General features: G+C 37.9%; 1 protein-coding gene and 1 pseudogene across 1 annotated transcript; both read left to right on the forward strand.

Moving 5' to 3' along the window:
• Window positions 1–11,230: 11,230 nt before the first annotated feature.
• On the forward strand, window positions 11,231–12,345 carry LOC149221222 (uncharacterized). Its single transcript, XM_089382922.1, has 2 exons — window positions 11,231–11,612; window positions 11,744–12,345. Exons 1-2 carry the CDS (start codon window positions 11,508–11,510, stop codon window positions 11,867–11,869), a joined length of 231 nt encoding a protein of 76 aa, XP_089239048.1. The 5' UTR covers window positions 11,231–11,507; the 3' UTR covers window positions 11,870–12,345.
• A 1,285-nt stretch (window positions 12,346–13,630) lies between these two features.
• LOC149221223 (magnesium-protoporphyrin IX monomethyl ester [oxidative] cyclase, chloroplastic-like) lies at window positions 13,631–68,238 on the forward strand (annotated as a pseudogene).
• The last annotated feature ends 46,324 nt before the right edge of the window (window positions 68,239–114,562 follow it).

Genomic DNA, 114,562 nt, shown 5'->3' on the forward strand with positions numbered 1-114,562 from the left:
AGGGCTTCTTCGAGCAAGATTTTGATAGGATCTCCTACCCCCTCGTCTTTCTTCTCATCCGCCATGGGAGGTCGTCGAGATTTGCAAGGCTGGTCTTGCAAAGGTTCGACCAGTTCAAGCCCTAACTCCTTATATCCCGACCTCGTTGGGGACATGCAAAGAAAAACAGAGAAAAAGCAGACCGCTCTGATACCACTGATCCAGATTTAAACAGGAACGCAATAAAACACAAAGATAACCATAAAGACAGATATGCAGCGGAAATAATACTTCATTTCATTACTGTAAAATACTGAAATATGCTTACAAACAGAAATGGAAATAAACCAGCTAGGGCAATGGTAGCTTATCTCTGAGAAGAGATGTGGCGGCTACATGCCTCTGAACTGTGTTACAATGAAGCTCGAAGGCCTATTTATTGTTGAGAAACAATGGACAACCCTTAACATTCCGAAATCTAACCCCAGAAGATGAAACGCCAAATTGTGGGCCCCGTTTGGGTAAATTGGTACATCAATTTCCCGGGGTCGTAACTTTGGCCTACGATCTCCGTTTGATGCGTACAATAGATCGTTAGAAAGATCTATCCGAGCACTACAACTTTGGGAGGAAACATGGGTGGACCCATGTTGCCCCAGATTTCCCAAAAAACATCGTTTAGGGCCTCAAAACGGCTCCGGAAGTTCAGGACCCGAAAAACTGCTAAAAATAGTAAACTGTGCTACAATTTAGGAAACTGAAAACACTGAAAGAGACAGTTGTGGGGGTCCAAATGGGATAGGTGGGTGGCCACGAACATCCACCTGGATCAGATTTCCTGGATTAACAATGGTTTTGCCTAGCTTTTCCATTTCCTGGATAGCCATGGTGTTGTGGGTTTTCCCATTTATTTTCTGATTGGTGCTCATGTTCCTTATGGTTGTGGATTGAGTTATTAGTTTCTGGAGCATTGGTTGGACAAATGCTTTGGAAGCTCTGGAACAACTTGGGTTGAGTTACTAGTCCTGGAAGCCTTGGTTGGAAAAATGCACTTGAGCCCTTGGTGGGTTGAGATACTAGTCTTATATCCTTGGTTGGAAAAATGCTTTGGAGCCCTGCGAAAGTTGTGGGTTGAGTTATTGGTCCTGGAGCAGGGTTGGAACAAACGCTTTGGAGCCCTAGACAACTTGGGTAAAGACCGATCTGGTGATGGTTAGTGATGTCTAACCGTGAGGTGGAATCACTGGTTGAAGGTTGAGGTGGTTTGGCCTCTGGAAGTCCTAGTCTGGTTTTGGTTGGTTATTTCCATGAGATCCCACATTCATGCTTGGAATATGGCACAAGGTGGATTAGATGAAAGAGAGCTTTGGTTCAACCCAATCTATGGTCGGGTGGTACATGGAAGTACCTGACTTGGTTGGATTTGCATATGTTAATATAAGCTCCTTCCTCTTGTAATTAATGAGTGTTTATACTTGTTATCATGTGGCTTGGATGGTTGTTCTATCATTGTTATTATGTTGGTTGTAAGCATGGTTTTATGACAAATTCTATTTATGGCTCTTAACATATTTTGATTAGAAAATGAATGGTTATTGAATACATGACCTAATAGATGTTTTTGTAGCTATTATGAAAGGGCATTATACATTCTTGTTGATTCTCATATAAGTATGAGACCCCTATATTCAAATATGTAATTATGATCTGCAGATTACATGTTCATGATGTGTTTGATGAAATGTATGTCATGGTTATGATGGGTCAGGTTAAGTCCTTGATCAAGTTTTAAATTAAAGGTTTTGACTTTGTGACATTTATCATTTTTGAGAGTTTCATCATTTTTTGGGAAGAGGTCTAGATCCTAGCCCTGAAAAAGTGGCTCAGATCTCAGGGTCGTTGGCACAAAACTGAGTAATTTAGTCTATAACCATTGGTAAGCAAACTTAAGGGAGCGACTGGAGGGTTATAGTCGTTGGTTTTCCTTGTCATGGGAGCGACTAGGAGTCTATATCATTAAAGTCAAGTTAAGTCAGGGGTTTGGAACCTGAACTGGTTGGTTAGCTCCTGGGGGTCTTGTAGTTCCTGAGGTTGGTTAGTAAGGTTTTAGTCTACCAATTCCACTTCCTTAACTGTACCTAGGAGGTTGTGTCATATCATAGTAACTCTTTGTCACATATTTACCCCGGTGGACTAGTGAACTTGGGTAAGTGTGGGAGGAGGGGTGTTACAACAATTAGCTCATAGTTTAGTGCATTTTTCTTTATACTATTGCAAGGTAGATGACAAGTGGGAGAATGTTGGGATATCATGTGCCTTGTAGTCTTGTAGTGGAGCAAGTAATGATTTCTAAGCAATAGCAAGGAATAAATGTTGACCAATGTCATGGATAAATGTAGAGGAATAATAGAGAATCAATGTAGACTATTGGCAAGGAACAAATGTAGAGCATTAGAAGGAAAGTAATGATATGCAATAGTTGGTCAATTAATTTCTTGTGATTTCTAGTGTGTAGAATTGGAAAGCCAAAAATGGTTTGATTTTGTTATGCCTATTTATTTCGTCTTGGGTTGGAAGAAACAAGAGTGTAAGTTTTAGCTTCTTGTTATGTTGCCAAGATTTCTCTATAGTCCTTGTGCTACCTGTTGAACACTCTTGTTGGAGCATAAAGATTGTATTCTAACCATTTATTTGCTATGTAATACATTAAATGTTATTTAGAGTGGGGTTTTACTTGTTGTTTCTTTTATTTGTCTGCAATTTGTTTTATTTTAATGGTTTTTCACATTCTTCTCTCTTTAATTAGTGAAATATATGATTCACATTATTTTCTCATGGATTAGTGAAATATATTATGCATCTTTACTTTCTTCCATGCAATACACCATATCCAATCTCCACAAAGAATCATATACTTAACATATACTTAATGTAAGAGCACATGATAACTAACATGATTAATGAGAAATTTTCTATCACTACAACCATTAATAAATGTTATTCTTGAGATATGATCCAAAATATAAATATTATTGAAAACTCTATTATAACTAAATTTAATATCCAAGTTTATAATGTGTGATCCAAAATATTCAAATATCTCCCAATTATATCTTAAAAACAATATAATAAATAAAATTATTAATTTAATTTGATAAACCAAAATAAATATTAATAAATGATAATCATCTTTATTATTAAAATGATAATTAATAAAAATAAAATTATTTTGTACTAAAACATATCAAGAATTTTTTACTCTTAATTTAGAAATGATAAAAAATATATTATAAATGAATAAAATAAAGTACTTTATTCTTCATTATTTTGAAATAATTAAAAAAATATATGAAAATGAGTTTTTAAGTCTTCAATATTTATTTATTATTTGTGTATATATTTTTTAGTTAATTAAAGATATTTTGAAATCATAAGTTTAAGGTGGTAAATGTGTATAATTGAAGTGCTCTGAAAGTTTTTCAAGGTATTTCAATCTATTTATACATTTGAAAACACATTTTTTATATAACAAAAATCCATAATTTCATGATAAAATATATTCTTAAATTTCAACTAAGAGAAAAAAATCTACTTCTATAAGTATAAAATAAAAATATATTATAAAGAAGTGGCAAGAGCAGTGGAGGATGATCATTCACTTACAGAATAACCAAGAATATAAATTTGGTTGGGGATTGGGAGAGGCGACCAACAATGTCGATGAGGTATGCTCTATAGAAGGGAATAAAACAATTTTTACACTTGGAAAATTAAGATATTATTGTGATTAGAAACTCTCTTCTTACCCTATCCAAAATTTTAATCCAGTCTCTCCCCAATGACCTTAAGCTAGCCCTGATTATCAAATGGATTATGAACCTCCTCAGTCTCATCCCTAAAACTCATTGTTATCATGTTTCGAGGGGTGACAATTTGAAAGCAAATGAAATGACCAATATTGGAAATACTCTCCCTAAAGGAGAGCTAGCATGCAAAGGCTTGATCCAAAAAACTATGCCTCCCTAAAGATTCGTTATGATAAGCTACAATTTTCTACATGATAAAAAATTACTAGTCATTTGGTTGGAGGGCTTCCTCCCTCGTCTTCCTAGCTCATGGCACGTAGAGGACACTGTTGGAAGACATTAATTTCAACCACCCTCATTAATGTAGTTGCTAGATTAATCTAGATAATACAACAGATGTTTCAAAGTGCAGGTTCTAAAAGTCGGCGGATCATCAATGTTAGTCAGCAGCAAGCGGAGGTAGTCGGCCATTGTTGTTGAACCATAAATGTTAGTCGGCAGATTGCTGTAGCATCTACGGCTGTCTCTGTGTATAAATTTCTATGTTTGTTAATGCAATGATCAAGTTCTTTTCGTGAGTCTTCCATGTTTCTGATATGGTATCAAAGCCGAGGGTTTCGGCTGAGTGTTGTAGAACTGTGTATTGAGTTTAGCTCCATGTAAGGAATAAGGCGTTGAGGAGTCTGTCTCGGGATCCCCTCATATATTTTTGGTATGGTCTGAGTGAAGATCGTGAGAGCCGCTGTGCAACACGATTGGAGGAAAAACTGCATATGGAGAAGATGCTTATGTTGTTTGTCTTGGTACAGTGAGCTGTTGATCGGCTGCTCTTGTGAATCTGAGCACGAGGGCCGCTGTCACTAAGTGTTGAAGTGTCTTCAGTCCCCTGTTCCATTGACCTTGTGAGTGATCGTCTGTTAAGTCGAGTCATCTGTTGTGGTTATCATCTTGTGTCTGAAGCAAAGATCGACATACATTTGTATGTGTGAAGTAAGGATCATCACATGTGTGAAGCAAGGATTGATATGTGTCCTGTGAAGCAAATAATCAGCCTATGTTGAAGCAGAGAGACCACTATGTAAGAATTGACAAAAGAGGTTGAAGACATGAATCAATCAACTATGTCAACAAAGAAAAATGAAGGAAGCAAAGCTCTCTTCAAAGAGCACAATGACAAGAATCAGTAATGAACCGATCAAGTTTTGGGTCCTCCAGGCTCCTCCAATCAGACCAGTGACCTTCTACTTGGCTCTCCACACAGGTTGGCTATCACAAACAGTGCTCACTAACAGCAACCCACCGAATCTCCACAATCGGCTTTCTCTCCACAGCCGAAACTCTCCACAACAAATCTATCTCATGCGCTTTTCTCTAGATAGTCGCTGCTCTACTCTAATGGCTCCAACAGCCTTCAAACAACAACGCAGTCTCTTCTTTATGTATAGGAAACTCTGTTAATTCCCATGTGTCATTCTTCATTATAGAGTTATATTCTTCATTCATTGCATCTCTCCATTCTTCATATTCTTTAGCTTCATCATAGCTTGAAGGTTCTACAACATTCATAACATGAGACATTAATGCATAATCTTTATACTTTACAGGTACCTGACTTTGACGTTATGACCTTCTTGGAGTTTTACTGCTTTCATCTTTCTTTTTGCTTTGCGGAGTCTCCTCTCCTGTTCTTGGAGTGTTAGCTCTGCTATGCAAAAGAATAAAAAATGGATTCAAACACTCTCAAAGGCTGCAATTATACTTATAATGGTGCCAAAAGATCCATGGTTGCTGTTCAAATTCTCAAATTATGGCTAAAAGTCTTCCACCGATCGAAAAAATTGCAAGGGGAAAACCCTTTGGAGGGCAGAAATACACTATCGGGAGGTGGAAATACCCCAAAAACCATATAAAAATCAAAAGCGTAGGCTTATGGATCCGCATTAATCTCAGCCGTTGGATTTGGCCGATCAACGGTCCAGATCGCGTTGGCATATCGCAGGTCGGGGGATGGCAGTGGCAGCGACATGATATATCGCCGATATCGCTATCGGCGTATCGCAATGGAGGACTTACCAAAGGGGCTTTATTATTGTGCGATGAGCGATCGCCGATATCGCATCGGCGTATCGCTATCGGCATTTCCAATGGAGCATGGCCTTTCGCATATATATGAGCGGTCACCGATGGGCCGGACCCGACGGCGCTATGAATTCCTTTTGATGGATGTTTCGGGTCCGCTGCAGTATCGTTATCGGCAATATCAAAGAAGTTGGGGCTTTTATGTTTTGCGATGAGCGATCGCCGATATCACTATCAGCGTATCGCTATTAGTGTTTTTAAAGGGGGCGGGGCTTTTAAATAAGACATACCTCCAACCCGATGGGCCGGACCCGACGACCACACAACACTCCATTTCATATTTTTTCAAGTCCGCGCCCTTCGCGTTTTCAATGTATTTTGTGTATTTTCTTTGTATAAAGAAAATACAAAGGGAAGCCTTGGGCAAGCGCCGATTGCGATGGAGTTCGGACCCGATGGGTCGGACCCGATATTTTATGAATCATTTCTTATAAAATCTCAAGTCCGCGCTTAAGCCATTTTCGATGGTTTGGGGCGCATTTTCTGTGTATTGTGAAATATAAAGAAATATAAAGGATGCCTGGCGGGTGCGATTGCGATGGGTTCTCGGATCCGAAAGGATTCTAAAGCAAAATATATATATATTTCAAATCCGCCAAAGCCATTTTTCATGGTTTTGCGGCAGTTTTGCATATATTGGTCAACTATTAAAAAACAAAGGAGGGCTTGTTTAAACATGAATTGCGACCCAAAAGGCGACCCGATAGTGAATAAACCATGCCTGAACCTTTTAAAAGTCAACATGGAAGCAGTGATGGGCGGGAATGAATAGTTTGGGCAGCGTTTCACTGTTTTAAAGCCAAAACAGTCATGATAGAGCCGTTTAATGATTCAGCAGCAGCATTTAATCAGCAGTATGGCCGAGGAGGAAACAGGACACCACTGGGGAGTTCAGAGCATTCAATGGTTATGGTTCCATTGGTCTTTCACGCCACCTGCTCAATGGAGGACTGCAGAGCAACAGAGGGGTCAAATCCATTTACAGCACAGCCAGAGTTGTATCAGCAGCCCCATTTCTGAATGTAAATGTGGTTGGTGGCCATTTATGGGCTCCTCCACGCATAGCTAACAGAGAGATTGCAATGTAACACCATATATACTGAAAAAAAAGATAGAATGAGGGGGATGAGTGTTTGATGAATGAGAGCTTATTGTAGCCTTTCAACTTCTGGAGACTGTTAATACTATGAGACCTGCAGCTTCTGGTCTTGATTTCCATTAATACAAGCTTCTTTTGCTATCATCTGCTTGCTTTTCACTTCTTCTATGTTCTAGGCTCTGCCTGCTTTGCATTTAGTTGATGTGCTGTGAATATTTGGCATTTGAGGGGCTGTCATCCCACCTCTATGTTAAAATTTAGTGGTTCATTGAAAATTGCTTGCAGGTTGCTGTTATTCTAGTACCAGAGAGCTGTCATCCTCTCTGTATATGGAATAGTAGTCTTGCAGACCTTCTAACTGGTTGAAGCTGGCCATCACAAAGCCTTGTGCATCTGCTGGTGCAATCAGTCTTCTCCATCATCACTTTTACTTTAAGCTGTGAGTAGTTGGTGGTTGAAAGCCTTGTAGTTTGGGGGTCTTCACCCATGTTTGGGGTAAATCATAGTAGGAGTGGTTATCTGGCTTAAAGGTGTTGCACATCTTCCATTTATCCATCATTTTATCCAACAAAACTGTTGAATTTTTAATGTTCCTGAGCATCACTGATATACAACCTAGGTGAGTTTCTTGGGGTGATAACATGGAGTATCATGACTGCTTGATTCTAGACTCAAATGGCTGAGTTCACAGGGCATTCATAGCACTCGGCACTCCTCACATGAAGGGCCACCAGGGTTTCTAGCTTTTTGTGAGTTCGAGGCTTCAACAAACCATATTTAGCAGCTCGGCATCCATTGTTGCCGTCTTCTCTCTACGCGGAGTTCTTTAGAAGATAATGGAACATTTCCAAAGAAGGAAAAAATGAAATGTTTTGTTGTAAGCCTAGCTGAGACTTAGACCAGCAGGCATATCAATTAAGAATATGTTTACAGTATATGGTTGGAATTAAGGGGGAGTGTTGGAAGACATTAATTCCAACCACCCTCATTAATGTAGTTGCTAGATTAATCTAGATAATACAGTAGATGTTTCAAAGTGCAGGTTCTAGAAGTCGGCGGGTCATCAATGTTAGTCAGCAGCAAGCGGCGGTAGTCAGCCATTGTTGTTGAACCATAAATGTTAGTCGGCAGATTGCTGTAGCATCTACAACTGTCTCTGTGTATAAATTTCTATGTTTGTTAATGCAATGATCAAGCTCTTTTCGTGGGTCTTCTGTGTTTCTGATAGACACGTGCCTTCCCACACACTCACCTCGCTCCAGAATTTTCGACACTCTATGTAATATTCAAAAGAATACAAACAGATGCTAACACCCTTGTTTCTTCAATCATTTTTTTATCATAGCAGTCCCCATTTATCATGGAAAATCCCTAGTTATTGTTGTAGTTGACAATTAGGAGTAATCATGGAATACATAGGAAAAGTGGGAAGGTATTGCTTGGAGGGGCATCGATCCATTCATGATTTTGTTAGAATATTAATCACGTCGTCTGTGACTGTTTATATGACGACGGGTCATCAATGCCAGTCAGCAGGGATTTGGCAGGAGTTGGTTAGCTTAGGTAAATAATAAAGACAATCGATGGAATCCTTGTGGATTCTCCGGCTGTGCTTCTGTATAAATTGCCTTATCTGTAATGCAACCGACAAGATCACTTTGTGAGTTTCAACATGGTATTAGAGCCATGTGAAGGCTTGGTGGTGTGAAGGTCTCAAGACAACCTGAGGAGGTCATGGAAGAGAGACAGAGGGAGAAATCTATAGAATTTGAGGGTCATGGTGTGTTGATCGTTGCAGCTGCGATTGTGAACCAGAGGGAAGAATTTTGTGAGGACGATGAATTGCTGGATCGAGCCGCATGAGTGGTCAAGCCGCATGTTGGATAGTGGCAAAAAGTTTTTTCCCATTCAATCTGTGGTCGAAGTCGACGAGTTCTGCCTACAAAGGAGTGCTGAAAAATTGTTTGAGGCATATGTTTGCTACGTCACGAAGCTAGTTACCAAAGTCAACCCTTATGGCCTATGTTACCAGAAACGGGACGACGACAACCGTTTCTACAGAAAAACACATTAGAAACGAGACGGTACGGAAAACGTCGTTCCCAACGTCGTTCTAGTCTTTGTTGGTGCTAAATTTGTTTTTTCTGAAATGGATCATTTTTTCTTACAACAGTTTTATGCCACAAGGTTTAGTCATCACCGGTTTCTCCTCGGTTACATCTTAGAAACTCCGGTTAACTCTCGTCCCAAAAAAGCATTGCGCAAAACGCACGGCATGCAGAGAGACAACTACTTTCATTTTCCAGTTGCGCAGCTTAGGGGAACAATTTAGGATGAATAAATTTTCAATGATTGAAGTAATGATTTGGTATTTATTTTTAATGTCAAGAGTTTAATATCTTTAGTTTCGTTCTGTATAGATCATGGATTGAAACTGTGAAACCTGCAAACCTGTGACACCTGCAAATCTGGAATGTCTCAGTTGGGGGCTATTAATTATGTTAGATAATTATTCAATAAAATCATTAACGGTCCAATAGGTATGTCTCTGAATGGAAGAAGACGAAGAATTTAACCCCACAACTTTCTGGAATGAATCAGATGGTCATTCTATAACCGAGATTTTTACTTCTTCTTATTATAACCAGCAATCCTCTGTACAAGCTGATCACAGATCTTTCCCCATCTGTCCACCTAAATACACAAATCTATGGTTCTCAACAGAGAGCAATCCCCACTCAACATATACTTAAAAGGGAAGATGACATTTCTAGGTATTTAGTTACTTTCATTAAATTGTTAATTTGTTGTTGGTGTTTTGTTTTGTTGCATGCTAAAGCCAATAGTTCATTAATATATTGTTGAATTTTGGTTAACATAATAAAACTGCTAGGAAGAAGGATGGGTTTGGAATACTTGGTATTCTAGTAAATGAGTTTTTAAAGTAATTTTAATGTTTTTTTTCTCTCTCCTCGTTTCTTGAATGCGAAACCTCAAAACTCTATTTCTCGTTTCGTTGTCGTTTCTCGTTTCGTTTCGTTTCTCGTGAAGTGTGGCCGCTCCATGTTGTTTTGACTTATCCCTGACTTGATTTTGCTCTAGTCAACATGACTACAATCACTACAGGTCTTTGGCTCCTCTGAATGATCCCTTAAGCAGTTTTTCTCACTTTCCTTGTTCCATTTCAGTCTTCCCCTACCTTTCTTTTTCAGTCTTCCCCTACCTTTCTTTTTGTTAGTCTCCTTGGACCCAAGGCCAATATGACCTTCGTAAAGATCTTGTTGCCTCTGATTCTGGGCATGCTTAGTGATGGAGAGAGGAGTGCTCTGCCATATATGCTTCATTGAAGTAATAATAATAATGAGATAACATGGAAAACAAGCCTATATCTGCTCTCGTATTATTGCCTCCATATACCAACCGTTTCTCAAAAGACTTCAGACTCAATGTGTCCATCAAAAATAACATTATCAACTAGGAAATCTCCCTTAGTTTGAATGGAATGCATTCCCACCATCTTAGGTTATACCGTTCGAAGCATGAAGTGAAGTTTTGGTACTTCCAATGCATTCCCACCATTAGGTTTTACCATTCGAAGCATGAAGTGAAGGTTTGGTACTTCCAACGGGATAAGATTCCAGTAAGAGACCCTTCAAGAAAGTTAGACAAATGAACCTAGCCGCATAATTAGCCTCATGTATTTTTTTATGAAAAATAAATTTTGTTGATTCCAGTAAGAGACCCTTCAAGAAAGTTAGACAAATGAACCTAGCTGCATAATTAGCCTCATATATTTTTTTATGAAAAATAAATTTTGTTTTTGGCCTAGACCGTTTCTAGGACCTTTATAAAAGATGTAAAGAGATCATAGTGTTGTAAGTCTAAAGATGATGTATCTAGAATGTAGCTACGGGAAGAAGTAAGAGATAATAGCTATAAAATTAGTATCTCCAAACAATGATACAATGTAACATTGTTGAGTTTTACTCTCAAACCTCTTTAATAGAATCTATGGCTAGTTTTCATTTAAAAAAATAAAACAAAATATTATACATTATAATATAAATAATAAAAGAAAGATTCCAAAGATATGCGGGGAGAAACAAAAAAAAAAACGGATAGTGGGTTTTGATTTGCGTATTTTTCTATTTCACCCTCACTTTGACGGATCATTTGCGTATTTTTCTATTTCGTTTCCCTCTTCTAATAAAAAATGAACGGTAGGCGAAAGTCCTCGCCATTCTCGTCGGTAGTGTAGCACGCTTATAAAACGGGCAGCCCGCAGGGCCTCTCTTTCTGCCTTCAGATTGACGCAGACAATGTGAAACCGTTAATTACTAGTCTGTCTCAGTCTGTACACCTGATATTCAGGTGTTTGTTCCGTGAGTTTGAGGAGATCTTCTTTTGCTATTGTAAAGTAAGGGTTTCTTCTCTCAGGTCGGAGGTTCGATTCTTCGAAGCGTTGTTTTCAGAAGAATTGAAGAATGAGGCAGCTCCTCGCACTCATGTGTGCAGCTGCAGCGGTCGCATCTGAAGCGTTCATTAATTTCAGCGACCACGAGATCCGAGTCACGGCATCATCTCCTGTGGTCAGTCAACACTTCCTTCTAACGCTAGATTTTTAGATCCGCTTTTATTCTTTTCTTTGCTTCTTTTAAATTTCAGATGAAAATTTTCGGAATTTGTCTTGAATTTAAAGGTCTTTTGGTTGTGTTTACAGGCCAAATCGACAAATGATGACATGGCAGTTTCTCAGAAGTCGAATTCTGAGAGAGTCGAGGAGGCCTTCGCGCCGAGGTTCGACGGGCTGCGATTTATTGAAACTCTGGTGACTGCTCACAGATAGGGATAGGGATTGAACACTGGATCGATTGGAACCAAATTCTCCCCATTCTTTTGAGCAATTCATTGCTGTTGTTGTTATTATTATTATTATCATCATTTTACCTCCTAAATTTAAAAATTCCCCTTAAGGCCGTGCCATTTTTGCGGACTGCGACTTTGAGCTGTTTCTAAATTCAGATACTAGGTTATGTCCGATGCGGATCGGTAAAAGTAGCCGACGCAACTAAATGTAGTGTCATGAGTAGAGACACGAGAGTGCGTGATCTTTGTGCCTTATTTACTCTGCAAATCAAATTGATATTACGGAACCTTTGATCAAGATCCCAATGCTGCGCTGGATTTTGTCGGAATTTGAAACTTCACGGTCAACGGAAAATCGTTGGCGTACTTTCCATGTGTCCCGTTTCGTGCCATATTAGTTGTCGTTGGGCACGGGAGTTGTTTTTTGTTGCCGTACGTCACGTCTGTTTTTGTAACTTTTCATTTTTTATAGGCAATTTGATTTTGTTCGAGCATTTATGTCAGTGTTCTCAAAATACAATAATGTGATATTATTCGCTACATTTTTTTTCATTTAATGAATATGGATGTAATTATTCTGTCTTTATCAACAGAACTCGACTCCATATTTGGCAGCAGAGTTTCATAATCTCGAGCGCGTCTGCCCCTGGGATTTGGTACGATCGGAAGGACTTTTGTCCAATCCAAAAGCTTAAAAATGTGGTTGTTTAGAAAGTTATGGAAATTTTGGTTATATGCAGAGAAAATCTGTCAAGAATTTTTGTAAATCTAAGTTATAATTGTTAAACTTTAAAATTTTGGTGTTTTAAACGTTTTTGATGATGCTGAATCTATTTCCACCATAAATTCAAATACTGTCTCTACCAGATTTTTTGAATTTTTTTACACAGATACCGACCACTTGACTCGGTAGACGGCTCTCTTAAAAATTAGAAAGAGTGAGAACCATTCCTCCGCTCGGTAAACGGCTCCCTTAAAAATTAGGAAGAGTCTCAGACTGATACAGGCATAACTTTGCTTCTGGGTTAGCAGAATTCTCAGCAGTAGTGTAACCGTTTTCAGAATATGGTAAAGATTTTTTAAATCATTATTTTGAATGGTGAATTCTCTCCAATTGAAGTGCTTTAAATATTTTAGGGATTTTTTAATGTCACTAACTCTATATATATACAATTAAAACACATTTTAACTAACCAAAGAACCATGATTTAATAAAAAATTATTTGTTCCAGATTTCAACTTGAAACTCCCAAACGTCTTATGATTAGATAACACCGAATTATTAATTATTTGTTCCAGATTTCAACTTGAAACTCCCAAACGTCTTATGATTAGATAACACCGAATTCTGATATGCGCAGGACAATCTAAATGCCCATTATAAAGCTTTTTGAAAAAGCTGAACAGACACAGTTCTGTATGGTCGTTTTCACCGAAAGCGATTTAAAGAATCGGAGATAAATCTCACCACTGAGGTACACTCTCTACCTACCAAAACCTATGAATATTACCTGGCACTAATCTCGTTTATATTAAAGGGTTTTACTGTGACTCCCAGTGAAATTTTTAATCTAATGCGTCTATTGAACCCACTGTAATTGATGTGTTTAAAAATTTCTCAAGGTTTGTAGAAATATACAGTGAATATACTTTATACCTGCAGCGCAAAAGCACCCCTTTTTTTTTATATTTTGGGAATATTTTAACATGAATATTTTCTGCTCTTCTTTTTTTAAAATTAATGTCGAGTATAACAAGGGATTGGCTAAATCTTGATTTGAGAGGTATGTAGTATTTACATGGAGTTATTTAAAATACCAATATTTGTCAAACACTTATTTTTGGATGTGCTCTTTGTATTTTATCTAAAATAAAAGTGTGACGTGTTCACAGCTGTGTGTTTAAATTCAGTGGTTAACAATTAAATAAACTAGTTGATGGATACGTGTCCTGAGCTGTGATTGATAAAACAAATCTAATTTTATTGTATAGGAGGGTGATGTGATTTATTAAAAGAAATATAATATTAATTTTATTTTAAAATATAATATTTTCACTCTGTATAAATATTATTTTAATATTAATATTTTTATTATATTATAACAATATATTTATTAATATTTTTATCATACTATAATTATATATTTATAAATCATTTATCATCCTGGCATAATTTAAAAAAATAATTTTAAATTTATTTTAAAAATCAAAGTCTAATTTTACAAATTCCCTTTTAAGGGCGTTATCATGTAATACACATTATTATGTAAAATAATTAAGTGATATTAATATGAGATAATATTTTTAATAAATTCATTAATAAAAGTGGTTTTGAATTTATTATTATTGTGTGAAAAAATAAGTGATACTATATATTAGAGAGAATATTTTTAATAAATTTATTAATAAAAGCGGTTTTAAATTTATTATTTTATCTATATAGATTTATTTTAAATAACTTTGTCAATAAAATGGTTTTGAATTGATTATATTTTAAATAACTTTGTCAATAAAATGGTTTTGAATTGATTATTTCATTGATATAGAATTATTTTAATTATAGATGCTCAATTCTAGTCAATCTTTGTTAGATTATTTTTAAATAGTAATGAGTATATATTTGTATTAAATATGTGTTTTCATGGTATAGTGAACATTATCTTTAATTTGATTATATATTGGAAAATACTTCTAAAATCACATTATTTAACCGCCTACAAATATGAACCCAATACACCTTCCCATTTAAAAAAAACCTATTTCAATGGATATTGTAGGTGTCTTTTTTTTCTTTAACATTTTTTATACCCTTACATTTTTTCATTAAGTTTCTATTATTTATACCTATCAATATACAAACCCTTATCATTTTTTCTTCAATATATATACCATAATATAAATACATGTAATATGCTCCCAAGTAAAAGTACCCTGACCCACTCGCAACAAATATTAAAAAAAATCATTACATTTCATCATTCTCAAAAAGTCGTTAGGGGAGGAACTACATAACTAATAACAAAAAAAACTACAATATCAGTATGACATACATAGATTCTGTAAATTTGAGACCACGAAAAAGAAAATTTACAATAAATTCTCATTACAGAGGAAAAAGGGGGTCTTCATCGGTTGGTCCGTTCAAGTCGAAATTCAGATTTTCCTGAGTTGGGCATGGAGTAGTTCTGGTAGGATTCTCACTCTCTGCAACATTACCATTGTTTTGGAGATACTCAGGCTATCTTCTGATACTATCAATCTCATCATCCTGACGAGAAGATATGAGTTTGAGGGACTCAGAAGAAGATATGAGTTTGAGGGACTCTGACAAGAATTAGGAGATTATCTTCCTGGAGAATTCACCATTTTAAGCCTATAATTTTCATGTGGATAGTCTCCCATGGATCGTTGCTTTTGTCGCCGGGAGAATTTCCATAGGAGCCTGAGGAATTAAGACTAGAGGACATGGTTATCTGGTCAGAGGGGTAGTTGAGAGGAAGCCAAGGGGGAACATAGACAGACAGTGCTGTGATAAATGCACGTGGAAGAGAAAAGGGGTCAAAGGGCTGTGGTGAATGTACAAGAGACAAGGGGAGCGAATAAGATCAGAGGATTCCCAAACTGAGAGCTTGGAGTAATAGGGAAGGGAAGACAGAGGGGCGAGGCGAGGCGAGGCGAGGGCTAAATATAATAAAGCAGGGGAGTGAAAATGAAATCAATGTGAACCAGATAGACCTTGAGATGCCCAATTCCATCAAGCCACTAGAAGCTAAAGTCGATCCACGCACATAGTTTGTCGTTGATCACTGTGAAGAGTTCCCCGTAAGAGAATTTTTCCAGATTGAATTGTAGGGATGGGGGAGCCAGGGTCTCACACTACCTATGAAAAAGGCTCTGTCAATCTCAAGGGGCTCGCTACAAAACCACCTAGAACAAAAGCACGTAAATGCCACAACTCTTGCAAAGGCGAGCAGGCTAGGTGAAAAGAGAAGGCAAGGAGAGGAGGGCTGCAACGGAGGGTGAGGCGAGATAGAGAAATGAGAGGGCCAAATTGAGCCATAATTTTAACTATGGGGAGACAACCTTCCCACGTGAGATCCATCTCATCGTAATTAAAACTCCAGAGTGCCCCAAAGCCATCAATACGAAGGGTGAAGGAGGTGGTCTCGGTGCCTTGTGTAGTACTTTGCAAGGGTGAATTTGGAGGAATATAATGGCATCCCACACATGAGAGCCGTGTATTGTTATTAGTAATTACCATGACAATTGGCCTTCAAGGCATGTGGAGTTTTGATTTTATTATTTTTAAGGTTTGAAAAGTTTTTTTTTGAATCTAGGATCATTGGTAATTGGTGAGAGTTATCCTGAACAGACCCAGGGTCAAATCTAACTGGCTGCCACTATAAACCTAGGCTACGTGCAACAACTTGTAACCCTCACAATAGCAGGAAACTTATGCCTCAACAAGAGCCAAGATGTCCTCTATGGGGTCGCCTACTCTTCTAGCCAAAACACAATAGGTCATATATATACTCAATGAGATTTGAACCCTCATCTCGTGGGTTTCACCCAGCGAAACTCACAGATCGAGTAGGGATACATAGGGCAAGGAATAGACATGTATAGTTATGGTATGGGGTATGTCCCATTGTTGCCATTGATTTCTTTCAAGCCTTTAACCAATAGGCCGTGTAAGTTTGCTTAGTAGTTGGCCTCAGAGTTTTGATTCCAAAGGATGTGAAAGAGAGAAAATGAGGGAAAAAGGCTAAGAGTATGGTTAATTTTTTTAAAGAAGAGATTAAGGAGATTTTTAGGAGGATATGTGTTATTGATAAAATGTTGGATAATGATCATAGAGTTTCCTAGTATATGATAAGGTTCAGGATTCCCTTGTTGTGAGCTAAATTCAATCCCAAAAGAAGACCATAAATCTCAATTTGATTGTTGATTTTCTTACTTAAACCTCATGAATATTTGATTTCAATTTTTCCATCAAGATTAGTGAGGATCAGCCCCTCTCCTTCCGCCCCTAATCTTTGCTATATTTGATACAATATTGACTTAAGAATATACCTTAAAAATGCCCAAATTGTACAATCATGGAATTATTTGAAATGTTTTTACCATAAAATTTCTTTTTGTAGTTACATTATATAATATATACATGTTTTTTTTTAACCATATATCATATAATTGAAATATTTTACTTAACATAGACATTGCAATTTTATTTATGAATCACATTGTTCATATTAAAATGTTTTTTTATTGACATATTTTTAAGTACATATCAATAATACTTAACCTACATATTAAAACATTTTATTTATAACCTAGTGATTTATTATTATTATTATTATTATTAAAATGTCATATTAATTTTATATTAAGAATTAAATGAATTACACATCTACATCTTATAACTTTTATTGAGAAGTAATTAAATTGATTCATTTTTTTTCTATTTTTTTATATATATTTATGTGTATATTTGATATTGAAATAAATTAGTTAACATAAATATTCAAGTAGTTTATTTAAGTATCAAAATTATACATCTACCTCACACTCAAAGGTGAAAAAATAAGATTTTTTTTACTTTTAATTACTTTATCTCTCTTAAAAGTTAGTATAAATTAGGTTACTTCATATCCACATCTAGATATAGAGTGAAAATATTTTTTTTAACGCATCTCCTTAAAATTTGTAGTGTGCAAGTGGACGAAGCTTTCGAAGATGAGGACAAACAATTTCGAACATAGGTTGCTAGTTCCAATAATTATGTTTGAACTGTAAGTCGACAATTTGTTTGAATTGCAGGTCGACGATACCTTAGCCGACCCAATTGTGGTGGAGGCCGCGTTGATGAGGTGCCAAAGACGGCTAGGAAATTCAATGCCCTTTGTGTTGGTCGATCCGGTATGCCCTTGCATTTTAAGGTTTCAACATTCCATCAAGCACTCCCAGGGTTCATGAGCCATGGCGGTGACTTCACCGAGGGTAACAACACTAGTGGGAAGTTGATCTACAGTGAGGGTTTTATCCATAAGAACTTTGTAAAGCAACATATCGGGCTTGGCATCATCTCCATGCCTACCGTCGACCATAATACTGATGGAATTACTAACTGGGCTACTGGTGAATTGTTGGACAAAATTTTCTGGTTAGGCTTGGTATCCAAGAGGCTTGGTTAGGCTTGGTATCCAAGAGGCTTCCTTTGGTTCCAAAACCTCATGCCACTCAGTCGTTGGATGGCACTGGTGATTTCGAGGTCAAGAAATTCCCCATATTTGTTAAAACACTATTTGGAAAATCTTTGTGTCTCATGGTTTGTGAATGGGAGGCTGTATCGTCAATTGCAGATAGAATTTATAAACATACAAGTATTCCAGAGGGGAGTATGAGACTCCTTAATGCGGGGACCAATTAAATTTGGAAAACACTCTGAGGGATTATTGATTTAAGAAGGATGCCTATATTTCCCTCATTATCAGATTACAGTAAGGGGCCAAAGGGAATGGGACATCCTCTGCCTCAAAACCCCTCTCTTTTAAAGAAGCTCTCAATTCAGGCTCTAGCTCTCAACCTTCAAAGCCTCTTCCTGGCCAACCCTTTGTGGTGGAATAATCATTGCAACCTCCAATGATTAGATGAATGTGCTCTACAACCAATTACAGATTAATTTCTATAGTCAACATACAATCATTTATCGTTTTAATGGATTTTGGCCCTCAACTTTAGCCCTCGAGAAATGGGTTTTTCAGAATCAGACACAGAACATAGATCTACTATTTTGTTCCAAAGGATATTTTGTTGTCATTTTCAAGGATCTTGAAGATAGGCAGAGGATTTTTGACTAGGGTCCCTGGTTTTTGGGTTGTGTGGGACTCTCAATTTGGCCATGGTTTCCAGAGTTCAACCCGCTCTACATGAAGACTTTGGCCACTCTGGTTTGAGTAAAACTCCCAAACTTACGCCTCTAGTGGCTTCGGCCAAATTTCCTTGAAGCTATTGGAAACGCTCTTGGATGCTTTGTTAAAATATATAGTGAGAGACTAACTAACAGGTTCATCTCATTTTCCTGCATTTGTATTGAATTGGATTTAAGTGCAGGCCTCTCAGACAAAATCATCCTAAAATGGAATAACAATGAACTCCATCGGCCTCTAGACTATGAAAACATAACTTTTAGATATAGATCTTGTCAGTAGCCTAGGCATATTCAAAGTGCATGTCTTTCCTCTAAATGGGTGTCAAGGTCCCTATAGCCGTGAAAACCCAACTGTGGCTGGCGTGATCAAAATGCAACTTTAAACTTCACGAACGTGACAAGTAATAAGAAGGTCAACCCTCAGCAAGAAAAGACATTTAGTGATTCTTCAGCCTCACAAGATCCTATGCAGCCCATGGTTGATACACCTCCACCCTCAGTGGAAAAGAAGCCTCCAACAATGGAGAATGAAAATTCATCAACATTAATCATGGCTACAAACAATGGGAAGAAATGCCCACACGAGTCTGATCATTCAGATAGTGATAGGGATGTCCCACACTCTAAGGAGGCGGTAGAGATGGATCTTTCTTTGAAAAATGAGGATATGCAATTATCCTCTATTGTATCTGATAAATTTGTAGGATGGGTAGATGTCCGTAGGAGGAAAGGGAAAAAAGAAAAACCCTTGAACTCCTCTAGTGTTTGATAAAAAGCATCTAATATATCATACTTGGTTGGAGGCAAGATCTCCCAAGTCAGTTCTTTGGTCTATTGTTAACTACATGTACTCTATGTAATCCTTTTTGCTATTAATAGAAGATTTTGTATCAACTTACAAAAAAAAGACATCTCCTTAAAATTATATTATTACATATCCACATTCATGTAGATTGAAAATAAAATATTTTTAGTGCATCTTCTTCATAATTATAATATCACTTAATGAGCATAGTGAAAATAAAATTATTAATATTTTACATTATTTTTAATTAAAACTAACATAAGAAAAAAACTAACATAAATTTTATATATATAATTACAGTGGACATTGTTTTTTATTTACCTAATATATTAATTTTATTAAAAATAAATAAATGTCAATTTGAAATTGAAAACAAAAAGATCACACATATTTTTCAAACCATATAACATATCTCTTACTTTAATAACACATAATTAATCAAATTCTTAATGACATTCATTCATATATATATATATATATTCAAAATATCCATTACAATTAAACAATATATTATTTTAATGATTGTTTTTAATCCAAAGGGGTGGGGAAGGAAATGCATTAATGGTTTTTAATGATCTAAGGGATTTGGGAGTGTGACGGGAAATATTCAAAATGGCCATTACAATTAAACCATACATTACACTGATGATGATGGATGGCAATCTAAAGAGATGGGAAGGAAATGCATTAAGGGTGGTTGATGGTTTGAGGGAGATGGGAATGTAATGAGATATTTTCAACACGGTCATTAGAATCAAATAATACATTATATTAATGATGGTCATTGGTCCAAAAGTTAAAGGGAGGAGGGAATGTAATGGGACTTAGGACGTTATTATTCTTGTGGATGGAAGAGATTTAATTTAATTCTTAAACAAAAGGAGTGGAAATTCAAGCATCATAGTCATATTGTTATTTCTTATATAAACATATTGTTATTTCTTATATAAACATCAAAGTCATATTGTTATTTCTTATATAAACATCAAAAGCTTCATTATTACTTAAAAAAAGAGTAATACTTACAAAATGAAACTCAATATTACTTATATGAACTCCAAACTTAAATATTTTAAGTATTAAAAGATTTACACTAAGTTTATATAAACATCAAAAGCTTCATTATTACTTAAAAAAAGAGTAATACTTACAAAATGAAACTCAATATTACTTATATGAACTCCAAACTTAAATATTTTAAGTATTAAAAGATTTACACTAAGTTTTTGTTTTGATTTGTTTGTTTTTTTAAAGATTTATATTAAAAGTTTATTTATTTATTATTATTTGTTTGCTTAAATGACGCACAAGATAAGGGGACTATTATCTTATAGATCTCATCTCAAGATTTGTTAGACAATGGATCTAATTAACAATCAAGCTTCTTAGATTTATTGCAATCTCTTGTTTTCATAGAATGGAAATCACAAGGGCAATGAAATGCCTTATAATCCACACATCTCGATGAAGATTGAAAACCCATTATTGTAGTTGAAGATCCTTCTACTCAAATATCTTGTTCCAACTCCTTGATGCCAACACCTACACACATGCATAAACAAATAACAACAATGTATTTACCTTTTTAGGAAGAAAAGTTAGACTGTACAAAGATCTAATCAAAACACATACAAGATGAAGTAGAAGAAGACATATTCTAGTGGTATTTATTTATTTTTAACAGAAACGATTGAATTTTATTTATAAGAAGAGGTTGGGCATGCCAAACAACCTCGATTACAGTCAATTGAGAGAATTCTGGTTCTATAGAGTCCTCATATTCTAGATTTTGTATCAGAGATTAGCCACTGCTTTTACGCATTTGGCATGATTGAGAGATCCTTGCTATGCTTTTGGCGTCTTAGAGTCCTGTCTTACATTTCCTCTTTTTTTTGTTGCTTTGGTACTTTCCTGGGTTAAGCTAATTCCCAAATAAACTTTAATCCATGGTCCAAATTATACAAAACCCGCATATATTAAACTGTATTAATATATAACTTGTCCCCACCTTCGATATACCAAGGCTCTCATCTGTACCCGACCCCACTTCAAGGTTAAAACCCAACCATGTTCAGCTCGTGATTACCATCAGATATTCCTCCATCCAGATCCGACGCTTATCGCGTCCCTCTCTGTCCGACCCTTAACACCTCAGGAGCGCGCGATATGGGCAGTTTTGTCCTGCCACGCATCAGCCACTAAGTGGCATCACATTCATTTTGTAGAAAACTGCCCAACAGCCAAGAGTGGTGTGATGAAAATTGCTTACCACTCCCAGCGTAGTTAAAACCCCTCCTTTTGCAATGTGCGATGACCTTCAGATCAACCCCACCCAGATCCGACGCTTGTCGCATCCCTCGCTATCCGATCCTTAACCTGATCCCACCTCCGTACTCGACCCCACAACAAGGATAATACCTCGCCATGTACAACACGTGATAACCATCATATCTTCCCTCGCCTGGATCCGACGCTTATCGTGTCCCTCGCTGTCCGACCCTTAACACCACAGAAGTGCATGATATGGGAAGTTTTGACCAGCCACGTGTCGGGCCCTAAGGTACATCGAGTTCGATTCATGAAATACTACCCAGCAACTAAAAGCGGTATGATGTAAACCGCTTACCACTCCTTGTGACTTTAACACCTCACCTTTTCCAATGTGCGATGACTATCGGATCATCCCTCGCCTAGATCCTATGCCTCGCTTCCTTCAAAACCGTCCTTTGATTGAATACAATTATGCGCCCTGGTGAGACACCCAAAAAATGTTGGCCCATGTGAAAATCTATAGCTTGTCGAGGAGTGGCCCACTCTTTCTCGATAGTGAAAGTCTGTCTATGCTAGCCTTTGTTTTGTGGAATTCTATCCTTGATCAACTCTCCTTGTCTGTTAAGGAATTGGGTGCCTTTCAGGTTCTTCATCATTCTTTACCAGCATACCTTGAGCTAGAAGACATCCTTTGTTATCCATCATATCAACTTCCTTGTTCAAAGCTGACAGGACATGGTAGAATGAGTAGGAAGTGAAGTTTTGATCCATATTTCTTATTCTTTCAAGGGTCTTGTTTAGAGAAGAGCTATTGAATTGGTCACCCGTGTTAAATATTTTAATCAGGATTTCGGAATCCCCGAAGGTTTGAAGGTTTTCCCCTCTGTTCCTCTGAGCCAGCTAACACGCTTTGAGTAGTCCGAGGATCTCGGCTTGGTTGTTGGTGCTCTGACCTAGGCCCCAACTGAAGCTATATTGCTTTTATCCATCTGTGGAGTAAATTTTTCTTCCTGCCCCTGATATCCTTGGGTTTCCTTTGGAGGCTATGTTGAAGAAAACCGTGACTTTGACCTGATTTTTCCACCATTTTTTAAATTCTACCTCAGAGATCTGAAGACGCCAATCTGGGTTATGTCTAGACAAGAAGGTATTCTTCTTGATGCTGGCCCGTCTCAGGGATTCACCTAGCCAGCTGAGCTCTTCAGGGAGAAGGGAGTTGTCTGGCTTATGAGGTCTATTTTCAAAAGTTTCCAGCAGCAAAGCTTTGGCCTTGGTAGCCACTGTGTTGGTGGATTGAAGTGTGTTGTTGAAGATGGCTTCATTCCTAGCCAACGGGATTCCCCAACAGATATATTTTGGTATTGCATTCCAAAATTTAGTCCATGTTGAGTTGCTATTCAAAGAGTGAGGATAGCGTTCTTTCCAAGTTGCAAAAATACTAACAACTGAAGACTATTGAGGGATTTGGGCGTTGAGCCCCATAATTGATTGCAACCAGATCTCTTGAGAAAAGGGGCAGTTTATGAACAAGTGATTGATAGTTTCCTGATCCTTGCAGTAGAGAGGGCATTTGTGTGGACCCATGATTCCTCTTTTCTCTAAGTTGTCCCCAATGAGGGTCCTTTTGTGCACGAGAATTCAACAGAAGAAGTTGACTTTTGGGAGACCAAATCGGTCCCAAACATGCTGCCAAAGATTTGTAGTATGGATATGATGTTGTTGTTCTTGTAGGGCTGCAAAACCCAGCCGAGCTGAGTAAGCTACGAACTTCCCCCAACCCCACTTGTCCCTCGAATGGAGATGCACAGGAGCCAGACCAGTGAGTTTAGCTAATAATTGATGGAGTTGAGGGAGCATCCAATTAGGGGGGCAATGGAGGGCCCAGTTACTCTAGTTCCCTGTTGAATCCCATGTGCATATGTCAACAAGTTTGTGGATAACATTTTGGATGAGCCAGTTACGCAAATTTGTTATTTCCAAAGCAAGATTTAGGGGATGGAGTCTTATGATCTTGTCATCCCACAGTCTAATTCTTATCCCATTTCCTGGAATTCTGTAGAGCTATTCTTTGAAGAATTTCCAACCTTGGCGGCACAACTTCCACAACGTGGTTCCTTTATGGGAAGCTCCTTCTTCCATATTCTTTACTAAGAGTCTGTGCAGATATTTTTTAATTAGAACTTGAATTACATGGTTTCTTTCGTTTGAGAAGATTTTCCAGAGGATCTTCCCTCCCATCACCACATTGGCCAACACAAGATCTCTTACCTGAAGTCCACCTTTAGATATTGGCCTTTTCACTATGTCTCAGCTTACTATATGGAATTATTTTTGGTTCCCCTTTCCTCCTTTCCATAGAAAATTTCGAATCAACTTTGCTAACTGTTTGGTGATCATTTTTGGAGCCAAAAGGAAAGAATCCTGGTAGATAGGAAGGGATGAGAGAACTGACTTGACCAGAGTGAGCTTCTCGGCTGAGGTAAGCCACTATCTGCCCCAAGAAGTCATTTTAGCCTTAATTTTGCTGATAATTTCCATTCAATGAGGGGCCTTAGTGGAACCCAAGGTTAATGGTAGGCCAAGATACTTGAATTTTTCCCAAGAGGCATATCCAGTGAAGCCCAGGGCTTGGGCAATCCTAAGTATAAATTGTTGGTCTACCGCCCAACCATACACTGCACTTTTTTTCTTGTTGACCATAGCTCTCGAGACCTTGCAAAATATTTGGATTACTCCACTGAAGGCTCTTGTTATTTTAATGGAGGCTCCTCCCATCAGGATAGAGTCATCGATGAATAAGGCATGATTGATTGGGTTTGTTCCTGGTATCACCCTAATGCTAGGAAGAGTCCCGTTGAGCTTCTCATCTGTGAGCTTTCAGATTAGAGAGTCTGCCATCAGAATATACAGGAAGGGGGACAGAGGATAGCCTTTCTTGGTTCCCCTTGAAGCTTTGAAGTAGTTTTCCGACCTACCATTTACTAGAGGGGCTATCCAAGGTTCTCCAATGCATGATTTAATCATTTTTACAAATTCAGAGTTGAAACCAAATGCAGAAAGAACTTGGAGGAGGAATGAGTGTTTTACTCTATCGAAGGCATTCACCATGTCCAGTTTGATGAACTTACCTTGCTCTTTGCGTTGATGGCTAGAATGGATGATTTCCTACACCAGTATCACATTGTCTAGGATATGCCTACCTTTGACAAACCCTCCTTGATTGGGAGAGATGATTTTGTTTAGCAGAGGCTTTATTTTATTAGCAAGTAACTTGGTGAGTATTTTGTAGGGCGCATTGCAAAGCGAGATTGTTCTGAATATGTCGAAAGTCTCTAGGTTGGCTTCTTTGGGAATTAGGGCTAGGAAGGTGGAGTTTGTGCTTCCTCCCACTTTGGATTTTCATAGGAATCCTTTGATCATTTAGTACAAATCAGCCTTGATGATGTCCCAACAGATTCTATAGAAGTGTATTGAGAATCCATCAGGTCCTGGGGCTTTGTCTAGTTCCATATTCCATATGACATTGCTAATTTCTTCTTCAGTGAATGGATTCAGGAGAGTTGCATTGTCCTCCTCATTAACCATCCTTGGAACGTGCTTGAGGAAGTTGTGAGCTTCCTCATCATCCTCCGTGCCTTCTTCTTTGAACAACTGCTTAAAATGAGAGGTTTCCGCCTCTTTTATCAGAGTTGTGCCTTTAAGAATAGTCCCTTCTAGGGAGGAGACCTCGGCAATGTGGTTTCTAGAGAGGCGGGTTCGAATTTTCTTGTGGAAGAAGGTTGTATTTTTGTCTCCAGATGCAAGCCAAAGATTGCGTGACTTGAGCCTCAAATATTCTTCCTCTTCTATAAATGTTCGGAGGGTTTTGATTTGGTGTTATTGCTTACTATGAATTTCTGCTCTGGTTATGTCTTGAGTCTCCAGGCCCATTTGGAGATCCAACAGCTGCTTTGTGCTCTGTTTTTGTTGGGTAGTGAGGGAGACTGTGGAATTTTTTATCCATTGCTTCAGCATTGTTTTGGTGGCTTTTATCTTTTGCTCCCAATCATAGCTAGGTGATCCAAGAACATGGATGGACCATGCCTTATTCACTATATCCAAAAGCCCTTCCCTGTTTTCCCATAGAGGTCAGAACCGAAAGGGGATTGGTCCCAGGTTTTCTTCTTCTTCCAGCAGAAGGAGGATGGGTTTATGGTTTGAGTTCCACTTTGGAAAAATTTTTGTGGAGATGATCATCTTCTCGGAGAGGAAGGAACTCTGAAGAAGGAATCTATCCAGCCTGGCTGAGATATGCTCCTCCCCTATTCTGTTATTTTTCCATGTGTATAGTCCTTTTTTTGGCTTGAAATCCATTAAATCCCATTGTTGAATCAGGTTTTCCACTAAGGGAAGGAAGCGATCCCTGCTAGTGGTTCCTCATCTTTTTTCCTTTGGGTCTAGGATTAGATTTAAATCTCCGGCAATAATTATATTATTGAGGGAGTATGCTTCCAAAAAATCAGTCGGAGTTTTCCAACATTGTTCCTTTTCTGCATAGAGGACAGGTACATAGAGATTAAAGAGTGCAATGTTTATCTTACTTGATAGGTGTCAGAGTTCGGTGTAAATCCAGTGTTGCGTCTGAAAGGAGCTCTCAAGCAAGAGTTTTTCGGACTCCCGGAGAGTGGCTAACCCGCCACATGTTCCTGTAGCACTTACCACTTTTCCAGTTTTTGTTTTCCATTTTTCTTTGCTAAGTTCCATAAGGGCTTCACCTTCTATTTTAGTCTCTTAGAGCATGAGGATCTCAGGAAGTTATGATTTTAATAGGCTCTTTACTACTTCAGCTTTTGATGGGTTCCCTAGTCCTCTATAATTCCAAGAGACTAATCGCATTATTTACTGGTAGGGGTTGGGGCAACACCTCCCTTGGGAGGCTTGGTTCTAGCATTTCTGTCGATAGACATCTCTATAATGGCCTGGCTGCCTTGCATTTTTTGTCTCTCTGCTTATTCTTCTCTAGCCTCTCTGTGATATTTCCTCTCCACTCTTTTCAAGGGGCTCTCAGATGTTTCATCTTCTGAGGATCCTGATATCTCAGGGGTCTTCTTTCTTGTCATATCGGCATAGGTTGGGGAGCTAGAGGCACCTTTTGGGGATGTGGTTTGGACTGATTCCTCTTGCATTTTGTTTTCTTCCATGTTATTTGCCTATTGTTCATCCTCTTTATTTGCTGGGTCTTGGAGTTTTTCTGGTGTGTTGAGTATATCAAAGGGGTTTGTTGATACGTCTGCTATTGGAGGGACTGAACTTCCTTCTGCTTGGGTTTCAGGAGGAGCAACTTTCCCAGTGGATATGGATTTCCCTTTATTCCTGTTGCTCTACTTAGTTGGCCCTGATTTCTGAACCTGAGTCCATTGATCTCCTTTCTCCTTCTCAATTCCATCCTTTGATTTCTTTTTGCAATGCTTGGAAAAATGCTCATAGCCATGGCAGTTTCGACATTTAAATGGGAGTTGCTCGTAGTTTAGGACTTGTATGTGTGTCCAGTCAGTCACCGTGAGTTTAATGGCTTTAGGGAGACCTTCCTCCAGGTCTACTTTTACACAAATTCTCGCACAGGAGTACTGGTCTCTTCTTTCTACTTAGTAGATGTATTTTCCTAGCTTGTTGCTTATAGTTTCTAAGGATTTAGGGTTCCAGTAGTGCAGAGGTAGGGTTCCAGTAGTGCAGAGGTAGGTGGGGCAATCACACCCAGAGTGGAATGGCCAAGGGCACATCTTGAGTCGGGTCAAATTATGGAGTCCATTGATTCAGATAGAGACCTTGAGGCCCCATGAAATATGGGTCATTTCTGAATATGAGGTTCTTGTCTTCTGCTTCTTCAAATACAAATACAAAGAATCCTTTTTCGATGAAATGGATTTTTATTCCTTCTTTGACCAGTGAATGCCAATTCCTTTGCAGTCAAGGGCCATAAGCTTGTAAACTAGCCAATAAGCCCTCTTTCTGCTAGGTTTAATGTTGCTTTGCAGGGTTCTTCAGTTGGTAGAGCAACTGTGGGGATGGATTCCATTTTTTTTACAAATTTCTGTTGGTTTTCGGTTGTTGGCCGTTTATTGCATGCTGTAACCAGATTCCGGAATGCAGCTAGCTCAGGTGGCAAGGGAGTTTCCTTTTCGCAACACCCTCTTGGGGCCATGACTCTGGAGCTTCGTGCAAACTCGTGGATGGCTTTGTCTCTTTATACGCTCCCCAGGCTTCCTCCTACCAGCCTTAGAGGCTGCACCAGGCTCCCACTATCTGGTTCCTCTCGCGCAGGCTGCTCCAGGCTCCCGCTAGCTTTTTTCAACCAACAAATTAGTGGTATTTCTTCAATGTTACAAGGTATTCTAATTACTTTCTCCTCCCTTCAACCCCCAATGATCTTATTATAAAAGCCAATCTTAGATTTGGGAGAATGTATCTAGACACTTAGGGCAAAGAGAAATAACTTAGACTTTATGGCATTTGAATTGGGTGGGTACAAGTCATGGATAAACTTCATGACCTGTGAATCAAGAGATTACAAGTCATACACAAGTTTCATGCTCAATTATGAGCTTTTCCGAAATCATTATGAACTTTATTCTCAATTATGAAATAATTATTATTTCATAATTATGAAATTGTGATAAAATAACTATGACAAATTACTCAATTATGTAATTTCATCCTTATAACATCTAATTACTTTGTTGTAAAACTAATATGACTAAAAACAAGGGTGAATAGGGATGCATTCTAGCTAGAAACTGAGGTAAGTTGAGATAGGTTCTTTGTCACTGTAGTGGAGTGGAATATAGGGTTATATTAGATACCCTATAATGCATGAGGTTACAAGAGAAATTGATGGCTGAAATTCATTACAATTAGGTATCAAAATGAAAGGAAGGAGTTGGGATCAAGGAACTAGATTAGAGAAAACCTGACAACGAAGTCTCAATCATATATAGATTTATCCTTGAGGTGGAAATACTTATGCTTGGAATAAATAGTAATTGAACATGGTCACAAACATTATACATTGTGGATCTATGACATGAAATGCTAACACATGGCCACAAAGAAATACAAAGTGGATCCTAGCAATGGATAAAGAGATCATAGTCACCAACAAATACAATGTGGATCTATGTCACAATATACGTTCGTAGGACTATGGTCACATAAAGGAGAGGTGCTCTAGAGTATTCCTCAAAGTACATGATATGGTACAAACTCTAACGTAGCTTGGGAAAGGTGCTAGATAAGAGTAAGATGTCCCTAGAGCCAAGGTCTTCTACTAAACCCTGATGGTATGGATCTACATCATGTGAATAGATGAGCTGATGTCAAGCATGGTAGAATCTGTTTAATCATTGATCTTTGAGGTATACTCTTAACATATGCAAGGGGATCCACCAATGATGTAAATGGATCCTATTGTATCCTAGATACAATACCTGGCAAGGGAATCAATGCCCAACATTATTATGGTATATGATCTTAGTATAATGTGTTGTTAGGAAGTAGAATAAATTGGAAAGGCACCCCAATTCTCCTAAAACTTCATTTTATGAACTCAATAGGCCAGTTTTTGAGTTTACAGATCAAATGCTTATAAATAATGGCTAAATATATCAAGAAAGGTTTAACTTCACAGGCAATTAAGAGTTCAAGAAATCAAACTGGAAGAATGAGTGTTAATGCTTAGGACTTTAGGAAATGGTGAATATATTCATCTGATATGTGAAGATATGCTGCTTGCAAACCATACAAAATCATAGGTGTATTTAAAACATAATGAAACTCATACAAATATGTATCTTTTATACAACTTCAGGAAAATCCAATTGTAGAGATGGTTTGTATGTTTTTTGGATTTTATTATTTTCTTTAAATGATTAGGAACATATAATGGAAGAAAAATATTGTGAAAGGAAAAACATACACCAACAACAAACTATAAATGATCAGCACCTACAATCTTTATTGATTTCTTCAAAGTAGTTTTAGTACATCTAGTACAATATGCCAAAATTTCCAACCTCCGAACCATTTTTATCGATATCTTTCTTCTTTTTATACAAAATGAAATTAAAGTTGTTATACTATACTTATGGTAACTTTCAAACTAAAGCAATTAGACATAAAACACCATTTACAAGTTATTAAATTAAACATCGTTATACAGGTGACTCTCAGTGTTTAAGAATGCCTTATTGACAAAGCCCTCTATGATATTTTCTAGAATATATCTTCGAAATTATACTAAAAATTACTATAGTTGGTTCCATGAATAACCTATTGGATAATGACATCTGAATATTTGCCTGAGCTGCATCCAATTATGTATATTTTTGATAGTTTGGTTTTATCAAAAACAAGTTCTTCAATTGCCACCATAACTGAAACTCTTTGTGTAATTTTTCAAAAATTACTTCGCCCTTTAAGCCTTCTCAAAAACCTTTCATCTTATCAAATTTGCATTTTTCCTCATACAAAACTTCTAAATAAGTCTTTTTAGGCATTAGGTTATCATCCTAATCCTAGCATGAGGGACCTCAATGAACCAATTTCTAAAACTTATTTGAAACATGTTAATATTCTTTTGCATGAATCTGCAACTCTCTTGAGCTTGATTTTTCAAGGATATCGCCAATACTTTATTTTCATCCATGACTAATTGTGTTTAATTCTCTAAATGAATTGCCTTTTAATCGCTCTCAAGTTCGTGTATTTAAAAACTTTCTAATTTTTGTACCCACCTGGGGCATATCATCCATCTCCTTTTTAATCTGTCTAATGGCATGCTTAGTCTTGCAAACTATGTGTTTCTCATCTCCAATTATTATGATTGAATCCCAAATTTCATTAATCTCAAATATCACTTTATCATATTAGCTATTTTGCCTCAATAAGTGGCAATTTTCCTATTGAGTGAGCCTTTAGCCTACAATTTCCTTCTTTCTTCTTCTATTATTTTACATAATTTTTTATTTTTATTGGAGCTCTTGTCTCAGAATCATTATTTCATCATATTTTACTTGAAAAAGATTTCTATATCTATCTAGTTCTATTTTTGTCAGGTTCAGGTTGGATGATGCTTTGGTTAATTCATCAGAAGCATCTCCAGGTACTGCTTGTTGCTTAATGGGATAATTAGTAGAAGAAGGAAATGGCACAAAGAATATATGACTTGGAGTAACCTGTTTCAATTTCTAAATTTGTTCCTGGAGTTGTTGAATTTCTTTATTTCTTGCTATTATAACTGATAATATAAATTGTTTTTCTCTCTCAACTTGGACTAACTCAAGGGTTTGGACATGTTATGTATTGAGAACCTTTAATATTTTCTTTAAAGCGAACATTTCTACATCCTTTGACTATATAAGGGCTTTGTCTGACTCTAGATCCTTGGGATTTGCTCTAGTTTGATGATCCATCCCTACAATTTTTCTATCCTTGTTTGTTTTTCCCTAGAAGAAACTATCTCTTTCTTTAGCTAATTTGTGACATTGGCCACAAGCAATTTAGCTTTATTCATGTCTAGTGTTGTAGTAACTAAAACATTATATACCATTTAATTATCTTTCTTATTTAAATCAATATTATCCAATACTAATATCGTTTATATTCGTGGAAATATTAATTTCCTGAAAATTTAGACTTGTTTGCACAATTTGAGACTTTGGTTGTGTAAGGGTTAATCGTACATTATTTTTCTAAAAGTAAATTATATAAAGTAGTCTTATTTTAGCTATAGCTACTGTCTGTGTCAAAATATGATTTGATAAACTTTCCATTACATCCATACTTCTTTCCTTTATATCTAAAAATTAAGAATTGATTTTGTCTTCTAATTGGGATTTGGATTTAACAGGTCCTTTTCCCAACTCTACCACTGAAGAAGAAACTGCTCCAAACTTAAAAAAATCTAACTGAAAACAAATTTATTTAGGAACAATATTTCCTATTGGCTGATTTAAAGTTTCAGTTAACTCTATTTTTGTATCTACTTCTTCAGTCCCGAGCCTTTTGGAAAATTAAGTTTCTATTTTACTTTCTAAATTCTTTAATCTAGTTATTTTGGTGTCTTTTTCCTTAAGCAAAGGAGTATCAAGGATATATCTTGTTTTTTGATTCTAGCTTCAACAAATGTTATTTTAGGGTTTCTTCCTCTTCTTTCCATGTTTCCCTGTTAGTCTATTTCTCAATATTTGGCTAACTAGGATGTTGATAATGTCTTCCTAGGGATTTTACTCTTCAAAAAATATTTGGTGGTCAGGGTCATAGGCTCAAACCTTTCCTTTTGAGAAGCGCATTGCAACCAACATTTGGTCTACTATTTTGAAGGCTTCCATGGTGTTGAATATAAAAGGGACCACTTCTTACTTTAACTTAAAAGCCACTTCATGCTTTCTTGAAACAAAATGCACCAAGTCCGAATTAATCCTTTTCCTGATGTTCTCCAGACCAAAAAATTTGATTTGGAAAAAATAATTGCAATTGATAAGGTGGCACTTCTGCTCCATAAGCTATAATTTTGTTATATTATTTAGACACACGCCAATATCCCACTCTAGTGTCTAGGATAAGCTACAAGATTTGTTTAATTTTTGAGAAAAATCTTGGTGGGAGTTCATAAAAAATAATTGAGAAAATTGTAGACATGAAATGATTCAAATAGTTTGCAAACCCCTGATTGTTCTTCTTATTCCTCACTGTAGGATTCCAATGTACCATTGAATTCTATTGAACATATAATAGTGCAAAATTGGTAAATTTGCTAACCCATTAGAACAAAATAAGGTAGATTAGAACAGATGGATATCTGAAGTACCTTGTTTCTATGAAATTAGCTAGCTGGAAGCTAAAAATATAAATGGCTAGGTCAAAGTAAAATCTAGTTTTTCTTATCAGAGAAAGAGTATTGAACACCCCTAACATACTTTCATTAACAATCTTTGCATCATCAACACCAAAAACAAAAGAAATGGAAGCTAAAGAAGAGATATATCTTATTGGATATTTTAAAGTTGCGGCGCTATTTGGATCACGTGACCATAACAATGTTTCAGGGATGACTCTCCACCCAACCATGTAGGTTTTAACCCTATACAGAAATTACTTTCATATGAATTCTAAAACAATAAACAATGCGAGAGCATAACACATAAAACACATATACACAGATTTTCCCCTGGATCCCAAAACCAGGACTACCAACTTGATTTTTCATTATGTTCCTTTCAATGTTACAATACATATTTATACATGCCGAAGCATCCAATACCATGGACCGAAAACCATCGCATCCAAAACCATGGACTGAAAACCATCGCGTCCAAAACCATGGACCGAAAACCATCGCGTCCAAAACCATGTGCGAAAATCATGCACAAAACCATAGGTAGGTCCGCTCAACCTAACATAGGGTCCAAAACCAAAATTTTCCTGGGCGCTACTCCAGACCTCATATAGGGGGGTTACCTGCACCCCTCAAACCCCCTGTGACACCCCCGCTACGCAATTAGCACAATGAAGGTGGGGCTCCGCCCCCCCTCTAACCCTCCGGTTAACTACGTGGTCTAGTCGTGTAAAAAATATAACACAACCCAACAAACCGTAGGCTCAGTTGTACATAATATTTATACAACTAGCTAGCCCCAAGCCCTTAATCAACTACTATAGCCAATAAATCCTCCTCTCCTAGAGTTCTCATATGGAAATAATGAATGCCTCTCATCCCCTTTTTCATCCATTCAATAGAACACTTTGTTCCAAAAATGGAAAGGGAATCTTCATGCACACAATCCATGTGTCCTCATGCCAACTTTTACTTTTGTCTTACGTTTTTCTTATCTTAAATTTTTTCTTAATTTAACTCTTTCTTGTTTTATTCCTTTTTGCTCACTACAACAAATCCCTGTGAATAGCTCATTTTTTTACTTCCAGGAATTGTTTTAGTGTGTTTTTCTCCAATTTTTTGAAAAAGTAGGTGCTATTTATTGGGATGGAGTTATTTTTGGTGTTGTTTGCACTTAAAAAACATTTAGGCACTAAATTAGGTGCTAATAGCACAAGAAATAACGATGGATTTAGTGCCGAATTTAGCTCCCTTTTTAGCGCCAAAAATAATACCATATGTGCCTAAATAGTTAATTAATTGAGGTGTTGGGGGTTAAGTGGATAAAGGTTTTCAGTATTATGGGATTTAAGTATTTGGGGTACAAGGATTAAGGGTTAAGGGATTAGGGGTTAGTGTTTAAGGGATTAATGTTTAATTGCTTAGGGCATGGGGTTTTATGGACTATTTTATACTTGGGGAGGGGATTTTGATATGCATCATATCGTGATTATAGTGTGCATTAAGCACTTCTTAACTTATATTGAAGTGATCTGTTATGTGAGAAGTATCCATTTGTCACCAAACTTTAATAAAACAACAACATATGTTAAATCTTCATAAGAGTAATGAATCTTGATGAGTAGATATTCCATGTGGAACCTTTAACAAATTTAAATTTCTTCAATTGTGCCTCCTCAACTCAAAATTTTCTAGCCTAGGCAATGGAATCTCATCATTGAAAACCTCAATGCTTAGACGATAGGAAATTTCCATCATCATAAACCTCATCTTAACCTTGAACATGACTCCACAATATGCACAACCAAGTCTTGTCATGATAAAAGCACCAAAACGACAATTTTTTCACCACTACTAGGTTGTGCTTAGGGCGGGGCGCTCACATATTGGAAGGAGAAAAAATCTACCTAGATGTAGAATGTTATCACTAAGATCATGTGAGATTCAATCAAGCCTCGACACCCCTTGAGACTATAACTCCCATAATTGGCTCCCCATCAACCTTCCCATGAGATTTAAATTAAAGACTTGATAAAAATTAAACTCCACACAAACCACCTTATTTACAAGTTAATATTACAAATTAATAAATCACATGTAAAAAAAAATTGTAAAATTTTAAAAAGGATGAAATAGTAAAATTTTGAAAGAACACATAATTATATGTGATAGGTTTTGCATTGTTAAAAAAAAAGTGATATGTCACTTTCCAAAATATTCATCCACGACCAATGTAGAAGCTCAAGAAAGTGAATTTCTAGGGAGAAAGAGCTCGAGTATTTGGTGCCATTCTGGTTAAATTCAAACTACCTTTCAATAAAAGTTGAATTTGTGCATTGGAATTTTTTCCCATTCATCATTCCAATGGATGATGTCCTAAATATCTCCTTTGCCTTTGCATTTTGTTGTTTGGTTTTGTGCTTGTAAGCTGCCTTTGTTTCTAGTGTTACTAGCGATTAGGTGGAGCCCCTCGACACAACAGTATCAGAAATGGGTTTCTTTAGCAGACGATTTAACAATGGAGAGGCTTTGTTTGTCTCGGCTTTGTGTTTTTTATTGGGGTTTGAAATGGCGGTGGGGACTAATTTCATATTTGGAGGCAAGAATGGTTGGAGCATACCCACTGTCTATGAATGTGAGAGCTTCAATCAGTGGGCTGAGAGGCTAAAACAAAAATGTCTCATCATCTAGAGACTCAATGAATTCAATTGAAACTCGAAATCAACATATTTAATCCAACCCCTAGGCCAAATTCGTTATCCAGTCGTCATTGCTACAATACTAAATGGCCTTCTGAGCTTGATTTTTCCTCTCTGTTCTAGTTGGGCTTTCTAGTCATGGCGAGGAAGAGATATATTGTACCTGAATTCCTAGGGAAGAGTAAAGGTAAATTTGCTCCCCAGTCTCTTCTATTGCATCTTTTGTCAGATAATTTCATGCAAGTGATGGTTTTCCCTTGTTTTTTTTTTAGTGAAGTTGGGTTTTATATGAAATTGTATTTGTGCATTTGATGATTTATTGCTTGCCATATATGAATGTTTGAGATATAAGTATTTGTGTGTTTGGTGAGTTACTGCAGTAGGAATGGGGAAATTTCCCACTTTTTCCCCAATTTTTCTTTCTTGTGGTATTATTTAAAATGCTTTTGTCCAATATGTTGCTGAGATAATGAAAACCATAAAATGGAATCAATATTTCCATCATGCTACTCTCATTTATTATGTTATCTTTTCTATATATACTAAATTTAGTTGGATGATCTATCTGTCTAGGATCAGAACTTGACATTGCATACATCTATTTGTTTCAAACCCTGGCAGGTGTAGAACCTTTGTTCAATGTGAGAAAGGGAAGGTTTTTGAGTTCAGGAACTTGGTTTTCTTCCATCATCAAAAGGACATATCATTACCTACCAACCAATCTGGTTGTGACATTAATAAGATAATTTATCCTTTTAATAGGATACTTACATCACATGAAACAAGTACAAGATGATTCTGTTTACATTTGCTTTGATCTATGTGCCGTAATGTTAGAACCTCTTGTTGAGTCCCAAACTTGCATCTTCCCTAATACACCTTTTTAGCCTTCTTTTCCATTTACTTGACCCACCAAGCTGTCAAATCATTGCATATTAGTTTAAAAAGAGCTTATAAAATGGTTTCCTAACTATGACTTGTGACTGTTGTATGATTTAGATTTTTGTTCAATCAACTGCGGAAACTTGTCACTTTTTGTAGCCATCTCAAGTTTCCGCAGCCATTTTGTTGAAGACTATGTTACAGGTGTCCACTGGAGAATCCGGCCACATGGGCAAGCTGCAAATGACATGTACATGGAGCGTGTCCCCTTGGTTTGCCGAATCACTCACAAACAACCATGGTCAAGGAAGGTCAAAGGAGTGGTCAAACCAAGAGTTTTGTGGTGGCACGACTCTATTTTTACCACGTGAAGTTTTGCGTGGCAATTTCCTCAATCCCCGGAGGTGTGCTAACACCTGTGGATCAATCCGTGAACCAAATCGAACAGCCACCACTCCATAGATTTATTTGTCACGGCTACCATACTGCTAGATCTCAGGACGTGGAGATTTACGTGTTTGTTTGGCAGCGCAGAATTTAGGAATCAGTTATAGCATCTTCAGTTATAAATAACGCGTTATCATACGCTTGATAGTTAGCTTTTACATGTAATCTTGACTGTTTTTACAAGCCCACTGTGTCGTGCTCTATCTTTATGTTTTGACTGCACTTTAATATATGAGAAGACAACATTCTTAAGTTCAATTTGTGACTGAGTATTGATTGGCTGAGGTTGCAGAGGGCCCCTGTACACCAAGGCTCTGTATCTATTGTATAGTTTCTTACTTGCTTTCATTATGTTACTGCTTTTATAATCCTTTGCTTGTATATATTACACTGTTCTGATATTCATGTTAACTGTTGTCCATCTTTTCTTTTATGCTTTCTCAGGATTGTTAACTGATCAGTGTTTTTCTTTCAGGTCCTTGTAGGCAGCCCGGGCAATTTACATAGTTTTAATGACTAATGACATGAAATCATCTTGTCCTTTCTGCTGATTTATTTTCTGAGTTTTAATTCCAGCATTGTCATTTCTTTCAGTTCTGTTTTTCTCATTTACTTTCATGCAATTTAGATATCATATTACTCCATTTGTTTATGATTACCTTCCTATAGCCAAGCGACTCAAATAGTGAGGAATCAGAATATTATTTGATGTAGTATGATTTAGTTTACTTTCCTGCAAGTTAGTGATTAGATTACTTATGTCATTTTCAGGGGTTGAAGTATGAATGAGTAGTTTAATCTTAGTTTCATTTTATGCAATTTCATTTCCTGCAATTTAGATATCAAATTACTCAATTTGTTTATGATTACCTCCTATAGCCAGAGCGAGTCGAAAGGTGAGGGGTCAGAATATGAGTTGAAGTAGTGTGATTTAGTTTGCTTTGCTTACAGTCTTTGAATTTCTTTGAGTTCAATTTTTATTTTCTTTTTAAGAAGTGAGGATACTGGGCTTCATTGTCACTAGTTCATTGTTTTGGTACATTTTTATTTTCTTTTGGGAATTGATTTCATCACAGCAAGTTTTGCAGCCTTTTTGAGAACTTTAAAGTTTGGAAAATCATTGTAGAAATCACCATTGCCATCCATACTTGACTTTCAATTCTGCCATCTCACATTAGGGAATCAACAGAAGATAAACCCAAAAAAAGACCAAAAACTAAAAAACGACAAAGAACTAAGAAATTGGTTATCTTGCATATACAGTGCACTTCACTTCAGTAGTTTACGACTCTCGGTTTGACATTTTAATAGAAATTTAGGACACACTAAATTGACCAAACATTTTGGCGCCATTACCGGGGAAGTGAAACTAGGTAGCCAATTTCTTAAAAAAAAACACAAGAAAATTTCAAGGAAGGTAAAAATTGATAACTTCTCAAAGTATGCTCTCCTCTTGCACCTAGTGTGATCTGGAGGATCAGAAAAGAGAGTTATTGGTTTAATAATTTCTTGAGTATGCTCTCTTCTTGCACCTAGAGTGACCTAGAAGATCAGATAGAGAATTATTAGCCTAACTTGAAGAAAAATAAAAAATGACATGCATAGAGCAAGAGATTCTAGGGGAAGGTTTTTAGCTAGGGCCAAGAGTTCGATTTTTACATCTCCATATACTTCAAGGAATAGACAAGAAACACCTCCATCATCTCCAACTCACACTCCTAGCCTTAGGATTCTTGGAATTCAAGAGGCAGTAGTTGAATTAGGAGACTCTCCCACACTATCCACCGAATCTGAGTTAGGAAAAGACCCTTTCTTTACTTCTACAGGAAAACACATTGTAATTGAGGAAGTAGAATCACCTGAAGAAGAAGAGGGAGAAATTCCTCCTCGTTCGCCATTAGTAGAGGAACCAGAGGACTTTGAAGTCTCTGAGGAAACTATCATGACAGAGGAAGTAGTAAACGGATTTGGTAGAGGTAGAGGTAGAGGAGGAGGAGGAAACAATGGAGGAGGTAGAGGTAACAATGGGGGAAATAGGGATGGAGATAACTCATTCGGATTTCCTATAGTTGATGAGGATTCTCGAGCAACAATGAAAAACATCTCACCATTTGTCCTCCCAAACTTTCATGGGTTACGAAATGAGGATCCTGAAACATTTCTATTTGAGTTTGAAGTCGTGTGTCGAACTTATGATTATCTAGAAGACTCTCAAAAACTCAAATTGTTTCCTTCAACATTGAAAAGAGCTGCTTTGAAATGGTTCATGGGATTAGTCACTCAATCCATTAGGACTTGGAATGATATGAAACAAACATTTTTGGATAGATACGTGGACTATTGTATGCCCACCAATCACAAGGATGAGGTATTCAAAATGATGCAAAGAGAAGATGAAAACTTGGAGGATTTACTTGAAAGATTTCAATACAACCTCAAAAGAGCAAAAATGAATAATTTAGATGAGGAAACCTTGAAAGCCCTTCTATTAAAAGCCATTAGAGATGAATGGATAGATATTTTGAACATGATGGGAAAAGGAGGTATATCTCAACTTCCACTTCATGATATAGTAGAACTATGTGTCCATCTCTCAAGGGGAAAATCTAAAACTGGAAAAGGGCCTAGAGATCCTTCTCTCATTAGAGAAAACAAATCTACAACTGGATCAGTAAGTAGGGCTGAGATTGGCAACATGCTTGATGAATTCAAAACTGATATTTTAGGGAGTCTTAGTGAGCAACTAGACACCCTTAAGATACAAAACAAGCAGAAAGCATAAGCTGAAGCTTTGGCCATCTTTTGTCCAAAATGTAGGAAGAAACATGCTCTAAGGGAATGTCCCCTGGATGCAAAAGTTGTAGAAACATGTGTGATTTGTTCAGAAAACCATGAGACCAAGGATTGTCCTTCAATTCCTGGGCTCAAAGCTGTCTTTCAAGAAGATCCAAATTCAATTGAGTCTCTCTGTTTTGTTGCAAGGAGACCTTGGTAGGGGCAACAAAATCAAGGGTTTAACAACTCTATGAACTTTCACCCCCCACCAAATTGGAATCCTTGGCAACAACCTTGGTCCCAACCTCAAAATCCTTTTCAATCATGGGTACAAGGTATGCAAAATCCTTATGGGAGATTTGCTCAATTTTATCAATATCCTCCATCTTTTCAAAATCAACAAGCTCCGCAACTTCCAAATCAAAGTCCACAACTATCATTGCCATTTCCACAACAACAACAACCTTCTCAACATAATCCAAATTCTTAACTCTTGCTTCCATTCCAACAGAAGACAAATCAACTACCTTCCCAGCCATTGCCAAACCCCAACAATAAAAACCCTAAAAATGCTTACATGGTAGAAGGACAACAATTTCCTACCTATATGATTGTTCCTCTTAATGATGTACAACTCAGATCTAGTAGAGTTTTAGACAAGCATTCTATAGATGCTCAAAAGCAAAGCATTTCTGAGGAAGATTCTCTTGAAGCCAATAAAGGTTCTGAAGCACCTCTTCAAAACCCAAGCACTCAAAAAGAAAAAGAGTCAACCCCCACAACTCCTATAGTTGAGCAACCTGCATCTTCATCTACACCTCCTTTTCCTGAAAGATTACAAATTGATAAAGGGGTGGAAAAACAAATCTTGTTACCTGACTATGATTTTCTAGATGAATTAAAAAATGTTTGTATCAAGATTCCCTTGTTACAAGCCATTAGAGACATTCCTATTCTAGCAAAAACAATAAAGGAGTTGAGTCTTAAAAGACCAGGAAGGAAACCAAGAGATACAAGAAGAATCCACCTGGTAGGAAAAATTGCAGATATCATGATGGGAAAAATTACTATGCAGAAGGATTTAGATCCCGGTAGTGCAACTGTCAAAACACATATCAATGGGGTAGAAATTCCAAATACTTTGATTGATTTAGGAGCTGCTATCAACATTATGAGTAGACAGACTATTGAACAGCTAAAACTTCCTAATCTTCTTTTTACTCCTACTTTACTGCAACTTGCAGATCGATTAATTATCAAACCAGATGGTGTATTAGAAGACATTTCGGTCTCCTTAGATTCTTGAGAATATCCAGTAGATTTCATGATTTTAACTCCCAAGAGTAATCTAGGAGGACACCCTCTCATCTTAGGAAGACCTTGGCTAGCCACAGATGATGCTTTTATCAGTTGTAGATCTGGGGATATGTATATTTCTAATGGTAATTCGACAAAGAAATTCAATCTGTATCCTCCAGCAAAAGCAATTACAGAAATAGGAGATAATGAGTGGGTTAATGATGAGGATACTATATAACCTGTCTTTACCATTTCTGAAATCAGTGAAGATAGTCAAATTCTGAAAACATTAGAAAAATTTGAAACATCTTCAAAATATGACCACACACAATTTCAGTTAGATTCTGACATTGAGTATCTATCATCTAGACAAATGTCTCTTTACTCTATGGAAGAATTTGGTAGTTCCGCCATTGAGATCTTTCTAGGTAGAACATTGAATATCAACAAAAACTTGGAAAAATCACAACAGGGAGAGCTAACCAAAATCTTGCAAAAACATTCTACTACATTTGCATGGGAGTATATTGATATGAAAGGTATTGACCCTAAGACTTGCATTCATCACATCTACATTGAGGAAAACAGTAGACCAATTAGACAACCTCAGAGAAGGATGAATCCAAACCTTAGGGAGATAGTGAAAGAAGAGCTCCAAAAACTACTCAATGTAAACTTCATTTATCCAATTTCAGATAGCCGATGGGTTTCTCCTTTGGTTATAGTACCTAAAAAGAATGGTAAATGGAGGGTATGCATTGATTACAGGGAATTGAACAAATCAACTTTGAAGGATCACTTTCCTTTACCCTTTATCGATCAGGTATTAGATACTTTAGCAGGCAAAAAGTACTTTTCATTTTTGGATGGTTTTAGTGGCTATAATCAGATTCAGGTAGCACCTGAAGATCAAGATAAGACCACATTTACCTGTCCATGGGGAACTTTTGCTTACCGAGTACTTCCTTTTGGATTATGTAATGCACCCGCAACATTTCAAAGGGTAGTACTAGGAATCTTTTCTGATCTAATCCATGATTGTGTAGAGGTTTATATGGATGATTTTACAGTTTATGGTGATTCATTTGAAGAGGCATTAGAGAATTTGGAAAAAGTCCTTATAAGGTGTAAAGAAACAAACCTTTCATTGAGTCATGAAAAATGCTTTATGATGTTTACTGAAGGTATTGTTTTGGGACATCATATTTCAGGGGATGGGATTAAAGTTGATAGATCAAAAGTTGAAGTCATCTCCAAGTTGCCTATTCCAAATTGTAAAAAAGATGTTAGAAGTTTTCTGGGATTTACTGGATACTATAGAAGATTTATCGAAAACTTCACCAAAATAGCATCTCCATTCTTCAAATTACTTACAAAAGACTGTGAATTCAAATGGGATCCTGATTATCAATCTGCATTTGAAACTTTGAAAACAAGAATATCTGAAGCACCCATTTTGAGAGGGCCAAATTGGAAACTTCCTTTCCACATTTCTACAGATGCTTTAGATACAGCTCTAGGAGCTGTGTTGGGTCAAAAGGATTTAGTTCCTTATGCCATTTACTACACCAGTAAAAATTTGACTCCCACTGAGTTGAACTATACTGTGACTGAAAAAGAGTTCTTAGCTGTTGTTCATGCAATCAATAAGTTTAGACATTATATAACAGACTATGAAACTTTTGTCCATACTGATCATTCTGCAATTAGATATCTAATGAACAAACCTGTTACTAATGGCAGAGTTACAAGATGGCTCTTACTTTTACAAGAATTCAATATTACTGTATTGGATAGACTAGGGAAACAAAATACATTAGCTGATTTCTTGTCTAGGATCCAAAATACTAATGAAGATTCTCCTATAGAGGATAAGTTTCCAGATGAATATTTATTTGCAGTAACTATTAAGACTCCTTGGTATGCAGATATTGCTAACTATTTGGTTACAGGGAAGCTACCTACACATTTATTTCCTAGCGAAAAAAGAAGAATTATTCAGGAGAGTTCAAATTATTCATGGATTTCTAACGAATTGTTTAAAACAGGGCTAGATTGTGTGATCAGAAGATGTGTTCGGGAAGATGAAATGCCTGACATCCTCAAGGCATGTCATGATGAACCATGTGGTGGACACTTTGCTGACAAAAGGACGGCCTATAAAATCCTTTCTTTAGGATATTATTGGCCTTCCCTCTTCAAAGATACGAAACAATATGTCAGAAGGTGTGACAACTGCCAAAGAGTAGGGAAACCAACTCTTTCAAATGAAATGCCATTACAACCACAGGTACTCATTGAACCCTTTGAAAAATGGGCTTTATATTTCATTGGACCCATTAATCCACCATCTAAACAGAAGAAGTATATATTGGTATGCACTGATTATGTCACTAAATGGGTAGAAGCCAAAGCATTACTTTTTGCTACTGAAAATTCAGTTGTTAATTTTCTTTATGAGGATATTTTTACTCGTTTTGGTGTCCCAAGAGAAATTGTGACAGATCAAGGAAGTCAATTTACATCTAACTTGATGGAGAAGCTAATGGAAGAATACAAAATCAAGCACAGAAAATCTACTCCTTACCATCCGCAAGCAAATGGCCAAGTGGAGTCTACAAACAAAGTTATTGAGAACATCATCACCAAAAATGTTCATCTACACAAAAGAGATTGGGCAGAAAGGCTTCCTGAAGCCTTGTGGGCCTACAGAACTACATGGAGGAATACAACAGGACATTCTCCCTATGAACTCGTTTATGGGAAAGAAGTCCTGCTCCCCATTGAGTTTCAAGTCAAGACTTTCAAGATGGCAGTTCAGTTGGGGATGAATCTATCAGAAACCCAAAAGCACGGAATGGAGCAGCTGAATGAGCTAGATGAGATCAGACAAGAAGCAATTTTAAGAATTGATCTAGTTCAACATCAAAGAGCTAAGTGGCATGACAGATACATGAAAGAGAAAAAGTTTCAAGAGGGAGATTGGGCACTACTGTTTGATTCCAAGTTTAAAGACTTCAAAGGTTAATTTCAAACCCATTGGCTTGGGCCATATGAGATTGACAAAGTCTTTAGCAATGGAGCGGCAAGAATCAAGACCATTGATGAATTTCAAACTCCTCTTATTGTGAATGGCCACAGATTGAAAATTTATCATAAGCCACTCTCAAAAGAAGAATTTGTCAAAATATTTCAAGAGAATTCTGCAATAAGGCTGGTGAAGAAGAATCATTTTTCCCCACCAGCCTAGCCTTTGGTTCTTTCAGTTAAAAAAATAAAAAATAAATAAAAAATAAAAAAATAAAAATAAAAAATTGTATAAGCCTGAAAACCAATCACTGATTGGCGGTCTTATACAGAAAATATAGAGTGAAAATCAGGGACACCTGACACTCTATATTTTCCAAAAAAAAAAAAATCTTCTCTCCTTCTTTTTCATCTTCACTCCACTTCATTTGCCATCCCACTCCATCTCCATTTCATTTTCATTTCACTTCACTCCGCTTCATCTCACTCCATTTCATTCATTTCATTCCATTTCATCAATAAATGTCTCTTTCAGGACCATTTTCACTCAGTTAGTTATTATCTAACTATCTTTGTTCAGCCAAGTGGGTGTTGTGTCAGTTTCCGCAGCTGGAAGCAGTTTCCGCAGCCAGAAGCAGTTTCTGCAGCCACCACTCTGTTTTTCAAATTTACAGTCAAAATGTTAGTGCAATAATCATGAAAATGCAGGTGTGACTGAGCATATGCTATGAAGACATGGAGCATCTCCAGACATCAATAAAGAGCAGTTGGTTAAAAGCTAATGGACAACAAATGACAAGGTTCCCAAAGGTATGAGCAAAAATTTCTTTCAAATAGCAATTGAAGGCACAATTTTGCATAGTTGTCAAACCATAAAAGCTCTACTATGTGCAATGATTATAACGATAGCTCAATTACCCATTACCATCCCACGACATTATTCCGCACACCATGCATTTATTCCTTAACGGTCTTATGATTGATTTTTGGGTTTAAACTCATAGTCGACTGCACTTTCATACACCACTTGTAATCATGAGATGTGACCTATTTCACTACGGCTCCTCTCCACCACATTTTCGCATCCATTCATTAAACGTGTAACATTTCGTACGCAGCCGTTCAATTCAAAATCCCGACTCCCCTCCATTTCCTTACCATTCTGTTAAGACCATCTTCTTCACATGCGTCTGCACTTAATTTTGTGAACTCACCTCGGCTGCTCATCCTCTGTTTCCGCTTGCAGTTCCAGAACATTCTCGTTACCTGTTATCCTCCAATTGCAGCCACTGTGTTTTTGCCATAAACCCTACAACCGAGACACCTTACCTCTGCTAAACCCTCACACGCAATTGAATTCTCAGTTGAATTTCAAAACAAAGGAAAGGATGGGACGATTACTAAGGGCAGAACCGAAAGGACCTAAATATTTAGAAGGTTACCCTCAAGAAAAAGATTTGTTGAAGAAAGCAAAATGGTTACGCTTCATCCAGAAATTTAAGGGCCATAACAAGGAGGTAACAAAAGCTTTTACACGGTCTTTCGACAGCCAGATGGTGGAAATTGGAGACTTAAACCTCACGGTCTCTGAAGCAATAGTAGCAGCTGCCACAGACTTGCCCCAAGAAGGTGAGCGATGATTTAAAAACAAAATTGTGGACGAACAGGTATGGAGAATTATGCTACGTAACCCAGGTATGGACGTTACCGTGTTTACAAAAGGAATTCTTGTTCATGCATTGAAAGAAGAATGGGCCAGCCTACTATTAATTATCCAAAAGTTTATCACTTGCGAAGGACGCTTTGGTTCAATGTACATGTACCATGCTAGGTTGTTGATGAACTTCTTAGAGAGTCAAACTCTTAATTTGCCTTATTTCTTACTGCTGAGTTTGAAAAAGATGAGTACCACAGTCCAAAAGCACATAGGAAATATAGAACCTCATCTATATCATCATGGACTTGTAAGGATTCTCATTGAAGACCAACTGAAGAAAAACAAATATACTTGGGAACAATTCTTAGTAAGGAATTACTTTCAAGAGCCATCTGAGGCACCTGAAAGTAGTACACCAAAGACACCGAGAAGGAGTAGGAGAAAAGAAAAGAGTGCCATAGTCCAAGACTCTCCTATTACCAAAACTCAAGAAGTTGGTCAAAAAGAAAAGGAGAACAGAACTAAGGACAAGAAACAGAGAAAATTGAAAGGCAAAAGAAACATAGAAGAAGTCTACCAATCACCTGAGCCATCTATAGAGGAAGACTATCAAACATTGTCTGAGAGACTAGTGCATCTTCAAAAACAGATTGCTACAGCAAAGAAAAAGGAAAAAGGAAAACAGAGCATAGAAGAAGGGAGTACTAGTCCACCGTATTTAAGAAGAAGCAACAGGCTTAGAGGAAGGGGGAGTAAAACACAAGTAAAATGGCCCCACTTCATTGACTTGGGTGGGGAAACACCCAAGAAACCTCCAGCTGGCCGTAGTCCACCTCGTCCTCAGCCAAGTATTGAAACTAGTCCTCCACATGTTGATGAAAGCCCTTCTCGGCCAGAGCTAGAAAGCTGTCCTCCTCCTCCACAAGACTTTGAAATCAGTCCAAGAAAAACACCAGAAATAGATCCAAGTCAACAGGAGGTGTATGACTACCTCGAATCTTTAGAAAAGACAGCTGCAGGCCCGAGTACCACTCTGCCCCACATGACACAAGATGCACAAGTCCAATCCTTAAAGCAAGAAGTGTTTGAATTAGAGGTTCTAAACAGGCATATTAAGCAAGAAAATGAAGCACTTAAGGAGCAGAGCAAAGTGGACAAAATTATTCATGATAATACTATGCTTCATTTGGGACTATGGCAAAAGAAGAACAAGAAACTAAAGAAAAAGTGCAGAAAGTTGAGCAGAGAATTGATCAATCTCAAATTCAGATGTCTGATAAGGAAACCCAGGATGGTGGTAGCACCAAGAAAGAATAAAAGAGGACTGGATGTCCTAGCAGAGGCTTCAGAACATATGGATTAAAGGGGAATGACTAAAATTTTGGTTGCATGAGGACATGCAACACCTTCACAGTGGGGGTATGTTGAGTCCCAAACTTGCTTCTTCCTTATACACCTTTTCAACCTTCTTTTCTATTTACTTGACCCACCAAGCTATCAAATCATTGCATATTAGTTTAAAAAGAGCTTATAAAATGGTTTCCTAACTATGACTTGTGACTTTTGTTTGATTTAGATTTTTGTTCAATCAGCTGCGGCAACTTGTCACTTTTTGCAGCCAGCTCAAGTTTCCGCAGCCATTTTGTTGAAGACTATGTTACAGGTGTCCACTGGAGAATCCGGCCACATGGGCAAGCTGCAAATGACATGTACATGAAGCGTGTCCCCTTGGTTTAGCCGAATCACTCACAAACAGCCATGGTCAAGGACGGTCAAAGGAGTGGTCAAACCAAGAGTTTTACGGTGGCACGACTCTATTTTTACCACGTGAAGTTTTGCGTGGCAAGTTCCTCAATCCCCGGAGGTGTGATAACACCTGTGGATCAATCCGTGAACCAAATCGAACAGCCACCACTCCATAGATTTATTTGTCACGGCTACCATACTGCTAGATCTCAGGACGTGGAGATTTACGTGTTTGTTTGGCAGCGCGGAATTTAGGAATCAGTTATAGCATCTTCAGTTATAAATAACGCGTTATCATACGCTTGATAGTTAGCTTTTACATGTAATCTTGACTGTTTTTACGAGCCCACTGTGCCGTGCTCTATCTTTATGTTTTGACTGCACTTTAATATATGAGAAGATAGCGTTCTTAAGTTCAATTTGTGTTTGAGTATTGATTGGCCGAGGTTGCAGAGGGCCCCTGTACACCAAGGCTCTGTATCTACTGTATAGTTTCTTACTTGCTTTCATTATGTTACTGCTTTTATAATCCTTTGCTTGTATATATTACATTGTTCTGATATTCATGTTAACTGTTGTCCATCTTTTCTTTTACGCTTTCTCAGGATTGTTAACTGATCAGTGTTTTTCTTTCAGGTCCTTGTAGGCAGCTCGGGCAATTTACATAGTTTTAATGACTAATGACATGAAATCATCTTGTCCTTTCTGCTGATTTATTTTCTGAATTTTAATTCCAGCATTGTCATTTCTTTCAGTTCTGTTTTGCTCATTTACTTTCATGCAATTTAGATATCATATTACTCCATTTGTTTATGATTACCTTCCTATAGCCAAGCGACTCAAATAGTGAGGAATCAGAATATTATTTGATGTAGTATGATTTAGTTTACTTTCCTGCAAATTAATGATTAGATTACTTATGTCATTTTCAGGGATTGAAGTATGAATGAGTAGTTTAATCTTAGTTTCATTTTATGCAATTTCATTTCCTGCAATTTAGATATCAAATTACTCAATTTGTTTATGATTACCTCCTATAGCCAGAGCGAGTCAAAAGGTGAGGGGTCAGAATATGAGTTGAAGTAGTGTGATTTAGTTTTCTTTGCTTACAGTCTTTGAATTGCTTTGAGTTCAGTTTTTATTTTCTTTTTATACAGCAGTAAGGATACTGGGCTTCATTGTCACTAGTTCATTATTTTGGTACATTTTTATTTTCTTTTGGGAATTGATTTCATCATAGCAAGTTTTGCAACCTTTTTGAGAACTTTAAAGTTTGGAAAATCATTGTAGAAATCACCATTGCCATCCATACTTGACTTTCAATTCTGCCATCTCACATTAGGGAATCAACAAAAGATAAACCCAAAAACAAACCAAAAACTCAAAAACGGCAAAGAACTAAGAAATCGGTTATCTTGCATATACAGTGCACTTCACTTCAACAGTTTACGACTATCGGATTGACATTTTAATAGCAATTTAGGACACACTAAATTGACCAAACACCTCTTGCATTAAAGTACTCAATAACACCATATGTGGGTTTTCACATTTTGTAAACCATAAACAATATCAAGTTTCAATTATCACTATCATTAACAAGATTGTATTTTTTCTTTGCTTCCTATCTTTCTAAATTATATGGTCTTATGTTTCACACACCTACAGGAAGTAATAAAATTGTTGGAGTCTTTTATAAAGCTAATGAATATGCTTCAATGAATCCAAAATTCCTCAGGTGTGTTGAGAATGCTTTGGGTATACAAGAATGGCTGAAATCTAATGGTCACCAGTACATTGTGATAGATAAAAAGGAAGGTCTTGCCTATGGTAAGTTGGGTCATGCAATGATTTATTTTGTTACACAGTTATCATTTTTGCAAAATAAAATCAATGTCTTTTTTAAGTTATTAATTTAACATGATCATATGCATAGAATTCAATAAAGGGGATCACTTGAAAGTATCTGTAAGTTCATAACAGAGATGGGAGCAGTGTTACCAGGATCATGACTTGAACCTGCCATTATTCGAGTTTGAAACGAGTTGTTAGGAAAATTGGTTTTTCCAACTTGTTTGAGTCAAACTTGGTTGTTGATAAAGATTGATTTTCCAACTTGTCCAAATCAAACTTGTTTGTTGATATAAATTTATTGTCAACGCGATTTTGACCTCTAAGTATGAGTATGATTCAGTTGACTAAACCAAACTTGTTTAACAAGGTTTATAAAAACCCTCATCCAACCTAATTTAGGTCATTTTTACCTCTATTGGGCTCATTTCTCCTCTGTTGGGTGATTAACTTGTGTGAAAAGACTGAAAGGAGGTCATTTTGTCTGACCCATGGCACTCACTAATGCTTATATTTTTCATCAAAATATGTGTATATATTATATTTTTGTTCTCGCCAATTTTGTTCTGATTTTTTCCCTATCTTAGTCAAACAGTTGGCTCTTGTGCCTACCCACGTTTTTCTTGATTCCATGTCTAGTAACACTTGAAGGGAGTTGTGCTAAAACCGATCTCCTTAAAATTTTAGAAGCTCAAATGCACTATTTATTTTTTCTTCCACTTATATCATTAGGCTATATATTATCTGTGTTGGTGAAGTGACATGGAATTTAAGTTCCCTTCTAGGCTACTTGTATTGTGTTGTTGAAGTGGTTCCGTGAAACTTGAAATCATGATTGTTATGAAACTAGCTCACAAAAAGATAGAAAATATAGATAAACACCTTCAAAATAAGCCTCTTTGAGGGGGAAACCTCCTTTACATTACACAAATGAACAATTCTCGGATGATACAAATGACAAGACCTCCTTTCTATATATAGGAGTCTAAGGGGTCATAAAATAATCAGGGCCGACATAACAATAATAATGTAAGGGCACAATAATAACAATAGTGGGCTTCTATGGGGCACAATAATAACAATATGGAGACTACATGGGCACAAAAATATAATAAGGGGGTTGTACTAATAACAATAAGGGGTTACACTAGTAGTACAGGGACCTAACATGCCCCTCTCCTTCAAAAAGTGTTGTCCTCAACGCTTGAGTAGTTCTTGATGCTTATGTATAAAATTCTTGTCCTCCCATGTGGAATATTCAGCGGGTAAGTTCTTCCACTTGATAATATACTTTGAAATTGATCGATTTCGTAGCTGTCGGGTTCTTGTTTCTGTGACTGCTCTAGGTTTCAATATGATTTTTCCTTCCTCGTCAAGTTCTAGCAATATTGTTTGAACTGTGATCTTCTGCAACTTTTGAATGAGTGGCCACACTTCTTGATCCTTCTTCCAGTAATCCCTTGCTTCATTTATCCAATCTGGTTGGATAATAGAAATAGCACAAAACAATGCTTCCACATCCTCATCCTTTCTTGAGAGTGCATCTGCCACAACATTTTGCTTCCCTTTTTTGTAGATTATTTCAAATTCATAACCAAATATCTTTGTGACCCATTTTTTTTCTCTTCAGAGGATAATATTTGTTCTAAAAAGTATTTAAGACTATCATGATCCGTTTTTACCTTGAAGTGTCTTCCCATTAGGTAGGGTTTCCATTTCTTAAGTGCATGTAGTATTGCCAACATTTCCTTCTCATAAATAGATTTGTGTAAATACTTTCCTTTAATTGGCCGACTTTCAAAAGTAATGGGTCTTTCATCTTGCATTAAAGCAACACCAATTCCATTTCCTTAAGCATCACATTCCACAATAAAGGTTTTTGTGAAGTCCGGCATCACTAAGACTGGTGCTTGGCACATTGCCTCTTTAAGATGTTCAAAGGCCTTTGTTGCTTCTAGAGTCCATGAAAATGCATCTTTCTTCAATAATGTTGTTAGAGGTGCTGCTAACTCCCATAATTCTTAAACTTGCGATAATATCATGTCAACGTGAAAAATCCTCGCAGATGCTCTATGGATGTGGGGATTTTCCATTTCTTAATGGCTTTAATTTTGCTAGGGTCTACCTTAACACCTTCATGAGATACAATATGACCCCGATATTCCACCTCTTGTACTCCAAAGAAACATTTGGAGCTTTTTGCATATAATTGTTTCTCCTCCAATAGTTTGAGCACCCTGTCAACATGTTGAACATGATCCTTCCGAGACTTGTTGTAGATTAGTATATCATCAAAAAATACTAACACAAATTTTCTAAGGAAGGGTTTGAAAATGGAATTCATCAAACCTTGAAATGTAGAAGGTGCATTGGTAAGGCCAAAAGGCATGACCAAAAATTCATAATGACCCTCATGAGTTCTAAATACTATTTTCGGAATGTCTTCAATCTTCATTCTGATTTGATGATATCATGAACAAAGATCCAACTTGGTGAAGTAAATTGATCCATGCAATTCATCCAATAATTCATCAATGGCAAGAATGGGAAATTTATCTTTAGTAGTGAGATTGTTAAGCTCCCTATAATCCGGACACATGCACCATGATCCATCCTTCTTGTGCACCAATACTACTAGAGAAGAGAAAGAACTTTGACTAGGTTGAATTATACCAGCCTCTAGCATTTCTGCAACCATACGTTCAATTTCACTCTTTTGGGCATAGGGATATCTGTACGGCCTGATGTTTGGAGGAACACTTGCTGGAATCAAATGAATAGCATGATCATGATCACAAATAGGTGGGAGGCCTTTGGGAGTCTCAAATACCTTGGAATGATTGTCCAAGACATTTGGAAATCTGGAGAAATAAATTATTTCAATGTGGGAACCTCTAGCGAACATAATTGTGCAATTACGCCTCGTTGTTCCTCCTTTAAAAGTTTTGTCATACTGTTAGAGCTGATTATTTTTTCTGGTTTCCTTGCAATACCCCTTAATTCAACTTCCTTTCCTTCCACACAAAATTTCATGAAAATTAAAAGCTATTGTACCCAAGGATTGTAGCCATTGGACTCCTAGTACAACATCAGCACCACCCATTGGAATGGAAAGCATTGGGCTATTCAATACATATTCTCCCATGGATAGCTTAATATTATGGCACTTTCCAAAGCAATTTATGGTTCATCCACTTGCAACCATCACTTTACACTCTGGTGCTAGATATAGGAAGCAATTCAATTCCTTGGCTATCTTACAATGAATAAAATTATGGGTACTTCCCAAATCAATCAACACTATTACCTTTTTCCTCTTGATATGTCCTTCTATATTGATAGTTTGAGGAGTGGTAATTCCAGCCAATGCATTACAAGATATGGTAGGATTCATTTCTTCTTTATCTAGGGTTTGTTCCTGGAGTATATCCTCTTCTTTTTACATTTCTTGTTTCTTTTCTTCCTTCTCTTCACAATCTATGTAGAATAATTTCTTCTCAACACACTTATGACCTTTAGTGTATTTGCTATCACAACTATAACAAAGCCCTTTTTCTCTTTTTTCTTCCAATTATTGTGGTGTCAACCTTGTAGGTTGTGGAAGGCTAGGGGCAATAACACTTCCATCTTTATAGTTGTGAGTGGTAGGCTTCCTGGTTGCCATAATTTTGCTTTCCATTTTTCTTGCTAACTTGAATGCCTTCTCCATGAATTAGGTTACCAAAGGCAAACCTCATGTTGGATATTATCCTTTAAAGTGCATATGAACACATCAATCCTATGCTCCTCTAGAATATCTTTTACCCTTATGTTCAATTTTTGGAAGTCCTCAATGTGCTCCATCATTGAACCCTTTTGTTTCAGATTTATCAATTAGCTAAAATGGTGTTGCTTTTTGTATCATCATAATGTGCTATCATTTCTTCTGTAAAAATTGCCAAAGTGACAATTTTTTTACGAGAGCAAAGCCATCGATACATACAAACTGATTTGGTTCCAAATATAAAGTTGCAATACATACCTTTTGTGTGTTTTTCACGTTATGAAGATTGAAAAATTGCTCCATCTGTAGTATCCATGTTCTGGGATCCTTGCCATCAAACTTCCTCATATCAATTTTTGGAACATGGTGGGTCTTCAATCCAACATTAGAGTCTATGAAATCATGATTAACATTTCTTTTGTTCTCATCATAAGTTTCCTTTACTACCCTTTCACCATTAGTAACCATTTCTTGTAGCAACTTATTTAAATTTATCTTCAATTCTTCCATCTTAGCGTCCATGCCATTCATCTTAGCTTCCATCCCATCCATATTAGCTTCCACGCCATCCATCTTAACTTACACGCCATTCATATTAGCTTCCATGCCATTCATCTTGGCTTCAGTTACCTTTTGTGAGAGTGAAATTTGTTGTACTTGGTCTTGTAATTTTGATATATCATGTTGTATTTCTTCCTCTTCTTCACGAGTTATGCTAGAGATTTCAGGTTTCTTACTAGGTGTTTCCATTTTATTTCTTTGGGGCATCAATTAATGCTAATAATTATTCACAATTACCTTTGTATTCCTTCAAACTAATTTTTCAAACCAATCTTATGCAAAACTAAAAAAAACTACACACATTTTGTTTCACTTTGTAAGAGCTCGATATTGAATCTATTTTATCTCTATAACTATGGTCTTGATGTAGCCCTTTGAGTCCTCTTTCTAACCCCACAAGTCTGATCAAGATTGGATTCTCCAAGAAAGATTTATGCCAAATCTCCCATGGTGAGCTGATTATAGACTAGTTCAGTAGAGAAAACTTGTACGAAGTGCCATGTGTCACTATTTCGACATTAGTACCTGAAACTGATATACAGAAAAATACAGGCCGTCCTCTTTCTGAAACTTCTTACGAAATTTCAATCTGATACTCAGAACAAAAGTAATCTTTGTTAAGCATGTCATTAATAAAACTTTTCTCACACATGTGAAGAATGGTATAACGAGTTCAAAGGCCTCCATCCAAAGGCTATTTTTTTGTTACTTATTGTAAATTTGTATGTCACCATCTTAAATATTTTATAGGTAAGCATTACACTTCACATTTTTAAATGTATCTATAGGAATGGGTGGCTTTACCATGTTCAACGGTACTTATCCTTTCTAGTATTGCAACTTTGAATGAATGCAAACCTTTTTCCAGCATAGAGGTAGAAGTGTACTTCTTCAATGACATTCTCCCAATAGAAATCCCATAGAGAAGGAAACCATGTGTATCACTTTGAAATGAGATCTTCTAGCTCGTCAATATAAAGCTAAAAGAGTATGGGTGACAATGGACATCTTTTCTTTGACTTGTATGGTGTTGTGTATTCCATTTATTTTTCCCATCTTGGTATGGACCTTGCCAATAATCATCTTATAGAGAGTCATAAATATGAAATCCTAAGTTCAATGGAAGTACATATTTTCCAGATTCAAGTTTTCATGAAACAATTGATTTCATGAAAATTTCTAAACTTCAATTTTTGTTTTTGTAATTATCCTTTTCCTACTTCAAATGTTGGATCCATTTGTGGAATCAGTGTCTACTAGACCGATAAGATGAATCAAGAAGATTTTTTTCATTGGAGAGATATTAATTCAAGACATTAATAAGTATACATTCTTTGGACCAACGATATCTTCTAGTAAGATGAAATATATTCTCATAAAAATAAATCAGAGTGAACTCTAGAAAATATTGATAAAGCAATCAAAATGGAAAATTCCATATTTTTTTGTAGTTAGTTGTTATATTTAATTCTAACAGAACCTAAGGGGTTAGCTCAACCGGTTGTTGCCAATGTTTTTGGTCATTAGCTAGTTCCATGCCAGCAGACACCTGGTTTGAGTCCCATTGGGTTAGGTTCACTAGTCTATGTGGATGGTTTTACTAGGAGTTCCATCCATGAATGTGGGGAAGCATCCCTTTAGTTTCCCTATGAGATTTTCCTTGAAAAAAAGGATTTATTCCTAACATATCCACTACAAAACTGCAAGCAAAGTATTCAAATTTGATTTCTAGTGAACGTAAAAAATATATTAGTCCAAAAAACAAAGTACAAGACCTTATAATACCAACACTTATTTCCAATCACAAAGAGAGGAAGAGACATTTAACAAATCCCTCAGTTACTTTAGGAACTCAAAAGACCATTTCTGGAAATGACAGATTAATATTCAGATATCCTCCACATTTTTTATACAAAAACAGGGGTAACATGTAGCCCTAAACATAATATATCTTCCATATACAATTTAAGTTTCAAACTTCCATATACAAAAATCAAGAGTTGACTTTAGACACCATAGTATACCTGAAGGTAGTTGTTATGGACCTAACCTGATGGTCATTGATAAACAAGGAAATAGTAGGAAAATAGCCAAACCATGTTTTCTCAAAAGAGTTCCAAATAGTTTCTTCCTATTAATCATTATGAGGTGGAGTTAAGAATCACTTTTATTAGGATGTTCACAATCGAAGAGGACATGATTCTTTGGCAACAATTTCTTTCATTTGGGGAAGTTAATGGCCCCTTCAACACATTAAAATGTGGATGCAAGGGAGAACTACTTAACATAGCACAGGTGAACCTAATAGGATGGATGGGGATGGGGCTTTGGAGCTTTATCAGCTTGTTTTTTGGGTACTTTTCTAGATTGTTTTTTCTTTTGTAGCTGACAAGAACTGGTCCACTTGCAATCTTATTCACTGTATTAGGAGGAATGGACTTTCATTTGGAGAACAGAGAAGAGAGTTTTAGTTCATGGTGCCTTACATCTTGATACACCTAAGTTTCTAAAGGGACCAACGGTACAATGTAATGTTTATTCCTAGGAAGTCTACCCAATAGATTAGGAAGGTGGAGAGTTGCAACAAGGATTAGTTGGGGTGTTTTTGAGTGTATTTGAGGTGATAAATGAGTTGGTGAGTGCAATTATGGTGTTCCTAATGATGTTGAATAGTTGTTGCAGTACAAGGAAGAAAAATACCAAACATTGACTATGTAATACATGGAGCAATCAAATATTCCCAAATTGAAAATATCCTATTGAAATGGAACAACAAATCTAGAACTTCATGAGCTAATAAGGAGAATTCCACAATTTTGACCTCAAAACCAGAACAAAGGATCTGGAACTCTTCAAATACTCAACTTAACTACCTCAATATTTGAATAAAAAAAGGAGTTAACCACACAAGAACTATGATACCATAATGAGAAATCACAAGTAGGCTACTCACAGGAAAAACACCACAGAGAAATAAATCATACTGAAAAAAACTGAGACACCAATATTTATGTGGTAAAACTCTCAGAGAGGGCAACACCCACAAAGAAACATAGAAGTTGTATTGTTTCTCATGAAATTAAATATGGACACACAGAGTTATACTCTATTTTGCATTTGTTTATCTAGATTATATTCTAAAACTAGGCCAAAGCCTTACATCTATATAGACACTAGCTTGTGCAACTAAGGTGGACCCAACCCTTAGGAAAACCTTAGGTCCACTTGTCACTATCTACAAATATATGGTTGTACCCATGTGAAGTGGCATGACTCCCAAGAACCTAAAATGCAAGTGAGCTTTGAGGGCCACAACATAAGCCAAAGACAAAGCATTGAAATTTGACTATAATACATGGAATGGTTAGATCTCTCAAAAATACATAGGTTTTGTTGAGAAAGAACAACCACCCCATTTCTTCAAGACCTAATAATATGAGCTCCACCAGTCTTACCTTAAAACCAAAGAGGGGATTTAAAGCTCTTCAAATACCCAAAATAACTACCTCGATCTTTGAATGAGGAGGAGTGAACCTACAAGCACTTTGATACCATATTAGGAAATCACAAGTGGGTTACTCACAAGGATGGATACCACTTAGGAATAACTCATGTTGACCATAGAGATTTACTCCATGAATACATAGAGATTTACATGGTAAAATCCTCAAAACATATAGATTTACATGGTAAAGCCCTCAAAATGAGACATCCATGAAGAAATAGAATGCACTACTACACAAGAATTGAAGGGAAATATTTAGTACAATACTATACTCTTCATCATGCAAGACCAATGACCATCCATGATCTTTAAATAGAGATCATGGACCAATTAGGTTATAAGATATAGATCAGTTGTCATAAATACCTAGAACATGAGCACCATTGGAGCATCTATGCATGAGATAGAATGGTGACCATTGGATAACCAAGGCACACATGACTATAGTGCATTAGGCCAATTTTGTCTTAAGAAATTCCTAAGGTCTAATATCCTAATATCCACTCTTAAAAACAACTAGGGATATGACAAAGGATTTACAAAATGACATGGTATAAGAGGGAGGCATTATGCCTAAACCCACTTGAGAGAGGGAAGGAGGCATTAAAAATTTACAACTAATCCCAGATAGAGGAAAAGAACATTATTTTTCTCCTTAAGGCTTTATGAAAAAGAAAAAAACTAATAAAGCTTCAAAAAAAATTCCTAAATTTGCATAAGCCAAAAACTGCTTCCAATCTCTATGAAAATATTTTATGGTTAAGGTTGTTGGCCTAGAACACAATTTTGGCCACACCTTTAGTGTATATATTCAAAAATTTCGTTGCACAATCCTTTCAAAATTCCCAAAATTTGTTGTCCAAGAAATTATCCCCTTCACATGGATTGAAAATCCATAAAACAAAATTGAATTGTGATGCATTTTGATGGAGAATCCTCTCTGTAAATTCTTCTGCCCGAAAGAAAAATAAGTCTAAAACCCTTGAAGAAATGTTGTAATTTTTTTAAATGAAATTTTCAATCTATAGATTTTTTACCAAATGCATGAGGTTGAACTTGGTCGAACCTTGAAATGCTCAGTGAGTCTTCCAAGGAGGCCAAACCCTACGCAAACTCACCCAGTAATGAAGAGTTTGAAATTTTGACAAGATTAACCATGTCTTCCCCTTGTTTTTTTGTTGATCTTAGTAACTTGCAAGTAACCAGGAGACTTGGCGAGTCTTATTCTAATGGTTACTTTGAAACTCTAGAAAATTAACTCCCTTCCAACCTTTACGAAGATCTAGTTCAATTTATATTCCCGATGAACTTATTTATTGCTTCTAAAACATTTTCTAGCCAAAGGTGCACAAGCAGGTTTGAAAGACTTAATCATGTTGGGATGGAAGAGGGATAAAATATGCTAGAAAAATATTAGGGAACCAAAGTTGAAAAAAGATCTTGTAGTTCCCTAAACCCAAGGGCCTTCCTTAATAACTTTTATCATATTTGCAACAAATACAAATTTTAATGGAATTTTTTTTTCTTAAAATGAGGTATTAAGTGAAAGAATTATTTAACAAGCCCATTGATTCTTTATCTAGTCATAAGAAAAAGGCTTCATGATTTAGCAAACAAACCTGCAAATAAAACATTTCTCAGTTAGCAAGATATTCTTCCATGGATTTCACTTCATATGCTTCGAATGAAGGATAAGCTTGAATTTCTTAACGCATATTTTGAGCCTCTCTAAGGCAGTCAACAATTCTCCACCATTTACACCCTGAAATGGACCCCATCATAGTAGCATCAAGCTACACTTATGAATTCTCCTCCACTAGTTGTTGTTTATAGGAACCCTGTAATGATTCCTTTAAAGGATTACAAACACCTACCCACAACCTACAAACTTACCAAATTGGTTGTGTCAATTTGTAGAGAAAAGCACAAGTCATTGCTTTCAGCAATTTGATAGTGACTTCTCTCTTGTACTTCTTGCATCCAGGGGCAAAGTCTATCCTCTTGCCAATGATATGTTGAGTGACTATTATTTTAGTAAACTTTATTAAATTCATATATGTATACATCTTGAAAAATAGAATATAATGTAGGGGTTAATACAGTCACTTTTCCTCTCAAGTCAGCATGGTTTGATGGCTTCTATTACATACTTGGCTAGAGATTGTGATGCCTTTGTGTGATATGGATATGGAATTACAAGAACAATTGAGTTAAAAGTTTGGATTTGATGGATATCTATTTTTGTCTTATTATGAGATGACTTCATGAATGGGTATGAAGGAAACTGACCTAACTCGAATGTTCATTTGCAGAAAACAAACCCAATTGTGGCTAAGATATTTTCCCTCCTGTCCAAAGATGAAGATCACCATGGAGAGTATGATATCTTACTTTACAAGCATGGTTTATTAAATCAAAGACGTAGTTGTTTGCTACAAAAATGGCTCCCCTTTCATAGCTCCCTACATTTGTTGGCATTGTTGTTTACTAGATTGGATATATTTCCATTTGAAAATTACATTGGATAAAGTATTTATTTTGAATATATTTTTTTTCCATTGTAATTGCATTTTATGTTGTAATTTGTCTATTGACTTTATCAACTTAATCTTTGACACATTGGGTTACAGGTTTCTGAACAAGGGTTTATCAGATTTCAATCTTGCACTAGACCTCAATTTCTTAACTAAAGCATGCAAATATACTTTCCTCAAGCCTAAGTTCATATTTTATGCCACTCATTTATCTGAGAAGATCGGTTACTAGAGATATATTACCATCTATAGGAACCTAAGAGAAAACCTCGAGTATCAAGTGTATCTTATATTCAACTAATTTGATAACTAGTACCAGAATGAGAATAGGCATGGGCGGATCAACAAGTAAGGTTTGAGAGCTCTGAAAATGGCGGGTGAACGGCGCAGCTAGGGTTTCTGCGTTACGGCGTCTGTTTACAGCACTGGAGCACTACAAACTTAAACTTGCAGCACTGTATCGAAAGGGCCATCGGTTGTCGGAGTGGATGGGGGCAGAGGGGTCCAGTGGGACCCCTTCGTTTAAACAAGCTCTACTGCAGAAACAACAGCAGAATATGACAGAAGGCGTTAGAATAGAAGGGCTGAACAGCGCGAGCCAGAACAGCAGGAAAAAAGAGGAAAAGAAACCAATGTCCTCGGATAGGACAGATATCAGAATAGGAGACAAAGACACAGAGAGGCAGAATCGTGCAGGCACTCACGACAAAACCAATGCTATCTCCCAGCCCTCAGAAAACGAGGATGAGGGTAGGAGAAACGACAAAATCCCGCCGGAGAAGGGAGGGGAGTCCAGCGCGATCCCCAATAGAAACCCGGTGAACGGCAGTGCCTGTAAGCCAAAGAAAAAGGATAGCCTACGAGTGACCATCACTGACCCCGATATCCAGGCCTACAGGGAGCATATGGCTGAACACGCCATCATTTGCAAATTTATGGGAATATGGCCCTCCGAGAGAACCCTATGTCAATGGATAAAACAACAGTGGAAGCCAAAAGGAGATGTGCAGTTACATCTGGGGGCCAAAGGGTTTTTCACAGTGGTCTTCACCAGCCTAGAAGATAAAGATAGGGTGTTCGAAGGTGGCCCTTATTTCTTAGCCGCAGCTGGCTTATATATGAGACCATGGAAGCCGAACTTTGTACCAGAAAGGGAATCCTTCACTCAAGTCCCAGTATGGATCAGACTCTTCTCTCTCCCCATTGATTACTGGGGTTTAACGGCCCTAAAGAAAATAGGAGATAAGTTGGGAACATTCGTCAAAGCTTCAGAAGCAACCATTCAGAAAAGGTACACTACCTATGCCAGAATCTGTGTAGAGATGGATGTGTCCGGAGCACTCCATGAAGGGCTGTGGCTGGAGTACAGAGATGAGGAATACTTCCAAGCTTTAGACTATGAACAAATTCCTTTTAGATGCAGGAAATGCCATGTGCATGGTCATCTGGTAAGGGATTGTCCTTTGAACAGAAAGGAGGCAGAAGAGGACAAGACTCAAAGCAACAAAGACAGGAATAACTTCACAAAACCAAAGAATAGACAGCGAGCCAATAGACGAAGGAACACCAAAGGAAATATAGGAAGAAATTACCTCAGTAACCCCTTTGAGATCCTAGATCCAGACACCGACTCGGAGGCGAAAAAGAACACACCTGATGGGGAGGCAGAGCAAAAAGAACCGGAAAAATTTACAGGGGAAGGCATTGGGGATGAGGCTTTCGATGGCGAAATCCATATGCAGGACAGAACAGTGGAAACGGACGAAGAAACAGAAATGCTAACTAGCGAGGCAGGGAGTGAAGATCTAGAATTCGAAGACACCTTAGCGAAGGAAGGTTTGGACCTCACGCAGCTTGTAGAAAGATGGAGAGCCAAAGGGATTGAAGCAGCACCGGAGGAAGAAATAAGGAAGGTCAGGGATCTCTTCATAGCGCAGCAGAAGGCAGTTTTTGAGAAACAGAAGAACAAGTTAGGCATTATCAAAGGAAATATTCCACATCACAAAATAGTACTTGGTAGAACCTCTGGCTCTAGGCACAAACGCCGAAGAGGTCGCAAGACTGCCCAGGAACACTTGCAGGAGGTAGGAGAGATGCTAATCAACGCAGGTCAGATAAGGCAGCTAAGTGAGTATCCTTCTTTTCCTAAAATTGTTTAATAATGAAGATAGTATCTTGGAATACAAGAGGTATTAACAGTGTAGCCAAACAGAGGCTGCTGAAAAGGCAAATGGAGAAGAACCATCCGAATTTGTTATTCCTACAAGAAACTAAGTGCAACAAAACCCTCATAGAAAAGATACGAGTCAAGTTAGGAAGACATTTTGAAGCGCTGGAGATCGAAAGCAAAGGGCGGGAAGGAGGTATAGCCACCTTCTGGGATACGAGAAGATATCAGATCCTTACGGCTGAAGCAAGCAAAAACTACCTAGCGTTGGAATTGCAACCCACAGGTATTTCTACTTCTTTCCTCTGTATAAATGTCTACAGTCCTCAACGGCTAGATGACAAGATAAACTTCCTAGCTTCCTTAAACAATTTTTTAGAAAGGAACACTGGTGCCAACTTCATTTTGGGGGGTGATTTCAACATGATCACCTCCCTCCTGGAGAAAAAAGGAGGACTAAGGAAACTCAACAGGGATGGGGAAGTTTTCATAAGTTTTATTGATAATGCAAGATTGGTCGATGTTCACCCCAAGCATGGTCAGTTCACCTGGAACAATCGAAGGGTGGGGGGGGGGGGGGGGGGGAAGGCTAATTTCTTCCAGATTGGACCGCTTCCTAATCTCGGAGAGCTTCATTCTAGAAGGCAAAACAGTTGAATCGAACATCCTCCCTAGCGGAGGATCGGACCACTGGCCGATATCTTTAGCTGTTGAACTTCAGGGTACTCCAAGAAACAAACCCTTTAGGTTCGAGAAGTTTTGGATTGAGCACCCCAATTTCCTCACAATGGTGGAAAAATGGTGGTCAGAGCCTTTAGAGGAAGCCGGTTCCAAAATGTTCCACCTGCAAATGAAATTAAAACATATCAAATTGAAATTAAAAGATTGGAACAGAACAGTTTTTGGCAATATTTTTCAGGAGAAAGCGATCATCGAACAAAAGCTGGAGCAAATTCACAAGGACGGGGCTGCAGGCACTAGAACTGAGGAAACCTGTGAAATTGAAAAAGAGCTGACCCAACAGTGGCACAATAGATGTAAGCAAGAAGAATCGCTATGGAAGCAGAAATCAAGAATTCAGTGGTTGAAGGAAGGGGAGCAAAATACCAAATTTTTCCACAGATCAGCCATGGACTACAGAAGTGCTAACAAAATCCTTGAACTGAAAAACGACGAGGGGGAACTCCTCAAGAATCACAGCGAGATATCAGCCTCCCTGGTAGATCATTTCAGCCTCATAGCGCAGGAACCAAGGATCGACAGAGAAGCTGCAATCGAAGAAATAACTACGGTCATACCTAAGTTAATCATTGATGAACAAAACTGGGCCCTAAGAAGAAGAATTACAATGGAAGAGGTCGAGGAAGCAGTCAGAAGCATGCCTAATGACAAAGCCCCAGGACCGGATGGGTTCACCATCAATTTCTATAAAGCCTGCTGGAACATAGTCAAACAAGACATATGGGAGATTGTGGAAGACTCAAGACACTCCAAAACGATTCTCAAATCTCTAAACTCAACCTTCATCGCTTTGGTTCCTAAAGTGGAGGAAGCCAACACTCCAGATAAGTTTAGACCTATTGCCCTCTGTAATGTCATCTATAAGATCATATCAAAAGTCATAGCTAACAGGCTGAAGGCTATCCTCCCTGGCATCATCTCCCAAGAACAGTCTGGCTATGTGGAAGGAAGACAGATTCTTGACAACATCATGCTGGCCCAGGAGATGATCCATTCGCTCCATTCGCAAAAAGCAGCCGGAATGCTCATGCAATTAGATCTATCCAAAGCTTATGACAAGGTCAGTTGGTCCTACCTGGAATCTGTTTTAAAAGCTTTTGGTTTTAGTCAGCAGTGGATCAAATGGGTTGTGGCCGTTATCAAATCTCCTAGATACTCTATCCTCGTAAATGGCGCCCCCTCTGATCCCTTCAGCCCTTCTCGCGGCATCCGACAGGGGGACCCGTTATCCCCTTTCCTGTTTGTTATTCTTATGGAAGGCCTAGGTAGATTAATTGCAAAGAAGAAAGAAGAGGGACTGTTAAAAGGACTGCAACCGATCAGATCTAGCCGTGCCACTACGCATCACCAGTTCGTAGATGACACCATGTTGCATGGTACCCCTGCAGTAAAAGAGGCGATGGTTTTCAAAGACATTCTTAATCTTTTCAGCAAGGCTTCAGGGATGGAGATAATTTTTTCTAAATCAACCATTTTCTTCTTCAATACGCATCGGGCCGTCCAATCTCATCTTTCTAGGCTGTTGGGATTTAAAATTGATTCTCTTCCTTCCAGGTATCTGGGCGCCCCCCTGACTCTAAAACCTTGGAAAAAGAACCTCTGGGAGAAAGTCCTTGACAATATGGAGAGAAAATGCAAACATTGGACTAATAGGGCTCTGAATTTTGCAGGCAGGTTAATCCTCACCAAAGCGGTCTTGCAGGCTATCCCTCAGTATATGCTCTCCATCTTACCTGCTCCAAAAGGAATCCTAGATCGCATGAGAAGCATCCAGCGCTCATTCCTATGGAGTGGAAACAGTGAGAAAAAAAAGTGGTCGCTGATGGCTTGGCAGAAATTATGCAGGCCTAAGAACAGGGGAGGTCTGAACTTGGTTGATCCCTCTGTGGTCAACAGGATTTGCGGGGCTAAAATCTGGTGGAGGTGGATTTCAGACACCAACCTGCCTTGGGCTACGTTGTGGAAGGAAAAGTACAGGCCGAACAGCTCCAATCTAGATTTAATAAGGATGCAGGACATGCCCACCGGCTCTCCTATATGGAATCATGCCCAAGCAAACAGAGACATTGTTCAGGATCACAGCTTCTGGGAGATAAGGAACGGAACCCAGGCGCTTTTCTGGGAGGATGCTTGGCAACAATCTCCGAAATTGGACACCCCTCAATTCCAAACTGTGAAACATAATTCCCAAATCCAGGGCAATTTCAGAGTTAACCAATATTGGAACTCCACCAGTGAGGACCCGGATTGGCGGGAATGGACTACTTTCAACTCGAGCCACAGCGAAGACATCTAGGACACCTATATAGCTTTAAATCAAACTCTCCTCAAAAGGAAGATCCGAATAGCTGCAGAAAATGATAAGCTCAGATGGGGACCAAAAGGCAACGGGGAATTTTCACTGAAAGAAGCCAGAGACATCATTGAGCGGGAAGGGCAGCCTGACATTATACCCTGGACTGCTAAAGTTTGGGACAACTTACTATGGCCGAAAATCATAACTTTTCTTTGGCTTCTAATGCAGAGGAAAACCCTAACTTGGGAAAACTTGCTGAGGAAAGGATTTACAGGACCCTCTAGATGCCCTATGTACCTGAAGGAAGAGGAAACTATGAATCATCTATTCAACTCCTGTGAATGGGCATCCCAGCTCTGGCAATGGATGGAAGATATTTTGGAATCGTCTGATAGAAACAGGGACTCGATTCAGGAGACCATCAGCAATTGGCGAAGGAACTTCTCTAGAATTCAGAGAGTGGATAGCATTTGGAAATGCTTCCCGGGCTTTATAACCTGGACAACTTGGAAAGAGAGAAATCGAAGGATCTTCATGGAGGAAGCCAGAAGCATTGACTGTGCGAAAGAATCCATCTTCATCAACATCAAACAGCTAATACAGGTAAAAGGCAAAACTGAAACGAATGAAAAACCAACTGCTCAGGACTTGCGCATTTTAAAAAGGTTTCAATTGGAAGCCTCCAGCAATCAACCTTTGGGGGTAAACAGAGCTCAACCTTCTACACAGATTCAACGCTGGCTTCGCCCACCAGAAGGCAGCCTAAAATTAAACTTCGACGGAGCCTCAAGGGGCAACCCAGGCACTGCCGGCATCGGAGGAGCCATTCGGAACCATGAAGGAGATATCATCCACATCTACTGCAGGGCGTTAGGTGTTTGCACGAACAATGAAGCAGAGTTCGCCGCGCTCGAGCAAGGACTGAAGATTCTAAGAAACATGAGACGAGGAAATATCATTGTGGAGGGTGATTCTGCTTTGGCCATCTCGGTGGCTAGACGCCTGCAAGTAGGAACAAAAGCCAACAAGGCCACCAAGCATTGGAGGCTTGCTAAGGCAACTGAAAGCATAGAGGAGATGATAGCAGATTTGAGAGGCATAGTTTTTCAATCGGTAAGAAGAAAGGCTAATGGGCTGGCGGACTTCCTGGCAAACCACGGGGCTGACAATCCGAATACAATCACAAACAGCTGTTGGCCAGAAGTTACATGCCCAATCCTCAAGGTAACATGTGCACGGCTAGCAGCAAACGATTCAAATCAATCATAGCCGATAATGGCTCAGACATCCGGCACTGGAGGGATGAAAATTTCGGTGAAGAGTACACCAGCAACCGAGTTAACGGCATGACTGGACTCACAGGGAGATGGCTTAACCGGCGGCGGCAGACCAGCCAAACTAGCGATCATTACAGATCGAGCCACAAAATTCAAAGCATAAGGAGAATAAATACCAGGACACCTGGAAGGAAGCCGTATCAAAAGACATCAGTGACATTTATGTTCACGGTGTATCAGTCAGGAAGGCTCAAGGTACAGAGCATGGTGAATCGGAAGGAGGGCAAACAGGGTCTGTCCGACTCCATTAGCTTCCATAACTACCGCTCAGAAGTACAACACACTTGGCAAATTGATCAATGGCTCATACGCAACCACACTCATTCTAAATCGACCGGCATCAGCCTCGCGTGTGTGGACCTCAATCGATTTGATGGTAACAGTACTCCTACCTACAGCAGGATCCAGACCGATTTCAGGAGGATCAACACCCGCAAAGGCTATAAAGTTGCGGGCTTTCACTTTGTTCTCACTACTGTGCCTTTTCATAGTGCAGACTTAACTTCAGTGAGCGAGAGAAATTCTGGTTGGAAGAAACATAGAGAGGTCAGGATGGAAGCCAGTGGTTGCCGTTGTGATGCAGCAAATCAGGACCTGCTTGAAGCGAAGCAAGGTTATGAAACCCGTGCTGCCGCTAGGAACAAGCGTAAGGTAGCGGAGCTGGAAGCTAAGGTGAAGCAAGTGGAGGAAGGGCGCACGGAGAAGGAGATTGCTGCAGAGGTCAATTGGTTGAGGGACCCTGGAACACCTTCGAAAAGAGCCACTCAATTCGTTAGGACGAAGGCCGAAAGTTGGCGCACCAAAATGCTCATAGCCAAAGCCTTGGAAACTGTGGAGAATGAGAAGCAGAACATAGTAACTGAAGTGATCCTTACGGAGGAGCAGATGGGGAAGATAATCAACTATAACAACTCTCTGGAAGGGCGGATCAACACAGTTCATGAAGCCGTTCAAATTGTCAACAGGAAGCTCACCCTCCTCATCCAGATTCTGAGAGACACGGTCAATGCTGCTCCCGGAGCCTCGCAGCCTGCCAAAACAGGGGCAGAGGATAATGAAACTATTGAAGCAATGCAAGCCAGGATGAATACTCATATGCGGCAGATGGGACTGGACACCATCAGCCAGATGGGAAAATTCATTTAGCTTCGCTCCCGGTGTGGCTCTCCTCGGCTTTATATATGTCTCTGTTACAGTTTGTCTATGTCTCTGTTTCAGTTTGTCTATGTATTTGTCATGCTATGCACTGTCTTAGTTGTGTCGGATGATAGGAACAAGTTCAGGTCAAGCTACCCTGCGAGGTATGCTGTTTACAGTCCTGTTTTGGTGAAATCTCTGAGCAGATGTTTAGATATGGTTCACTGTGATTCCCTGCTTTCGATCCGCCTTCGCGGATTTTTTGTACTATATTTTGTTATATAATATAATCTCCTGACTTACACAAAAAAAAAAAGAGAATAGGCATGGTGATTTTTTCTCAGCTTTATTGAAAGCACAACCACAATTTCTGAATGACTGGAAGGCCAAGCTTTGGTCAAGGTTTTTTTGTCTCTTGGTGAGTTAATCTTGAATTACATCTAATATATCCTAAAGATCTAGGCAATATGATTTCTAATATTTTCATTCAATATTTATTGGATGTTTTTCTGTTTCTTATTTTGTGCGAATTATTTCAACTGGTCACACTTGCTTTCCTTTTGCAGGTATATGTGACGATGTACCTAAATGATTTCTAGAGGACAACATTTTATGAAGGCATTGGACTAAACACAAAGAGTTTGATATGCATGTTATCATTGAGGTGGTTTGAAGTTTCATATAGATCGCAATACTTAGAAGCCATTTTGTGTGTCTAAAATTGAGTTGTAGTGATGTTTTGTGTGGGATGGATTTTAGCAATGTATTTTTCTAACTGATGCAGAAAAATTGAACTACAGTAAGGATTTTTCGTGCTGTATTGGATGTTGAGAATCCAAAATTCAAAAAGAAACTTGACGGGATGGTAGACATCAACCAACAGATAATAGAAATTGGAGAAAGCCAAGCTCTTGGCTTTGTGAAGAATCTCCAAAGAATTCCTCTTATAGCTGCTTTGGTGTCAAAATTAATAGCAACTTATTTGATGCCACCCGTGGATTTTGGTTCTTTGGATTACGCTGATTTTGAGCCACAAGTTGTGTACTAGATGCATTTCATACATGCAGAACTACATAGTTTCACTATATCATCAAGAATGAAGCTCTATGAGTCTATGCCTTTATTTGTAGTTGTTTAACTTTTGAGATATCCTACCCTTTTCTAGAAAAGCATTCATACTCTGTCAGAAGATTGTCTTTACATATGCACACGCTATATGCAATGTTGGAGTTATGTAATCTAAAGTTATCAGCAGTAGAAAGTTTGTATGCCTTGTTAGTAAACAAAATATTTATACTCAATAGGTGTTTTTATGCCATGATTTGGGAAAACATTAGTCTCTCATAGCTTGAAATAAGTGGTAGAGAAAAGATTAATCCCTCCTATCTTGATAGAAGTAGTGGTCAAGATAAACACATACAAGAAATTTGTGGTGGAATATCATCAAAATTGATAGATGGATATGCAAGAGTGTACAATAAGAACCTTGACAAACATGCCCACTAAAGCTTGCAACATTGTTTATAGGAAGAACAAATTATGTTTCTTTTTTCCAAACATGTAAGTTAGTATATTACAATTTAATGAATATGTTTTCCTATTATCATATATGGTTTTATACTTTATCAAAAAAATGGCCAAGACTTCACAATGTTATATAACTTAGTAAAAGATTCACCAATACTTTACAAAGTTTTATTATTTAGTGAAAGATTCGCCAAGATCATACAAGATTTTATAATTCAGTGAAAGATTCGCCATGATTTTACAAGATAATATAATATGGTGAGAGAATCGCTAAAAATATATATATATACATATTATATTCTTGATAAAATCACCTTCCATTTTTCTTGTGTATCATGGGGATTCACCCATTTATTATACATACAAATTTAAGGGGCTTCTTAAAATTTTCCTTGTGTGCAGGACAATGAATCCTTGACTAGTTTCTATATCCATGACTTGGAGAAATGTGCTGCCAGTATGGAAATTTTGAGTTAGGTTATGGGCCTGATTAATAACTACAAATCACATAGTAAATCGCAACAGAGGTTATGGTTGGTTTCATACACAATTATGGAACAGGATGACCACGCCTACAATATCACACTATATTGTCTTCAAGGGCCCAAGGCCATATTCAACTTTCATATTCAGTTCCCTCTATTCCCCTATATTTTCTTTATCATGCCACTAGATTAAACTTGTTGTGGCCAAAGATACTCACATGGACCAGGTTCCTTCCATTTCCTCATAGTGACCAGTGTTATATGTAATCACATTGCAACTCAATCCATATGACTAGTACCATAACTGCTATGGGATTTGAAGTAGAGCCAATATCATTTCCTTAAAACTACCTTGGTGTTGATTTACAACAATGGAGTGTCAACATCCATTTTTCTCATTTTCAAACTGCATGTTGGTACACCATATGTGTATGTGTGTTGTTTTATAATGGAGCATGAATATCATTCTTTTGTTTTTGTTCTTATGTGATATAGTGTTCTAACTAGTTAAACTCAATGCGTTTATTTTCCAAAATTTGTAGAGAAGTAAAGAATAAAGATGTATATTTAAAATTTTGCTTCAACATTTTTTTATAATAATAAATTTATATATCCTTTATAGGCTCATGGTATATGTCATTATATATATATATATATATATTATGTTAAAAAATGTTAATAATTAAAAATATAATGTTAAAAAAATAATAGTTAATATATATATATATATATATATATATATAATATTGAAAAAATAACAGTTAAAAGTAAAATTTAGTTTTCTTATATTTTGTTAAAATATTTAAATAATTATTATGCTCGAGTTTATAGTAGAGTACTCTGGGTTTGAAAAATCACAAGCATTGGCTAGGGTTTTTTCACGCGCTCAGTCTTGGTTCCAAAAATGGTTGACATTGCAAGGGGATCGGTCCCATGCCTCCTTGCTCCCCACCACCATCTCTAGTGGCCGTTTTTTTCAAAGAGCTTGTAAAAACTAGTATTAAGTCTTTTAAACCCATACATAAGAAATTTGTTAATAATTTGGATAGGATTTCGAAATTGCAAGTGAATCCAAGTGAATCTCGAGCCATGGTTATCAATCTAGCTGAAAGAGGTTTGGTTGGCCAATTTATGGGGGTTTGGCCTTCTCCAAGATCTTTGAGGCTATGGGTGTAAAGAAACTAGAGACCCTTGGTTAAGGGTCATATTGAGTGTGCCTTTTGTAACAAAAATTTCTTCACAAATGTATTTGAACTTAAAGAAGATTAGGATCTCATATTTAGGAGCGACCCTTACTTCATGGGTGGTCAAGGTATTTACTTAGATCATCGGACCCTAGATTTTAATCGTGAGAATGATATTCTCAGTGGTTCCAGTATGAGTAAAACTTCCTCACTTACCTCTTCACTATTGGGATGAGGATGCTTTGTGAAACACTCGAAGTGCCTTGGGAAAATACATAAATAGAGAAAAACCAAGAGATTCAATGTATGCATGTGCTCATATTTGTGTAGAAGTAGGCCTTGAGAAAGGATTTCTAGAAGAAAATTCACTCACATTAGATAACTATTCTTTCATTTAGTAGGTGGATTATGATTATATCGCTTTCAAGTGTAAACAATGTCATAAGTATGGGCATTTTTCCAAGAATTCCCCAAAAAATAAGGATTCCCTCAAACAAAAGGAGGATGGGGGTAAATGGAAAATCCATAAGAGAAGAAGAGGAAAAACACACCAAAATCCCAAAAGGAGCTAGTGTACCCCCCAAAGGGCACCTCCTCCTCCATCAAGTCCTCAAAATGCAGGGAAAGATTCATCTCCAAGAGCTAGGAAGAAGATTTATCAACATGCAAATTAGTTTTCTTGTCTTGAAAAATGAATAGGTTAAAGGAGAAGTTCAAGGGGTTAATGAGCTAGAGAATAATCAAGGAGAAAAGGGAGATGGTGAATCCCATTATGAGAATAAAGATCCAGAATAAGAAGATAGCCTTGTGAAAAATATCTTAGTAGAAGTTGTGGGTTTGGAAAAGGAAGAAGATTTTGAATCTCCACAAGCATAGCAATATCACCTCAATTTCTTTGTCTTAGTTAATGAAAAATTAAAAAAAAAATAAAAAAAATTGAAAGGGTTTTTGGTCCCCCAAAATCTACAAGGAAAATGGGAAGAAAATATAATAATGAGCTCCAATCGTCTCCTGCAGAAAGGAATAAATAAAAAATAACCCAATCAATGATTAATGTTCCTTCAGTTAGATTCCTTAAAAATCAAAAGAAATTTGGTTCCTTTATTCCTCATCTTGGTGGGGGTTATAAAGCTTCTAGCAAATAATGAAGATCATCTCCTAGAATTGTAGGAGGGTGGTGAATGTGAAAAGGGAATCTGAAATCAAAAGCTTAATTAGATCAAAGAATCCCTAGAGACAAAATTAGGGCACTGTGAATCTATAGAAAATTGTAGAACAATTTAGAAAGGGAGTAAAGAAGTGGCAGTAATTTCAAGGAGTGCCTCGAGTGGATTTTTCACTCTATGGGAATCCACCTTTTCAATCTTCAACAAGAAGAAAAGAATCAACATTGGATCATCACTAGATTGATTCATCTCCCATCTAGGAAAATTTTCAACATAGTAAACATTTGCATGCCAAATATGTATCATGACAAGGTAGAATGTTGGAATTATTTGTTAGGACAAAGGGAAACCCATCTCAACTCCAACTGCATTTTAGGAGGGGACTTTAATGTTACAATTCACCAATGGAGAAGAATGATGGCAGTAATATAAGAGATCAATTTGAGGAAAAGATGGAGGATTTGATTTCCGAATTGGACTTGGTCACTATGAAGCCTAAACTCCCCAAATTTACTTGGAGAAACAAAATGGTTGGCCCTTCTAGACACATTGTTGCAATAGATTCCTAGTAGGGAGTGATCTCTTGGTTCAGAAAATTTCTGCCTCTTCCTTGCATTTTGCCTGGGGTGGTTCTAACTATCACCCAGCCAAGCTTCTTTTAGAGATGCAAGATCTAAAGGGTCCCATCCCATTCTGTTTTAACCCTCTATGGATGAATATGAAGATTAAGACACTAGTGTATCAAGCATGTTTGAGGTGATTTATTGGTTCTCCTATCTTAATATGGGAAAAGAAAATGAAAGGCTTAATCAAAAAGTGGGTGAAGGAAAGGTCCAAATATGAGAAAAGGAAAGTGAGGAAGATTAGATCCAATTCGAAGGAAATCCTTTTGGAAGTGGAAGAGGCTCTAGTAACCAAGGATTTTCTTGCTAAAGAGTGAAAATCCATTGAAGAATTGCATAGTAAATTAAAGAAAGAAGAGGAAATTTAGAGACTAAAATGAAAAATAAAAAATTGTTGCTGAAATTGGGAAATGAAAATACTAGTTTCTTCCATAAACAATAAAAAATAAGGGAATGGAAAAATAGAATCAAGTATATGGAGCTTATTGGAGGGATTATTTTAGATCTAGATAGACTCAAGGATGCCACTTTTAATCACTTTGAGTCCTTATATAAAGAAATGGAGATGCTTGCAGATTTAGTGGAAGAGTTTTTAGGCCATATTGTCAAGCTAGTTTTGGAATTGAACAATGTGAAGCTTTTTCTCCCTATCACGGAAGAATAAATTCAAAAGCTAGTTTGGTCCTTTAATCCAGATAAAGCTCGTAGTCTTGATGGATTCATGAGACACTTTTATCAAAAAAATGGAAAATAATTAAATATGATATGATAATAATGGAAAACTTCATCCAAAAATCCAGTTGAATGAGGGGCAATCTCAACTCATCCTTCCTTCCTCTAGTTCCTAAAGATTTAAGGCATTTTCCTTTCTATTGCTTCATACCTATTTCTATTTGTAAATTCTCATATAATATTATAACAAAGGTTATTGCTCAAAGACTCGTGCTTCTTCATCCCTGATCTAGGTGGCTCCAGAGAGACACATAGGACAAAGAGGATTGATGGAAGCTCAAAAACCAAAGTTCTCAGAAGTTTCTCGAACCAGGTTCATGTTAAATATCTCATCGTCATGATCATGGTGATATGAACGGTTTGTCAAACTGAGTCTGTATGTGAAAGTTAGAAGCAGTAAAAGTTCAGTTGACTTTTGCTAACTGGGTAGGCTTAAGGAGGCCAAAACTTGGACATAACCTAGCCACCGGATTTCGGCCGACCTTGGCCAGATTCTGGGTGAATTTGTGGCCCAGTTAATTTTCCTCCTTCGATCCTTTTTCAAATTTTTAAACATGGCTAAGTTGTTTAAATAAAACAAAACAAAAAAAATTGGGGTCCTGCCACCCCTCATGCCCATATATAAAAAAATATATTATTTATGGACCGACGGGCTGCCACCCCCACCGGCCCTCCCTCAACCACCAAAAAAAACATTTATGAAGTGGGGTGGGCAAACATGACCCCGCCACCCCACAACCCTCTCATAGTGGGGATGCAGGCTGTCAACCCTGCCGCCTACGGAACCTCCCATAAATACCACAATAGCTGGCAAAAATGGTGGCCACCCAGGACAACAAACCTGCCACCCTAACTTTAACAAAAAAAAATTATGTAGGTTAATTGGGAGGGGCGGGAATTGATCCCCCAACCCTCCTCAACCAATTCCTAACTTTTCCATTGTGCCACAACCAATTCGTTGGTTAATCTGCCCATGATTTTATAAACAAAACCTATTTGCTCAGTGCACCCAGGATGGAGGAACCAGGAGTGGGCACAGATTTTGAGACAGAGGAGGCATAATCTTGGACGCAATTTGAGGTAGCATTTTGCAGGAGGGGTGAAATTTCACTTTATCAGATTTTAACAAATTTTATATGGTTTCAACCCTTTTTGATGCCACAAACGCAATGGCGATATCTATTTCTCCATCAGAGTTTTGCCTTTTTCGGTCATTTTTCAGTATGTAGGTGGAATGATGATCGCTGCAAAAACATGGAATAGAACCATGATCCTTGAAATTTTCCTGAGGAGGTAATTTTTCTCCATGTCAGAATATAATCAAGTTTACAGTCGTTTTTCATGGTTTTCCACAGGGATCGCAATGGCGAGGTCAGATTCATCTTTGGCGTTGCAAATTTCCAGTCCACCCATGGAGCAAAATCTTTGAGGAATCTAGGGGAATCTAAAAGATTCCTTGAGCCCCAGATTCTCAATTTCTCATAATTCAAAAATTGGACAATCGATTTTGCACTATTTGACATCACAAACCTGATCGTGCATTCAGATTTCTCATTTTCTCATTCTATTCTTCAGCCACTTTTATAAGTGGAATGCAGGGGTCAACTTTCATTGCAAGCAACCATTTCCATGTGATTGATGTCATGAGATCGATGACACGAACAACTTCAGTAGTTTGACATCTACTTCTTCAGATGGCCCTTGGTTGTGAGGTATATGCGGTGTGTTCATGTACTTCTTTTGCTATGCATTATGCTGCACAAATCCCTGTTTGATGTTGATGAGGGATCTTGTTTATTACTTGTTTTCATGGTTCCTGCTTGATGTGATGCGGAATCGTCTATGTGAAGTACTTGGTGTCATGATTCGTCATGTTATGTTTTGAGATCCCCTTGTTGTATGTTGATGGGATACTTAGGTTGTCCTCATGTATGTTTTCATTGAGATCCCGTTTATGCCATGTTGGTGGGATGCTCATCATGCATTAGTTTGCGTCATACTGATAAGAGTCTTTTGACTGAGAGTTCCTGTAGTGGAACATCTCTTGGAGCCACTCCTACGTGAGGGCATTTCCTTGTATGATACTGACATCACCTCCATGTACATCATCATTATTGACAACACTTAATGGAGCGGCCTACATCATCTTGACAGCAGGGTCCGGAGACGTAGTCCCTCCTGGACAAACTCCGTTATCAACGACTTATGTTTTTATGTTGTTGATGATTGATATGTTCCTCTTCTTTACAACATGCAGACATATTCATTAATTTTCTTTTAAAAATGTAATTTAACACATCACGAAAGTAAAAGGTCTTGGAAGGATCCTTCGTCACACCCAAACCTGGATCAAGTGGTACCAAAGTGGTCTTTGCATTGATGTGAATTGCAGCATGAACAATGGAACGTGCAGTGATAGAGGATGAAAAAGTAATGTACGAGACCGTGATCAAAATTTCCAAAAGAGTGGAAATAATGTATGAAACTCTACAGAAAGAGACAGAGGAAAAGGAGCAATTGTAGCTTCAGTTGCAAGCCACAGAAGAGGACATGGAAGAGCTGAAGCAAAACAAACATAATCTTCAAACAAAGAACGTTGAATATAAGATGTGTCTACATGAAGAGAAAGAGGACAAACAGAGTTTGCTACGACAGCTGCAACCAAGGGACGAGGCCTTGGAAAAGTTGCAACGTGACCCATGTGAGGTAAAAAGTAGTTCTCTGAATTCATGTATATTTCCTAATGATGATTTTGTTGTTTTTGAAAATCATACCACGAGAATTGGCTCCAAATTGTTGAAGAAAATGGGGTATGAAGGAAAAGGCTTGGGCATTCATGGCCAAGGCATTACCAACCCCATCAAAGTAGAAGAATTTCCCTATCGAACAAGACTTGGGTATGTTAGAAAAGAAGTTGGGGAATGCACCAAGACAGCAAGAAAACCACCAACAACAGATGATGAGAAGCCCTCATCAGTTCTTTCCAAATCGACAGACGAGGTAAAAGATGTTGATTTCCTTTTGGTTTCGTCATCACATAGTATGATTTTTGTTGGAGATGTGGAGATCCCAATCACAAGGACAAACATGAGGTTGCTTACCAGAATGAGGCACGAGGAGGAAAAATAACTTGATGTTAATAACCAAGGCATAACTCAACCATTGGAGGTTATGCAGAGACCTAAATTTACAAGCTCGAGATACACCAAAGGAGAATGCTCGAAGGTGTCATATTCTTCCGAGACATCGTTGAAATCGTCAAGGAAAGAGAATGATGGGAACACATCCTCATCATCCCATGGAAATTTCCATTGCAGGGAAAGAGCTGAGGCAAGCTCTCATCGCCATACTTACACCAGAGACAACAAGGAAAGGTATAACCACTTTTGACATGAGAATGTTCATTTCAATTATGATCATGTTGTTAATGATGAACAAATAACATGACATCAAAAAACATGCACCTTTGGTGGATTACATAACCATACATTTTCTAAGTGTTGGAAAAGAATGGCAACACACAAAAGTATGAGGCGTGAAAGACCCTCTCAACAGCAGGTTAAACAGATCTGGAGGAATAAAACCTATTGTAGTCATTGCGACAGAAGTGGCCATCAACGAGCCACTTGTTTGAGGCTCCATCCAGAGCAGTGCCTTAAGGACAAAGTGTCGGTGCATGAACTAGGTGAAACGATTTTTCAACAAGAAAAACCGCCATAAGGAGGCGACCCATTCACATTGATAAGTGAAAAATGGTTTTTAGACATGTTATCTTGTCATGTTCGTGCTTTTGTAAATCACTTGTTGCATTTCAAAATGTAAAAGTGATGATGTGTTTCCATCACTTGTTAAGCAACAATGATGTCTGGCCTTATTTTGAGTTGCATGATAAACTGTGAAAGTGATGTCATGCTTCCATAACTTGTCAAAACAATAGTGTTTGGCCTTATTATTGTAAATCATGTGTTGCAGTGATGATCTGTTTTCCATCCCGTGTTGAGGCAACAATGATATGTTGGCCTTGCTATCATAGCTGGGGTCTTACGTCCATCTTGATGTAAACTTGACCATCGAGTATTTGTTATAAAATCGTGGCAAGTATGGGACGTTTGGGTAATTAGTTGGTCATGAAAGTCAAGCATGTAATTTGAAAAACATTGTACTACATGTTGCAGAGGTAGCAGGTATCGGCTCGTCGCTTAAGGCTTCGAAGAACAAAGGTGAAGGATATGGAAGCAAGACCTTTTCAGGACGCTTGTGATGCAGACAAGGTATAGAGAAGTTGTAGATTATTTTTCATGCTTTTCGAGGACCAAAAGCTCCTCAGTGGGGAGGATTGATCCAGGTGGCTCTAGAGAGACACACAAGACAAAGAGCACTAATGGAAGCTCAAAAACCAAAGTGCTTAGAAGTTTCTCAAACTAGGTTCATGTTAAATATCTCATCATCATGATTGCGGTGGTGTGAACGGTTCGTCAAACCGAGTCCGTATGCGAAAGTTAGAAGCAGTCAAAGTTCAGTTGACTTTTGCTAACTGGGCAGGCTTAAGGAGGCCACAATTTGGACAGAACCCAACCACCAGATTCCAGCCGACTTGGGCTAGATTTCGGGTGAATTTGTGGCCCGGTTAATTTTCCTCCTTCGGTCCTTTTTCAAATTTTTAAAAATGGATAAGTTGTTTAAAATAATAATAATAATAATTTTGGGGTGGCCGGCCACCAACCCCACCACCCCTCACGCCCATATATAAAAAAATGTATTATTTATGGACCGACGGGCTGACACCCCTGCCGGTCCTCCCTTAACCGCCAAAAAAAAGCATGTATGAAGTGGGGTGGGTGGCCATGACCCCGCCACCCCACAACCCTCTCAACAAACATAGTGGGGGCACAGGCTGTCAACCCCGCCGCCCCCAGAACCTCCCATAAATACCACAACAATCGGTGGAAATGGGGGCAGGCCACCCAAGATAGCGGACCCACCACCCTAACTTTAACAAAAAAAAAAGTTATGTGGGTTAATTGGGAGGGGCGAGATTTGATCCCTGACCCCTCCTCAACCAATTCCTAACTTTTTTATTATGCCACAACCAATTTGTTGGTTAATCCGCCCACGATTTTATAAATAAACCTATTTTCTTAGTGCGCCAAGGATGGAGGAGCCAGGAGCGGGCACGAATTTCAAGACAGAGGAGGCAAAATCTTGGCATGCAGTTCGAGGCAGCGTTTTGCAGGAGGGGTGAAATTTCACTTTGTCAGGTTTTAACAAATTTGATATGGTTTCAACCCTTTTCGACGCCACGAATGCAATGGCGCTGTCTGTTTCTCCATCAGAGTCCTGCATTTTTTGGCCACTTTTTAGTATGCAAGTGGAACCATGATCGTTGCGAAAACAGGGAACGAAACCAAGATCCTTGAAATTTTCCTAAGGTAATTTTTCTCCATGTTGGAATATAGTCAAGTTTATAGTTGTTTTTCATGGTTTTCCACAGGGATTGCAATGGCGAGGTCAGATTCATCTTTGGATTTGCAGATTTCCAGTCTGCCTATGGAGCAAAATCTTTGAGGAATCTAGGGGGAATCTAAAAGATTCCTTGAGCCCCAGATTCTTAATTTCTCATAATTCAAAAATTGGACAATCGATTTTGCACTATTCGACATCACAAATCTGATCATGCATTCAGATTTCTCTTTTTTCATTCTATTCTTCAGCCACTTTTCTAAGTGGAATGCAGGTGTCATCTTTCATATGCAAGCAACCATTTCCATGCAATTGATGCCGTGAGATCGATGGCACGAACAACTTCAGCAGTTTGACATCTACTTCTTCAAATGGCCCTTGGTTGTGAGGTATATGCAGTGTGTTCATGTACTTCTTTTGTTATGCATTATGCTGCACAGATTCCTGTTTGATGTTGATGAGGGATCTTGTTATTACTTGTTTTTATGATTCCCGCTTGATGTGATGCGGAATCGTCTATGTGATGTACTTGTTGTCATGATTCGTCATGTTATGTTTTGAGATACCCTTGTTGTATGTTGATGGGATACTCAGGTTGTCGTCATGTATCTTTGCATTGAGATCCCTTTTATGCCATGTTGGCGGGATGCTCATCATGCATGAATTTGTGTCATACTGATAGGAGTCTTTTGACTGAGAGTTCTAGTGGAACATCTCTTGGAGCCACTCCTGCGTGAGGGAATTTTCCTTGTATGATAAAGAGATCACCTCCATGTACATCATCACTATTGACAACACTTAATGTAGCGGCCTACACCATCTTGACACCGGGGCTTGGAGACGTAGTCCCTCCTAGACGAATTCTATTATCAACGGCTTATGTTTTTATGTTGCTAATGATTGGCATGTTCCTCTTATTTATAGCATGCAGATGTATTCATTAATGTTCTTTTAAAAATGAAATTTAACACATCACGAAAGTAAAAGGTCTCGGAATGGTCCTTCGTCACACCCGAACCTGGATCAATCCCAATCTAATCTTTGAAAATCAAGGAGGGTTTGTTAGTCAGACGAATTTAATGGACAACTTTATTTTAGTATAGGAATACATACATCCTAGCAAGTCTAAAGGAGACGAAGGGATGGTCATAAAGTTAGATATGGCCAACTCCTTTGATTGTGTGTCATTCTTTTCTCTTTTATATTTTAAGAAAAATGGGGTTCTCTTACGTTTTTATCTCTTGGATCAATGCTTATATTTCTGAGCTTGATATTTCCCCTCTTATTAATGGATCTATGACTGATTTATTTAAATTTTCTAGGGTCCTTAGACATGGGTTCCACCTGTCCCCCATTCTTTACATTCTCATGGCTGAATCCTTGAGTAGGAAGCTTGAATTTAAACAAAGATGTCACTCCCTCCCTAGAATCTAATTCTTAGAAAGTATAAAGAGCATAAATCACACCCAGTTCATTGATGGCGCAATCCTTCTTGGTGGTCCCTCTTGCATTAGGGCACAACACTTCAAATATATTTTGGACTATTTTTTTAGGGTCTCAGAAAGACTGATAAATGAGGGTAAAAATCATTTTTATTTTTGGAATGTTAATAAACTATTGCATAGAAGGATCTTAAGAATATTGGCAATAGAAAGAAGGGATGAATGGACCAATTTCAGATATTTGGGCCTACCCATATATCTCAAAACATTCCCTCATGTTTTTTTTGTGTCATGCTATTGACAAGTTTAAATCTAAATTTGAGAAATGGGGGGCTTAGCTAAACCCAACTAGAAGATTAATTCTAGTTTAATCTACCCTTCCTATGTTCTAGTTCTCAGTTATGTTGGCTCCCATATCAGTCAAGCAGCAAATGACTCAAGAACTCAGGTGATTTATTTGGCAAAGAGGAAAGGCAAACTCTAAAAAGTTTCATCTTACGAATTGGAAGGTCATCCGGATTCCAAAATCCATGGGGGGGTAGGAATAAGAGACCCACTTCTATTGAATATAGCCCTTAAGGAAAACCTACTTTGACAGCTAATCACAAGGGATAATGATTGGAAGAAATAGGTGCTTGATAAAAAATATGTTAATGGGGTGAGATGATATTGTATTCATAATATCCACACAATAGAAGTAGCTCCCAAATATGGTGTTTATTTTTGGCTTTTATTCTTTTAATTAGGTCTAAGCTGACTTGATCCTAGGAAATTGGAAGTCAATAAATTTGTGGACTAAGGGAATCATGGTAAATCCTCCTCTAGGCTCAAATCCCTAATTTCACTACCTACGTACTTAGTTGATTTGCCATAAAACCTCTCTATGGGATACCTCCTCCTAGTCATGTTATGGGAATTGGTTGAGCTCGGCCTAGTGTAACATTCTCGGTCACCTTGTTATTATTTTCATATCTTTCGAATCCTCTCTTATTGGATGTGCTCCTTCCTCCGTATCAGACTGAGACTCTCAGGTTTGGGCAGGTGATTGGTATTTTGTTAAATGGGGTTATCAATATTTGCTCTTCCCTAATATTATATGTCCCTCTTCTTAGCTTTGGGCCTTTATTTGGAGCTTGGACTGTGTTATCGGGAAAACTAGTGTCCATTCAAAGCTACTAGTCCCACTAAGACGGGTAGCTATCTTAGAAACAAACAAACTAAAGTTACTTGTGTTTTCCTTTATGAGAGATAGATGAGAGAGAAGCAAAGAGTACCAACCTCAGTCTTTCGCTAGTTTCCTTACTTGTTTCCTCTCTCCTTTGATAGAGCTTTCGCCACTCCTTTCTCACTTGTCCCGCTTCAAAGAACACCTGTAGAGTCAAAGCAGCAAAATACCATCAAAGAATAGAGATCTATAACCATAAACAATGTAGGATCAGATGTACATTAACCATATAAATGCATATACAAATACAAGATTCAGAGATATACAAGCATATGGAGGAAAACTCAAATAGCTTTATTGATAGAAGTAGTAGAAGAGAGGATTACAACCAAGCTGTCTAATCCAGCATCATCCTCCCAGCATGAAAGCCCTCTTCACCTCATACAAAGCAAGATCACCCAACAATGTCTTCAAAGAGAAACCAACAACACTTCCTTGCAAATTACAAAATTTCAGCCCCTGGATCTCTAGGATGAGGGATCCATATATAGATGTTTGCAGGAGAGTGAGTCAGCTTCTGGGATTTCTATTAGTGTCTTTTCACTGATAGTTCTTGGTTCCACTTGGAGATTTCATGATCTCTTACTCATCCCTGGGAAAATTCAGAGAGGCAAGTGTCATATGAGCAGTTTCTAGAAGATTCTTTGAGTTTCCACCTAGCAAACTGCTTCTGCCATTTGTCTGCTCTCGCTTATCACACCCTACAGAAGGGCTTTTCAGTATGCATCGCACCCCTTGTGTGTAATATGTGAGATGCATCGCACCCTTAGCATGGAGCAATCTGTATGGTCCAGTTTTGACCAGTTCTGAGCAGTTTTTCAGGAAGAACTTCTGGGAAATTATGTAATCAGTTGACCTTGTTCCTTTAGGGTATGAAACAACACTTTTAGGGGTTTAGAAGCCCTTGGTTTATGGACATATGTGATTGGGGTTGCAGTGCCCAAATATGTCTATAACAGACCGCCTCCCAAAAATTAATATCTTATGTTTAACATTATCTCATAGGAATATCCTAACAGTTGAGAATTTATTAAAATGGGAATTGTTGGAACTTCCTGGTGCGCCCTGTGCAATCGCGCTACTGAAAATATATGATCTCTTCTTGGAATTCCCTTTCACACTTGATGTCAAGGGAGTGATCTTATCTCAATTAAAATTAGGGATAATAGGGTTATCTTCATTGCAAGACTTGTTGGGAAAATGGGGAAAATATTATAATGGCTCTTATGCAACGGAAAAAATAATGAAGAGAAATTGAGACATATTGCCTAAATATTTATGTTGGAAAATTTCTCTGGCTAGATATCGGGTTGTTTTTCAAGATGAAAGGGTGGATGTCATCAGGATGGTTGGATCAACAATAGGGATTCTTGAAGAATATTTACGAGCTAATAAAATAAATGGAGGGGATCAGAAGTTTCATGGGGAAGAATCAGAATGGATTAATTTTTTTGATCCAAAGTAGGCCATCAGGGATAAAACACAACTCAGCAAGAGTTGGAAAGTAAGGTTATTTAAAGAGGAATTCGATCAATGGTGCTTGGAGAAGAAACACTTTTTTCTTGAGCTTTGATGGAGCAGAAAAAAGAAACCTAGGGGTGGCAGGAGTTGTGGAGGGGGAGGGGGGTTAATTCTTTCATTGAGAATCAAAAAGAACATAGGTATGCTTAGGGTTTAGGTCACACTTCCAACAACATTGTTGAAGCTTATGTCTTATATTAGGGTTTGAGGAAAATTATGACTTTGGGAATTGAGGAGGTGATTTTTTTGGTGATTCCTTGAATATAATTCACCATTTATGTTTAGGATCTCTCCCCTCATATACAAAATTAAGTCATATTTTCAAGAGGATCTATTAGTTGTATCTGTCTATCCCCAATAAGAAATGTCTCCATGTTCTCAAATCAAACAACTCCAAGGTTGATCACATGGATAATTTGGGGTCAAAGTTAAATCAAGGTGAACATTGGTGACAGGGGAAAAGGGAGTATGTCCCCCTTCCTTAACAGTTAATCAGGAGACTCAAAAATCAAAGTAGATGAATAATTCCTCATGGTTTCATATAACATTTTGATGCTCTGTGAAATTTGGTTTTTATTAGGTCAGTATTGGAAAATGTACAAGTGGAACATTGTAAATATTGTAGCATTTTGTTTAAAATATTTAAGATTACAATTTTGTAGATGATCATTGATACATATTCCATTCAGACTATGTATGTTGTTTTCAACTTGCTTATGTGAATCATGCATCTAAATAAAGCTTTAGCTCAATATATTTTAATATAATAGTTATTCCCCCCAACGCACACATATATAACATATTTAATTTTCAATATATATATAGATATATAGATATATAAATTCCAGAGTTAAAAAAAAATTTAGTTGTCCTATATTTTGTTAAAAAAATTTATATAATTATTATAATATAAATTATTTTAAAAACATAAATTAAAATACAAATATCATTGTAAATTTTAATTCAAATTGAAATATTTTTACATTTCAAAATTTTCTTTTAATAAAATAAAATTTTAGTAAAATTGGAGAAGATTTTGAGATTTTCCTTTAAAACTAAAATTAGCTTACATGTATCTCACTATAATGGCAACACGATTCACATGGATTACTTAAACAAGATGAGCTGCACCGCAGCTAGTCCCTGCCTGGGGCTGGAAGAAAACTAGATACCAGTGTCGCGAAAATCCACGCATTCCTAGAACAGGAACTGGTTTTACAATTCCACCACCACGTCATATAAATACATGCCTTCCCTGATGCTCCAGCCGAGAACCATAGTGGTATGCACGTGATCTATGAATTATGATAACTCTACTGGCCCAGGGACATCTGTCACCCTAGAACTCTGCAACTAACAAATGTATAGAAACATCATTTTGAACATATTGTCTCACCCCACGCCCTACACGCATTGTTGCTCTCAGGGAATTTGCCAAGGATGTAGCAGTCGTCATTCTCAGGAAAGCACGTGCATCGTAAATGAACATACGATATTTCTCGTTCAAAGCGGAAGCAAAAGACTATGGAATTCCACCCAATGTGCCTTTCCTTTCAACCAGTGTGCCTTCTTTTTCTTTCAGACAGAGTTGAATTATAAAGCTTTCGTGGTGAAAAAGAAAAACCAATTCCAGAAATTCTGCCAATGTGCCAAGAGGATCTACTTGTTCATCATTATGAAGCTCGATCATGTGGGTACATAACAAATTGGCATTCCATGTGCAAGCATATCAACAATTGTTGAGACATCTTGGCATGTGTCCATTACAGATGGAAGCATATCAGCCCGGCTATGAAACAATTCAATATTGCTAGGCAAGCAGCTCAATATTGTTTGTTTGGTGGAGAACTGAATGTAAGTTGGATTTTTGTTGTTACTAAGACCCTACAGTTCAGGTTAGCAAAGTATCTGTACAGGTGACAGGATCAAAACTTCAATCTGCATAGCCATTGAATACGATCAAATAAATCAGTGGGAGTTCTAACATACCTCCGTGAGAGTTCTATCATACTTGTAAGTGATTATACATCTTTCTATTCAAAATGGTTGTTCATGCATTAACATTTGGTTGTTTATGCATTACCATTTGCGTTCTGTTTCACATATTTGGCTCAAAACCTAGCTTAAAAAATAATCTAGGGCAAACTTTGAAATAAGTTTATCAATGCTCACAAATAGATATCTCTCGAGGAATTTGAGAAATTTACCTCCCATCATCTGTTGGGGTATCTGGATCGCTAGGAACCGAAGTATATTTCGTGAACAGGCGACCCCGGGGACTGCTATTGCCATTCAAAGCAGCGCCATTCTTGAGAGCATTCCTGTAAAGGAGGAATCGGCAAATGCGGCCCCGCGGAAGGAACCTATTATCAGAGAAGGGACTCCATGGGCCTTTTTTGATGGGGCAGCTCAAAATGATGTCGCGGGAGCCGGTTTATCCATTCATCTTAACGGTTCACATTCTCTAAAAGCCTCAGTGGGAATAGGAAGGGGGACAAATAATTTTGCTGAACTCACTGCTCTTAAGTTGCTCCTCTGTTGGCTTGTTCAAAAACACATCCTCACAGTTCAGATTTTCGGTGATTCAATGAATGTTGTAAACTGGGTTGTGGGAAAACATCGATGCCAGCACTATATGTTGATGCCGTTACTTGAAGAGATTCAACTTTTAAAACAACAGTTTAATGTTTTTACTATTGATCACATCTACAGGGAATTCAATGAGGAAGCGGATCGACTATCTAAAGAAGGCCTGCAGCAAGCTGTGGGCTCTTGGAGAGTAACTGAGCAGGACCATGATCAGATCCGTGTGTCGGATCTCCCTCCAGACATATAATCTTTCCTTTTGGGCCGTTCTATATATATGCACTGTTCTAATCTGTTCCTTTTGTTTAGAAAAGGTGGCATAAGCCAAAAAAGATTTTAAACTCTCATACTTTTAAGCTCTGGTTTAAAGAGCAGACTGTGTTTCGATAAACAATGTTTCATTGCCTGGGCTGTTTTCCTCATGAGAGGAGGCCCAGGCGGCACTGAAGTTTTTTGGAGCGTTATCGTTCTTGTTTGTGGCTGAAAGCCGAGTACAGAAGATGCTGTTAGCGCTCTGTAGGGGCGCTGATGATCATATCAGAGGAGCTCTAGCTCCTAAGCAGGCATTTTTGTTCACAGAATGTTAACTCATATGCACTGTAACTTTTTTATGACTTATAAAAAAGTTCGTTTTTTTCCTGGAAAAAAAAAAATAGATATCTCTCGAGATTACCATGAAAGATCAGATAAGAAAAGAATAATTTATGAACTCGGAATGCATGAAATTTCTTTTCCCTTTTTATATATCAGATTTCCAAATCATGTGCGCACATATTGTGAACGCAATATTCTTATTCATTCTCTGCCTGTTTGTCATATGAGAAGATATAATGAGGATGAGTTGCAATTGTTGTCGAGTCTTGCCGAAGGGTTGCATCGAATCCTGCATTTTGAGACCTTACCTGCAATGGAATCTTGCATTCTGAGAACTTACTACAACGGATAAGCATCACAGTATTTTGTAAGCCAAGTTTTATGGATCTGTGGGGCTGATGACTCTCGTTAGCAACGACCTGTGTGTTTGAGGCTCGGTATTTTTCTCATATTAACAATATTTTATCTAAATCTATAGTTGCAAGTTGCAAATTTGTATTATACTCTGTTCTCATCCTCTGTCTGACTAGCAGTGCAATCAAACTGCCCAATTTGGTCTTTGAAATGAGATTCAAAACATCTGAAACAAAATGAAAAGCTATAAGACCTTCAAGAGAGAAAAGAGCGAAAAAAAATTCTTAATAGCATGAATTACTTATGTATTACTTATTGCTACTTATTGTTTATCGTAGTTTAAATTTATTTCATAATTTGTAATTTATATTAATTTCAGAATTGTACCTCATGAGGCTGCGAAGATGTGAAGATGAAGCAGGTCGATTGTCGTGACAATAGTTCCTGATTCAATTGAAGCCAGCCTAGTCGTCTGGCGAGGCAAAATAGCCAGGCTGCAAAATTAGCCTCATGACCAGTCCTGTAATCGATTCTCATAGCGTTTCCAAAGCTATCTGTAAAATAAGGGAAAATCTCAGGAATCGAAGCACGAAGATCTGGCGTCAAAACCATGTCCATCAATTCCTGGCCATGGTGGAGTCGTTCCTGCCATTGCCGGAAAGCGGGATTTCCATACCGCGCGGGCTACTGGAGGGGCGGTATTTCGTCGATCCACGCATCCATAATCCCCAGAATTTCGACGATGGCCTTCACCGATGGGGATTCGTGGCATTCATCGAAGATCTTATGACCATGGATCGATTCGCTCAGCGCCACCACGAAGCCCAGAAAAGACCTTCCGGAGTCCGAATTTAGGAAGTGTTCGATATCCGCGGGGGTAAATATTCTCCTACATGGGATTTGGAAGGAATATGGCGGGGAGACGATTGAGACCTTCTGTGCCTGCGGGACGGGGGCGAGGATCACCGCCTGCGTATTGGGCGGAGTCCGGAGAGCGGGTGCCTGAAGCATATACACCTGAATAAGACTGAAGAACAGCAAAAGTGAAGGCCGCTGAACATTACACGAAACTGGAAATGCATGGTGTGTAGGTGGAAGTTAGACAGAGCAATGCATGGTGTGCACGTGGCAGAGCCAAGCTATATGGCATAGCCAATTACCCAATTACCCAAACAAGTATAACATTTAACATTTAACAGTGGAGACTAATGCTAACATTAGTCTAGGCTGTGAAGTTATACGATTAATACAACACCTTTAAAAAGCAAATAAGATATGGTTTGCCTCAGTTTGCTTCGGGAAGAGGGCAAATAACATGGTGAAACCATATGTGATTAAAAAGTTTGATTATAAGTGATAAGGAACTCGAACAAGCAGCTCAATTAATGCTAAACATCGCTATATTGATTACTATAGTCCCTGGCCATTGCCAGATGGCAGGGACTAAAAAGAACAATTTACAGGTTTTAAAAACAAACCTAATCGTTTTAATGTTGACATGATAATGGTGAACCTAAGTGACATATGTCTCATTATGATGGCAACATGATATGCATGGATTACTTAAAAATGAACAATTTATAGGTTTGTTTAAAAACAAACCTGACCATACGTAGTGGATGTTGATATAAATTACTTATAAAACACATATTTTTGGATTTTAATTTTAAAAACAAACACAATTTGCATGGAATTATGTGTTTTGAGTTAAAATAAAATGTTGTATACATCTAAAAATCTATTTAAACAAAATCAAATTCGGATGGAATTGAACAATATTGACCTATGTTATGTGTGTGGAACTGAATAATAATATTTGACACGTGTTATTGTTTTCTTCCAATAATGAACCGTGTCAACATATAACTCTTTATAATGCCACGTGACCATCATGACTTGCATTTTACCAACCAAATAAATAATTTTTTAAAAAAATTATGTTTTTGGTTTTAAAAAAACACTAGTAAGCATATATTACACCAAAACTCTACATATAACTCTTTATAATGCCACATGACCACCATGACTTGCATTTTACCAACCCAATAAATAAATAATTAAAATAAAAATATATGTTTTTGGTTTTAAAAAAACACTAGTAAACATATATTACACCTAACTCTAGAATGATTAACTATACATATAATATTTTTAAAATCATAGATTTATTCTTAAAAGAAAACTCCATTTCCATGGAATGATGTGTTTTGACTCAAAAAATATATATTATTTGTATTTCAAAAACTATTTACATACAATTAAATTTTGGTGAAAACAAAGAAGATTAGGTATGGTTCTTTGAGTAAGGGGTTTACACAAATTATCATTATTCTTGGTGTTTCATAGAGATAATTATGAGAAAATATTTTCTTAAATTTTTATATATGAAATCATTACACACTATATTTATTAGATTACGTGATTTAGGAATGAATAACCACCCTTTGAAGAAATTGACTTCAAAAAAATAAAAAATAACACTCATCCAATGGTGAATTTTAAATTCTTTACCTTGTTTCTGCTTATTGAATGTCGAATTATGAGTACATGTAAGAGATTGATGCAAGGTCAATGGCCAAATGTAGGTTTAAACATGTAATGGATTAGTAAAGAAGTTGGAAATTATTAACAATTTATGCAACACAATTACTTATATGATTTCTTATTACTGAGTAATCGTGAATGATGGAGGAATGCTAAGGGTAGGAGGCTGAAGGAAGCGTAGAGAAAGGATCAAATTTCCATCAAAGAAAACATAGCAAGGACCTCTAAAAAAATGAAGGCATTTTCATTTATGCATTAGGATAGTGTGATGGAGGAATGCTTAGGGAAATAGGTTGAACGAAACGTCATGAAGGGATGAGTAAATAGGATGCAAGGAAAAAATGAGGACAAATATAGTCCATGATGGCTTCTAGTATTACTCAAGGAAAAAGGTTGAAGGAAATGCTAAAGAAGCACCTCAAAGTATGAAGGATGTAGAGTAAGGACTTCACTAGAAATCAAATGTAGTTTCACTTGGGCTCCAAGGTAATAATGATAGGGTGACAATTGACACGTCATGGCACCATCACCTACTATATCATTCTTGGATGTGATAATTCATGAGGATGTGATGGACTTACGTGGAACAATGATTCATGGAAAATAAATTTATGGTGAGAGTCCAAGTTGTATTAATGGTGGAGATAACAATGTGTAATGATGATATATGAGAGGCACCAAAGGTTGCATAAATGGGACTTGTTAGAACTTTAGTAATGAACATCAATGATATAGCAGGAAGATGGAAGTAAGGGAGGCTAGCATAGTTCCACGACATCATGGGCCTCACATGCACACCTCATTAGCACTTGTTGTGAAGTATATTTATCCTTATCAAAATCTTGTAAGTCAAATATATTTGAAAATCATTCAACAATCCAAAAGGAAAGACTAAGATTGAAAAATACCCATAACAAAACCTTTTCTTTTTCTATTCACCATAATTGGTGATGTGTTTCACTTGGTTTTGAATTATTGACATGAAATATTTCTTCTTGGAAGGACTAATCACTAACATTAGATTGGAACAATCACAATAGATGATATCGCACCACTAACATCAAAGTACTAATAAGATATACCTAACCAAATAAACAAACATTTAGTGCCCCACCTTATGCTAAATATAAAGAAATTAACCACATTTTCTTTAAAAGTGCTTTATAGATAAGACATGGACACCATCACTAAAATTATGCTATCAGTCATATGCATTTTCCAAGAATCATAAACCAATTACCCATTATACATCTTCAATGCAACTAAAACAATGCATCAATAAAGTCATATCATGATCAATTATGAGAAAATGTCCTATATCAAGCCAAAATTCATCATTCATTCTATGTTTCCCTAAAAAAAAAACACCATTATTCATAATCGGCAAATCTCATACACAAGCTTGGAAATACCACAACACATGATATACCATCGATGCCATCATCAAAGTAAGATCCATGCAAAACGATCAATATCAATATCATAGCAACAATATATACCCAACTAACTTTTGTTCCACCTTAAATTAAAGAGAGATGTAGTAATGCACAAGTGCCTTCACTGAGTGTTATATAAATAATAATAAAAGCAAAAAATCATTATAGCCTTTGGCATCATTACCTAGAATATGTTATTAACCCTATACATTGTCCATAATTCATAAAACCAACCACCCATTAAACATCATCAACATACCTAAAACAATGTGGCAATAATGTTACATCATTATCATTTATGAGAAAATATCCCACATTGAGCCAAAAGCTATCATTCAATCTTGGTTGCCCCAGGAAAAACACCATTAATGTTATTTGGAAAATCATTGATACAAGTTGGAACTACCACAACGCATTATATTGCACCAGTGTCATCAAAGGGGTAACCATTCAAGGTATCCATATCCAAAACATATACACAATTAAATAATTAGTACTATACTTTTTAGTTAAATATAAATATATCAATGCTTAAGTGCCTAAAAAGTGTTGTGTAAACCAATCATGATAATTAAACAAAACAAAATCAACCAAAGGCATGGACATTGTCATTAAAAAAACATTCTATCATTCATATACATTTCTCTGATCCATGAAACCAATCACTCAAAGATCATCAATGTAACCAAAAAGATCTCCCAAAAGATCTTATCATGATTAATAATAAACGAAAAACCATCCATCATTCATTCTTAGTTTCCCAAGGAAAACCATCATTAATCTTGGAAAATCACTAATAAAAATGAGGAACTAATAAAACAAATGATATTGCACCAAAGTAACGTCGATATTAACAACATACCAACAACATATAGTCAATGAAATAACCAAATAATTAATGCTTCGCCTTATATTAAAAAAGAATATGTCAATGCACAAATTCCTCAAAAAAGTTGTGTAGATAAAACATGATAATTAAAACACAAAAATAATTATAAAAAGTGGAATCATTGATCATATGTTATCAGCATATCCATTTCCCATAATGATTAAAACTAATCACCAATCAAACATCATTAATACAACCATAACAATGTACCATTAAAATCATATCATTATCAATTATGAGAAAATGCTCTACATCAAACCAATAACCATCATTTATATTCGGTTACCCAAGAAAAAACACCACTAATCTTACTTGGAAAGCTCAAACCTCACTGAGTAGTCAATTATGAGTAAGTACTCAAATTCAAGTTAAATACCTACTCCAACACACAACTAAGGCCTAATGAAACCTAAATTTTAACTCAAAAGATTCTTAAAGAAGAAATACAATATCATTTAGGATACAGATTTTTAAATGGCTCTGACTTTTATATTTTTATTAAGTTTAATTTTATAATTAAAAAAACGTAACTTAAAAAATCACAATAAAAAGCTTCTCAAAAATTCATAATTAGATATTGTGTTAAAAATTATAGATACAATTTATATTAATCAAAGTTGGTTGTAATGGTTGAAGTGGAAGATAATATGTACACTCTTATATAATATGTAGACTTCTATATAATAAATGATGATGATAAATGTTTTAGAATTTGTTTGAATCAAATTGTTTTTTATCATAAGGAAAAAAAAATTATATATATATTTTTTTCATTTTGTAAATAATATCTGGTTATTGCATTACAATATGTCTTTAAAAGGAATTTATCAAATTTTTATGTCAATATGTTTTACTATATCTCGCTTGGAAGGATTTTATGAAAGTTTTCTACATATACATTGGTACATTATATAAACTAGTTGTTTTTTCATCTAAGAAAAAAAACAATTCAATAACTTTTTAATCAAATTATTTTTAACTTAAATTAATAAAAATTAACTCTAATTTTTAAGTTCACTTCAATGATAATCATATAATGATTAAGAAATAGAATGAATAAAAATACATTATTTAATAATATCACCAACTGAAATTTTATTTTATTTATTTTATTTTATTTGATTTTTTTCAGACGAAAAAAACATTGATTTTTTAATATAAAATATAGAAATCAGTGCAGGTTTCATAATTTATCATCATTTCCCATTCAAAAAATGGAAGGGAAAAGACCAATAACTCCATAATAAGCAAAAAGTAACTAAATCATCCCCCTAGACAATTTTATCTCATAATATTACAAAAAATATGCCAATGTCCACATAAAATTTGTGCTGAAATAAAAATATCAGCCATATATAATATACTTGGTTAATTAGCATGGTGCCTTCCTCCCTCACCAAGTCATACTCAGCAAAGTTAAAAATGCATGAAGACATTGTTTGGAGAGGCCATCTACCACCATGTTCGCCTCTCGAAATATGTGTTGAAATGTAATAGTCTGAAACTCTTGTTTTAGCAGAGCACAATACAATTCATCCAGAATTTGAGGTGAGATGGTGCAAAATAAGAAAGTCTCAGGATGCCATCGATGAGCAACTTTGAATCACCATATATGTGGATATGTTGAATATGTTTTATTCTGGCAAACCATAGCAGCCCCCAGAGAGCCTGAATTTCAGATCTGGTGTTGGTTCCATTTCCACCCTACCAAAAAAGTTTGTAGTAGGAACAAAGAGACAACCTAATCCAAGCTCCACAACCACACTTTCCAACCTTTGCAGCCCCATCAAATATACCTACAGGAAAAAGTATATTGGTATGAGGTACCCACGACCTAGTACCTTGGTCCATCGGTACTTCGCCAACCTGTGTGTCAACTCATGCCAAAATTTTGGAACAGATGCAGGCAATATTGACTAGGGTACCATTAAAAACCCAGTGGTTTCGAGCTTTCCATAGCTCCCATATAATATAAAAAGGTATGCTCTTATTTTTCCCCTCTCTTGTGATCCACCAACTAAGGCACTGATCCATGGAATTGAAAACTCTACAAGGGGTGTTTAACGTTGTTATAGACATTTTTGTGCCTCGCATCGTGGAGCATGAAATGTCAATAATCACAGGGATCCTCAGTCCCTAAACATGTTGTTCTTACCCCTAAAAGAACAAGGTCATCAAACAACAGCACTTCCAATCAGTTCTCCACCTGAAAACACTTCAAAACAGGCTTATTTTGGATCATGTCAGCTGCTCCACTGAGCTTCTGCGCTGGAATGCAACTGTCCCTCCTTGTACCTGCGCTGGAAGTCAAGATTAATGAAGGCTACCTACGCTGGGCGAGATTGGCCAAGTGGCACAGTCATCCTGCAAGGTGTCAACTGCCCAGGAAGCTTCCAAACTGACACTTGGTTCATGAGATTCGCCCTGTGATGAGTAAGAGGTACTTGATCACCATGTGTAAGCAAGGATCTCCAAGTGGACTCAAGGACTGAAGTTTAACTGAAGAGGGAGAGGACACAAGGCAGCTTCATGTCAGTCTCAAGCTGACTCATCCTCTCTTCTTCTCTCCTATATATAGAGCTCTTCTATGAGGTCTAAGGAGGCTGGAATTTTGTGTAAAGCAAGGAGGTGCTGTTGGTTTACAGTTAGAGCTATTGGGTGATTGTTTTACTAGAGGTGAAGAGGAGAGTTCTTGCTGCTGGGGAGGTGCTGCTGGATTGGAGCCATCATTGGTTGTAACCTTCTCAGAACCCTGTTACTTCTATCAATAAAGTTTTGCATGTTCTCCTATATACTTGTATTGCATTGATGTATTGTATTTACATGTATATTTGATTCATCCTAATCCATGCTTCAGTTATGAGTACATGTATCTTGTAGTTTGCTCTCTTGTTTGTGCAGGATCTGTGTGTAGCTGGACCGGCAAAGAGAGCAAGGAGCTGGGAACAAGAGACAAAGAGAGAGGATAAGGATCGACTAAGCGAAAGACACCAGGTTGGTTAATCTTTCTTCATTCTCTCTGTACTTTCATAAAGGAAATCATCAAAACTTTACTTTCAGTTGTTGCTAAAGACTGTCACCTTTAGAGTAGGGATAGGGTCATCCGCATCGGATACTTTTCCCCACAACAAACTGGCGACTCCGCTGGGGATCCTAGTATCTTGTTGGTGTTTGTAGTATTTTGCTATTCATTTCTTGAAGAAAAGAGTACCAAATCGAAAAGCTTTTGACTATATCAAAAGCGAAGTAGAGGGACTGTTACTCTTGCTCACTTGCTGAGCAAATTCAAGATTTGAAGAGCTTATCTACAAAAGACTCTTTACTCTTTGTGATAGATCTTCATCCTCTTGATCATCCCTTAGCCTGTACTTGACCTATAGCTTTTTATTTCAGCAAAAACAGTGCATTTTTGAGCTTTTTATGACCCGGAATTCTTTGCAGACGCAACTCTCGTGTGTCAGTGCAGGCTGTCCACAGGCAGTCTGCATTACAGCGCAGGTGCTCCCTTCGGGAACTGCGCTGAGAGTCAAACTGGCAGACTAGAACCTGCGCTGGTCCAGTTAGCCATTGTCTTGCTCAGCTTTCCCTTTGTGTCTTGGCCCTGTTTTCACTGATTTTTAGCTGATTGCTTGCTGGTCATTGTACTTGCTGTAGACCACTTCTCCTTGACATTATTCCGCCTCAGTTGTGTGATGAAACTGTGAATGTTCTTTCAGTATTTCTTGTTTCAGTTACAGTTTCCCATTGTGAAAAGCGAACCAGTATAGCTGTGACCTCTTAGATCCTGAACTGTAAAAGTGTCTTTGTGATCTTATGAGCTAGTTTTATTACTGTTCATGGCTGTTTGAGTTTGTTTGTTTTTCACTTTATGGTTTGAATTCATATATTTTGAGTGTTGAAACAAGTACTTGTAAAGCGTCTTTTCATTTAGACAAAGCTTGTTTGTTTACGCTTCAAATTGAATTCGAAAGTCATACAACAGTTTTCCTTTTGTCTACATCAACATTAAGGGAAAAGAAAAGAAATACATGCATCTTGCATTTGCATTTTTGATAAGTTTGTGTGTCTGATCTAGGAGAAAGTGCATTAGTTTGTGCTTTGTGCTCTGTGTGGAAAGATATTGTTTTTCTCTCCCCTCAGTAGTTAGGATTTTCAAAGCTAAAAAGATTGTGAAAGCTTGCTTATCATTTTAGCTGCATTTAGGAATTTGTACCAATACATCTCGTGGTGATCCTGAAAGACAAACTGATAAACAAGATCAACTTAAAATATATTGAATGAATCTAAAAACGCATTGTAACATAACGCTCACAATAGAGGTCTAGGTAGAGACGTGTTCCGGCGTCGTTAAACGTAGTGACTGTCGATCTCTACGAAGGTGGGTGATTCCTCCTGAGGGACGATAGCACTAATACGGACTTGTGCTCCCGCGTACCGTCGCGTATATTGGGAGACCCCTATAGGCAATTATCCTTTATCCTTAGGAAGCCGTGTCGACCGCCCTACTGATCGCGATGCAGTGAACACAGCATTCACGAAGATCGACCACCCGTACCGTAAAACGTATTCTGTGGTTTCGCGAAAGGTTTGGCACACCCTCTGCCTAGATCTCCAGAGCAGTTTCTTTTGGCCCTTTTCAAACTCTATAACTGAAAAGGTCCAACCGAGCATTTGTCACTTCGGGCTCGTTAATACATCGAAGGCGACTAGAGTCATCTTTAGCTTTTTCTCGACTCTTAAAACATGAAAAAGCAAAGTTGTGTCTAAAAGCGTCTAATAAAATTCATTCAATACGGAAACATAATTCCCCTTTTTGTATTTTAGTTGATCAAGTAATCCGCAACCGTGGAGGAAAGTCAATTAAAACCCGTCGTTCAGGGAGGCTTGCGAGTCAACCGCCTTTGTCTCCGGAACCGAGAGTAGTACGGACGAAGCGAACTCGCTTGACCAGGTCAAAATCTCCTTTTAAAGTTAGAACGGAAGTTCCAACAACATCTGAGATTCTGGTCACTCCCAATATTTCTGGAATCCCTGCCTCTATTGAAGAAGTTCAACAGCAACAGAGGGACAGTTGTACTGATCCTAGTCTGAAGACAAGTACTTGCATAACTGAACCAGTTCCATCTGAAACCGGTCCACAGAGTCTTGTTGTTCAAACAACTGTCGCTGTCGAAGCAACCCCTTCTTCGGCACCAGAAATCTTTTACGGACCTGACGGTCTTCCTCTTCCTCCTGGTCTGATTGCAATAGAGGAAATCGTAGAGGACCAGCAAGCAAATACTCCAATTCATTTTGGAGTAGGTACCACTCTTTTTCCTTCTGCATCAGAAGTTTGTCCATCGCCACAGGAAGTTCCTGAAGAATCGTTAGGAAGTTTATTGGATAGACTTAAAATGTCTGAACAACCGTCGACATCTAGGACTGTGCCAAATGACACAGCGATAGCAGAAGCTCCTGCTGCCACTCCAACGATGTTTGCCGGCATACCATCTGTCCCAACTAGTTCTCATCAACTAGAAGGAGTCCACCCAGGGACTATTATGACAACTTGGTCTGTTCCAGTTTGTTCTTCCGGTATAATACCCGGTAATTCTTATGTTGAAACTAGACAAATTGATCCCTTTGGGAATCAGTTTGGGCCATCCAGTCCTCAAAGGCCATCTATACCCTTGAGCTCCGGATTGTTACCGTATGGGGGGCAATATGCCCTTTCACTTCCCCTTTCGGGGGGATACCCATACGGCAGTTTTCAACCACATTCAGGTTTGACTGAAGTAACGACGAGTGGTTGGGTACCTATGTTACCCAACAACCAAGAGTTGTATATTCCATGCAACAATGTGTACCTATGTCTAGTATCCCGACGACGCCAGCAATTGTAACCGTGTCGCAAGTTCAATCGATGCCTGTTGTATGTCAACCCCAAGTTGTAATGCAACAGCCTATTGACCCTGCAACACAACCACAATCGCCAACTGCCGGGACGACACAGATACAAACGGGAACCATAACCCCGCATCTTGGTCCGTCGGTTAGTGTCGCACAACAAAACATGGCTTCACAACCATGGATGGTGCAATACCAACAACCTCAGTTTCAACAGGTGTACCAGGGGTCTGAGCAACAGATCTTTGCAAATAGTGGGCAACCCTATATTCAGAATGGGTTAAACCAACCACTTTACAGTGGCCAAGCCCACCAACCATATCAGTCATATCAACATCAGTTGCATTATACTGGTGTGCAAAGACCTACTGCTCAGGCGATTCCATCATATCCTGGGTACGCCTCGCCAAACCTGAATCAGCAGTTGCCATTCGTGGCAACCTTAGAATTACCAGATTTACATCGATTGACGAACGATCCAATCGCCTATGCCCATTGGTGGCCAGCGATTCCTCACAAACTTCCTTCGGACATTCCTAAATTCAATGGAAATCCGGGCGAAGACCCGTCGAATCATGTGATGACATTCCATCTGTGGTGTTCGTCGAATACCTTGAATGATGATTCGATAAGGCTTCGTCTTTTCCAGAGGACATTGACTGGTCCGGCGGCTAAATGGTATATTGAATTACCTAGAGCCTCTTTCGACAATTTTAGTTCCCTAGCCACGACTTTCTTAACACACTTTCAGTTACCTATAAGGTACGAAACTGGGACAGAGATCTTGACCAATTTCAAGCAGACAACAGCCACACATATATCTGATCATATACATGAGTGGCGTCGTCGTCGCAGAATGGTAAAAACCTATGTTCCAGATCAGCTATTAGCTGAGTGGTTTATAAAGTCGCTTCTGCCGGCAATAACAGAAGATGTGGCCAAGGGAGGTGTCGTAACAGAAGAGCAAGTTATTGCTCGTGCTCAATATTTGGACTTAGTGTATACTCAGTCGGGCACGCTCTATGATAAGATACCTGATGCCCCCAGACCGGAATTTTCAATCCCTCCTCCTCCCGGATCGAATAGTGACTCTCATGCCGGTGATGGCGTGATTGGAACTGCAAACGCTAAGTCGACAAGGGATTCAAATAAGAAAGCCCGTAAGACTTCGAATCAAAAAGCAAATCAAGAGATTCTTGCTTCGGAGGTAAATGCTGTATCTACGGATAAAGACAAAAACTCCAATCAACCAGGAAGCAAGAAGAAACAAAACAAAGGGAAGAAGAAGAAACAAGGTGGGTCATCCCCTCAAAAAACTTCTTCAAACCCTCCTGGGCAAGGGAAACAATTTCCTCCATGTCAAATATGCGATGAAAATCATTCAACAAAGAACTGTCCGTTCAAAGCTGAGTTAAAGAGGTTCTTTAAAAGTTCCCAAACTTCAGCTGTGTTGACTGATCCATTTCCCACCCCAGGTCAAAATATGGTTGATAGTGGAAATGCTTCTCCGTCTCAAGTGCTTATGTTGTCGGTTTCTAAGCAAAATGATGCTTTGATCTCGACTAGGAATAAAGATTATGGGAATCCGCCGGTGTCGAACGACAAAGGGAAAGATCAACCCAGTAGTTCGACAACAACTTCGGCAGAAGTTGTACCCCCCCTCACGCATGAATTAACAATAAAGCCGCCTAAGGGAGTAGTCCACAAGTCGACATTCAACCCTCGCGCCAGAGCGGCGCAACACTATAATATAGTGGAGGATTTGGCCCAATCGCCATCTGCTATGTCGACTCTTGAGGTACTACAAAATTGCCCATCCCAAAGACAGGCATTGTTATCAGCAATTGGTGGAGTGGATCCTAAAGATTCCAATCTTGTATCCTTTGATCACAAAGGATATGATCCTCAGTTACCAGCGCAATTAGCTTTCCTTATTCAAGTGAAAGCACTCAACAAAACTGTTCATAGAACGATTATTGATGAGGGCGCATCGACATGTATCATGTCGATGAGTTGCTGGAAAACTCTTGGATCTCCAACCTTGTCGCGATCTTCGACGACATTGAAAGCATTTGACGGTAGGTCGTACACTCCGTACGGTATCCTAAATAACTTTAAGGTTGAACTAGGAGGAAAAACAGTAGAGATTGATGTTGAAGTCATTGATGGCAATCTTGACTATAACATCCTACTGGGAAGACCATGGATATATGCCATGGCAGCTGTAGTGTCGACATATTTTAGGAAGATCGCATTCCCGTTTGAAGGAGGGATTACGATCGTCGACCAACAGAATTTCCTCCCTAATGGTTCACAAGTTACTGGAAGCATTCCCCTGATCCATGGGAGCGACCATTCAATAAAAGATATAGGAGTAGGCTTGCTAAAAGATCCCACAATGATGGGAACTTTCACGTTGCCACCTCCTTTCCATGAAGGGAATATCCCGTTTGTAGCAACATGCAACATGGTATCTTCATCGAAGGTCGCAGAAGACAAAGTCGTCATGGATCATCAAGTGGTATTGCCACCTAGCCCTATTGAAATATTGTAGCAATCAATGTTTCAGGCATGGGAGGCGAGCCCAAATGAACGCTCGTCAAGCGTTTGGGTAGATAGGTCCGAAGAATATGGTACCCCATTAGATCCATGGTCAAAAGTTCATGGGACTGACGAAGGAATCTTACAATCAATGATGATTGAGGGGGCACCATGGAATGATCACCACCATCGTTCCCTTCTTCCAGAGTGTGAAGAAGAAACTCATCACGACCTATACCACCCTTCAGTGTTTGAATTCCTAACAAATACTGTAAATACGGTGGATTCAGAGAGAAACCTATCCAATATTGAAGAAACCATAGCCATAAACATCTCGACAAAATCTGATGTTGTTGAGAATATTCATGTCGGCAAAAGTTGTTCCCCTTCAGAACTGGAAATATATAGTGCTCTCTTTCGCGAATTTAGAGATGTCTTTGCATGGTCATATGATGAAATGCCAGGCATTGACTCGAGCATAGTTGAACATGAGATTAAAATGTATCCTGATGTCAAACCAGTAAGACAACGGCTTCGGCAGGTACATCCGAAGAAAGCCGCTGCCATTAAGGCAGAAGTTGAAAAACTTCTCCATGCTGGATTCATCTACCCGGTTCCTCTAACCGATTGGGTATCGAATATTGTCCCTGTTATGAAAAAACAAGGGACGATAAGAGTGTGCGTCGACTATAGGGATGTAAACAAAGCTTGTCCAAAGGACAACTACCCTACACCCTTCATCGACCAGATAATTGATGAATGCGCCGGATGTGAAATCTTTTCCTTTATGGATGGATTTTCCGGGTATAATCAAATAAATATCCGCCCACAGGACCAGTCTAAGACTGCATTCATCTGTCCGTGGGGCACATTCGCTTATCGAAAATTACCCTTTGGTTTAAAGAACGCAGGGGCGACGTTTCAGAGGGCAATGAATTATGCCTTCCATGACATCAAGAACATTGTTCAACCTTACCTCGACGATCTTCCGGCTCATTCGCGGAAGCGGACTGATCATCCGCAGCATTTGAGAGCAATATTTCTACGTTGCCGACATTACAAGATAAGACTCAATCCGCACAAGTGTGTGTTTTGCGTCGGTTCTGGTCGTTTACTTGGCTTTGTTGTCTCTAAGGATGGGATTCGTCTCGACCCCTGTAAGGTTCAGGCAATCATTAATTTGCCTCCACCTTCAAATTTGCTTCAGATTCAGAAACTCCAAGGGAAAGCAAACTTTCTGAGGAGGTTCATTCCAAATTACGCAGAACTTGCCAAAGGTTATACTCGTCTTTTGAAAAAGGATGTACCTTTTGTCTGGGACCAGGTTGCGCAAGCTTCCTTTGACGCTCTGAAAGATTCTCTAGTAAGAGCATCATTAATGTACGCCCCGGACTATCAAAGAGATTTTAACCTGTATCTAGCTGCAGCAGATACGACCATTGCGATGGTCTTAGTGCAAGAAGTCGATGGAATTGAACATCCTATTTATTATTTAAGTAAAAACTTAAATGACACAGAAAGTAAATATTCCTATGTTGAAAAACTAGCGCTTGCTGCTGTTCAAGCGATTCAAAGGTTTCGACATTATGTCCTCTTTAGGAAAACTACCATTCTGTCAGATTGCAATCCCATGACATATATACTGTCGCGACAGTTGCTTGGGGGCAAATATTCAAAATGGATAGCCATCCTTCAAGAGTTTGATTTAGATTTTGTAAAATCCAAATCGAAGAAAGCTCTAGTTTTCGCGGAATTATTATGCGATCTCCCATCGTCATCCAACGATGAAACATCAGAAGAGTCAATCGTGGATGAAAATTTGTTTCTGATATCAGTAAGCGATGAGTGGTATGGAGACATCATTGTTTATCTCCAAACCCAAAAATTTAGGCCTAATACCTCACACTCGGAACGGAAACGTATACGATACCAATCTAAAAACTACATGATCGTCGGTGATACACTTTACCGTCGTGGTGTCGATACGGTTCTGAGGAGGTGCCTTACCCATGAGGAGGCCGAAAAAGCCCTGAATGATTGTCATTCAGGCGCGTGCGGGGGGCATCAATCTGGATATGCAACAGCACAAAGGATCTTACGAGCAGGATATTTCTGGCCAACTATGTTTAAAGATTGCATAATAGCTGTCAGAAGTTGCCATGCATGTCAGATCTTTGATAGCAAAACCAGAAGACCACCCGCACCCTTACAGCCGATAGTTGCTGTTGGGCCCTTCGCCAAGTGGGGCATCGATTTCATGCAATGTAACCCCACCTCGACCGGGGAGCATGGGTATATTATAGTCGCTGTTGACTATTTTACCAAATGGGCCGAGGCGATGCCTACATTGGATAACACTGGTGAAACAGCTGCCCTTTTCTTTTTCAATCATGTAGTCGCCAGGTTCGGCGTTCCGCAAGCTATAGTGACAGATCATGGATCGCATTTTCGCAATCACATGATGGTTGAATTAGCTGCCAAACTAGGGCTATCGCACGACAGCTCTACCCCGTATTATCCACAAGCCAACGGACAAGTTGAGGCAATCAACAAGGTCCTGAAGCGAATGTTGCAAAGGATGATCGGGGTTCACAAAAGAAGATGGCATCTAATCCTGTACTCAGCATTATGGGCTTACCGAACCTCGGTAAAGAACGCCACTGGGTTCACACCATTCCAATTGGTGTATGGCCTGGAGGCAGTCTTACCGATCCAGTGCGAAATTTCGTCTCTTAAACTCGCAATTGACCTCCTCCCCGGAACCTCAGAAGAAGAGGCTCGTTTCCTGGAATTGATCCAGTTGGATGAAAACCGTCGTGACGCCGCTTTGGCGAACGAGGCCCATAAGAAACGAGTCAAAGCACAGTTCGACAAAAATGTCAAACCTCGCAACTTCTCTGAGGGTGACTTGGTTTTGCTTTACGACCAAGAATCCGACAAATTAGGAGCAGGAAAATTTCAGTCCTTATGGATGGGTCCCTATATTGTTAAAAGGGTGTTAGCAAAAGGAGCCTACGAGTTAATGGATTATGACGGAATACCACTGGCGCAACCCCGTAACGGGTTGTACCTCAAGCGTTACTATGCCTAAATAGTAACCTGAGTGCTTTTGTTGTATTTTGTTTTTGCTAAAATGTTTGTTTCGGTTAAGTAATCCACCTTTCTCGTTTGTTGCAGATGTCGAATTATTCTGATACATATGTGGGATATGCCGACGGAGCGAGTCGTAGTACGCGGAATTTGTCCTCCGCAGCCTGGGCCATTTTTGATCCAAGCGGCGAGTTAGTGAGTTTCAGAGGTGTGTGTATTGGACGATCAACGAACAATATCGCTGAGTATAGTGCGTTGATTGAACTCCTCTCTGATACCATCGCTCATGGTATACGCCGACTAATTGTCAGGCTAGACTCACAACTTGTGATACTACAACTCACTGGTATATATTCAGTCCGCAATCCAGCTATTTATCGTATGTTTCTAAGAGTTAAGATTTTGGAAAGAGAGTTTGATTCAATTCAATACCAACATATTTCCAGAAACTTGAACACATTAACAGATTCATTAGCAAACTATGTATTAGATAGACATTTACAACATATATAAAAAGAGATGCATCGGTGCTATGTAAGTGGATCACAAATAAACTGAAATAAACTCCGAAAATCAAAATATATAAAGCTGTTTATAGTTTGTACATAATGTGCTGTAATCAAAACAAAATTGGTCATATGACCTAGAACTCAAAAAGATGCTAGGGGGCACCCTAGCCTAGTGGTGCTCATGAAAGTACGTCACGGTCTGTGCGATCATGCGCAAGAGACGAGTCCATCGTCTAGGCACGCCAATAGTGTGCCGCTGCAACTGTAAAGGTAACTCGTCAATCTGTACATCCGGAAGACCACGAGTAAGGCTCTCAACCTGCTCCTGCACAGCTGCAAGTATCTCAGTATCACCAAGGTCGCGAATAACAACTCTCCTAGCAGGCTCTGCTGCTGGGGCAGCAACTGGCGATCGTGGACGAGCTACTGGACGAACAGGACCAACATCTGCATGCACCCAAGAGTTTGATCAGTTTGAACAGTAACATCATGAATAAAAACAATAAACAGTGATATGGTCAGAGATTTTACCAATAGCGCCCCATTGCTCGCCATCCGGAAGCACCAAGTCCGGATCACCTCGGTAGTCCATACCCACGTATGGATACTCGGAAAATGCCATCTCCTGACGCTCGAACCACCTAAAGAAGGACTCAGTGAAAGTAATATGAGGTTGACCAGCATGCCGGGACATATGGTCAACCCACCTCTGCATGCGTGGCTCGGTCGGAGAAGGTAAATCGAGCAAGATGTACTGAGGTTGCATCAATGGGATTTTCTCCAAGACAAAGGCAGTCAGAATAGAACCAAAACCAAAGTTCTTCAGCCCCCCGTCCTTTACCTTGGTCAATTGACTTTTCATCTGAACAAGTACTGCATCACACCAGTTAAACACTTTCGGTTGGAGACACTCCAAGGCGTGCTGCATGTAAGATCTGTTGGCAACATGTAAAGCTGCGCTACCGGCCATCCTACCAATAGTAAACAGAATGGACCTGAGAGACCTGTCAGTGATGTCACGGATGTTGATCTTGCCGTCTTTGCTCGGCTGTGAACCTTCCCGCAATACTGACGGATATAGTCTCTGGTGGAAGTAGTCCCTCGAGCCGTACCTGACAAAGAAATGGGGGCACCCCGCCTTGACAACCCAGTCAAGAAGTACATGTCCTCTATGGTCAAGGGGAAAGACTTCCCCCTAATCTGGAATACTTGGTTAACAGGATCCCAAGCATCAAGCATATACTGCAGTAAAGAAATATGTGCTCTCATGCTAGAGATACGGAAGAACTTCAGCAGGCCACAGTTCCGAAGCGCGTTCACCGTGACTGGGTCATGGAGTGCAACCATGTCCTCTGCTTCATGTTCTCGTTCTCGCCATGTAAGGGACATTTTGTTCAAAGTTCCCTGCAAGCAAATAAGAGAAGGAGTAAGTTCCTGATTTTGATGAAAATCTGGCGAAAAAATCATCAAAAAACACATGCAAGGTCGGCTTTTCTAGGCCCAACGCAGGCAGAGAGGCTTCCCCTTGCACTGTAAGGCAGTCTGCCTTAAGGCTGCCTGAAATACAGCGCAATTTTCGAAAGGGGAACCTGCGCTGATGCCAGGGCGCCCTGATGAAACCCCTGGGGCTCAGAAACCCTGAAAAACATGCATGAAACTGAAAAAGGAAACCATGAAAGTGAAGGGCTAAGGTTTAGCTCCTACCTGGTCCAAACGGCGCCGAAAATCGTCCACAGAATCTCCCGGAATCAGCTGGTGAAAATCAAGGAAAAAGAGGCACCTCCAGAGCTCCAACAAGCAAAATGCAAATGAAATGGTAAATGAGAGGTAAAAACCCTTTTTATGACTTTTACACAGTTTAAAGTTAAATATTAGGGTTGTAATCTCGTTTTCATGCAAATATTGTCCATTTCTAACAAAATTTGTTGCAGCAATTGAAGATGAAGTACTACATTTGAAAAGAGAAAAGCTAGTAAAAGTAAAAAATTAAATTTGACCATGAATCGAGCAGTTTTACCACAGAATTTATGCTCGTTAAAAAATAGAAAAGTGTGAGCAAAGTTTTTCCGCCAAAGTTCAAGCTCATTAAAAAATGAACCTATCTCGGTAAATAACCATTGCGATCGTAAATTTATAAGCCTTAAAAGCCTTGGTCGTGTTTTCATCCATCACCTCCATTTCATTTGGCCGGTCGTTCACCCCCATATGTGTGTTTACCCTTTTTGAGGAACAGCTGCGAAGAGTGATTTCACCTAGCCATCCTTGTGACACTACCGTGATTGGAAAATTCCAATTTGTACCTGGAATCAATTGCTATCCCTGTTTATCACTCGTTCCTCAAAAGACGAGTCTTCTTTGAGCTCTTTTCACTGACTCGTAAAATATGAAAAGTTTGCCGAGTTTTTGGCCTTCTAGCTCGTTAAAACGACCGAAAGCTATCCCTCCTCTAGATTTTAATCTTTTTTGGACCTGAGGGATTATTACACAAAAAGATCGAGCGCTTGTCTTATTCAGCTCGTAAAAGTACCGAATAGCCATCCCTTCTGTATTGTTTTATACTTTTTCGGACTTAAGGGATTAGATGACGAAAAAGGAATCATGGAGTTGACTTTCTGTACCTTTTCAGACTCTCTAAAAATGAAAAGGACCGAGTTTTCTTTGTCGTTAGACTCGTTAAAATGATTAAATAGCGACAAACTTGTCTTTAGACGAGAACGAGTTTCCCTATCGCTAGGCTCGTTAAATCATAGCGATGGGCTTGCCCGAAGGGCAGGTTATAGAACAAGCATATGTTATCCTCCTCAAGCTTGACAAAAATAAAGAGGTACTGGTCAGAAATGACTGGGGAAAAATTGGGAGAACATCAAAGTTTAATGGTAGCAAGTCACTCTTGAACATGACACTTTTCCTCCGTACCACATCGGGTTGGGTTGTTTCATTCACCGGTCTCATCGCCATGGTCCTCGCCAAACCATCCACATTTGGGGTAATGCTACCGATCCATCGCATCAGTGTCGTTATATGTTCAAGAGGGGTCATTCTGAAAGTGTCAACCGTGTCCCATCCACTGCCATACATTATCCTTCATCCATTCATGATCGCCACCCTGAATCATATGTCACAGTTTGTTTTCACCTCCACTAAAGTCATTAGCTCCGTTCCGTGTCATTGCTGTGGGATTCATTAAGGCCCTCCTTTGACGGATCGCTTCTTGTCGACTTCAGCTCATTATCCAAGAAGTTGATCTAGGAACACCCCCATCAGTACTTTGAAGCTTGCATGCCTCAATGGCAAGTTTCTCACTTCCGGCGACAGGTATACATCAATGACCTTCGACCAGAAGATTTTGCGTGGCGTTCGACGCCAAGTCCTTTATTCACGCCACGTGAATTGTACTGCAGTACCTTGAGGGTCATCGTCATTATTGGTGATTCCTCTCGCGCTTGTTAACGGTTTTCATTATTGACCGGTAATCAAGCGATGTCTTTCCATGTTCGACTTCAGCGCAATTCTCACATGGATCGACTTGTACTTAGAGTGAAGATCGAACGAGTTTGAAGACCCCGGATCTAGTTTCATCCATCCGGGCTGCGATATATATTCAGGAAATATAAAAGCATTTGTCATGTACATCATTGCAACAGATGATCATCCTATTCAAAGGATGATAATTTCAGCAGAAAATTATCAGTCTACCTTCAGACGATCGTCTGTCATATGTACCAAAATGTATTTATAAAAGCTGAGCATGGGAATGCCCGCCTCAGCTAGATCATGAAAATAGAATGAAAAATAATGTATTGTATTGTATTGTATTACAGGGCGCCTCCTCAGCACTGGAATGAACTTCGGACCCTCTAGATAAAGCATTTCACCCGATAAACGGCCTCATACTTTAGGGGGCAACTGTTATAGACATTTTTGTGCCTCGCATCGTGGAGCATGAAATGTCAATAATCACAGGGATCCTCAGTCCCTAAACATGTTGTTCTTACCCCTAAAAGAACAAGGTCATCAAACAACAGCACTTCCAATCAGTTCTCCACCTGAAAACACTTCAAAACAGGCTTATTTTGGATCATGTCAGCTGCTCCACTGAGCTTCTGCGCTGGAATGCAACTGTCCCTCCTTGTACCTGCGCTGGAAGTCAAGATTAATGAAGGCTACCTGCGCTGGGCGAGATTGGCCAAGTGGCACAGTCATCCTGCAAGGTGTCAACTGCCCAGGAAGCTTCCAAACTGACACTTGGTTCATGAGATTCGCCCTGTGATGAGTAAGAGGTACTTGATCACCATGTGTAAGCAAGGATCTCCAAGTGGACTCAAGGACTGAAGTTTAACTGAAGAGCGAGAGGACACAAGGCAGCTTCATGTCAGTCTCAAGCTGACTCATCCTCTCTTCTTCTCTCCTATATATAGAGCTCTTCTATGAGGTCTAAGGAGGCTGGAATTTTGTGTAAAGCAAGGAGGTGCTGTTGGTTTACAGTTAGAGCTATTGGGTGATTGTTTTACTAGAGGTGAAGAGGAGAGTTCTTGCTGCTGGGGAGGTGCTGCTGGATTGGAGCCATCATTGGTTGTAACCTTCTCAGAACCCTGTTACTTCTATCAATAAAGTTTTGCATGTTCTCCTATATACTTGTATTGCATTGATGTATTGTATTTACATGTATATTTGATTCATCCTAATCCATGCTTCAGTTATGAGTACATGTATCTTGTAGTTTGCTCTCTTGTTTGTGCAGGATCTGTGTGTAGCCGGACCGGCAAAGAGAGCAAGGAGCTGGGAACAAGAGACAAAGAGAGAGGATAAGGATCGACTAAGCGAAAGACACCAGGTTGGTTAATCTTTCTTCATTCTCTCTGTACTTTCATAAAGGAAATCATCAAAACTTTACTTTCAGTTGTTGCTAAAGACTGTCACCTTTAGAGTAGGGATAGGGTCATCCGCATCGGATACTTTTCCCCACAACAAACGTCTAGAGGACCTGGCACCAAACCAGCAAAGATACCAAACACTAAAGGAATAAGTGAAGGAGAAATTCAATGGAACTAGAGCAGAGAGGACACCAACTCGGGCCTTGGTGGCCCCTTTTGGACAGGTTATCCCATGTCAAAATCTTGTTGTTCCAAACCAACCATATGAAGAGGATAATATTCATAGGAATTAACTCTTTCCAAGCAGATCTAAACCAACAAATATTAGATAATGAAAAATAAGAATTGATAATATACCTGTAGATCTCTGCTACCACCACTGAGCCTCGTTGTATTCTACCAAACCATGTGATTTCATCTAGTCCCATCTCGTCTTTGTATAAACCTACCTGTCGGAGTTCCATCATATAGTTTTTCTAGTGATCCACTTGTGGCCCATCCGTTCCAATTTCACCTGCTTCCTTCCAAACAAGGTATCGCCCATTCCACCTCTTAATAATCTTATTGAGAAATATTAGACCCCTAGAATGAAGTACAGTAATATGGTCATTTGGTAGTTCGATTGTAGGCATGACCCCAACAATTTGGTCAATGTCGATTAAAATATGTGTACCCTACCCAAAACACCATCTGGAAGTTGTAAAAACCATCGTTTTATCTTATGAAAACTTTTCCATATGTAGGATCCCTTTCTTATACAAATACTGCCTTTCCTGAACCAGTCCTTGAAGGCCAACTTCCTCAGGTACTTATGTTTGATGATATCTTGCCAAATCCCTCTACCGAGCAGTGCTTTCCAAAGAGATTTAATTAGGAGTGCCCATTCGAAAATATTTATATTCAATAATCCCCAACCTCCACAATCCTTTGGCCTAGCAATCTTTTCCCAACTGACCAAATGATGTTTATTTCTCTCTATGTTACCAAACCAAAGGAAACTAGTGATAATGGATCTAATCTTCTTTATAATAGTCTTCCGGAGGGAAAATAAATGAGACCAATATATCAATAATTGTTGTAAGACTAATTGGATCAACGTATATCTCCCTCCTAAAGTGAGCCACTTGTGAGTTGATTTATCTAGCCTATGAAGAAACTTGTCCAGGAGCCATGACCAGACTCTAATCTTATAATTTTTTGGTTTCAAATGATATCCCAAATAGGTCATACCATCTTCCAACTTATTAATCCCAACCCCAAATAAATTAGCAATGTATTCTATATCCCCCACCTCCCCATTAGAATTCAAAAGAAAATATTTGTTACCATTCATAATTAGACCTGAAGCCTCCCCAAACCTCTTAATAATAGCATGTAAAGCGTCCCATTGTGCTCTTGAAACTTGTCCAAAGGTGAGAGCATCATCTACAAAAAGAAAATGTGAAACATCCACCCTGTTTGTCATACTAATACCTCTGAATGTGTCGATACATCTAGCCTACCTAATCTTTAAGCTAAGACCATCCATGACCATAATGAAAATTAAGGGTGAAAGAGAGCACCCTTGTCTTAATCCTCTACCTGCCTAGAAGAATGTCGATGGAAAACCATTTATAATGACAACAAAATTGGTTTAAGGTGACACAGGCCATGATCCAATCTACAATGTGTACATCCAGTCCCTCCTTAGTAACAATGAGGCAAAGAAATGTCCAATCAATGCAATCATAGACCTTTTGTAAATATAATTTAAAGATTTCTGCTTCCATCTTTTTGAAGTGAATGGAGTGTAAACACTCCTAAGCAGTGGCAATGGCGTCATGTATCATCATGTTTGAAAAAAATCCAAATTTTTCACGAGTAATGTGATCTGAGAGTTTATCTTTGATTCGACCGACAATCACTTTTGAGATGAGTTTATAGGAGATGTTACATAGGGAGATGGGTCGGAAGTCCAGAAAAGAAGATGGATGCGAAGATTTAGGAATGAGAACAAGAAAGGTAGAATTAATGTATCTAGATATGAGACCTGATATGCGAGATTTCTCCACCATGTCAAGAAGATTCTAGCTCATCAAGTCAAAAAAATGTATAAACAATTCTACAGTCTAGCCATCAGGTCCTAGGCATTTATCCTTCGAGAAGGATTTTAGGACCATTTGAATTTCCTCCACCGAGACTAAGCGATATATGAACTCATTATCAGCTTCTGAGAACATGTTAGGGTACTCCTCAATCCCCCACAAAAGATCTTCTATCTTAACACCATCCTAAGCAGAGAGGATTTTTTCAAAATACTTTACTGCCTCCCTCTAAATCTCAATAGTGGAGTATACAGTGTCTCTGCAATCAACCTTAATGTCCCAAATTGTATTCACATTCTTCTTGTAATTTGCATATTGATCAAATAAGCAAGTATTCCGATCACAAAAATATAACATTTCTCCATATTTACATTACCAAAAGTGTTACACAAATGATATGGCTTGGCCAATAAAATTAATATTATTATTTATATACCAATTAGAAAACTACTTAAAATATACTTTAATATTAATATTTATATAACAATTAGAATACTAATTAAAATATAGTTTAATATTACTATTTATATACCAATTAAAAAACTACTTAAAATATAGTTTAATATTACTATTTATAACCTACTTAAAATATATATAATTTAACTTTAAAAGAGTAAAGATTTCCATAATTGTTATCATATTATATAAACAAAACTATATGAACTTTTTGGGTAAACATTCCGCCCATTATCAAACATGAGAAATCAATTTTTGAAAAAAAATACAAACCTTTAATCCAAGATTTAGGTTCCTCGTTGAATTATCAACTTTTACGTATTATAAATTTGTGTCAAGTATTAAATTTAGCAACTCTTTTAATTTACGTCAACTATGTTAACTCTCGAGTGCTTTTGAAATAAATGTTTATGACTAGTTTTTGTTTTTTTAATCGTAAAAGATTCTTAAATTATTGCAAAGGACGAATGGAGTGTTCTCCGCACGATAAAGTGAAAAACATTGAAATGACATTTCGCGTAAATGCATGAACCGCATTATCTTTTTAATGAAAGCATATATATATTTAATAAAAGCTTTTTTATAATAACTCCGATATATATATATATATATATGATGATGATGGTGGTGGTTAACGTTCGCTGAGACCAAACATTGGAAACAAATTATTTATTTTGATTTAAGATTTTATTCTTATGCTTAAAAAGCTTGGAGAGAAGCTTTCCGAGGTCACTATAATTTTGACATTGTAAAAGGCTAAGAAGATTAGTGTTGTAACAAACACTGTAAAATTGAGATCTAATGTGGTTGTACGCAGAGCACTCTAAGAAGAAATGATTTTTCGTTCTCGTTCCTATTCTCACATATATATCGTATATATAATTGATTATATAAATATATATATATAAATACATAATATATTTCAAATGAGAACATGCTTGAACAGTGGTACTAAATGATTCGTATAATGATTCCAAATGAGGAATTGGAGGGTACCATAAAGTGAAAACATTGAAAATGACATTTTGCTTAATCCCGCAAATCGCATTAAAATGAGAAAGTGAAAGCCATGTTGAACACATATCCTTACATTCATTTAGATGGTCTACGTGGAGGAATATTTTGCATGGTTGTGGTTATTTTTTTTGTTTAAAATTATTTTTATAATATAATATTATTTTTGATTTATTTAATATTGGATTTATTATGTGTGGAGATGGATTAAATCTCTCAAAGTGTAAACTTTTTTTTGAAGTGTAGAATTTGAGGAAAGGTTTGCATCTCGAAGGATTTGAGTGCATGATAGATCTAGTGTTAGATGGATCTAAGTTGGTTCCAGTTGAGGGCACCAATGTCACATTTTTAGATTATCGTTATTATGTATATCTTTGAGATTAATATCAAAAATTCACATTATGTTTTTTCTGCTTTGCATGACCATATTATTCACTTCTTTAATTTAGTCTGTGTTGCTTGCCTTGAATACTTTCTACATGTGTTTGGATGCTTTGAGTGGTTTGTGTGTTTATATATATGGATTTAGATGATAATGTTTATGAATGTTACAATTGTTGTGTTGTATTTTTATATGTGTCTGTAATCGTCTATTAGCAATTAGTTGGCGATGAAGAAGGGAGACAATCTCGTGAATAGTTTGCAGGAGTATTGATACTACAAATCTATTTCATTTAATTTTAAGTATCACAACTTCTGACAAGTAATTAATTCTCAACAGTGTCCCTCATTACTAAATATATCTTGAAGAGTAGTTTTAATAATTTATTGCCTCAAGATTACCCTTCAAATATATTTTTTTCTTTGCTAATGTTTCAAGTAATGTATTTCCTTCAAGAATATTTTGATTTGTTTTAAATGTTTATAAATATATCTTTTCCTCTTATAAATATTATTAATACATTATTCTATGTAATTATCTATTAGTAATTTTGAATATATGTAATTGTATATTAGTAATTAATTTGTGATGTAGAAGGGAGACGATCTTGTCAAGGATTAATTTGCACTTTGCAATTCTTAATATTGTCCTTTTAGGTATTTACTAAATATATCTTGAAAATATTTTTTTTAATAATCTACATCATCTAATGCATCTAATGCAAGCAATCACATAAGATTAGAAAATAACATCTATGCTGAAATCAATGCATCTAGTGCAATCAATCAAATGAGATTAGAAATCAACATCTACACTGAAATCAATGTATATAGTGAAATAAATCAAATAGGATTAGAAATCCAAATCTACATTGAAATAAATGCATCTAGTGCAAGCAATCAAATAGGATTAGAAATCAACATCTACACTGAAACCAATGCATCTAGAGAAAGCAATCAAATAGGATTAGAAATCAACATCTACACTGAAATCAATGCATCTAGAGCAAGCAATCAAATAGGATTAGAAATAAACATTTGCACTGAAATTAATGCATCTAGTGCAAACAATCAATTATAATTACAAATAAACATCTACACTGAAATCAATGCATCTAGTGCAAGCAATCAAATAGGATTATTTATCATCATCTACACTAAAATTAATGCATCTTGTGCAAGAAATATTCTTCCCTCTCTCCCCTTATATATATATATATATATATATATATATATATATATATATATATATCTCCTTCATCTATCATTCTTTGTCTCTCTATCTCACATCCTCAAACACACACGCTCTCTCTCTCTCTCCATATATATCTATCTCTCCCTCCCTCACTCTATCTCTCTCTTCACCTCCCATCTATATCTTTATCTCCCTCTGCCTCTCCATTGTCTCTCTATATCACCCCCAAAGCATACACACTCTTTCTCCATATCTATCTATCTCTCCCTCTCCCTCTCTCCCCCTTCTATTTCTCTTCCCTCCCACTCTCCTCTCTCCCCCTCTCTCTTTACCTTATCACTCCCTCCCTCTCTCTCTCTCTCTATCTATCTCCACCTTTCTCTTTCTATGTATTTTTTCTTACCTACCTCTCTCTCCCCCTCCAACTCACTCTCTCTCCCTCCCTTTCTCCTTTCTCTCATGTCCTCTCTCTCCCCCTTCCTTTCTATCCCTTTCTCTCCCATCTCGCTCTATCTCCCCCCCCCTCTCTCTCTCTTCAACCTCCAACTTTGTCACTATCTCCCTCCCTCTCTCCTCTCTCCTTCTCTCCCGCCTTCCTTCTATAGCTCCTTCTTTATCTCTCTATCTCACCCAAAAGCATAGACACTCTCTCTTGTCACTCCCTCTCTCTCTCTCTCTCCATTGTTCTCTCTCTATGTATTTCTTCTTCACTCCCTCTCTCCCCCTCCAACTCCATCTCTATATGCCTCCCTCTCTCCTCATCTCTCTCAAGTCCTCTCTTTGTTCCTTCACCTCTCTCCCTTTCTCTCCTACCTCCCTCTCTCTCCCCCCATCTCTCTCTCTCTGCCCTCCAACCTTCTCTCTTTCTCTCTCTGCCCTCTAACCTTGTCTCTCTGTCTCTATCTCTTCCCTCCAACTTTGTCATCATCTCTCTCCTCCCTTCATCTTTGTGTCTACTCATATCTCTGTCTTACCCTTCTCTCCCTCTCTCACTCCTCTCTTTCTCTCTCTCTTCATTCCTCCTCTTCCCTCTCCTTCATTGTATCTCCTCCTCTCCCTTGTCACTCCCCTATCTCTTCACCTATATCACTCTATGTCTTTGTTCTTCCCTCCATATATATCTATAGTCAATATATATCATGATAAATTAATATATATTATAATATAACAAATTGAATATTACATTAAATTTAATATTGCATTAATCTAAAGTAAGTAACTTGAATAGTTTTAATATTAATATTAATATTAAATATAATATTAATATTATAATATAAATATTAGATTTAATGATGTCTTTTACAAATGGCTTTTCCTTTTAAAGATTCATTTTACAAATGTTGAGTTAAAAGAAATATTAAAAGATTTTGGATTATTTGTGTTGAATTAACATTTTTCCTTTGATTTAAGAAATGGCAGTGGCTTCAGTAAAGAGTAAAAATGCTTAAAATTTTACCTAATTTAGAATTTTAATGTGGTAAGGAAATATGTAAAAGGTAAATTTATGATCCATTCAAATTCACATATATGATAAAGGAATTATTAAAAGCATGAGATAATTTACTATCCATTCA

This window comes from Pinus tabuliformis, chromosome Q (genome assembly GCF_031772625.1).
Source record: "Pinus tabuliformis cultivar Carrire ecotype Pingquan chromosome Q, CPIR1, whole genome shotgun sequence".
In the NCBI taxonomy this organism is placed as follows: Eukaryota; Viridiplantae; Streptophyta; class Pinopsida; order Pinales; family Pinaceae; genus Pinus; species Pinus tabuliformis.

Coding starts and splice junctions, on each gene's coding strand:
- LOC149221222 (XM_089382922.1), top strand. CDS start 11,508: ATGAGGCAGCTCCTCGCACTCATGTGTGCAGCTGCAGCGGTCGCATCT. Junction 11,613..11,743: donor TCACGGCATCATCTCCTGTG/GTCAGTCAACAC, acceptor TTGTGTTTACAG/GCCAAATCGACAAATGATGA.